Source organism: Cricetulus griseus (assembly GCF_003668045.3).
Source record: "Cricetulus griseus strain 17A/GY chromosome 1 unlocalized genomic scaffold, alternate assembly CriGri-PICRH-1.0 chr1_0, whole genome shotgun sequence".
NCBI lineage: Eukaryota > Metazoa > Chordata > Mammalia > Rodentia > Cricetidae > Cricetulus > Cricetulus griseus.
The window spans coordinates 117,371,687-117,515,865 of NW_023276806.1; the positions used below are offsets into that span (position 1 = coordinate 117,371,687).

General features: G+C 41.7%; 1 protein-coding gene across 8 annotated transcripts; it reads left to right on the forward strand.

The window, feature by feature from the left end:
- Window positions 1-49,388: 49,388 nt before the first annotated feature.
- On the forward strand, window positions 49,389-98,904 carry LOC103159201. 8 transcript variants are annotated; one of them, XR_003480449.2, is made up of 8 exons: window positions 49,389-54,350; window positions 55,061-61,146; window positions 69,445-69,500; window positions 74,673-74,812; window positions 83,252-83,332; window positions 86,426-89,383; window positions 90,842-91,047; window positions 97,987-98,904. XR_003480449.2 is itself a non-coding variant. In XM_027392027.2 (3 exons), the coding sequence occupies exons 1-3, from the start codon at window positions 81,369-81,371 to the stop codon at window positions 86,801-86,803; spliced, it is 711 nt and encodes a 236-aa protein (XP_027247828.1). In that variant the 5' UTR covers window positions 79,498-81,368; the 3' UTR covers window positions 86,804-89,097. The 8 variants fall into 8 exon arrangements, 1 of the variants encoding a protein (XP_027247828.1); XR_004771656.1 differs by lacking the exon at window positions 74,673-74,812 and having other exon boundaries at window positions 49,389-53,437; window positions 54,270-54,350; XR_003480450.2 differs by lacking the exon at window positions 74,673-74,812.
- The last annotated feature ends 45,275 nt before the right edge of the window (window positions 98,905-144,179 follow it).

Below are 144,179 nucleotides of genomic sequence, written 5' to 3' on the forward strand. Positions count from 1 at the left end.
TAATTTAAAGTACTAAATGAGTCATAGAAAAGTGAGTCATGGAGGTAGAATATCGTTTTTTTCCTTTTATAAAAACTGTGATGTCTACACAATTGTGAAACCTTAGTTTTGCACTAACGAGTTGTGTTATTACATAATGGATACACTGATTACCATCAATTAGTAGGTAATGAGCAGCAATCGAAGCATTGAAAACTTTTAATTATAGTCATTTATCTTTGGTGATATCAGTAATACTTATGATAGTAATAAGCTAAAAGATCATTTTATACTCAGAGACACAGAGACTCAGAGATGAATGACTGGTGCATGCAGGAGACACTGAATGGACATATGCTCACAGGGTTTTCAGTTGTCTAACTTAACTATGAACCCTAGAGGGAGAACAAATAGGACAATGGAGAAGAAATGCTCAGTGTGTGATGGGATGCTGGTGTGTAGAGTTTTAGACACTGAGTGTGTCTATAATTCCTAGAAGCCTGTGGTGTGCAGCTTCCCAGAGCATCTTCATGTAAATCTGTCTCTGTTTTTCCCCTCTGTCCTAGGTGGAGTGAACTTACTATGAGAACCATGTTTTTCTCTCTCTCTCTCTCTCTCTCTCTCTCTCTCTCTCTCTCTCTCTCTCTGTGTGTGTGTGTGTGTGTGTGTGTGTGTGTGTGTGTGTGTGTGTGTGTGTATGTGCATTCACACATGTGTAAGTCATACCATGGTTGCTGCATGCCAGAATCCTGTCTGCTGGCATCTTGTCCGACTAACTTCACCAGCCAGATAGGGCAAAGAACAAATCAGTATTTTGTATCCAAATTGTGTTGGTGTTTTGCTCTCACAGGTGAACAGACTGGGTAAGTTTCTTCCCTGGGCAGGGGTGTTGGCTCATCTCCAGGGCTGTTGAGCTTTGCTCCATCATCCTTTGCACCTGATGTTGCTGACTTTTCTCCAGTCACTCCACCACAGTAAAGTAATATGTTGTACAGGACATTGTATCCTGCCGTGTCTGACAAATCATACATCAAGAGAGATTAATTTTTTACTCACACCAACCCATAGCTTCAGTACACTTCAGATGGGGCAGGGAAAGAAGCGTCCATGTTTCTATTGTGTAATGACTACTGCTGCTCTCTCCGTGGCCACTCTCCATCTTTCCTGCTTAGCCCAGACAGAAGAGACCAAGATGTTCTGCTTTGAAGCCCTCATCTTTTAAATACAGGCCCAGAGTCTCAGGGACAAACAAACTGATTCATGATTACTCTTCTGCCTTAAGCATAACCCTCTGAGATTTCACATCAGAAAGTCAGCTGTCTACCTCATATTTTTGAGAGAGGCTGGAACTGGGATTTGCACTGCTGGGAAACTGTCTTGGTTTAATCTGGGTGTTTTATGTGTGTGTTGTCTACTCATCCTAGCTAGACACTCCTTGCAACTCTATGCCATTGCTTCTTATGGAGTCAAAAGCAGAAAGACACATCACACAGTCAGGCAGAGCTCTGCATTTTGAGTTTTTGTATTGAGATATATACTTTTCCTGTATGTTCTTCCTGCTTCCAAAGAGTCAAAACCTCTTTGGGCCTCACCTCTCAGATGACAGAATAATTCATGGTCTCAGTTAAACTGCTTCCACACCTCCTGCAGGGTTGACCTGCTACAATGAATGCCAGTTAAGCAGTCCACATTCTCATTTTAGCTAAAAACATCTTCTGGGAAAGCTGGGAGCTATGCATGCAATGAAGCTGGGATAGAATTGCTATTTTTTCCACATACACAGCTTCATTTTGTTGGGTACACTTGGGTGGCTTTAGAATTTTATCAGCACAGTTGACTCATAGTAAAATCCAAATTAGTCAAAGGGAATGAATTTTGCTTTGGTGGCTTTCACTTAGTTTGTTGTATCAAACCTTTTAACTTGACTCACAACAACTTGGCTTTGAGTTTCTATTTCATATTCTGTTTTCACTGGTTCCAGTCAAATCTATCCACACATCATCATCTATCATCCATATATCACCAACCATCCATCCACCATCCATCTTCTATTCTTCTAACCAGCATGCAGGCATGTATCCATCCATCTAGGCAGCCAGCACCTGTGCATCCAACTTTCCATCATCTGTTATCCATCCATCATCCATAATCTATTCATCCATCTGGCGTGCTTGCATGCACACATTCATCCATCCATCCATGTAGTATCCCCCATCTATCGACCCCCACCCATCATCTATTTGCATCCATCCATCCAGCATCCATACATTTGTCTATTCATCACCTATTATTCATTCATTATCTATCCAGTACCTATTCATCATCCAACATCTATTCTTCCATCTAGTATACACTCATGCATGCATGCATCCATCCATCCAGTCTGCATCCATGAGTCATCTATTATCTACCTACCAGCATCTACCCATCCATCCATCCATCCACCCACCATCATCTACCTATCCATCCATCTTTCCATTTTTCACCATGCCTAAATATGAACAGGAAGAGAATATCAAAAGATCCCAGCTGTGCTGACAGGAAGCTTTAGAGAAGTGGTTCTCAACCTTCCTAATGCTGTGACCCTTTAATATAGTCCCTCATGTTGTGATGACCCCAATCATAAAATTAGTTTCATTGCTACTTTGTAACTGTAATTTTGCTACTGTTATGAATCATAATGTAAATATCTGTGCTTTCTGATGATCTCAGATGACCCCTGTCAAAGGGTCATTTGATCCCAAAGGGGTTGCAACTCACAGGTTGAGAACCACTGATGCAGCGCTTTCTCTGCTCATCAACTATGACAATAAACTACATTCATGTCCTTTTAGCTATGAAACTAGGCCCTCTAGACCTTATTCTGAGTGGAGCTGTGACTGACAACACTAATAATTTGGCATTCCCCTTTTGGCTTATGTTAGGCAACAGGTACCACTGTGAGTGACATCTTTCCAGAAATCACTGCAGGTCTTTCAGCTACAGAGAGGCTGGACTGACACAGGAAGACAGCCAAGAGGGCTGGGCTATGAGTGAGAGGTAATTTTCACCTCCAAGGATCATGCATGGAAGAATAAAAAGGATCTCTGACTTTCTTTAAGTTCAATCATAGAAATCCTTTTGAAAATTAAGCTTCCAGCAGGTGACACTGGAAATGCCTCCTCTACATGAGGCTTGCTGCTTTGCTGAATTTTATTATTTATAGTATGAGTTTGGGTTTGTTTGTTGATTTGTTTGTAAGTGATGGCCTACTTATTGAGAATTATGAAAAAGAAGGCATTTTACAGGAACCATTTTCCCACTTAATTCAATTTGCTCTTTAAAACACTGAAGCTATTAGAGTTGGTTGACATTTGATTAAAACAATCTCAGCATTTCTGATCTTAGAAAGTCGACTACTACTGTAGTGGGATGTGTTGCTTAGAAGACTTGAGACTCAGAACAGCAGTTAGTCTCTGTATTAGCTCATCTACTGGAGCACACATTGGCCAGCTTTGTATTTGGAAGAGATAAAGAGAGAACAGGACAAGGATGGAGGGAATAGCCCGTGTGACTCACCTTATCACATCCTTAGACTTACATCACATTCTTTAACCAGAAAAAGGGCAGGCCACTACCTGTTCCAGATCCAGCCCAAGCTAAGTAGCAGTGACAATGTACAGTGCAGCATTTGGAAGAGGCCATTCCCTCAGTGATTAGCATCCACAAAATCCAAGAGTCCATGATCTTAGAACTCTTTCATAGGAGGGCTCCAGGTGGTAATCTTGTTAGACAGGGATGCTGATTTTGTGTTCCAACATGAATTTTAACTTAGGTTATATGCCTATTTGGTGTTTGCTTCTAGGTGAGAAGTTGGGGGAACAGTGGGGAATTAAAACTCATATCAGGCACCCACTGGCACTGCCATTGTTTCGATGGTGTTAGTAAGAGCAGAAATGACAAATTGCTGCAAAATCTCCTAGTAGGAGCTTCCAAGAAATGGACTTGGTCTTTCACACATGAAAGTGAGGCAAGGAAAAAGCAGGATGGCTGTGAGATCTCACATGGCACAGAAGACAGACACCAACATTATCTGGAACTTTAAATGTGAGTCTGTTGCTCATGCAGAATGAGATGGTTCATGTGGGCTGACAACTGGACAGAATTAGGAATTCACCTTAGAGGCCAAACCTTTGGCCATGCCTGTGCAGGATGATCTAGAATAGGTTAGTTTCTAACCACACCTGTGAGGGGTTATCTTGGTTAGGTTAATTGTGGTGGGAAGACTCAAAAGTGGGTGGCACCATTCCCTGGACTGCACAAAAGGGAGAGTACTAGCTGAGTATCTGCACTAATCTTTCTCTGCTTCCTGATTGCAGGTGCAACTGACCAGATTACTCAAGTTCCAACTGCTAGGACATTTCCCACCATGAGGGGCAGTGCCTTTTAATTATGCACCCAAATAAGCCCCTTTATCCTCCAGTTGCTTTTTTTTCAGGTCTTTTATTGTAGTACCAGGCAATTCAGTTGAGTCACTGGGCAACACTGGCAGTGTTGTGTATGTGTATGTGTATGTGTCTTTCTAGGTTAGAACATCAATCATCCATATCCACTGGCTACTATGAAATGCTTTGTAACGCAAAACTAACACTGGGGTGGGAGTATGAGATTTTTTTTAATAGGGGTGGAAGTATTTTAACCTTACTCTGTCTTGACCTGAGTGCCTTTCAATTTGGAAATTCCAGATTGGCAGTTTTCATGAGCCCAAACTCACTCTTCCACCTTGGCCTTCCATTCTTGTCTTGAGTTACATACAAGTGCTCACTATGTAATTCTTCAAGATCAAGGGGATTGCCTTATTTCTCTTTGTGTATGAGTCAGAGTGTTTCATATAGAAGATGCTCACTAAGTATCCCATAAGAAAGTGCAAAGATGCCTGGGATCTAGAGTTCTGGTAGCTTCATTCCCTAGAGCAGGACCATTTTGTGTTGTTTTGGATGTCTCTGATTCAAGATAGACTTAATGCGACCTCAGTGTCCACTATGCTTCCCGACCCATCTGCCCTCACCATCAACTCCTGTGCTGTGGATGGATGTGGTGATTTCACTACTATTCAACTTGACCCATCTCCTTAGAACAATTTTTGTTTGTGGTGTGCGTGTGTGGGTTGTACGTAGGTGTGTGTATATGTCTGTTTAGGTTTGTGGGGGTAGGTTGTGTGTTTGTGTGGTGTGGGGGGGTTGTGTGCATGTGTAGTGTATTTGCATGTACATATACATGCATTTATGGAAGTTAGAGGTTGATGGCAAGTGTCTTCTTCAGTTGCTCCCCATTTTGTTTGACACAAGCAGCCCAGTGAACCCTGCGCTCACTGATTCCGATGGTCTGGCTGGCCCGTGAGCTGTCCTGGGATCCTTCTACAGCCTCCTGGGGTGTTTGCTCAGTGTCTGGCCTTTTATATAGGTTCTGGGCATGTAAGGTTGTGGTCTTTATGCTTGCATGACCATCTTCCCAGGCTCCCCTAAAACTGTTAACAAAGGATTTGTCTATTACTTTCCTCCTTTTGGGGAGAACTCCACCCTTTGTTAAAGTTTCTGGCAGAATGTCTTTTTTATCTGCATTCAGAAGCCACTAATTATGATTAACAAGCCACAAGGAATAAGTGGTGTGAACAAATGCACTTGAAAACCTTGATAATCCTCAGAGAACAGTGCAAAATTTGCTACTGATGGAATTAAAAATTATAGAAAACAAATCAAAGAATAGAACTTTGAAAAGTTAATGGTGGCCTGAAGCAAGTTTGGGGTTATTACATTGATAATTATGTGACTTAAATTATCAGAGAATAGCAGTGCATTGAGTGAAAATAGTGAATACATTAAGCCCAATTAATTAGAGCTATTTCAACCCAACAGGTACATATTGTGCTGTTAGTAACATCAGGAGAAAGTATCTACGGAAGAAGAACTTAGAGTGACATAAGCCACACTCTTGTGCCTTGTGGAACTTAAACTAGATGTGCATTTTCTTAGCTATAAATACAATAGTTGTAACTTACAGATGGTTGGAAGCACTTTATACACAGCATCTCAACTATAATTCTTTAAAGAACTCTGATATAAAGCATTCCCTTTCCTCTGAAATGATTTTTCCTTCTCTCCATCTGAGCAAAAGCCACAGTTTTTGTTAATATGAATGTCAGAAGGAAGACTGCTATTTATGCTGTGAGTCTCTGACAGTTGCATCTTCAATTCATTTCAATTGTATCCTGAGCTGGATACTGAAAACCTCATATTTTCCCCACTATTTTTAGACTGTAATTCCTTGAGAATATTGCCCAGTTGAAATCATTGAATCTCACTCTCTAACCTCAGAAATGTTTTTAGTTCATCTACCCTCTACAACATTTGTATCATGTTTATTTTCTGGTTTATGTTCCGAGCTATAGGAAATAAGAGGTTAAGATAAATGTACTTCCATTGGTGGAAACCAGAATCATCGTTCTTCTTCTTTTCATGGAGTCTTCTTCAAAGAACACTAACTTAGAAAATTCAGGGACAATCAAGTCTGGCGTTTGGAGAGGAAGGCAGATGCTCCTGAGTACCTATGTTGGATCCTCTTTTCAGCATTAAATGGTACAGTGGCACCAAGGGAGGAGGATGGGGGGAAGAGGATGGGAGATAGAAGTTTAGGGACAGACAAAGGTGCATGATACACACAATAACCTGCTCTAAACTCCTTCACCATACAAGGCAGGCTCCAAGTACTCCTTGAGCTGTTTGGAACAGGAGAACTCAGGCAGCTAATCCCAGGAAGCATCAAGCCTGTGCTCATCAGCATTCACTAAGAGAGTCTTGCATCTCTTCCACGTCTGTCACAACTGGTGACTCTTTCCTGTTTTCAGGGTGTTCATGCTTCACTTTTCCCTCTGCAGCAATATTTGTGTTCCTAGTTCTCTGAAATTCAGCGACTATGATGTCAGAGCAGAATGCCTGGCTGCCTGGGCGGCTAGCTCCATAGTGTCTTGTGAGTCTGAGAAACATGGTTACATTCAAGTACAGTTTTAGCAATCAGCATATTCAAGGCTGGCATGGCTCAGGCAGTACAGCACAGTAATGCACAATTAGAAGCTGTAGGTCTGTCTGTCCTAATTGTGACTGTGAATCAAAAGGCCTCATAGGGACAGCAATGAGAAGGGGCTAAGCACTGGGAGTGAGGAGCAGTTTGTTTCATGTTGCTTGTAAATGAAGTCAAATGAGATACCATTTCTATTCTGCCACCTGAAGAGAATAAGTGTAAAAGCTCCTTGTTAAAGAAGGACAAGGGGTACCGGGCAGGGAGAAGATTGGTCCATAAAAGCATCACCATGAGAGCCAGACAGCAAGCCAGAGTTCCAACCCTGGAAGTCTCCTAAGAAGTGGGATGTGATCTCATCCATCTGTACCTCTAGCACTCCTACAAGGAAAATGGGGGACAGGGACAGGTGAATCAACCTGTTTCACAGACCAGCTGTCCCAGGGTATGAAATGCAGCAGACCATGAGAGAGACCATGCCTCAAAGGATGAGAACAACTCTTAACAGCTATCTTCTGATCTCCACAAGTTCTCTCCTCTCCATCCTTCCCTCCTCTCACATAGACACAAAAGACAATAATAAGAATCTCAACATTTCTTTTTGGTCACTTCAGAAATGTCTGCTTTTAACTGAGAGAAAATTAATTGCATTTCAATATATCTAAATACCCATAAACCCAAGCCATAAATGCAAAGGAAGCTGTCAAGGAGGCAAGACTAGGCACTTACTCTCCAAAATGCTCGTGTTAATCTTAAATGTTGTCCTTGCCAGTGTAAAGATTACACGGCTACAGCAAGCGACCAGTTGCTGAATGCATCTGTGTGTACAGGTACAGTGCAGGCATCAGCTTACACTGCTTTATTTAGGTCTTCCCACTATACCTTGAGAGAGAGTCCATTATAGCTTTCACTGTACAGATAAGGGACCAGTGCTCAAACACACCAACTTGAGGTTGCCAGTTAATACAGAGAAGAACTCCTATTGGAGGTCTCTGGCCTCACGTGGCCTTTGGTTTGCTGCAAAGATTAGAGTGTACACCCATATACATGAGGCTTAATGAAGCATTGGGGGGCTGCTTTTAGTTTCTTCAGCTGTTTCTTTAGGATGAATTCAAGCACCAGAAACATTCTGAAATGGGCACCATTTGTCAGTTTCTTTCTAAAGCATCATCCATTTTCTGTGGACTGTTTTACAGGCTAGTGAATGAGGTGGAGGGATGTTAATCTGTGTAAAATCATGTTTTATTATATGCCTAGTGTCTTAGTTTGTGCTTAGCTTGATATATGGAAGGACATGAACAGGTGACCCCTGATTCATGTGGGAAAGGATAGAAAAGTGAACAGATACAACATGAACATGTTCTCTGAACCAGCTATATGTCCGGCTGAGAAAGACAGTTTACCTAGCTACCAGATTCCAAACTGGAGTTAAACTCGAAAAACAGATTTAATTCCTTTGAATTAATAGCTTATTAGAACTCCATTGATTAATGTTAAAACTCTAAACTTTTGCAGTTTTAATATAACAAGAGCATAGCAAGGGAAAAAAATCTGAAATATTTCTTTAAATATTTCAGGAATTTTTAAAGGAACTTGCTTTGCAATGACTGCTCTCAGTAATCAGCCACCTGTGTCTCATGGTAAAAGATTTAAAAAGATTAAAGTTTATCCAAGCTATAAAGGTCTAACAGGGTGGTTTAAGGTATGTAAATACAGACGGTAAAGGTCTGAGGATGTAAATGCATAAGTAAGTTGTAGGGTGTAAGAAAATGTTTTAAGGTATATAAATGCAGGTTATAAAGGTCTGAGGATGTGAAAACTTAAGTTGTGAGGGACTAAGAAGGTGTTTTAAGATACATAAATGAAATTTGTAAAGGTATAAGGAAGTGAGAGTATATATAAAAGATAGCTCAGATTTCTTCCCCTAGATATGCTTCAAAAGTTCGGAGTTTTCATATTAATCAATGGAGTTCTGTTAAACTATTAATCTAGCTCTGGTAAGCACTGGCTACAATTATCATAATCACAAGCTCAAGGTTTTCAATTTCCTTTGGTTGTCTTCTGAGTGTAGACTTAAAAGTGCTTTTCATGGTGCTAAACACACTTGTCCAATCTGTATACACCCAATCTCTGGATAGAGGAAAGAGAGTTCATGCTTTGGGTTCATGCTTTTGGGTTCATGCTTTTTGGGTTCTCGAGCTACTACTATGACTCAAAGGCATAATTTTGCTGCTGTTTCTACAAAGTGTTTTTCAGTACAGGTTGCAAACACTGGTAGTGCTAACATATCTAACAAGATTTTGTCTCTTTGTAAACTTCAACTTGGATCTACCTCTCATGGATCAAATGGACTCCAGATAAGTACTCTGGTCAAACAGAAGACTAAGTTTTCCTGAATACTACCTGTTCCTAAGGGTGGGGTCTCTCCCCCTTTCCCTGGTCTTGGGACTCCCCTCCCCCAACTCAAAGGACCATGGGCCTGGAAGTTTCAAATGTACACCCAAGATAAAAAGTTTTCCCCTAAACTCCTTAACTTTACTTTATGTCTCTAGTTTACTCATCCCAGCAGATTTCAAATTAACTGCAGACCGCTCCACTGCCAACTCTAGGTGCTCACTCAGAGTATGAATCCCAGAAGCCCCGCTGTGGCTAGCCTTAGGTGGTCCACCTCATAAACCGCTTGACCTGCTGCCTGCATTTCCCCAGATTCCCAGATGAACAGTGAGTGAAACAGCCTGTTTTTCTTGGACTTGGCCAGCATTCCATCTTCCTTGGAACCCCAACAACAATTCCCCAGTGTCAGCAGGAATCAGTCATAGAGAATATTACTTTGCCCTTCTATGGGCTATTTGCACACTGTGTGAAGATGTATTGCTGTAATGAATGTAATAAAAAGCTGAATGATGAATATCTAGACAGGAGGTATAGGCAGAATTTCTAGGCAGAGCGAGAACTCTGGGAAGAAGAGAAGCAGAGTCACCAGCCAGACTCAGAAGAAGCAGGATGGACAGTAGGAAGATAAAGTAACACCATATGGCAGAACCGAGATGAATATAAATGGGTCAATTTAGGTTATAAGAGCTAGTTGGACATGCCTAAGCTAATGGCCAAGCTTTCATAATTAATAATAGGTCTCTGTGTCATTATTTGGGAACCTGTGATCCTGATGACAAAGCATTGTGAAATATGGTATCCAATGTGGAGGCTTGAATATGCACATAGGCCAGGAAAAGTGGTCTCTTGGGTAGGCTTGGTGTACAGAGGCATGCCTTTTTTAGAGGCCCTGCTGTGCAGCTGAGCGTTTGAGTGACCCCCACTGTTTATTACCTTCTGTACAAACTCCTGCTGTATGCAGACACAACATATTCCCAGGGCTTGGGCAGATAAATAAGGCTCCAGGGCCCTACTGGCAAGAGGCTAGGTTCTCATGGTACTGAGGGAGGTGGAGCCAGCTGCCAGTGCCTAGCAGTTTAAGATTTATCTTCTGTGGTCAGAAAGCACTGCAAGCATGAGGCTGCAGATGAGCAAAAAAACTGGATCCAGACACTAAAAGAAAAAAACCTCTAAAAAGTTGCAATATGCTTTAAAGGGTGCTTAGGTGTTGAAGAAAAAATAAAATGAGTATAATCAGTCATTAAAAAAGCAAATAGTTTAAAAATAATAGTTTTTAAAGAAAGTAAAGTAATATAAAAATAAGCCACATAAGGATGAAAATATTATAACACAGGGAGCTTGGGTCTTTAATAGTGCTTTGTCAATTTTAAATTTTTGAAATGCTAAGGAACAGAGAACAACTGATGAGAGACATTGGATTGTGAAAGCCACTGCTAAATCAAACCAGTTTATGTACTTCAGAGATGTCTTGGCTTCAGAATGGAAGTCAGGAAATGTGTTGCATTACACAGGAAACAAAAAGCAGTGGATTCCTTCACAATTAATAAAGATCAGATTTGACTGGGGGAGAACTTATGAGGATCTTGGCTACAGACATGAGGGAAAAGGCCAGGAAAGACTGCGGGACAGTTGATACACATGCTGATCCCTCTACGTGGGAACAGCTCTGAGACTGAGTGAGACACAGTATATATTGTTGGCTACAGAGTCCCCATGACTTATTATTGCATGCCATCCTTTCATATGGCATGGATAATGGTTTGGTTAGATAGCCCAAATGGACTTATAAAATTGATGGATACCTTTTACCTGCTCAAACATAAAACAGAAATCATCTTTAGCTGATTTGTACACACCCCACATTCCATACCTATCTTAATTACAGATATGTATGTTACCTTTAAAAGTTTGTGTGTTTTCAGAACAAAAGGCCTGGGCATGAATAAAGGCAAGTAGCCCATGCAATCCAGCTTCTTAGAAGGCCTCTGTCATAGCTTCCTCAAAATTGTGCATCCAGGACAACTTTAAAGCTGCTAGCTGAGATGGTCCAGCCTCACAGACTATCCAGCCAAGACTTCAGAAAAGCTCTATACTTTCCCATCACATAGTGACTAAAGAACAACAACCACAAAATAATTTTCTCAGGGTCCCCAAAAGATGCCATCACTCACAGACATCAGGAAGCAGTCTAGAGAACACAACACCCACATTCCCAAGAGGTGGGGTGGGTAGTTTTTGGTCATTTGGTTAATGTTTATCATTGTGAGGTGTTCACTGCAAGTTATCATAGTCAGAAAAAAAAAAAAGCTAAGCAAAGGAGATTATATTCAGGGATCTCATTCCGAAAAAGAAAAAGGAATGATAGGATAAAGGGTAGACTTTAAACTAAACAACTATTAATCTCAAATATTTTACATTGGTATGGATTTTTGTATATTGAGGCAAATTTAAGGTTATTTTTGTTATAACGTACTCTATATATGTTTCTACTTTTGTTTAAGATATTTTTGTATACTGACACAAATTTAAGGTTATTTTCTTATACTCTATATATGTTTCTACATTTGTTTAAGGTAGTTATACAGCTCATTTAAAAATATAACCTGTAGCTGGGCGTTGGTGGCACATGCTTTAATGCCAGCACTTGGGAGGCAGAAGCAGATGGATCTCTGTGACTTCAAGGCCAGCCTGGTCTCCAGAGCGAGTGCCAGGATAGGCTCCAAAGCTACACAGAGAAACCCTGTCTCGAAAAACAAAACAAAACAAAACAAAAAAAAAGAATTCCCATTTCTTTTTGAGTGTATGTATGTGTGTGATTGTGAATGTGTATGTTATATATTCAGGGGTGTGTGAAAAGGCCAGAAGATTCCTGAGTGCCCTTTTTCTGTCCTTTTCCACACTATTCCTATATGTGCATGTATACCCATATAGACACACTCATATAAACATAATTTTTAAGCATTTCTTTTAAAAGAGGAGTTCCTGACTCTGTGAAATAGGGAGTGATAACAACACCTACTCCATGGGAAAATGGGAGAAGATAAGATGAAACCTACTTGTAAAACACTTAGCTTTTGGTTATAGTAAATGTAGTGAAGAAGACGTGTAGGGTGTAGGGTCATGTGAGGGGGTAAAACATGAAGGCCTTGTCTGTACTGACTTAGAACAGCAGGGAAAACTACTGGAATATATTTAAAGTGAGACACAGAAGATGAAATATTGAGTAAGTGTGTCAAGTGCAGAAAAATGTCCAGAGCAGAATACAAGGACACCAGCAACGTGTTAGCGTCTAGAAAAAAGCCAGTATCTCTGAAATGGATGGAGTGCGGGAAGCATACATAGGGGTGGGTTGGAGTAGAGGAAAAGGAATTCCTCTCCATCTACCATCCCTGTTGACATAATGCTAATTCAGGCTCGGCCATCTTGGGCCTAAATGTGCTAGTGACTTACTTACTCCTGCTGCTTGCCTCTCTTGGCCTCTTCCATCCTAGATAATCTCAGATTAAGTCCTATGTCATCCCTTTGATCATGACACTGTCCTACCAGTGAAGGGCCCAGACTCTCACCTAGACCCCTGCTTTGACATCCATGACAGGCTGCAGAAAAGACCCAGTGGACAAACAGCCCTGACTCAGCAACATGTGCTGAGCTCCCGACCCTCCTCTAGTCACTAGGAAGCTAGATACACTCCATGTGGCAAGTTAACCACCAGAAGTTAGCTGGTGGGAACCAATCAGAAGTTAGCTGTCAGGCTCTGGATGTGCTTGGTAACAGTGAAACACAGTGTGGCAACTGGCCTGGGAGGGCCTCTAGGCATAGCAACCTTCCTGCAGGTGCAGTTGACCAATCAACACAGGACAGATTGTCCAAGCCCAGAGGTGTACCAATCCTGAGACTGTTGTTATGCAACTAGCAGACCCCCAGACACTCCCCTTGCTCTACCCCAATATATTCCCTCCCCTGCTGCTGCTCGAGGTCCCATCTGTTTCACCTGCTGTGTCGGATAGATGGGGGACCCGAGTTAACTTGTAAAATTAAAAACTCTTTCCTTTTTATTGGACCAGGTCTCTTGGTGATTTGGGGGTTCAGAGTTTGGGCACAATACCAGGAAACCTGCAAGTTGACTGTTTCACATCAAACAAAATTCATAGAGCTTCCTTGGACATGAAGTAGTATTTCCAACATGGCTTCGATCTGCTTGTTTTTCTCAAGTCTGTTAGATATTCTCCAAATCTGTGCTCTTACCTTCTCTATCTGTAGTGAATCCTTCTTGTTCCTTGTCACCTAACCCTTTCCTGTACAAGTACAATCTATCTCTCAAGGTTGGCATCAATATGTTATCTGCTCATTAGAAGTTATTACCTTCTCTTGAATTCTGTATATTGGTTATTATTTGCTCTGGTTGAAATACTGTGTCTCTCCAAAAGTCTTGTATTGAAATTTTAACTTCCAAGGTCATGATGAGCCTTGTGTTGGCTTAGGTTATGTAGATATAGGCTTTATAATTGGAATTACTGCCCCTATCAAAGAGACTCTAGACTCTAGTAATTGACCCCCAATTCTGGGGCAACAGAGAGAAGCCCCTTCTATTGAGGAAAGCAGCTTCCCCTCAATCCCCAATGAATCTGCTGCCTTAATCTTAGACCTTCCAAACTCCATGTCTATGAGATCAAAGTTTCTGTGGGTTTATAATGCCATCTAGTTCATGTTATTTCGTTAGAGTAGTCTACATAGACAAAAACACCATCAAAACTAAAACATGTCCTCTAAAAAATAAAACAAAATTGCTTTTGTTAATTAAAAAAAACTATTTATAGAAAACATTCATCAACCATCATTCTACTGTTGGAAATTAATTCTTATATACGTTTCATTATTATGTTATATCCACAAAAAGTCATTGAAAATATTATTTGAAGAGCTGTATAATATTCAAGTCTAGAGACATATCATAAAATTAGTTCTTTATGGGCACTTGTTTCTTTATCCATAAACGGAGTCAGTGAGAACATTGTGACGATTAATGAGGTGAGTACTAAAGTGTTTTGCATCAATAATGAGGATGTTAGATGTTTAATGGATGATGGTCATGATCCCTTGTCCCAGAAAATTCTCTCCGGGCTAATCAGCTATCAGATGAGGGCTGTAGAGTGTAATGGGAAGGGTGGAAAACTGGTCCCTAAAGGGTTTCCTAGCTCCTAAAACCATTCATAGTTCTGCCTGCAAGAGACAGTCTTTCAGTTCCTCACAAAACAGACCCCAGACTTAGTAAAAATAAATATCTAAGAAATACAAATTTGTACTTAAAGCCATTTACTGGGGAGAAGAAGAGGCTGAATGTTTATTAAAATGTGCATTGGAGTTGGTGGGGGATTTAAAGTCACTCATGTTTTTTCTGATCCTTCGTTCTACATGTAATTGTGGCTTTAGACTTTTCTGGTTTTGTCGAGGGGCTCAAAGTACCTTTGGCTTAGTTTCTTTACACTATAATAAACCTTATATTATATGGCTTAGAGGTTGTCTTATTTCATTCCAGTCCCCCCAAGCCCAAGAGCATATCCTTCTGCTCTGTTTAAAGCCTATAAATCTTTGATAATCTCACATAACAGTCATCCTTTTCTCTACTAAGCACGTGTGCTTTCACAGCTGGACTGTTTCTTTAAGTTTCTTTCACCCTGATCACACTGGGCAGCCTACTCAATAATCCCTGTAATCTCTGTATTTTAATATCCATGTGGTTACTTTGGCTTTCTATTTTTAAAGAAACCCAGTTCCCCATGTGAAATAGATCTGCAGCCCCTGACCATGTGAGAGACTGGCTATGAGACCTTCATTCTCCTCCTTGCAAATTCCTCAAACCAGGGGCTGCTCTGCAGTGTGTCCCCACACTAAACCGTCTGACACAGGACACCTGATCTGTCTGGTTGCCAGTTATTTTTTACATCATGCTGACAAAACACAGGCTATAGACAACTTGATGGAGGAAGGACTCATTTGGCTACATAGTTTCAGTCTATAATCCTTGGCTCTTTGGGCTCTGGGGCCAGGGTGAGGAAGAAGACCATGGTAGTAGGACCATGTCAGGCACAAAGCTGTTCATCTCATGGTGGACAGGAAGCAGAAAGAAAGAGAGAGGGCTAGGGACCAGATACAGTCTTCTAGGGTCTGCCTGCCTCAATGCCCCTCTTCCTCTGGCTAGATCCAAACTTCTAAAGCTTCCAGAGTCTCTCCATAATACTTTTCTCAATGTTATGACCAAACAGATAAACAGTAACTTAAAGAAGTGATTAATTTGGTTTACAGTTTAAAGGGATACAGTCCACTGTGGCAAGAAAAACACAGCATCAGAAACAGAAGACCATTGGTCATACTATGTTGGCTGACAGAAAGCAGTGAACAAGAAGGAAGTAGGGCTAGGCTATAAAACCCAAAGGCCCTCCCTCGTGAATCACTTCCTCCAGCAAGGCAACACCTCTTAAATATTTCACAGCCTGTCCAAACACACCTCCATCTGGGGACCAAGTGTTTGGATACTTGAGCCTGTGGGAAACACTTCATGTTCAAACCACAACACTTCCCAAATAGCACCTCCAGCTGGAGACCCAGTGTTCAACACAGGAGCCCCTGGCAGACAATTCACATTCAAACCACAACAGTGTTATCGTAATGCCCTAATCTACTTTCTACATGCTGTTAGAGACAGGTATTTAGGACACAGAATTTGGATCCCACTAACTGGCTTTGTGCTCGTGGACACCATTGCCTGACTTCTCTAGTTTTCAATGTCTTATTATTACACTGAGAATGTAATTTCTATCTTGTTATAAGTATAAAAGGAAATAACACATATGACGGGATTTGGCACAGGGAACATACACTACAAAAGATGTGTTCTTTTTTCTTTGAGGCATCCCAATTGAATCCTTAAAGATATTTGCTTTTCTTCTGAGATTAGCCCAGGAGAGAGCACAATATGTATGGGGATGGCTATGGAAAGAAGTAGGAAGATTGGAAAAGAACAGTGACATTGGGGTTTTCCAAACTTTATGACTTTCTTTCAGTAACTTTCATAATAAAATAAAATAAAATAAAAGGGAGGGTGTAGGAGGCACCCTAACCATGCCTCCTAGGGGCTGGCTACAGGGGTGCCAGACCATGCCCAGCAGGGCATTGTCAGGGGATGTGAGGGAGGTTTAAGAGTGAGAGGAGGCACATGGGAGGCCCCTTCTTTTTCCCTGTGCACTGCTTACTGAGGCTAGGTGCTGTGTAAGTAAGGCATATTGCTGAATAAATATACCCTAACCCTATCTGGTTATGTATTGATGAGTCACTGTTATATAAACAGTGAAGTTAATTATGTATTATCAGGAATGAATTCTGCAGTCTCAATGTGCAACACAACTCTCTCTATTTTGAGAATCTGTAACTATATTGAGAGGCTCTGTAAAATCCATAAGTATCATAAGAATTGCATATAATTCTGCCTTCTGTACAGAAGTATACAGACTACAGACTTTGAACTACTTTACTTACCTCACCTGCTCTATAGCATGCCTTACCTGATTTGTTGGCATCAGTGTAGAAGGTAAGAACTCCAGAAATGGGAATTTATCTTACAATACATCAAGAATCCAGATTATCTTTTTTATGAATTTAATTCTGTCAGTTTTGGGATAATTGTTGCTAATTTTTTCCAAAAAGTCAGTAAGAGCTATTGGCCAATATTTATTGTCCTTCCATAAGGAGGAAATTTCCTCATTAGCTAAAGGTACTATAATTTCTGCTGGATCTTTTCCAGTCAGTTGACAAAGTCTTAATTTGCCCTTTAGAATCAAATCAGAAATCTTTTCATGTCTTTAACTGTTTCTTTTGTTTATGTGGCAGAAATATCCATTCCAATATAATATCTTCTCTCTGCATGAAAATCCCAGAAGGGTATTCTCCGGATGGTAAGATGACCAGAATACAGTCTAAAGTAGGGTCTACATGATCTACATGTGCATCCAGTATTTTGCTTTCCACCCATTGTAATTCTTTTTCTGCTTCAGAGGATAGTATTTGCAGATTGTTAAAGTCTTTGTCCCCTTTAAGGGCCAGTTTTAAATGCTTTAAATCATGTCCTTCCCCACCAATTATTGTCTGTAGTTGAGAAATTTCCCCTAATAGTTTCTGAAGAGAATTAAAGGTCTGATCAGGAACAGAACTAATCCTTTATATATAACTCATATCAGATCCCACTTCTGACACCAGATATAAGCAGATATAAATGGTGACGCACCAATACGTTAACTAGATAGGGTTAGGGTATATTTATTAGGGAATATGCCTTACTTACATAGCACCTAGTCGCAGTAAGCAGTGCATGCCCATGAAGCAGGGAAAAAGAAGGGGCCTCCCATGTGCCTCCTCTCACTTTTAAACCTTTCTCACATCCCCTGACAATGCCCTGCTGGGCATGGTCGGGCACACCTGTAGCCAGCCCCTAGGAGGTGTGGTTAGGGTGCCTCCTACAGGAGGGATGTTTCTGTTCATCAGACTGAAAGAGTACTGTCCATTAATCTCTGTTTCTTACTTGTGAGTTAAGTGAGAAGGAGGCACCAGAAGAAGAAAGGTATCCAAATCCCTCCATCTATCCTTTGCAGCTAAGACTGAGCTCCCAGTCCTGTGCTGGAAGACATGCACTTAGCTTTTCTTCTGGAACTACACAGAAGTCATCAGGAGAGCAGGATAACTCATATACTGTGCTTAAGTCAGTAAAGTTGTGAAAATAAAATAAAATAATTAATGTAAAGAAAATTTTAGCCAGGTCCCTGGTACACAGTAAGGCTGTAACAATGAAGTAGTATGAAGATGGTGATAACAGAAGATCAGAGCCCTGATGAAATAAATAAAAACTAATATCTGTGTTGTTACAAAGTCTTTTGGAGGAGGAAGTATGAATAGACCCATGGTTTACACACTGGACAAATAATCTACCACACCGGGAAATTAGAAGTTGAACTTGTATGCTTCAATATTTAATATTTTTCCTATTGTGGCTTATATACAACCTATAAGAAATAAAATAAAATTCATTATTGCTATTTCTGGAAAAATAAAATTTGTTAGATTTTCTATGGATGGTTTATTCATAACTTACTCAAATTTCATATATCTACTTTTATCTGTACTTGCATATGTATTGAAAAACACAATAGGTAGTGATTTCTTGAGGTCTGCAATGATCACAACTGGGGAAAAGTTCTACATTAGGTAGGGTTATCTTAAAATGTCCATCCTTGTATTTTTAGTGCATAAAATGATAATCTTAGCATTTTTAGAATACTGTAATGGTTTTTAAAAACTGTTCTAGCTTCATTTCTACTACTGTGATAAAACAACCTTACAGAAATTAACTAGGGGAGAAAAGGGTTTATTTGGCCCACAGTTGCGGGGTACAGTCCATCACAACAGGAAACTCACAGCTGCAGAAGCTTGAGTGGGTGTGTCACATTTGCACTCATGAGCAGAGAGAATGAACACATGCATGCTTCTCAGCTTGCCTTGCCCACTCTTATAAAGCTTGGGACCAAACCCAGGAAATGGTGCCTCCAACAGTGGCCTGATCTTCACATATCAATAATCAAAATCAAGATAGCCCGCTACAGACACCCAGCAGGCTAACCTGATTTATGAAATCCTTCCTTGGGACTCTCTTTCCATGTGACCCTAGATTGTGTCAAGTTGAGTATTACTTAGCCATCACATGGAGTTAAAAAAATACAAACATTCTAATAATATTCTGGGTGATAGAGATTTGGGCAATTTTTACAAATAACACACACACAGGCATGCAGTCATCTTCAAAATCCCATCTGACTAAACAAACAATAAAGCATCTCTACCTTCCCTGGCCCTGCCCACTTTTCTCCACTGGGTACGTCTGTCTTAATCCAGAATCTCGTCAAGAAAGAGGATGGAACTATTGGCCTGGTCATCAGTTTTAGCCTCATCTAGTAAGAAAAGTGTGCAGCAAGACATAGGCAATCAGATCTCATATCCCATTTTGAGAAATGATTCAGCATGCATTTACAGGAACATCATGAAAGCTTTCTCCCATCTATGAAAAGGGGGAACTCACCTGTTATTACTTGAGTCTGGAATGCTCCCTTAAAGGCTTGTGATTTTAAGGCTCAGTCCTCAGCTGCAGGTGTTTCTTGGAGATGGTGGAGACATTAGGAGGCGGGACCTCCACTGGAGTATGCATTTAAAGGATACTGCTCTTCCATTCTCCCTTGCTTCTCATTCTCTTTCCCTCTCTCCCTCTGTGCTTCTCACCCTTTCTGGATACCATTTGGTGAGGAGCTTTGCTCTGCTACTTTCTTCCACCACGATGTTATTACTCCCACAGGTCAAGGAACAGCTGGGTAAATGACTACAATCTAGAACTTCTGAAGCTGTGGTCCCAAGTTAGCCTTTCCTCTTGTTTTTTTCTCACATATGCCACGATGATGGAAAGCAAACTAACACACACCTTACAAACACAGGAAAGCTGTGCTAATGAGAAAAATTGAAGAGAATTTGAACCTTGAAAATTGCCTCTATGTTTTGCAGCCTCTGTGTAACACTATAAAGCATTTGTATGCTTGTTTACTTCATTTCTTAAGTTAAATACACCATGAAAGTCCAGTTCTTTGCACAGCTGTGATTAACATCTGCTGCTTTCCTTTAGAAGCTTGCTTTGCTCTACTCATCCCCAGTCTCTGCTTTTACATCTCCATCAGGACCTCTGCCCTGTGCTATCTTTTCCACTCAACATACATTCTCATGTTCAGTTAGAATAATTAATTCTATGACCACATTTTAATTCCCTATGTCCTGTGTGCCCTCCAAGATTTCCAAGGACTAAAACTTTATTTAAAAGAGAATTCTAGAACTGCCATAGACATGACATTCCTGCTAGCTATATGGAACATGGAGCCCACATAAATTGATTAATTCCTAAAATTTTTCAGCTAATATATTTCTCAAAAACTTTATTGACAAAATCCAGAACCCAGATGTTTTGAAATGATCCCTAGATCATTCTTTAGATATTCTTTAATTTGAGCCAAGGAATCAGTAATACTTCTTTAAAATAAAATTAACTAAATATTTTATTTGGGTATGTGTGTCTTCATGTTCATGGGCGTGTGTGTGTGTGTGTGTGTGTGTGTGTGTGTGTGTGTGTGTGTGTGTGTACCCACAGAGGCCAGAAGAGGTGTTTGACCACCCAACATTGGTCCTTTGCAACAGCATCAAGTGCTAGTAACCTTTGCCATGAACTTGGGCATGACCATAAATGGGCATGAGCACACATTCGTGTACACACACACACACACACACACACACACACACACACACACACACACACTTCCTGTAGATTCTATGATAGACAATTACCAATTGAAGAGATTATCATGCTTTCCTTGCCTCCTTAGCAACCCTATATTTAACATCTCAGACAACATCAATCTGTTACTGAGTTTGAGATGCACACAGCCCTCACCATGCCTCTAATGCATGTACTTCAGAATAAGTAGCCAGTGGACTGATAATGAGTAGCTTAGGAGACTTTTGAAGACACTTATAGACACAATTGTTAGTTTTTGATGGTTACTCATCCACAAGCCTCTTAAAAAATTTTGTTATTTTTATTATATGTATGGGTGACTGTGTATGTTCTGGCATGTGTGTGGTCATGTGTGTGTGGTGGTGCATGTAGAAATTAGAGGTCATCTTTGAGTGTTGTTCCACAGAGTTGTTCACCTATTGATTGGACTCATTGGCTCCCACTGGGACCTGGAACTCACCAAGCGGCTAACCCCTAAGGAAGACCCAGGGATCCTCTTGTCCTGCCTCACTAGGTACTGGAATTCCAGATGTGCACCATCATGTCCAACTGTTTACATTAGTTTTAGGATTTGAAATCAGGTCCTCATGCTTGGAAGGCAAATATTTTACTGACTAAGCTATCTCCGCATTCCCACCCATTCCCACAAGCCTTCTTATCTTTTGGCTTCTTAATTTTTTAATCCACTTGGCAATTCATGTGTTTCAAGTCTTTTGAGCTCTGGCAAAACATCTGGGGAACTACCATTGTATCCTTGCCTTCCCTCCCACTCCCTGCCAAGTTTCTGCTCCCTAATTTGGTATGTCTTCACTTCCCACTAGGGACCTATGTTCCAGACAAATGATTGTCTCAAGTCTGACCCTGGGTCTGGTCTATAATCCTCTGTTCAGCTATTATAAAGAACTGAGTGGTGACAGACAGCAGAGATGCATTGTCCACAGTTCTGGAGTGTCATCATTGGTCCTCATGTAGGAGGATAGATGGCTCTTTTGATGACTAACTTTTTCATCAAAATCCACTCCTAACACCATCCATCGTATTCCAGCAAGGGAATTTGGGGGAATGGAAATTCAACTGACTGCCAGTCCTCAAAATACTACTTGACATTAAGCAAGGTATTCAAAGTCTTTTGCAGCCTCTTTTTATATATCAATTAAAACAAATGTGTTAGATTTGGTCTATCTAGATTTTCATCACCTTTATTATTCCACAAGTCATAAATCATTATATTACCATTGTTGGTATAATTTGCTATGTTACATAATTCTTAGGCTACCCAGGGGCTTACAGATCATTTAATCAAATTATATAATTTTACTTATTAAAAGTGATGGGCCAAAGACTATTTTTTGTAAAAAATAAGTTAATAAACTATAAGAATAATTCTGGGATTCTGGGATTTCTCATATAAATCAAGTCACTATAAAAATAAGTGATTACTCTTGAAAAATCAGATAAATGCTTTGATAAAGGGCAAACTAGCAGGTATTGATTAAAATAAGGTCTTCCCTCAGGATTCCTATAATTTTAAGAGTCAAATTGTGTCATCCCAAACTGTAAGTTACTTTACATTCCCTTTGTTCATTTTGAAAACTCCATAGAACTTTTAATATTGTACTTGACAGTTGGAACCAAAAATTTGGATTTTGAAGAGAAAACTATGGACTTTTAAGATAACTGTAAGTGCTGCTGGCCAAATGCTGTAATGTATTTGTGCTGCCGGGTTACATATTGCATTAATTGTTTCCATTTAAGTATTTTTGATAACATATACTTTGATCATATTCTTTCCTATCCCAACTCCTCCCAGATTCTCTCCATTTCAAGTTTATGATCTTTCTCTCTCAAAAGAACAACCCACAAAAGCACAAAAAAAGACAGCAAAGAAAACCAGTAAGACAAAAACAAAACAAAATATCAAAACAAAACAAAAAGCACCAACAAAAAGACATGAAGCTAGTATTGTGTTTGCCAGCTACTCTTGGGCATGCGGTCTGCCCTGGAATGTGGTTGATATATCCAATGACAGTCCATTAGAGAAAAGAGAAAAGTGATTTTCCTTTCCCCAGAAGGTAGCAGTTGTAAATAGCTTCATGGTTAGGGTATGACTTTGGGTCTGCTTTTCCTTCTCAGTGCTAGCATTTTGTCTGGTTTGAACCTGTAGGTATTGTGCATGCTGTCACTGTTCTGTGAGTTCATAGGTGGATCAGAGGAGAAAATTAATCATCAAAATCACCCAGCTACAAATCCTGTGACCTATAACAGAGATCTGTCTGGAAGATACACTGGTACGGTAGTGGCACACATGCTATAGGTGAAACCAACCCATTTTTTATATTGGATTTAAGGGCCATTCTATGAGATAGAACCTGTATCTGACATTGCTAATGTGGGAAAGGATCTGAAACTAGATGTATTACTTATGTAGAGAAAAAAATACTACAATTATTCTACTAAAGGAGTATAGGAATGAAATGACTGCTAATGACATACCACTATACCCATAGATCAGAGCACTGCTCAGTCCCTATCAGAGAAGCTTCTTCTTTCGGTAGACCACAAATTAACACAGATACACGGCTGGACAGTGTGCAGAGAGTGAGAGACTTTGGAGCATTCAGCCATAAGTGGGATGGCTTTATCAAATCCTCCCTTCAAGGCTCAGGGATCTCTGTGGGAGAGGAGATGGAATGATTGTAAGAGCCAAAGGTGGTGAATGAGTCCAAGGAAGCAGTGTCTTCCAGATACAACAGTACTAGCACATGTTGCATGTTATAAACCAGGTTTAATTGCTCTTCCAGCATGTTTTCTGGATTGTATGATATCCAATTAACCATCCAGGTAATATTTGGGAGTTAATTTTATAATTTACTTCAACCACATCTGACCTTGTCCATTTATCCTCTGCCCCCAACAGTGTTTACCATTGACAAGAATTAGCATCCCTCTTCACTCAGTCCCTGATATGAGCACCCTGAGGACAGGTGAACAGTGAGAGGCAGGGTGCCCACAAACAAAGAAGAACATCAACAGAATATGTCAAGCAACACAGCCTCTGCTGTCATTGCTGCCCTCGGCTGGTCTGCATCTCCTCCATGTGAGAACTACTGGCTCAGACCTTTGGATGTGTTGCCAGCCCTTTTCCCTTTATACCAATATAAGTGCAATCTATGTCACTTACCAGTTTTCTGGCTGCCTCCCATAGAAATGACATTTAAAATTGTACTCCCCTAACCCCCGAACATAAAATTAAGGCACTTGTGGCAGAGCATCATCAGTGGAATTTCTGATCCTGACAGTTTCCTCTGTACACAATGTTATTGCTCTGTGGGCACGGTCTCTGTCACCTCTCCTACCATTCTCCCACAATGCTCTGCTCTCCAGAGGTCCCATCCCTCCATGTCTCCAAATCCTATGTGTCTCTGGGTCTCTCTAATCAGTCTTCTCAGTGGTCTGGAAAGTTTTTTGGAGGACTCTCTCTCTTGGAACTATTGGTGATCTCTATGAAGTTTTGGTTTTCTTTTTCTGCTTTCTCTTTGCCCATTCTTCAAATTAACCCCACACCCCAAGAAATAGTTCTATAGTGGATTAATCTCCGCCCTCTTGCAGCTCATCCACACATCTTCAAGTTCTGTGTCTTATTGCACTTCAGTAGTACTTTAACCTGTATCTCCATCTTTTATCTACTTTAAGGGGTAGTTGATAGAAATGGTTAAAATAATGCATCATTGCTTATTACTTTGTACTCAGGAAATTTAAAAGCAGTGCCCTCAGACACAGTGTCATTTCTGGCCCAAATATGCTCATCTCTTGCTATCTTCCCTTACTGAGTAACATAGCCCTCCTGCTTCCACATTCCAAACAACTCATTGTCTTCCTGAATCTGGTCATTGAGAATGGTCAGAGATACAGCCTTAACCATTCCATTCTCTACAACATTTCTCAACTTCACTGCCTTCTTTATTGGCAGTTCTCCGTATTCAGTCCCACAATGGCTCAAACAGGAGCTTGTAAAATATGTGTTCTCCAGCTGCCTGCACTTTTTCACTCTGCAGCTGGCTTTGGTGCTCACTGAAGTATGAGACCTTTGCCATCCTCAGAGACTCATTTCATGTTTCTCCTACTCAACTATGGTCCTCTTCCCAGCACATTTGTCCCTTTCTAAAACATGGCTTCCTTGTGTGGTGCCATTCTGCTGTTCCTCTTTACTCAAACTATGCTTAGATGCCAACTCCTTTGGAGAGCCTCTCTGAGAACTCTGTGACAATCATTCTGTGAACCCTCCTTATTGTAATTCTAATCCCCTGGCTGTCATAATCATTGGGAATTCTCTGTGTTAGGTAGATAGATAGATAGCTTGAAGTCATTGAGGACAAGCTGCTTGCAAAATCAGGAACAGAACTTTTGAGACTCCAATCACCGGTCAAAAGAATGGGATGTGAGTCTATCTCTGGCCTTGAGTGGAGGTTTGATATTCTGAACTGCCAAGAGATCATGAAATTCCTACCAGGCAGAGGCTTTCTGGAAAAAAAAAAAAAAAAAAAAAAAAAAAAAAAAAAAAAAAAGGCCCCGTTCCCTCACTTTAAAGTTAATCCAAATGGGCCTATCAATCACTGTACTGTCAAGAAGAAGCTTCTAGAGCATGTCGTAATAGTATACAACCTGCCTACACAATAAGATTGGCATGGTGGTCCCTTTGGCCACTGTCCACGCTCACCCTTGACAGCGCTCCACTTTATTCTATGATAACCTCTGCCCATCTTCCATGCTGCATGTTGTTCTTCTCATTCACAGAAGCCTGAGCTACACAGAAGTCCAGAGTGGGATCCTAGGGACATGAAGACTTGTTCGGGACACCCCTTTTCTATTCAATAATGATTTATTGGACTAAAACATCATTATATTAGTATTGTTCCAAGCAGACAATAGGTCTCCCCACCCCAGATGTTTTGATCAAATAATTGAACTTTAGCTTGTGTCCACTGTGATTGCTTCCTACTTTCCATCTACAGGTTGTTCCTGCCCTAGGTAGGCAAGCTCTTCCACCGCTCCTAAACACATACTTTGCCCTTATTCCATTCCCCTGCCATATTGCTAAGTTCATGGCTAGTTAAATTGGTGACCAGCTTAGCTGGTGATGAGGGAGTGAACCTCAGTCTTTCTTTTTTTATGTCTCCCTCCTTTTCCCTAGCAAAATAGTAAGCCTGAGGAAAAATCATCCCAAATATTTTATTAACACCTTAAACTTTTTCAGCCAGAAACTTACTCTATTCTATGCTGCGGTTCTTCCAAAGTTGTCTGACAATTATTGACTGGATATTTGCATAATGGTCTTCCTGTTGTTTCGTTTGTTCTTTTGTGACTTCTAATAATTGCTTGAAAGTGCCAATGTTACCTCCTAGACTCTGATAGGAGCTCTCTCCATTAATGTGTAAAAATTAGGTATACTGCCTTTTCAAAACATAATGCAGAATTTATTGGTGCTGCTGCAAGTTTTGGACATCACAGGAGATGAGGCCCTTCTCTATACCTTATCACTCCATGACTCTAAAGGACAGTCCTTTCCTAGAAGAGACTGGGAAAATAGATGCAACTTTTAACTTTTCTATAACACTTACAGATTCATCTGTTTTCTTAGTTAGGGTCTCTAGTGCCCTGTTCATGGCAACTCTTGTAAAGAAAATATTTAATTGAACCTGGCTTATAGTTCAGAGGGTTTAATCCATTATCATCATAGTGAGAAGCATGGCATCATGCAGGCAGACATGGCACTGGAGAGGTAGTTGAAAGTTCTAGTTCTGGATCAGCAGGCAGCAGGAAGAGAACAGGACACTGGGCCTGGCTTGAACTTCTGAAACCTCAAAGCCTGCCCCGGTGACATACTTCCTCCAACAAGGTCATACCTCCTAATTGTGCCACCCACCATGAGCTCTGGGGCCATTTCCATTCAGGCCACCACAGCTGCAGACAAGAACATTCAATGGTTTGAAGATTATGCTGTCCAGAGGTCCTGTGTTGATTTCATATAATCCCAGACTTCTCACAGTATCAAAACCATGGTGGTACCAGCAAGATCCAGATCCCCAAAACTCTACTCACCTACTCAACCTCTTGATCTACCCTTTCCTGTTCTCTCTGTCCTGGAGTCCCCACAGCATGCCATGCTTTCCAAGGAAGTAGATTCTTCCCCATCCTCCAGGAAGAAAATTCTTCATAGAACTATGTTTTTTAAAAAATAGATGAAGCTGTTTTCCATGAGGCTATATTTCCTAAAGGGCAACTTTTACTTCTTATTAAGTTAGTGAATTTCCAAGTAAGAGTAAGAACAAAATTACCATATTACCCAACAATTATTCTTCTGGTATCATCAGATATCCAGAAGAATTAGAGGCATATTTTGAAGATTTGTACAATCATTCACATTCCTAGCAACATTATTCACAATACCAAGGAGAGGATGCAAACTGAACTTGTATCCAGGGACAGATGTATAAAAGATACGTTGTATATAAAAATGTTTTTTGAAAACAGAACTCTGGCAAAAACTTCCTAGAACCCTACAGTTGGTGAATCAGTTTGAAAACTACAGTCCTCCTGGACTGTGTCAACCCACCAGGTTCCTTCTTCTACCAGTCCTCACATCTGCTGGACCTGCCTCCATGGAGGACACAACTAACCTCGACATTTCCCTGAGCAAACTTCCTCCGTGTAATCCCAGCTCCGAAGTGTGGGCTTAGTCTTCTAGGACCCTGCACAACATTGAAAATGCCAACCTCAAGCCCTTCTACCCAAACAGATCAGATTTCTTGGGATGGACACTGAGGATTTTACTAAAGTTCACCTGCCCCTGAGTGTAATATGCAGCCAGCTAACTAACTTAGAGGAGGTTGTACATGCTGCTAACCTGACACACAGAACCTGATGGCCCTCCAGCTATGCTTGCCTTCAACATGGCCCTACACCCCAGAACCCCTGTGTGCTCAATACTTTCTGGCTTCTCAGACTCTTTCCACTGGCTCTGACATTTTCTGTTCTAACCCTGACAGACCGAATTCGTGGCCCATGACTCCACAGCTCAGACATCGCTGTCCCATGCTGGTACCTTCTCTGTCCTTCTGTCCAGATTAATTAACCATTATAGTCACAAGTTTCTTTGTCTCCCTCATTGGTGTCTGTTTCGTTGCTGATATGTATCCTTGAGATAGGTTTCCTCCTAATGCATGAATGAAAGCATATGAAAAGCTGATCAGAGTACCTACAATAGCGCTAGGAAATCTGTGCATCATACATCCACAGAGCAGTCCACAGTTCCTGAGGCTACAATTCTCTCCCTCTCTTTATCTCCTTCCCTTCCTCCCTCCATCTCCCTCCCTCCCTCCCTCCCTCCTCCCTCCTTCCTTCCTTTTTTCCTTCCTTTGAGACAGTCTCATGTAACCAGCCTTGTCATTGAACTCATCACATATCTGGGGATGACCTTGAACTTCTGACCCTCCCACCTGTACCTCCTAAGTGCTAGGATTTCAGGTGTGCACCATCATCCCTGGCTTCCATGTTGCCAGGAGTAGAATCCAAGACTTTGTGTGTGCTATGCAGGCACTGCACTTAACTGAGCCACATCCCCAGCCCCCATGGTTTGGTTTTGTTGCTACCTTTTCCTCTGAGGTTTTCACACAAAAGGAGCCACAGAGATTATAAACAGAACCAGTGTTTTCTAGTTGTAGCTCTGTCAGAAAGGGAAAGATGAAAGCCAGCTTCTAATAGCCTTGCCTGAAACCATGTCAATCACAGAGCATGGTGGGAAAGGGAGCTCTGAGCATCCCATTTAAAGGCATTTATGAGGAATTAGTGACGCACCATACTCCAGCACCTCCAGTGTTCCTGAATGCAGCACACGGTGACAGCGAGACTGTTGTATCAGTCAGTGAGCAGAAATGACAATGTGACTTTGTCCCCACACACATGCTTTGCATGCCAATCCTATCCTGATGGAAACTTCCCTTCAGGTGACTCAGTGGAGCCGCCTGTGCACACACTGTTGTCCAGGTGGTGTGGAAGTGAGGTTAGGAAGGTAGCTGACACTAGAAGCAAGCTTCACTTGCCTAGTAGCTGTGGCCTGTGTGTCGTTTCCCCCTAAACTAAACTAGCTGATAATGGTATAGTTACTGAGCTGTCCCTGACTACCTTTTCTCTATTAACATAACAATCAGCAGAACATTCAGAGAGGTCCCACAACACAACTGACTGGGCAAAGCAATGATTTCCAAGTGGCTGAGAAGCAACTTAGGAAGCCACAGAGGCCCTCTGTGGGTATGAGAAGTGGCAGCTCACATTGGAGACTCTAAAGTGCTCCAGGAGACCTATTCAGGGCGGGCATCTTAAGATTGAGACTAGCTTTCTTCTGTGAGTCTCTGATGTGTGGCACCCACTGGAGAGTGTCAGGCAGCAACATCTGTGGCATCACAGTCACAGATAGAGCCCACCCACCTTCATTCCTTCTTTCTGTCCATATGCCATTCATGTGGTATCTTGATTGAGACAAGGGAGTGTGTGATAACTAGATAAGACTCTCTATTAAGTCCTGTCTTTTGGCTTGAGCACAAATTTGTGGGATCTATTTGCATCACATTTAGTGTCTGAAAGAAAATCAAAAGTTTTGCCTGCCAAATATGCAGTCTCTTGACTCTTTTCTCTAATATACCTGGTTCACCTTGCTCTTCACTGACTGTACAAGGGTTTGACAATTTTCATGGTGGCTATGGTAGGGCTGCAGCAGAGAGGTTGGAGAAGACGATGGAAACTTTGAATCTTTTAGGACAGAAGTGGGGAGAAGTTGAAGGGAATGGGAAACAGACCATAGTTTGGCTCCTGTTGCCTATTCTGCTGTGCTGATGGGGTGGGGCTAAGGTGAGGAAGCAGTAGTGGGTGGGGCTAAGGTGAGGGGAGCAGTACTGCAGTTAGGGAAGAAAGCTGTCTTGGGAGTTAAACAGACTTGAACTCACACTCCAAACCCTCCTTTTTTTTTTTTTTTTTACATGAAGCAATATTTTAGGGGCTGGAAATGTCGCTCCATTGGGGGAGTGCTTGCACAAAGCCCCAGGTTCCATCCCAAGCATCACGTAAACCAGGTAGTATATGGTTGAAATCACAGCATCCAGGATGTAGAAATAGGAGAGCTTATGGTTCCAGTTCATCCTCAGCTGCATGTGAGTTTGTGATCAGCCTGGATATGAAACTGTTTTTTTGTCTCTGTTTCTTCCTCTCTCTCTCTCTCTCTCTCTCTCTCTCTCTCTCTCTCTCTCTCTTTCTCTCTGTGTGTGTGTGTGTGTGTATACACACACACACACACACACACACACACACACACACACACACATATATATATATATATTATATATATATATATATATATAATATATTTCATTATGAATTTGTTTCCTCATTTGAAAAGGAGAAATTTTTGTGGGTTTATTGATCAGCTACCAGTGGTTCTCAACCTTCCTAATGCTTTGGCCCTTTAATACAGTTCCTCATGTTGTGGTGACCCCAACTGTAATTTTGATACTGTTACGAATCACCATGTAAATAATTGTATTTTCCAATGGTCTTAGGTGACCCCAGAGGGATCATGCCCCACAGATTGAGAAACTCTGAGCTATGTAGGTAAAGGGCAAAGGCGAGTGAATATAAAATCAGTAAGATTTGTTCTTTTGATGCACCATCCCACCCCCAAAGGCTATTTGAATCTGGATGCATGGGCTCTGTGGCTAGATGATCCAACTTATATCATAAAGTGCAAATATCTAAGGGATAAGGACATGGCATAAAGATAACCTGTCAGTGACCCTACATCTACAGGGGCATGTAGGGGCTCAGTGCTAGCAAGGGCCCATGAGGGGCTGAGCTAGCTGAGTGGGGGGGTAAGTCTAGACACATTGGCAGAGTCAGAATTCTCTTCTGCAGTGTGTCTTTGGCATTTCATGCTTAACTCTGGAACACACACAGTCATGCTGACCTTGTGTATGGCATCCTATGAGTACCATTTATTTTCTTTGTCTTCATTTGGAAATCGAACAAAGACCCAGGGGTTTTATCATGTGAAAGTTTATTGCCACAGAAGCTAAGGTGGGGATGACCTTGAGCTCCTCATGGAAGTGATAAACAAACGTGGAAGGAACTCTTAGACTACCAGGGTTTAATCAGGAGTGACCCATTTACCTCTTTAAACATAACTTCTCAAACTTAGACCAGGCACAAGAATGATGCACTGCATAGCCTGTGGACACAAGAGGTGAGGCACAAAGTCAAGGAGACACAATGGCCAATTGAGCACATTAGAAACTGGAAGCCACTGTATGACGACATGAGGGATTTTTCATGTTCCCAATCACTCGTTAGCTGTGACAGCCATCTGCAGTCAGGTGGCTCCATCAGACTGGCACATTGATTTTTGTTCTGTTGTTTGCAAATATATGACTATAAAGACAGAGATGAGGAGGACACGAATGACTGAATATTAGAAGAGACAATTGAATTTGCTATTCTACATTAACCTAATAAATAACTCCATTAGCAGCGTGTCCTTGGAAATGAGAGCTGCCAACACGTTTCCATAAGAGAAAGGCAGCGAACAGTAAAATCCCTGGAATGATACAGAGATCAGATCTGTGTGTTACTTACAGTTCAAATTTGGGTCTCCGTCAGTATTGTGTCTTTATTCATTTCACTCTTTAGTGGTTTATAATGTCTTAACATTTTTCTTCTCTATCTATATTCATAAATAATGCCTGTATGTTGACAACTTTCAAATTGAATTCTCTACTTGTAAGCTCCCTTTCAGTTCCGGACTCTCAGATCTATCCACCTCCTGACACTGCTAGAAGGTATCTCAAATCCAACGCCCAGGGAAGAAACCAGCTTTAGATTTGCTGGTATTTCATGAAGCACCCTCCTCTATCACAGACAGTGGCTACTCCAATTTTCCAATTCTTTTACCCCAAACTCAGCAATTACCCTTGTGGGCTTCTTCTCACATAATAATACATTAACGCATTAGCAAACCTTCTCAGCTCTGGCTTCAGAGTATGTGCAGAATCTAGCAACTTCCTGTCAACCTTACTTCCCTCTCACCATCTCTCTGTCCTTCCGTCTCAGCTTCCTGTCATCTCCACTTCCTGCTATGGCCTCTTCCCACCACTACTACCACTACCACTTCCTCAGCAATGTCTTGCTCGGGCTCTTGTCTTTTTTTTTTTCTAATGGATTGCTCTGCTTCCGCAAACATTCTGATTCTGTAGCCAATGGTGGCTTTAAAACACAAGGTAGACCATGCTAGTCGCATTTGTATCTCTCTATGGACTTCCAACTCAATAAGGATACACAACCCACTTGAACTGCTCTGTGTTCAATGCCTTCCACATTTTCTTATTCTTCACTTACTCTTGCTTCAGTGACCTCCTGCCTATAGGTCAAACATGCCAGGCATTCTGGGTAGGTAAGGAGGAGAGGCTGGTATCCTAGCAGTTGTGGATCTTAAAGATAAATTCCAGTGTTGTCTGATGTGTTGGACTTTATCCAGTAGATGAAGATAGTCCATGAAGAAAGAGTTAAAGCAAAACGATGTTAGGATCGGGTTTTCATTTTAAGAATTTAAGGTGGAAGATATACTGAGAAAGGTAAGAGAGCTGTCAGAGAATTACACTACTACATAGCTGGGAGGGGCAGTTCCCAGTGGGCATTGGCAGTGGAGAGAAGGATGGTTAAGTATGGCATGCCACACTGTAAGGCATAAAAGACAAGAAGCAAGAGTGATCTCATTGGTCAAAACCGATAGAACAATCCATTGTGTTTCCAGTTAGACAACTGTGAGAGAGTTCAATGGATGGTCTGAAATAACTCTTTAGACTCATTTCTAGGACTTGTAACTTATGCTGTGAAAAAATGGACTCACAAAAGGCCGAGTCTCTTACTCGGAAGCAGCACCATCTGTGTAGATCCTGCACCACAGAGCTGTAGATGAGACACATCTTCTCCTCTTGCCCCTCTAGGTAGAAGAGAGCTGGGTGCCACGTGACTTCTCAGTGGCCTGCTTGTTTTATTAGATACTTTTTTCATTTTGGGATACTTGTTCCCAGGTGTATCATTTTCCATTTCACACCCCATAAATATCTACATAAATATTTTAACAGTTTCTGTCTCTGCAGGTTGAATATATGTGCCATATAATGGGTAATAGCTCAAACTTAAAAGTACCCAGGTAATAAATTGCTCTGTTCTCCAAGTTTAAACTAATCCCAAACTCAGAAATATTTCGATAAGGTTAGTAGACTTCAGCCACAACACCCATCCCAATATTAGAGGCCTTATTCCTCTTCTGCCTCCTACTGTCCATCCTCCTTCTCCATCCTAAGGCAAATTCTTATTCTATAGCCTAGGCTGGCATGGATCTCACTATGTAGCCCAAGAAGGCTAACCTCAAACTCACAGCAATGCTACCGCCTTAGTCTCTCAAGTAAGGGTTGACATTACTGAGTTGAGTTACCATATCCAGTCCATTTCATTTTATTTTTGGTACTGAGGATTCAACCCAGGTCCTTACTTACATACTAGGCAAGAGCTCTAGCACTGAACTGCAGCCCCAGCACTCCATTTCATTTTAAAAATGAAATTGCATGGTGAATAGCCCTGGTGAGCCCAATACCTCTGGTGGCTAAAACATTTAGAATCCATAAATGGTATTTTCTGAGGCTATGTGGCAGCAAAGGTGTCACACACAAAAAGAAAAGATGGTTTTGGCAGGCTTCACAAGCTCCAGAGAGTACAGCTGCTTCCTAGCCCTTTGTACAGAGATGAAAATTCAGAACAAACCTGCACTTTGCAGAAATACCTTCCCATCATGGTGCTGATGTACATGGCCCAGCTTCGATACATCAAGAAGAATTTAAATGGAACAAAACCTCTTGGCATAAACAATAAATTTGTTAATGCATAAAGTCTTATCACTTGGTGAAGTCTGTTTTACTAAACAGGAGCTTGTAGCCCATCAGAGAGCCTTTCATTGCTAGTGCTGACCTCATACAATAGCTAAGCCCAGCTATGTCTTTCCTGCAATTTAAGTCAAATTCTCCTAACTTTATGCATTACACATATGCATAGCTATTAAGAGAATTGAATATGAACCTAAATATTAAACAGTATCTTTGTCCTGATTGAGCCTCTGCTTCATGAAGGGAATCTCTTGGGGAGGCAGAGGCTGAGCAGAGGCTGAGCTGTATCCATGTAGGATTTTGCTTTCTCACCGCCTGAAACAATGTGGTCACTCTGCATTTTCTGAAGCACTTGTGAGAGGACTGGATTGGGAGAGTACATCTTACAGAGCTGAAATGTCATCTAAAGATGCTGATGTGACTTAAGACAACTCAGGCTCCCTATAAACATGGCCATTAAAATCAAAGAAGACAAAGTCCATGGAAACCAATGACTGCTTCTGATAACAGGTGTAAGAGGACAGACATTTTCTTGGCTTTGTCTGGAAAGATATAAGATTGAATTTTTTAACTGCATAGGAGTGAAACAGAATGCAGGAATCTTTTAATCCATTAATTTTTAGCAGAAAAAATAGTGGCAAAATCATTTTTCCCCAGTTTTATATAGACCTCCAGGTACAAAGTGGTAAAGACAGAGCTGCTCTGAGAATCTGGGATGGGGGATGGGGTGCAGGGGAAAGCTGGGTCATGACATTTCAACCTGACAAAGGGCTCAAACAGAAGGCTTCAGAGGGTAGGGCTTCACAGGACAGCCAAGGTAGAGGCTCAGCCCTTCTTTTAAAGAGCAGCAATTATAGGATGTGAAGGAAATGCTGACAGTCCAGAAGGGTTTACCAGAGCATGGGGACAGCTGCCTCTCTCCCCTGGAACTGGGAAAAAGATTGCAGCAGTCCTGTTACCAGCCATGGAAACAGGCAATAAAGCAGGTACTGGGTACTGATCCTACTGGACAGGTCCCAGGTTCTGATCTGGCCCTCTGGCCAGGATGGACTGACCAGGATGGGAGATATTGATCTGTGGAAAATTCACCCAAAAGTGACTTATAGTATATGAATTATTCTATTTTAGCTTGTGCCATTGAATCAAAACTGTAGGGGGAAATGCTGATCACACCCATTTGGGCATGGTCAGAGTGATGTAGCAAGGAGAACACATGCACGAGGCCCTCTATTTTCCTCTCCCGCCTGGCTGAGCGAATGAGTAGGCATTTGGTGTAAACCTGGACACTGGCTCCATTGCATGAGTACTTTCTTAATAAACTATCTGTTATCAGTCTAGTTCTGACTCCACATTGCATTTGGCTTTACAAAGCAAAATAAAGTATAACCCCCCCAATCCAACAAAAAGCCCAGGTAAAATTCAGAAGCATTTTGCTGCCAGTCACGAAAATTCCACATTTTGTGGTTTAGTGGCTAAAGGCTCATGCGACATCACAGAACACTTTAAAATAAAATTAGTAGACTCACCTTTTCTTTCTTTCAAATTAGAGCAATCTCCCTGTTGGAAGTTAAAAGTCATTCCAGTCGTATTCAATATTTCCACTGCAATGTAGTAATGACTCTATTGTAAAAATCTCATTGCCTGTTCTGACTGGTGTGGAACCCACTTTGTAGACCTGACTGGCCTAGAAAGGCATGTACTGCCATGCTTGGTGCAACTCTACTTTCAAAAGTGTTTGAAGTTTTTATTATTATATGAAAGCAAGTTAGCTGAGGGTGTTGGAATCAGATTTTCTGGTACATTGCTCACTACTCTGTGTTTTAGAAGAGATTTATGAGCAACTGCTGCATCCTAGTATTGTTAAGGACATCCTAGTGCTGGTGCATACAGCTCTTGAAATGGTTAGCACACAGGAAGGTTTCAGGGAATGCTATTATTTTGTCCATAACAGATGATACTTTCCCTTGTTTAGTAAAACTTTAATGCAGTTTTTAACTTTTATGTTATAAAAGGTAAGATCATAGACACATTAAAAATGATGTCAGGGTTTAAAAGTGAAAGTTAAAAAGTTGATAAGTTCCTATCTTTCTCAACATCAGTATCAACCTGAGGCTGAGCTTTTGAGTGAAACACTGTGTTTCTGAAAAGGAGAGAAAATGGAATGGATAGACAGATTTCTTTCACCCATTTTTCCAAAAATTACTCATTTCCCCTTCTTTCTTCTTAACTGTTTGTCATTGTGACTTCTAGCATGGAATGGGAGATGGAAGGAGGAGAAGGAAGGGAAGAGTGAGGTTGGTCAAATACAAGTCTCTGCTTAGGCGTCCCCAAATCTCAAGGGGGTGACATTTTAATCTCATGCCAGCTCCCCTCACTGTTACACTTGCAGACCAGTGGTGGTTCATATGGAGATAGGAATCCACATCTCACTGCTTTGGAGGTTTAAATGAGGCTGTGGGTATACACTAAGTTGTGGGTAAAGAGGAGACTGTGGGCACAGAGGAAGCTGTGGTGCAGAGGAGGGAGGTTGCGGCTATAGTGGAGGTGGTGAATAAAAAAAGAGGTTGTGGGTGTAGATGAGGTTGTAGGTACAGACAAGGTTGTGGGTATAGAAAACCATTCCAGAATGAACTATTTAAAGTGTTATGACTTCCCTCAGTGATTGGTGAGGCTCTTCCAATCAATCAGTATAGATTTGTGGATGGCTGGCCTAGTCATAGGTTGTAAAACCTCTGGCATGGACAAGTCACTGCCCTTCCTTATAGCCTCCTGGAGTCTCTTCTTTGATGGGGGAAGTACTTCTGTATATGTTTATCTCATTGACTGTTAAATAAAATACTGTTTGGCCAATGAGACAGCAAGTTAGACGGGACTTGGAGTCAAAGAGGATTCTGGGAAATGTAGTAGAGAAGCGGTGATCCAGGCAGGAAGTAGCATAGCAAGGAGACTCATATTTAAACAAAGGAAACAGGAAGGGTTCCCTCTTTTCCCCTTCCTCCTCCAGCGACGCCATGTGAGCCACCAGCAAGAGAGGGTGCCAGTGAAAGGCATCCTCTATAAGATAAGTCTTATAAAATATATAGGTTTATGATAATTAAGACTGAGCTAACAGATGAGGAATCCTAGTCATTGGCCAAGCAGCATTTGAACCTAATACAAGTCTCTCTGTGCATTAATTTGGGCCCTAACTCGGGTGGGCGACTGGCGTAAAGCTCACATGTGGCTGTGGGGCTCGGGCGGCTTTTGGTGGAAAGATTTATCCTAACACTTCTTGGCTATAAAGGGATGCTAGCCAGGCTTTGGGCTGAGGTCTGGCTGTGGTCTCTTTCCCTATGGTCTGCTTGCTCTGTTTGGGACACCAGGAATGTTCATAGAGATGTCCATGTGTGGTGTAAAGACAGCATTCAGTTCAATTGATATACACTGCTATGTTGGTTGTAGAAACATGCAGAATCAAACTTATTAGAAAAATATGATGACTTCTCCAAGATCTTGTAAGGGAAACTAGGGCTCTCAAAAATGGGACAAACAACTGCTTAGGCTGGACAGTAGAAGGAGGTGAGCTACTGCAATGTCAGGATAAGGCATCCTTGCACCACATCAAGGTTTGGAATAGAACATACCTCCTTCTTTCTGAAAGTCCTTCTCAAAGCTCTAGAAGATGGCTGTCTAGGGCTATTGTGATAGGTTAGTCAGTAAGTGATTGCCTTGTAAACATGAGGACCTAGTGTGATTCCCTAGAACCCTTTAAAAGTGAGGTACGGGCCAATAAAGGACTATGTTCAGGCCAATGAGGGACTATGTTTCAAAAAACCAAGGTGGATGGCATGAAGGAAATGACAGATTGTCCTCTGGTCACTACACACACACACACACACACACAAAAAAAAAAAAAAAAAAAGGAGGGGAGGGAGAGACAGAGAGGTAGTGAGAAATTTAGTTCTGATATATGCCTGAGGGAATTTGTAAGTTCTTCTAGGATTCATAAGGCCACTTAATAGTTGTGTGAGCTGAATATCTATAATCTGATGAGCATGTAGTCCCTTACTACAGGCCTCAAATCACCTCATAAATTACTAGAATCCTTTGAGTGGCTCATCATGTTTTACCCGAGAGGCTCCTGGGACTCAGGGACCTGATTCAGCACCATAGGTTCTGATAAGTAGTGTGGCCATGGAGAGCTTAGCCTCAATGTGCCAGGTGTGGAGTGAAAGTACTAATAGTTGTTCCTAGTGTGGCTGTTGATGTGAGGAATGCATTGTGTATACATATATCATGAGGAATATAACATATGTACACATGCATGGCAGTGATAAAACTTAAAATGGTCTATCATCTGTCTGTCTGTCTATCCAGCTATCTATCTATCTATCTATCTATTTATCTATCTATCTATCTATCTATCTATCTATCATCTATCATCTATTTATATATCATCTATATGCTTTGTGTATGCATGCTACACAGGAACCATTTGATCAATGGTGTTATCCTCATGGGAACTACCTTCTATAGAGACCAGATTGCTTTTCCTAGAGGAATATGTTTACTTAAGAAAGCCAAAGGGTGAATGAAGAGGTGTTGGCTGAGGCTGTCCATATACTCCCAGGGCATAATTCTGGTTACTCTTCCTTGTCTTCCTGTTCAAGTTTCCTACACAGTGCCTAGTCTGTGTTAAGTGCTAAGACTCTTATATGTTGTATCTTCATTATCATTAATAACTGGAATGAAAGGCTTTTTCCACTGTGGAGATCTTTCCTTGTCAACTAGACTGTTAACTGTTAAAGGCAAGGGTCAATCAGGTCATGTTTACATCTACTGTCCAGGAACTTGGTGATGTGCACTGGTTATGGTTATTACCTGCATCAGTATGAAGCCAAGTAGAACACTCTGGACATCTCCAAGGAAGATCCCTGGAAAAAGAGGACCAGTACTCCAAATGCTGTCCCTCAGTAAGAAACATTCTTAGACCTCAAGTCTTTCTTTTTTCCTTTGCCCTCCAACACTTCCCCAGGCTTAATATAGTCTATAGCATTTATTATGGATTATCTGTTTAAAAACAGATTAATGTAGGCATATATGGAAGAGTTTTCTTGGAACATACAGCCTACAAATTAAAGATATCCATATGATATCACAGAATGATGAACAGACCAAGGGAGCAGAATCAGGGTAGGATAATGCCCTCTGCCTTACAAACCCATTGCACAACAAATTTGGTGTTTCAGATCAGCCAAGGAAGAAGGGGTATTTTATTATATTATTTTTGGAGAAAAATAAAGACGGCATTCTCCTGAGAGATCAAAAATAAAATGCAAGTGAACTAGAATTTAAGGCATAAAAGTATATTGTACTGAAAAAGATATAGGGGAATCATTTTAAAGTTTGTCAACAAATCCAGAAACCATACAGGAAAAGAATGGCATGTTTTACTACAAAGATAAAAAGAATGATATGCTATGTATCTCAGTATAGAGACAGTAATCCGGTAGTGTGTTAGCAATGGTATGTCTAGCAGGCACAACCTAGAGAACACCTGATACACTCTACTTGGACTGTTGAAAAAAACCATGAAAAATAAATACATCTGGAGGAACATTAGAGAATTTATCATTCATGTGTCTATTCTTTCCATCTATCTGTTTATGTATCTGTCTGGAAAACAGTGTGGATTCTTCTTATTTTCAATGTATCAGTACTAGTTCTCTTATTGCTGGAGATTATTTCATCTCTGTTACTTTGCCTTTAGACATTCTTCTTCACCATACTACCCCTTCCCCTCTCCTGACAAATGGTAAGTGATTGCCTTTTAAAACTGACTTTTAAACACCCATGGACATTGGAATGTGAACCACAATCCCTTAGACTTCTTGGCATGTGTGATTCATGAGCACAATTACTATTTTGTGTTTTTATTTTTTTCTTGCCTTGATAATGACATATCACAAAAATCTTTTCTACTTTGATCTCTGCTGGCATTTGCAGCTTGGAATTATTTTCATCTTGTATTTATAGTAAGAGAAAGTCAGGACTACAAGGACCCTTTAGCCCAACCCATCATTTCTCCCATTCTGAACTTGAACAAAAATCCTCTTTTCATCCATTAGCATGCTTGCTCCAGCCATCCCAGCTTGTGTGAATGAAGCAAAGATCAGAAAGCAGGGCAGAAAAACAGCATGAAGGGGAATGACGACAATCTCCTCACTCTGAAATCCCAGTGTGTTCCTGTACCACTCTGCCACACAGGAAAAAAAATTAAGTCAATTGCAGATTGTTTTAAGAGACGCTTTGCCATGTGGGTGAACTTCCACTCTGCCATACACACTAATAAACTTGTGTGGCAACATTGGAACACTTATGTGAATGAATTATTCCTAAATTATCAGCTCATATTATCATATAAATAATTGCTGTTGCCTTCTGTCCCAGAAGTGCTATAATCTCTAATAAAGCAGTTTATACTAGCTTTAAGTGAAATGACAGTGCCCTAGAAAACTAACATTATATTGCTTTAATAAGAAAGGAGCAAAGTTATTCAGGCAGCACTTACTGGCTCCCCACTCCGTGGATCAGATTCAAGTCAGATCACCTACATCTATAAGGAAAAGACAGCAGCCTGACTCTGGATGTGATATTGTATGAAATAGCCCAGCCTCCATATATTGACAGACCCTGGTGAGAGGAGGGAGACTGTTTCCAGCCTCCTACTCTCTCTTCTTCCCGAAAGTGCAAACTCCTCCTACAAGGATTTGTGTTTCTACAAGAGAACAGAAGTAAAAAATAATGGTCCTACCTTTGATGCATGGTGGCCATGATATGGACAGTTAGAAGTTGTCTAGTCTATTGAAAGGGCTTGTTAATACAAGACTTGGACTTAAATGAGGCAGAATGGCTCTGTGCAAACAAAGAAGAAATGACCTGAGGGGAAAAAACAGGTCTTCACAAATGTCACACTGGGTCACGTGGAACAGAAGAGCCACTGAAATTTGAGTCTCTGCAAGTACATTACAGTGATGCTGTGTGCAATACGTTCTGCTAGAGTCTCAAACCACAAGCACTTTCAGAGTTGATAATTGCCCAGAGAGATGATCTTCTTTCTGTTCACTGAGATCTAAGACAGGGAAAGATGATCCTGTCCAGAGAGTTTTAATTTGCTTGAAAGCCTTAATCAGATGATAATGTTTTCCCCCTGTGGACCCCTATCTCAGTCTGTCAAGAGGAGCCCAGCTGCTGAAGCTAAAAACACTGGCAGACAGACACTCCCTGTTAGAAAAGAAAGCATTGTAGACAGTCTGTCCAAGGATGGTATGTACACATGGCTGTGCCTCAGATGGTTTCTGTTGTTGTTTGGAGGAAGTGGAAAGAGGCTATTGAGATCTGTGCCAATGAGAAGAGCAAGTATAATAATTAACTCACACCTTTAACAAGAGATTAAGTTGGATGGGAGATGTTGTGTGCATTTACTGTTATTCATGCAGTAGAAGTCTATTTGGTCCAAAACCAAGAGTTTGGGAAGCTGTTTCATACATATTGGTTCTTAGAATGGGAGGAGAGTAAGGGAGCAGGGACTTGGAAGGAGTATCTTGCAACTGCAGAGTAAATACTTTTGGGGGCAAAGTGTTCTGCCTTTTATTTCCTCTTGTTGCTAATTGAGCCTCACCAATCTACCTGAGTCTGAGGATTGGGAACTCTTCCAGTCCTCCTTTCTCTGACCAGCTTGTCATACTTGCTGAGGGATTTAATGCTGAACAGTGGATGCCTCTGGAGTCACCAGATCCTATCAGTCATTGAAACTTATTAGCTGGTCCTCCTGCAATGAACCATCTCCCTCATCATCTTTTTGAGGCAGATTAATGTAGCACTACCCAAGGCAGTGGTTTCTTGGTGAGTGACTTTGGTTCTGTATATCCTCTTTATCTTCTTGGAGAAGTTGGACACCACAATCCATTTATAAAACAGTACCATTTCTGGTGGAATAACTAATCTCAACCTAGCTTTTGTGGGAAGGGATAAATGGTTTAGTTGGGACCTCACAGAACCCAGTTTCACCTAACTATTGTACCACCTTCCTGGTGGAAGAACACGATAACCTCTGTTGAGTACCATGCCTTGAAACAAAGGATCCAGGAACTCTGGACTTTCCCTGATTCAGTTTTCTGAGTTCTGTTAAGCATATTGGTTCATTTATCCTTCAAAAGGGCCATTCTGTGTAGTGTATAGCAGATAACACCCACACGCTTGAGATCTGGGCTGCAGAAAAGAAGTTGCCACTATGGGAAGAAAACATTTTCTCTTCCAAAATTCTATCCTCTTAAGGTCTTCAGAGTAAAAGGCCCAACCAAAGGAAACCATCATTGGTTAAACACTTAGTAATTCAGTCATATGGGAAACAAAAAGATTAAATTTCCAACTGAATATTCTAATCATAGAATATAATCTTCCACTGCTGAATTAGATAAAGTTTTTGGTAAATTCCCAGCCAAGAAGAGATTGGAAGTCAGTGTTATTAAGTTCCCTTTTCATATCTGTATAATTGAATTCTGGTTTAGACAAGAAAATAAAATTTGGCCAGTGATTAGTGTAGCCTAATGCAATTGCTTGTGTTTCTTTATGAAATACAGGTGGCAAGAAGAGCACATTTTAAACAGCCAGTTATTCCATAAGCATAATGGCAATTTTAATAGTGTTCTAAAGTTTCAGAAATACACATTCAATGTGGAGCCTTAACTCTTGAGTTAACCATTACTTTTCCAGTAAATGTGTCCTTTCATCCTTGTCACTTAGAGTCCTAACTCATACATTACACTAAGTTCAAAACACAGCACTTTGAGTTCTTTCTATAGTCAGCTGAACATGAAGATAGTTGGTTTATTTTGAAACTGGGCTCACCATCTCTTTCCATCTTCAATTTTACAATTGGGGAATCCCAGGAAAGTTAGCTAGTTTATTTATGATCACACATTGTTTTACTTTTTTTGCAGTCAGTAAAAATAATGTTCTAACCAGGACCATTTTTTTGTATAATCTTGTTTCATAAATAAAATCACTGTTTGGTTCTTAAAGGTGTGTGCGTAAACATCATATACAAATCTTCCTGGCTTGGGAAGGCCAATAGAAACATGCACAGTGGGTAAGGAAGAATAAAAGATGATTCTCCAGGGCCGAGCTCAATACCTATGGAAGAACTGGTGATGGGGTGGGTGGTCAGTCTACATGGGGCCTATTCAACAGTTTCCACGAGTATTTGTAGACCAGATGAAAGAAATAAATGGTAACAAGTAACTTATATATATCAGGTACAAACTTCTGACTTTAACAGAAAGTTGTATTTTTTCATGAGAACCAGGTCTGGGTTTTGTGACATCCTTAGGCTAATGGTGAAATGAACATTTTGATTTTAAAGAGTGTTTCAAAGAAGGGTAACACAGACACATGCAGTTAAAACCTTTACCGTTACTGAAGTTCAGGCTGCATGGGGTTCTTTTTGTCGAACACCTGAGCAGACATCCTAGGTCAGAGTCCAGAATGTGAGGTTGGTGGGCACCTCTGTGCCTGGGAGCCAGTGTGCTCTGCAATACTTTAGTTTGACCTGAACATTTATGTAAAACGTCTTTCAGCTTTATTCTAGTTAATTTTTAGCCACTAAATAATACTTTGGAGTAGGAATCACAGCAAATTATTGCTGTCTCTGCCTTCTCTTAGACAGTCTCCTTGATTTCCTGGATTTGGGTCCCCTCACATATATCCAGAAACTGCCTGTCCACAGCTCATGACAGTGGGCACAGATGATGCTTGGCTTGCAGTTGGTTGACTTATTCTCCAATTACACAATGGTGTGAGAGTGATATATATTTAATAGAGCCTAAACTTAAGATTTGTTTGTTTTTGTTTTGTTTTGTTTTTTGAGACAGGGTTTCTCTGTGGCTTTGGAGGTTGTCCTGGAACTAGCTCTTGTAGATGAACTTCAGATTTTTAATTTCATTTTTTTCAGAGCAGCAATGATCAGTGCCATGCATCATTGCCCTGCTTGCCAACCACATGGACACATGACTGAGAACAAACCACTGACATTACAGTGTATTGTGTCACTATGCTGCTCAGTAGACCAGTTGTATACATGCATTTTTTAACTCCACTATATTTTCAGCTTACATGATCAGCATATCAGGGTATAAATGCATTTTAAGGTGAGGGGCATCTGTTAAGTTTAATCTTTGTATGCTAATCTTCACCCTATTATGTGGGGAGGACTGATTGAGAACACAGAAGATTCAGTATGCCTTATGTAAAGGCATAATCCACCAACTTAACCATGTAGTCAAAGCAGCAACTTGATCCTTTCCCTTCATGTGGTGACTTTCAATTTGTATTTTAGTATTTCTACAACATTTGTCACTAGCTGAGTTTATCCTGTTTGTTTTTAAATTTTTATTATTGCCTCTCACAACTAGAATGAAAGCATCCTAAAGCAGCATATTTTGGAAAAAACATGTTATTCACATTATTGCATCCATATTGCAGGGAACTTAAGGAGTCACATGACTATTCTTCTATAATCAAAGCTGTTTGAAGGATGGCTGGCCACCTAACGCAAGGGGTGACAGCCCCATGGAGATATTTTTTTTAGTAATCAGAGCAAAGAGAATAAAGGGAATTGACATCATATAATAACTACTGAAATGAAAACATGTGTAAAGGGGATCCCTAAGTTAAACATGGAGGCTGGTAGGGTGAGGGCAAATTGAATATGAAGAAGACATGTTCAAAAAGCAAAGATAAAAGATGTTCATGGAACAAGAGGTCTACATGTCTCTGCATGGGAGGAAAGGCCCCAATGAAGAACAAAGTGGAAGTGGGCCCAAAGATGGAGAGGCAGGATGCTGGCTTTATGATTGGTACCCTTCATCTCCAAACAAGCTTTTGCTTCAGGCTCTTCTCCCACAGGGACCTGTATCTTCTGGGATAGCAATGTCGATTTCCTTGAGTCCTGTGCTCCTTGGAGACCTCTGTTCTGAACTCTGAAAATTTTATTTTATTTTCCTCCATTTTTAATTTAAATTAGAAACAAGATTGTTTTACATGTCAATCCCAGTTCCCTCTTCCTCCCCTCCTTCCCTGCCCCCCACTAACACCCTACCTGTCCCATACCATTTCTGCTCTCCAAGGAGAGTGCAGTCTTCCATGGGGGCCTTCAGAGTCTGTCATATTCTTTGGGATAGGGCCTAGGCCCTCCCCCATGTGTCTAGGCTGAGGGAGTATCCCTCTAGGTGAAATTGGCTCCCAATGTCTATTCCTATGCTATGGGATAAGTACTGATCTACTACAAGAGGCCCCATAGATTTCCAAGGCCTAAATTCAACTATTTTTATTGATACCTAACTTAGAGTACAATATATTTATTCTGTGCATTTGTAAAGAATCAAACATTAGAACAGCATTTTATGGTTTTCAATGTCTTAATGTAAATTCTGCTCTTTGCTTCTCATAGCAGCATCATTGTTCAACAAGTGTTCTTGATTTCCTCTAGGTGAGGTTGCTCTCTAGTCTCTCTTTTATATCAGGAACTTTATCTGAGCCACTAAGTACACAGAACTCAGTTTGTCTCAACATTTTACCTCGTGCAGTGCTTTCCGATAAAACCTTCAAAGGATACTAAAGCACTTTCAAGACTGGATGTGGAGTGATGCCATCAATTCTAACTTCAGGACTTAGCTGATTCTGAATTACAAAGTTCTAAAGTAATTTATAACTTTTCCTTCTTCAAATATCCTCATGACTGTTTGTCATCACCAGTCTCTGGAGAATCTCTTATATTCCTCATTCGGAGGATCTTTAAACAATAAACACAACAATCCAAGCATTCCTCACTCTATGTGTTTCCAGGTTGTCTGCCTTGAGCTTTTAAGCCCTTGCTTGGGTCTCTATTCTTTCAAGTCACAGTACTTAACACCATGTCTCAATATGGTTCTGTAGATGTGGTGATTGCTTTTCTTCCTGTGTAAGTGGCATCCTGAAGACCCAGTAGGGTAGGTAAGGTCACTCTCACAGGACCCACACTTACCTAAAATTGGTAGATTTTCCCTTTGTTTCATTTCACTGTTTTGATTTTTCCTTTTTTATTTAAATTAGAAATAAGCTTGTTTTACATGTCAATCTCAGTTCCCTCTCCCTCCACTCCTCCCCTGACCTCACTGTTTTGATTTTAAAGACATTGAATGAAAAGACAGAGGAAGCAAATCAACAACCAAAATGAAAACGATTCTGAGGCCTCCTCAACAGCTGTGGAACCAACACTGAAACACTGAATTTCTATGTCTCTGTTTTCTAACTGGATGCATGAGAGGTTCTAAGAAACTGTGTGGTGTACTTGTTCCATATAACTGGAAGTCCAGAAAGAAAAAAAAGAATCTGGCATTTAGGTGGTTCTACCCTTCAGAAGAATCAGTGGTCTTTTGTTCTATTAGCTACTTTATTACATGAGTATTTGTGTATTCATTGTTATCCAATTCATATTTATTGAACATCTGTGACATCATGCTGTGTACTATGTGGGGAACATGGGAAAAAGACACAGAGGGGATAGAGAAACAACTGATTGCCAAGTGTCATAGTAAGTTTCAAGACAGAACCTACTAGTTACCAGAAAGTGTTGTAAGTGCCTAAAGGACAGACTTGGGAGCCCCACCTTGTAGAAGAATGGAAATATGGGTTTAAGCAAAAATTAGCTGAATTCACAGAAACAGAAAGTGTTTAGCCTGAAAAGCCATAAAATGTCCCCCTTTTAAAGAAGTGAAATGATCTATGGCCATACCACCATGAACATGTCTGCTCCTGTCTGAAAGAGGAGGGATGATGAGCAAAGACATGAAGTGCAGTGACAATAGGGTGCCCTGGGCCACTGCAAAGGTATTCAGTGCAGCTGGAAAGAAAAAGGAGAACACTGGGAGAGAAGTTAGGGAAAACGCACTCCTGAAGAGTTTGTTCTGTAACACAGGGCAGCAGGGAGCAACTGGAGGACTCAAAGGAAAGAGCATCGAGGTCAGAGTTTCACAGTAGGAAAGGCAGGGGAAGGTGGGGATAGGGAGGTGTCATCACAAGTCAGGGTTCTGTCAGAGCCTCTCACAGCATAGTTATCAGCTGGATTATCACACTGTCATTTGCCACTATCAGTCCTGAAGCACTCGGCAATTCTCAAGTTTGGGAATTAAATATTACTGTCTAAAACAAGTGGAACATGAATGTTAAATGTCATTCCAGAGCTGAGAAAGGTGGTGTATGATATTAATCCTGTCCCTTGGTAGGCTGAGGCAAGACTGAGTGTTCAAGAGTAGCCTGGGCTACAGAGAAAAATCTGGTCTCACACCAAAACAATACAAGAGCCATTCTGGAAAGCACACCATGCCTACATGTCAATTTGTCTATCCATAGCTCCAGTTCACACTGGCAGTGGGAAGGGAGGAAAAGGATGCAGAATCACTGCAGAGTTCAGGAGCACAGAGGACAGGTGGATCAGCACTGTCTGGGCTGGGCAGGCATGTCTGGTTCCTCTACTATAGGCACGTAATAGTATAAAGCAGAACTTGAGTCACAGACGCTGAATATGACACCCATATCTACTACAAAGCATCACATGATTTCAGAAGTAATTGATTTCTCTGAGCCTCTTTAAAGCGCCTCAAGTGTGTGTGTGTGTGTGTGTGTGTGTGTGTGTGTGTGTGTGTAGGTGCACACGTGGAAGTGAGGAGGACAGAGGTTGACATCAGGTGTTTTCTTAAATTTTTTTCACATTTGTTTTGAGACAGGGTCTCATCACTGTATCTAGAGCTTTCCAAGTCACTTAGAAAGCTCCAGGAATGCTCCCGCCCATGCCTTCCCAGCACTGATTTAGGCCTCTTTGGTTTCTGGAGGGAGCTGAATTCAGGTTTCATGTGTGAGTGGCAAGTACCTTACCAACTGAGCCATTTCTCCATCTGCAAATGTTTCCATGTGTCACTGTAAGAGTCTATGCAAGACAGTATCTGCAGCACAGGGAATCTTAATGCATGCATTCTTTCAAAATCAAGGCATTCCTGAAGAATGCCAACAGTGAGAATCCATAAAACACAGCATTACTAGAGCATCTCTCCAAAGTGCTCTGACTGCACATATGCCTGCTGAGAGCCATGGTGCCATCCCCAGGCTTCCTCCGCCTCGTCTATTTTTCCACTCTAGATCGTTACATGAATGAAAGAGTTTATATTTTAGATTCAAAAATTCTGCCATTCTGGGTGTTATACAATGATCATTTCTCAAGAAAACAATCAGTTTTCAGAGATGAGATAATAGAACTTATATACTGTGAAAAAGAGTGAGGCTGCTCAGTATAAAGTGTGTGTGTAGGGCACTCATGCACGTTTGTGTCAGTGTGGTATATTCCTTAGTTTACTACATAGGAAGGGACACTTTTGTCAATAATATCACTTATTAAATGGATCAACCAGCTACAAAATTATTACTGTGAGACAAAACTACATTTCCAGAGTTTAATCTTACAAATATTTCTTCAACTTTCATTAAATACTTGGAGTTTTCATGGGAGAACACCTCTGTAGTGTTAGACATGAACCTCCACTGCTGGGCTATTGAAAGATACCTATGTGAGTTTTTTTAGGCCCCTCATTGTGGGAAAAATGTTGTCAGAAAAAGAGGCTCACAGAGGTTTTTCTTCTTTGATTTTTGTCTTAGAATCCTGGTATGTGAAATTGGACCAAGATTGCATAGACTCCTGGCCAACAGACAGCTCTCTATTTTGCAATAAGCCACTGCGCTGTCCAAAGTCCTGAACTGAAATTACTGGTCTATACCAGTGGGTCTCAACCTTCCTAATGTGTAGAACTTTAATACACCTCATGTTGTGGTGACCTCAACCATAAAACTATTCTCATTGATACTTCATAAATGTAATTTTGTTACTGTTAGGAATCATAATGTAAATATCTATAACTTTCTGATTGTCTTAGGTGAACCCTGTGAGAGGGTTGTTTGAACTCCCAAATGGGTTGTGACCCACAGGTTGAGAACCTCTTGTCTATACTCTTGGGATGGTTGAAGTAATGGCCTTGGGATAAGTATTTGTGGAGATGAGGACCAGAGACCCAAAGTCATCTTCCCCCTGGTTAGATAAACCAGAATTGTGAGATGTGTTGATATGGAGGTTGGATATTCATTGTCTTAATGATTGAGTTGCAAGCTAATTGAAGTCTTTCATGCTTACTCACCAGCAAAGCCCTTTACTTAGTTCCCACCCATTTAGAAAAGCCATGGTGGAACTGTGTTAGATCAGTGTGTCTGGTTCTATGGAGAAATTTCACTGAATGGCATGCTTGCCAATTCTTATAACCACCATTAACCAACCAACCTAAGAGATAACTTTAGTACTGCTGTTCTTTTGCTCCAATGTTAGGATAAAGCTGGAAGGGGGTCCTGAGTGGGGGACTATGGCGGATTCCATGGCAGGCCAGGGTGACTGAGGTGGGGGACAAACACACCAGGCAGACAGAACTTGGGTGAGAAGTTTTATTAGAAAGGGGAGGGAGGGGGAAGGAAAGAGAAAAGAAGTAGAGAGACACAGAGGGTAGACAGAAGAGAAGAGGGAGACAGGAGCAGAAAGAGAGGAGAGTGGAAAGAGAGAAGACCTGGAAAGAGAGTGGAAATAGCTTAAAGAGGAGAGCCCGAAAGAGCAGAAAGTGAGCAAGAGAGCGTAAGAGGATGGGGAATCTGTCTTTTAAAGGGGTCCTTTGCATCTGCATGAAGACTAGTACTCATGGAACCCTGGGCTGGCCAGAGTGCTGCCTGAATGCATTCTTCCAGGTGACAGGGACAGGCCAGTATAATGCCTGAATCCTTACAGGTACTTTATTTCACAAACATAATTTGGATCCTCAGTAGTAAAGTGTTAAATGCCATCAAATTCTAGATGAGACTGGCCTATAGAGAAAGCGACTGAGGAGTAATTACAAGTAGAGCATGTAGAAATGGGAAATGTAAAATCAGTAAAATAAACTAGAGATTCTTTTAAAGGGAAGGTTGCATTCCAATATTTTGAAAGAACATGGCTAATTTGTGGGAGGAAATGAAGCAGTTGTGGAAATAGAATACAATGTTTGAATCTGAAGAAGGTTAGCCTTGCTCTCCTGGGAAAACTACTTCAAAGTCTAAATCTCAGTTTCCCAATTGGCAAAATGATGAAAATATAATTTTGGTGTCATTGCCCAGTTGGACAGTTATGCTCTATCAGGCAATGCAGGTAGACTTTAGTACAACTTATGAGGAATGCTGGGAGGTAGATCAGGGGACGGGTGCTTTTGTCATGTGCACAAGGACCTGGGTTTGATCCCATATGGCCCAGTGCTATAATACAAGGACTGTCATTCTTGACCAAACTCATTTCCTTCTTACCATACCTCACTGATTTTGTCCCCTCCTCCTCCTCTTTGTGAAGTAAAGCACTTTGTGTTTTCTGTCATCATTTGTGAGCTGTGCTGTTGTAGCTGCCAGCGTTCCTCATTTTCCCACTTCCTCTTTGCTCTAGAATCAAGTAGTCATGTTTCCTTTGTCTCTCTGCAACAGTGGGTGAAAAACATGTGGTGACACTGTAGGAGAGGTCTTTTGTCATGGTGAGTTATTAACAAAGGAAACTTCCTATCACAAGTGTGAAATGGCACTGTCATTGCCACTGGTCACTGAGGGGAGAGTGTGGAAATGAACTGCTATTGTTGTAGTGTTCCTTTTCATAGTACAACTTTTACTCTTATCTGGCCTCAAATGTATTCACATTTTGTTCACTTACGATGCCATATTTCAGACTAAGTAAAACACATTCTGAGGGGCAATTTTGACTGCAGGACACTGTGAGTGATAAGAAACAAGTATAAAAGCACCACCTTCCTTTCAATTTTATTATTTGCTAATTACTTTTCTCCCCAATGTAATTGCAAACCCGTGATAACAAGAACATCTTGAGAAGTGGCTTAGAAATGGAATTTTAGACAAGCAGGTGAAAGACTGAACTGATTGCAAGGAATCCTGAGGTTTTGGAGTCAGTGACATGGATTGTTTTGTTCTGAGTGGGAAAAAGAATATCATCTGTGGGGAAGTCACAGCAGAGGACATCAGATGATAACTGACAGCATGGCCCCTTCCCCTTCCCTGGTCTGTTGCACTAAGCAGCATAGGTGGATGAGGGTTCCACCTGGGGGTCAGGAGCTCTGTTTTAAGGTGATGCCAGGAATTTTAAAGTTTTATCTTCATCCCTTTGTAGTGTGAATGAGGAGGGACTGAAATGCAAAGACATGGACTGAAGGATGCAGGGGCTGACATCTTGGCTGGCAGCAGCCCTTGTCACTTCTTAGGATGGCTGAATTTTGGGACAGTGTTGATGTTTCCAAACTCAAAGAAGGTCAAAGACAACTAACTGTATTTTTGTAAATATTTACACTCACCTGTTTTCTTTTAGCAGTTTAGAAAAGGTGGCTTTGTGTAAGTTATTTTAAATAAGTGTGTTCTGTACTTCTTGCATTGTGTTGTCAGAAAACATTCTCTTACTCTGTGAGTGTTCAAACCCTGAGTCCTGGGGTGTGTGAGCAACTGGTACAACACGACCTATGTGCAAGGAGGATTATTAGCATGATGGAAACTTAAATAGGGAACTGGAGGTGATATCTATTACTTTGTCTCTTCTGTAACCTTTTACTTTGAAAATTGACTTTCCTTTTACCAACCCATTCCAAGTCCACCACTCACAGGCCACTTCTGAGATGTCACACCCCCACAGATACTGTTGTATGGATAGAACAAAGGTAACAAATCAGAATGTGCTGTTCTAATGGCATTATTGGTCACCATGATCACTTGGGGCCAATCAAATTTCAGTAGGGTCACTTGAAACCCCTGTGCGTGAGAACATTTGGATGTTTGAAGAGATCATTTCTCTGTCTTTATGATGACACAGTCAACACAAATCTGAAGCTTCTGATGGCTACCCAGAACAGAGCATCCTACCATAGGAAGACAATCTTCAGGAAAATGTATGTGTCCCCAAAGCAAAAGAACCACAAAGTGAAAAGACAAAAATATTGACTAGTTAGGCTTAGCCATATGCCAAGACTAGGTAACTCTTGACACTATTTATATCAGGCAATATATTTCCCATTTACTTAGATACATTTGAGTTATATTTCTGTCATTTATTTCCAGAAATTATTTTGAACCAGGGTTCTTTTTTCCCCCTTTCCCCCATTCCTCTCTTCTTTTCTATTTTTTCTCCTTTCCTTCTTCTATCTAATATTTAAAAGTTCTCTGAGCCTTGCATGATGGTATGTGCTTGTAATCCTAATACTCAGGGAGTGTAGACAGGGGCATTGTAAGTCCATGGCCAGAATGGGATACAGAGTGAAAACCTAGCTCAGAAAAACAATCTAATTGGTAGAGCACTTGCCTAGCATGTAAGAAGCTTTGGTTCAGGCTCAATACTACTTAAAACAAAGGCAAAACAACCAGAAATAACCCTTCATATCTCACCTGTGTGTATATTCCAGTTATGCTAAGTGTGCATTATTAGTTCCATAGTTATCCCCTAAAACCATGGACATTACAGTAATCTTTTCTATTCATTTTACCATTCCTAGATTGGCTATTAAAGGCTGTGACAATTAAATGGACTGAAGTTCCCTGAGCAATAACCTGGAGCCCCTCAGAAGGGCTTGTACTCTGTCAGAGACACTTCTTTCTATGGTAGGGTGGGTGGTCATAGTATCGCTGGAGTAGTGCTTAGCATTAATTATCAACTTGACAGTATCTAGAATTACCTAGAAGATAAAGCTCTGGGCACACATGTAAAGCATTCTTTAGTGTGAGGAATTATGCTGATCAGGTTCTTCTAGCTGGGAAGACACACCCCAAATGTGGATGGCATTATACATTGGGCTGGGGTCATGGACTGCATAAACCAGGACAGTGAGCTGAACACGAATATCCATTACTCCTACTTCCTGGTGTGGAAGCCAGGTGACTCAACAGCCAGTTGAGAGTTCCTGCCACCTTGAGACCCCTTCTATGATAGGCTGTCCCCTTGAACTGTGAGTTAGAACAAAGCCTGTCTCCCTTCAGACACTTTTGTCAAGTCATTTCTCCACATCTACAAGAAGGAAGCTTAGACAACTGCTAATTAGTAATGTATATTTTGGAGACTGATATTTTGTATGGGAGGTCAAACAGATAAGCAGGAGAGTGTAAAATCAAAAGTACATTTCTGTGGGGATTAGAGAAAGTCCTGAGGGACTGGAGTCCTTAGTGAATGTATACTCTGACATGGAAAGAGCCAGCCAGGGCCTCCAAGGCCTGGGACCCATGGGACAAATTGGCAAAGCTATTATCTGTATGGGCTAGAAGAGAAATTGCAAAGGTTTTCTGGGGAGGCCAACATGAGTGTTTAGGGATGATTGCTCAGTCTAGCAACCATGGCTTCCTCCTCCAGAATGTTTACAGCCTGAGACTGCTCCCTACAGAGACCTGCTATGGAGAGCAGCTAATCTGCTCTCTGTGCTGTGCCCAGTAGATATATTGAAGTTCTGAGTTGCAGCTGGAGTATTTGAGGAGCTCATCTGATCCCAGCTTCACTGTATGTACATCTATGTGTCTATACATCTACGTGTCTGTCCCTTCTTCATTCCCCCACTGTGGGTAGTCAGGGTTCCGGCACCTCATCTGCTTGGGCTGGGTCACATTTCTAAGAGTAGCTCCTGTAACAGTGACATTTCACAGCTTGGGAAGTCTGAGGCATGGCCCAGATGAAATGGAGAAAAGAATATTATTTTTTCTTTCTGCTTCTGATTGCTGATCTTCTCCCTGATTTGTGCTAGAATACATATAATTCCCTATTCACAGAAGCATCATGTGGAAGTGATGCTGAGTTTTTTTAGAAAATAGAAAATCTCTTTAAGTGACATACTTGTTTGACTTTACAGTGTTTGAAAGAGATTGCTTAAGTGTATATGTATTTCCACATTGTTTTGAGCAAAGTGTGGTAATAATAATAATAACAATAATAATAATGGTAATAATGATAATGATAATAATAATGTTACATGGTAGGTCCCATAAGATGGACCTTGTTTCAGCCATTGACAATGAGCATTTCATTCATACAGTTCTCATTTAAGAGAGCAGCAAATGGAGGCCTTGCAGAGCTCTGTAATTTAGCCAGGATCACAAACACACACATTGAGCTAGAGTTGGGATTTGGGCTTGAGTCCATCATTCCACAGCTACCAGTCTTAAAACGGTGTCCTCATCAAGAACATTAACTGTGTACTTTGCTGTAACATTAACACAGCTCCCCTCCATCCCCAACTTCCACCCCTTGGCTGCAACCAGTCTGCTGTGTTCTCCTTGTGCTCCTCCTTGGTCTCACCCTTGTCTTTTGCATTTTCTCTTGTCCATCTTATTATTAGAACGGTTCTGCCTTTTGAAGTGGAATTGGCTTCGGAAAATATAGCCTCTATGTCTCTGGTAAAACTGAGTGAATGCTCCTGGTGAGTGACCCCAGAGCCCAAAGGAGGCAGTGTGGTTGACAAAGATGCAATCACAGTGATCTCTGCTGGAATGTTATACTGCTCTGATAAAGCCTCCTGTTAGACTTTCCTGTTGGCTACTCAGGACATCTTCTTTGTTTCTGAGTCTCAAGAAAATTTCAAGCAGGTTAGTATTGGCTCATAACTAATACCAGGCGTTATGGTCTGAAATGCCTCCACTGACTCCTGTTTCCAGCACTTGGCCCCCAGCTTGTGGTTCTAGTTTGAAGAGATTTTAAGAGGTGGGACTGGCAGAAGGAAATAGATAACTAGAGGAAGAGCTTAGAGGGTTAGCTCTGGCCCTAGCCTGGCTGTTTCCTGACTTCCTGGTCTGTCGTGATGAGAACAGCTTTTGCTTCATGTTTTCTACCCATGACCTACACCCTGCCTTCCCTGCCATGAAGGATTGAAACTTCTAGAACCCAGCTAAAATAAATACCCTCTCAACGTGTTGTTGCATATGAGTGTTTTGCCTGAGTGCATGTCTGTGCAGCTCCCATGGAGGCCAGAAGGGGCGTCAGATCCCCTGAAACAAGAGTTGTCATGTGGGTGCTGGGAATCAAACTCTGGTTCTCTGGAAGAGCAGCAGTGCTCTTAACCACTGAGCATCCCTCAGCTCCTGAATGGGTGGATAAATGAATGAATTTGAGACAGAGTCTCCTGTATTCCAGGCTGGTCTCAAACTTACTATGTGGCTGTGATGGCTGTTCTTCTTTGTCAACTTGACTTCAACTGTGATTAACTAAAACCCCAAGCAGCTGGGTACACCTGTGAAGGATTTTTAGAACTTAAGTCTAGACCACCTGAAGCCAGAAGACACAACTTGACTCTGGATTGTTGAGGTCAGAGATCCACCCTAGATCTAGGCCACACCTTCCTTTGGCAGTCTACAGAAAGTACAGGGAAGAACACTTGCCCTCTTCCTGCCTGCCATCACTCTCCCCAACAAGATTCCATTCATTCACTGGCATTAGAACCTGACTCTTTGGGGCTACGGTGTATATACTGAAGAGCAGCTGAGACATTCAGTCTCGTGAACTGACAACTCCGGGATTCTTGGCCTTTCTATCAGGTGACAGCCATTGTTGGAGCTGCGGGACCACAGCCTGTAAGCCACTCTGACATCTTATCAGTTCTATTCCTCTTGCCTGTACCCTGAGTGCTGCCATTACAGAAGTGTGCCAACACATCTGCTTTATACATGGCTGGGGACAGAACCCAGAACTTCATCCATTCTGGGCAGGTACTCTACCAACTGAACACACCCACAGCAAGTATTTTAGTCACACACTGCAATAACTATTAGCACACCATCTTATGTGAGCTGCTTAGACATGGACATCCATATGCAGATGTGCCTTCACCCACGGACAAACTCAGGAACTCTGCTTATGTTGACTTTCTGTTTCTGTTCAAATACTGAGAGAAAAAAAAATGAAAATGAAAAAAACTGAGGTTTGTGCTATCTCGAGGATGTCTCTGATGGAGTTTCAATGTACAGGTTGGGAACTAGTTTAATCACTTCCCAAAAGTGTTGGAAGGGTGAATGCTGTCTTATTAGTTCATGTGATCACTCATTATTATGCACCCTCAGTACCTGAACCTGTAACAGAGAGGGAGTTTGTCTCTAAATGAGAGCATCTCATTTGTGCCACACCACTGTATTCTGCTGTAATGGTTCCCCTGGAGCCATTAGCTGGCTAATCTGTGGAATGTGACTACACATTTTGCAAAGTTTGCATTGTAAACATATTCTTAATGGTGTTTGGTTCAAATATCCCCATCTGAGTAAAATTCACATGGAGTTTTAGATGTTTGCCTAAATGGAAAAACAAGGATGGATCTTGATGCTTACTTGCTTAAAAGCAATAGCCCAAAGTGACTGCACTGTAATTCAGTGGCAAAGTGAAGCTCTAGGTTCAAGGCCAAGCACACACATAAATGCAACCAACACCTCTCTGACTTTGGGTTCAAAACTGAAAAAAAGGCATTTTTTGGAAGAAGATGAGACATATGTGGTTTATGAATCGATAGTCTGACTTGCTTTGGTTTGGTTTCAGAGTATATTGCTCAGTGACTTGCTTGTAGCAGCCCAAACAAGTTCTCTTTGAGCTAAAATCACTAAGTAGGTAGAGAGATGATTCAGAATACAGTCTGCATCTCCAGAGGACCTGGGTTCAGTTCCCAGCACCCACATGTTATCCCACAACAGTCTGTAACTCGGTTCCAAGGGATCCAACACCCTCTTCTGGCCTCAGGTGTGAGGCAGGCAAAACATCCATATACATAACATGAAAATAAAATTGTCCATAGGTGGTGCACAGATGTGCATGTGTACGTGTGTGTGTGTGTGTGTGTGTGTGTGTGTGTGTGTGTGTGTGTGTGTGTGTGCATGCGCAAGCATGTGTGCCTTTTTTGGTGAAGCCAGACACTGCCTGTTTAGCCTCATCAAGCACTGATACCTGCAGATATAGATAAGTTTCAGATTTAGACCAATAAATGCATCTAACTGAGAATTAATTCTCTTCGTTGTGTGTTTGAAAGGTTATTTTATCTTGCCTTTTAGGAGATAGACAAACCAAACATTGCTTTATAACCTTGAAAAGGACACTGATAAATTTGCCTTGGGTGCTTTTATTTGAGAGACTTCACACATTATTATTTCCATATGCTTGGAAAATGTATGTAAGACTTTAGGAGATTGTGTCTTTGGATGGTTCAATTTATTCTTACCTCCCCTCTACCAGCAGGAATCTGCTCTGCTTCAAAGAGATAATTCTTTATCACTGAGCTTAATTTTTTCCATTTTCAGTAGTCTCAGGACTCAGGACATATTTTTGAGTTTCTTATAATCATATTCTACTCTGTCCTGATTACTTTGTTTCAGGATTCTGAACCTCATTAATAATTATAATGAAATGTTACTAAATATCGTAGTATCTCCAATGCCCCAACTCTTCTGCTTGTTGGGTGTGGGGCTATGATTTATGAGAGCCCTGACTCTCACTGTAAAGTGCCTGTGACAAGCCAAGGGGACACTAATGGTCTGGCTTCAGGAACACTGGCACAATGTTGGAGGACTTGGAAGTGGTGTTGTCAATGACAGCTGTGAGAACTTGACTGTCTGCCTGGGTCACTGAACAGGATACTTAGAAGAGCTGTGGTTTCTCAAGAGAACACACTGTCTTTGTGCTTGCAGACGCATATTTACTCTTGGGCACAAGTGTGTGTGCTGCTGTGGTGGCCTCCAGCCATGCTGCTATTGATTTTCCTCGGAAAGCTCTCTTTTCTTTTGGACTGATTCCGATGTGCCTTATTTCCCCCTCTTGTCACAGTGAGCTCATTGAGAGGACAGTCCCAAACTCTAAACTCAGCAGAAACTAGAGTGAACTGGAATAGCGAGTGGCAGTTTGTACAACTTAGTATTCATTGAGCTTTTCTGTCTTTGTTTTTTAATGAAATAGTACATATTTATTTGAAATCCTTCAGTGAAAATAGAAGAGCAGAAGTGAAAGATGTTTCTTCCACCCCAGCCCTTACCTCCTACTTCTGCAAGTAAATGGTACTAAGTATCTGCCATGCAGTGTTTTTCATAGAGATTAATATTTTGTAGTTTTAACATGAATATTGTTAATTAAAAGCTATTCTTACTATTTTGTATCTTACTTGTTCACATTCAAAAAGTATAACATGACAAACGAGTAAAAACTTGTGAATCCATCCATTTTTACACAAAACAGACACTAAGAGAAATTTAAGAAAAGGAAAAAATATTTCCCAGGCACTTGGCTAAATTTAATTTCACACTTCTCACCATTTTTATTTCCTTCAGACTAATTTGGGATTCGGGTCATTTTAAGTTATTTTGTGAAAAGTGCTTAGATTGGCTCTTAACATTTGCCATAATGCTGCTGTAGAGCAAATAAACATGAGCTTCCTGCATGCTAGAGAAAGGATTTCTGAGGAGTCACTGACTGGAAAGTGAATTACCAAGGCAATCACTCTGGTCTTTAAACATTCTGATAGATTCTTCTGGATGACTTCTCAAATAGTTATCAATTTACATAGTCCTTCCACATAGGGCAACCAAGCGAGTGTGTTAAGCATAACCCTAATTTTCTAGTGTGAAAAATGAGGATGCATTGTTTTCTTTTTTTTTTTCTCAAGTTAGTTAAGATGAGGATTAGCTGAGGTGACTCATGTAAATTATCTAACGCCTGGATGCACCAAACCATCTACCTAGGTAGTCTTCATTCCCACCTTTTCTCTGTTCCAACTGCCCTACTCAGAGCAATGGCACAGTGGCGAATGGCTCTTCCTCAGCCCTGTTTTACTAGGTGAGCTATATACGTGTTGTTCCCAGCACTGAGATACTCAGAACTACAGTACAGCACTTTCTGTTTTATGTTGGACAGTGTTCTTTTGTGGCTGATGCCACCACCAAGGTCAGACCCTTCATGCTTTAGAACTCCTTTGCCTTCTGCTGTGATTCTTCATTTCTGTGGTATTTAGAGTTTCATACATAGATACCAGTTTGAATGATTTGAAATGAAAATATCCACCTCTGCTTGGTCTAAGGAGAGGTGGTGATGTGATAGCAAGAGCTACATAAATCTTGAAGTTGCATATATATCACCTCATTGTAAAGAGTTCAAGTTTTTAAAAAATTAAAATGTGTATGAGTGCTCATGAGTGTGTGTGTGTGTGTGTGTGAGTGTGTGTGATTGTGTGTGCATGTGTGAGTGTGTATTTGTGTGTGTGCACAAACATGAGTGCTGTGAGTGCTTGTTGTCAGAGGAGGACATCTGGTTTAACAGTTCCACCACTCGTTGCCCCAATCCCTTGCAACAGAAACTCTCACTGAGCCTGGAGCTCGGCTGTGTCCTCCTGTCCCCACTCCCCACAGTGCTGGGGTTGCAGGTACATATGCACAGTTTGCTATGCACAGTTTTTCACACGGATTTGGGGGATTTGAACTCAGGTCTTCATGTTTGTGCATCAAGTGTCCTCACACACTGTGCAATGACCCCATTCTGTAAATTCTGAGTTCTGATGGTTTTTTTCATTATTCTGCCCATGTTATTCCAGGACTCCATGACACTTTCCAGGGCATCACCTTTTTTTTAGGTCAAGTTGTACTTTTCCATATTTTATTTTCATTAGGACTTAACCCACAATATTGCTTAATTATTCTCTTAAGGCTAGGCTGAGTATTTTTAGAAGGGAATTGATATGCAAGACCATTCGGTACAGGGAAGGTGGCTTTACCTTCAAGTATTTGATGTGCATGGAACTGAACCCAAGTTTTGCAGCTAGCTCAAGGAACCTTCTGGGTCTGGATTTGATATACTATGAGGCTGGATGAGTTCTTTGTCCATTATAATACTGTTACCTACCTATGTCACGCTTGTCCGGCTGTCCTCTTCCCATCATCAGCACTGTATCAACTTGTTTAATCTCCAGACATCTCTGAACACAAAGCCCATTTAGTTGTATTTAAGTTCAGCTAAGTTCTGTGATGCTTTACTCTGTGCTGGGCACTTTACAAATTCATACTCATTTCTTCTTCCTGCCCTTAAGAGACAACACCCTAGTACCTTTCTCATGATACAATCTCTAAATACCCTTAACCCAACCACCACACCACAAAATACAAAAGTGTATTTTGTCCTTCCTCCAAGCTATCAGATCCCAATTGACCTACCTCCTGCAGGGCCGTAAGGTACTTCATGTCTTACCCAATCTCCCTTGAATGTCCTTCGATTCATTAATGTCTCTTTCAAAGATTCTAGCCCTTGAATGTGTTTTGCTTGCTTTTTCAATTTGTTTTCTTTCTGAGTGAAACACACACACACACACACACACACACACACACACACACACACACACACAAGTAGTTTAAAGCCATTCTACAGAGCCTGCCCTTCCCAGAGCCCTGTTTACCACCTCGGTTCCAGATTTTCTGTTTGATCTTCAAATGTGTCTGAGTTAGAGATGTTCCAAGTGTCACATACAGAATGGACCCTGCATGCAGTCGCCTCTGGTTTAAGATGGCCAGAGCCCAGCCAGGGGCCTCCTTCAGGCTGATTCTGTCCCATCGATCCCACAAGTTTAGACTGGTTGATCGCAGCACTTCTCCCTGCCATGCCTTTCCTCTCCATGAAGTCTCTGAGGCTAGATTTATCACAGTTATCTTCAGAATAAAAGTCCCCTTGTACTCAAGCATCATCAAAGAGCATGTGGTTTATTGAGAGTTTAGAATCAGCAGCTAAGGAAAGGATTAATGGAACATGGAATCCCCTAAGCTCCATTTTCTTAGCTGTGGCCCTTGGGTCTTCTCTCCCCTCTTACCCCTCCTTTTACTATTAGCACTTAGCTTCATGAGCTACTACTTCATTCCCAGAATACTCTCTCTAGGGTTTTCCCCATCTCCCTCCTTTAAATATATGAGGCAATTTAATGCTGCTGGCTTAGCTGTACCAATAGGGTGACCATCCTTAGGAGCACTCAGCAAACGGCAGATTGTCTACTCCTCAGGAGCTATCTGTTGCAGAAGACAGGAAACAGTTGCAAACAGCAAAACACATTTCCCTATCACAGGAGGCAACAATTTTTAAGCTGGTTTTCTTTTCTTACAGACAAAGAAATCCAGATTCAGAGGGGACACATCAGTTAAGACAACAGCTGATTATTACTAGAGAGGCAAACACGGAGCCAGCCCAGTACTGGAACTGGCTTGCTCACTGTGATATTAGCGGTACTGTATGCAAACATGAGCTTTTTCTCATTGTAACTGTGGAAAGTCTTTGTAGTTGTATTTTACCTTTTGTCTTGTCTAAGCCAAAGCAAATAATTGAATTCTAAGGAATTTCATCACAGCTGTGAGTATGATAAGAAAATTCCAGAAAGTGGTTAAGTTTCTTTGACTGACTCCATGGTTACTGCCATGCTCTGAATCTTGACTAGTCTGTCGTCCTGGAAAGATGGAAGGTTTGTTGAGCGTGTGTGTGTGTGTGTGTGTGTGTGTGTGTGTGTGTGTGTGTGTGTGTGTATACATGTGTGAGAACATGTGTGTATTTGTGTATATGTGTGTACCTGTTTGAACATGTGCATATGTGTGTGTACATGTAAATGTGTATATATGTGTGTGTATGTGTATGTGTATGTGTGAAGGTGTGTGTGTGTGCATGTGTGTTCAGGTATACACGCTCATGGATATGTGTGCACGTAGAGGCCAGCGGGCAACATTAGACATTGTTCCTAAGTTGCCACCTGCCATTATTGGTAGCAGAGACTCTCGGTTGTCCTAAACTTTCCAAGTAGGCTAGACTGGCTGGTTAGTGAACCCCAGCTATCCTCCACTCTCCAGTTCCCCAGCATTGGGATTACAAGCATGAATCACCACACTTAGCTTTTTATATGGGTGCAGTAATCAGACTCATGCATTATACTGGTAATGGTGTTTTACATACTAACCATCACTCCAGTGCACTTTTACTTTTCTGCTAGTGTCAATGCACCCTTCCTTTGGCCTTGTACATAATGTGGCATGGATTATTATTATTATTATTATTATTATTATTATTATTATTCATAATGCCATTATTCAAAAGCTACTAGTTTCTCTCCCTACTGGTCTTTGTCATGAAGAATATTTTGGATATATACATATGGGAAACAAATGACAGGAAAGAGAGCCCAGAGGTTAAAAGCACTGGCTGCTCTTTCAGAGGACCTGAGTTTGACTCCCAGAATCTACAGGGTAGCTTACTACTATCTGTAATTCCAGTTCCAGAGGGCCCAACTCCATTTTCTAGATCCTGTGTGCATTGTTCTGATATGGTACACCAACATAATACTCATATGTGTAAAATTAAAGAAAGAAGGTAAAGGGAGAATGTCTGGTTTCGTGGGAGAGTGCCCATTTTGGCCCTTTAATAGATGTGTCTTTGAACTCATCAGATTGAAGACACCACCTGATCTGACCTCACCCATTTCTAGCCAGGAGGGCATTTAAGGTCAAATGGATTAGCTTTTGCTGGGAATCATAGAGCTGTTTAGAACAGAGTCTGCATGTCTTAACTAATGTAGCCAACAGCTCTCATGCAGCAGCAAATAAACATGAAGGCCCATTCCTCTGCGTTGTTTTACTTTGATTGATAGAGAAGGGATCATGCGCCACTTACAGTAATCTCTTTAGATTCTATAATAATCCTCACATTATCCTGTTAAACGGTTGCTGTAGCTCTGCGCTTAATAGATTGAAATCTATTATTCATAATGCCGTCTTGCTCTTGCTCAAATAACATTATCCTATGACTAAATTTTATGGATTCATACTTAATTTCATAGCAGAAAGAGATGATAACTTACTAGAACAGAGAGTCTGCATGTGTGGATTCAGTTGGACAGATACATTTCCAAACATTGCTCTGCACCAGGCACTGACCTTGCATTTCAAGGGACTCAAGGGCTTTGCATGGTGTGGTTTTTTAGTGTCAGAAGATTGGCATTCTGTTGTGAGCTTTTGAGTATCCAGGACCATCTGGGGCCTGATACAAAGCTGTCCCTAATGAGGGCATAGTATCATGGGGACAGGAGCTCACTCTGAGGCTAGGCAGTGCTGGGTTGCATCTTAGTAGTGTTATTTGCCAGCTGTATTCTTTTGGGCAGGTGACTGTGGTCAAGTCTCAGCATCTACATCTGAGGACAGAATAGCACTTACTTCATCAAGTTATTTCAAAGACTTTTAAAAATATATAACAGAAATTATTTCATTCATGCTGATCCCTTACTGATACAAAATTGTTAGCTAATTTTTGCACATGCTATCATTTAATTCCAGTGAAGTCTGCATCCCTAAATACACTGGTGAACAGAGACAATTATCTAAATACACACCAGCCCCCAAAAAGAAACCTTAGCTTTGCATCAAAAGTGCACACACTTTATTGATTTAATTGACTACTGGCTAATCAAATAAGTTTGATTTGGAGCCTTCTTGCCCACAAAACAATCTCTGGCTCCGATGAAAAAGCCTAAGATTTAAGTTGTGGATGGTAGTGGCTTCACTAGGGTGCTATCTTCAATTGAAGCTTGAGCTATTTGCATCATAAGAGGTGGTCTCTACATATGAGCCTCTTGCCTTTGGTAATCAGTGTTTCCAGGGGTGGTGGGTGGGGGGTGGAGGAGAGATTCTTAGCCCCAGGCTTCCCCATTGCCAATTGCTTTGGTCTCCACCTGCCTTGTTGCCAATACAATTCTGTAGCTACATCATTAGTCCCTTAGAGAAAGGACTTCAGATTAGTACAAAGCTGAAAAATGTGAAGTATTTTGGTTGATCTGAAATGATGAAATAATCTCACTAATTCTTTGCCAAATTTCTCCCTTGCTCACTGTCACTATGTTTTCTTTTTGCAGTTCTCTATCTCTGTCTCTCTGTGTGTCTGTCTTTCTTTCTGCTGGAAGGAATATTAGACCTTACTATGTCTTCGTAATCTGGCTAATTTGAAATGAAATGGTCCTTAAGCTGTTTTGTGGTCAGGCCATTAATAATCATTTTGTGAAGTGAGTGATGTATCCCAGGGCATCCTTGAATATTAGGGACCCATGAATTGCTGTCAGTTTGAATTTGTATGTGTTTCCTCATCACAAAAATACCATGATCTAATTTTGGGAGGAAGAAAAACAACTTGTGAAAAATTAAGGATTTTATCAAATGTTTGTGAGGCCATTCCCAGCCAGAATAAAGACTAGCACAGTGTGTGAATAATTAACAGGAAGGACATTATTGGGTTTTGTGAGGCCATTAATATGTGTGTAAAATCAGAGTAGAGACCAGCACAGTTGTGAATAATTAACACTTATGATGCCTAAAGTGCTATTGACAAAAAACAAAACAAAACAAAAAAAACCTGTTCAAATGTTTTCTCTCTCCACTTATCTAGATGCCTGTGTCTCTTTTCCAATTCTGGGTACATGTCTAGACAGAATTTCTTTCAGAAATTTATCAAACAGAAGAAAATTCTGACAGTAAAATAATTGGGAATTTCGAAGGTTGAGAAAAATCTCAAGACGCCAGTGTTTTGAGTTGGAATGTGAGACCTGTAAATGAATACCATATTATTTTTAAAATACAAGAAAATACACACGAGAACTGTCAAAACTGTCTAAATCAAACTCAGAGAAGAAAGAAGTTACTTCTTACTTTTTTTCTTCTTTATGCAAAAAGCATACCCTCACATCTGACCTTACAAGAGAAGTCCAGAGTCAAAACACTGCACTAGCTATAGCTTTCCATCTTCTAGACCATTTTTGAAACACCCAAGCCAATATTGTTCTCTTTAGCTTCTCTGTGTGTAGCAATGATAGACTTACCAGCTCAAGGGCTGAGTGCACAGCACATTTGTCTAAGAGATTCCCACTCATATGTAGCATGTGTTGCCCTTGCCACTCTGTGTTCTCACCCTACTCCCTCTCCTCCTTTATTCTCTCCCACAGTGGTCCAGGAGTATGATGCTCACAAAAGAATGATGCCCAGGTACATTGGTCCAAAAATACAGCCACTATTGTCCTTGCCTTCCTTGGAGCTGTGGGCAGGGCATTCAACCATACAGAGTAAACAGCAACTGGCTGGGTGCAGGCAACAAAAGTAGTGACAAGCCCACTGAAACAGAGCCAATCCAACAATATTTACTTCTTTATTTTGCGTGGTCCCATTCTAGATGAAGCATTTGAAACTGAAACAAATGTATTTATAACTCTTTTTATAACATTCCAAAGCTATGATCTATTACATCATTTTTACCATTTTAGGCGCTTTGGTAGAATGATGGCAAAAACTGAGATAAAGTCAGAAATCAAAAGGGTTAAAGAGATGATCTGTCCATTCATCTCTCAGAGCTGGAGCAGCTACTGGGAGGAGACTCACTGGCTCCTTGTCTCTATTTACAGTGCTTCATAATTTCCTAAAATAAGTCTTTAGATGTTTTAGCAGCCTGCACCTTGCTGCTTGTTTAGGCTTCAAGGCTTTCCTTTCTTTCCATGTCTGGATTTCTGTGTAGCAACTGAATTATTACCCTTTATATCTGTATATTTTACAGGCAATTTTAAACTGTCTTATTTTAAAATAGGGAGCTTCACCCTAGTTGTAAGGAACCCTATGAGATGCAGGCATCCAATCTGGTTCATGTAGTAACAGCAATGAAGAAGATACTGAACTCTTCCCCATTGTTCTTGCAAAGAGCTAAAAAACAATTTATGGATCTTACTATTAAGTCTCATAGAAAAAATACAGCCATTTTGCTAATTGAGAAGCTCAACCAGAGACCCAGTGCAGAGTTAGAGGGGAGCCCCAGGCATGGGTGTGATTGTCACAAGGTTTCATGTCCAGATTTTGTGGTGCTTGCTACCTTAGTGGTGACTAAGTCCCAGGACCTCTTTTAATCTCAGTTCATCTGTCTCATCTGTGGGCAGAACAGGGGCACAAACTCGGACATTCCTCTGGAGCAGTTAGACTTATTTACAGACAGTTTGGTCTACAGTTAAGAACTTTTCCTCATGATAACCTGTCATAGCATTTTCCCTGATATTCCATAACTACTTCGTTTTGGGCCATCTCTGATTACAAATTTCTTTCTCCTAAGGGCAATAAAAGGATGGTGATTCCCTTTCTGTAGCTTTTCAGGGACTGCCAACCAAAGCAGCTGGGCAGAGGACTATCTTTGTTCTAATGCCCTTTTGAAAGGTCTATGTTGGAGACCAAATCTAGGCTGTCACGGAGACTAGGAAAGAGCCCTGCCCCCCTTAACTTAGCCTCTTAGAGTTGCAGGTGACATTTTACATTTAAGTATTGCCCCCACTCTAGCCTGCCCGTTCTGCTTTCTTACTCTGAAATCATCCACTGGGAGTTCCCACCCTTCTTCCTTCAAAATATTGCTGCTCTTATTTTACCCTGTTCTTATTTCTGTAGCCAATACCTCCTTGCTCTCTCATCTTAGAAGAAGAAACCTTTGTGTCCAACAGCAGTCATTTATTATAGCCTTGGTTCGATGCCCACTTATCCTGAGGAAATGGTTATAATATCTAAATACACAATAAAAAAACACCCCAAAAACCCTCTAGTAGATAAAATGGGTGTACTATAGAAAACTGCTATCAGAATTCTGCTGATGAATCAGTGTGTCAGGGTTGTAGTTCATTTATTAACTGTTGCTGATTCTTGAGTTTTAATCCACTTCACTACCTCTTTCCTTCTAACCTGTGAATGTACTCTCCCCTCCTCATCCAAGCGACCCCTTCCCTCATCTCTCAAGCTGTAGCTCTGTGCACCATTCCCCCTCCCATTTCTCATGTCCATGGTTTTGCTCTTGCTAAGTCCTGAAATGGCTTTGGTTGTTTCACTGGTGGCAAGAAAAATCTCAAGATCTTTATCCTCCTGGAGGACCCTTTGGGGATTGACAGTTTGTTTCACAATCACCTCCATGAAATTCTCTCTTCTCTTGTCACCCATGATTCTGTGTTCTCTTGGCATTTATGATTTGCACCTGAAATGTCCTCCAAATGGGTTAAAGCCTTAGGTGATAGGTGTCTGGTTCACAGGGACTTTAGCCTCATCAGTAGATTAACCCACTGATAGATTCCTAATTAGATGACATGACAAGAAAGTGGTGGAAATCAGGTAGGGTGCAGTGGGAGGAGATAGTTACAGGCAGTGTGGTTTGGATGTGTATGCACCACTATCTCCTGGAAGTGGAGAGGTGAACAGCTTCCCTTTGAATAGCCTTTCATCACTGTGTTGGTCCAAGCTAAAGGGACCATAGTTTGAATCACAAACCAAAAATCACCCCACTCCTTCTAAGTTGTTTATCTCAGGTATTTTGGCAAAAGCCTCAAAAGTGACTCACATACTTGGTTTTCTTTTTAGGACATCAGACACACACATACACACAGGACCTCTTTTTTCTCTCTTATGCAGAGAAACCCTGTCTCAAAAAACAAACAGCAACAACAACAACAAAATCAACCAACCAGACAATAACAACACCCCCAAAATATTTAGTCTTGCATCATACTATCTCAAGTTTCCTGGCAAATTAGCTTTCCCATTTTGGGGGCATGCAAACACTGTGAGTCTGGGATGAAATTTGGCACATTCTACTTTTCAATATATCATTGCAAACCCCTTGGTGTCACGGAGGGAACTTTTGTTGATGGAGTTAGCATCAAGAACAAAAGATTTAGTGATCTAAAAGAATACAGGAAGGTCTTGCCCTGCTTGTTCCCTAGCACATACATTTTGACTAAACAGAATGAGAATGATTATTCAACATAACACATCCTGCTGACACAGACTGTGTGAACACACGTGCTGCTTTTGTAACAATGGCTGCTTTTGATTTACTGCCCATTGTACCTGCATGTATGTTTCATATGTTATTTTGTTAAACTTTCCAACAAAGAAAGCTGTAAGGTATGAATTGTGAGAACCCATTTCATAGGTGTAGAAACTGATGCTTGAAGGACTACGTGACTTGTTTAAAGTGACATGGCTCACAAGGAATGAGTGCAGTACTCATAATATTGTCAGGCCTTGGGTCATACACTGGGAATTGGTTGATCAGTAAGGAAACTTTCTCAGCTGGAGAAAGTTTCATGGACAGCAAATAATCACCTTATCTCTGTGAACTGGGAATGTATATTTCATCCCTAGCTAGTTTACCCAACATTTATGAGTCTTCAAGTCCAATCTTTAGCACAGCAAAATAAACAAACAAATAAATAAATGTACAAATAAGTAAGTAAATAAAAAGGATTTTCAAAAAGTTGGAAGATAGCTTAGTGTGTATGTGTTTGCCCTGAAAGTATGAGGACTTGAGTTCTGATACCCAGAACTCACATAAAAAAATGGGCATGGCAGTGTACACCTGGTATGCTCATCTTGGGGAAGAAGAGACAAGATAATCTCTGGGCCTCCCTTGCTAGCTAGTATGGTCCAATTGGTAAGGTTCAGTGAGAAACATTTTCTCAAAAGTTAAGGTGGAGAATGATTACAGATGGCGGTTGAAGTCAAAGTCTGGATTCTATGTGCACAAGCACACATCTGCACATACTTTCACGTGCATCTACACACACATGAATGAACATGTAGACTCGCACACAATCACACATGAAAATAGAAAATTAAGGTCAAGTAAGTAAATAAAGTAAGTGAAATATCCTGTGTACACTTTTTGACTCTCACTGCCCTGAAACCTCCCAGTTGCAGAGTCAACCTGGGCACCATGTGGCAGGTCTGTCTGTTCCAATGGCAAAGACTGTCTTCTAGTGAGCCACCTTCCAGTCAGTGAACCCATCATTAGTAGCATCTCTCTTTTCATTATTAATGTGCTATCTTTAAGAATTTTCATTAAAAATGACAAGGATCTGGGGTTTAGTCATACGCTCTTAGCAGCATTGTGAAGTTCTCCATAGACAGCTCCTATCCATAGAGGAGTCATTTTCAGAAAGCAGGGACCCATGCCCTTTACACAACAGCCATATGCTTTTGGATCTTATCCAGTATGTTTTCCTGAGGAGTAATCAATACAAATTTGTAAGTAACTTCGTGGAACAGGGTGACCTTAAATTCCCTATGTAGTTGAGGATGACCTGGATTTCTGATCCCTCTGCCTCCACTTCCTAAGTGTTGGGCTCACAGAGGTTTTGTGTGATGCTGGGGATGTGCTGCAGTACTTCAGACATGCTGGGCAAGCACTCTACCAATGAATAGAAGTTATACTGATTTCACAGAAGTCGTTTGAAGTCGTGCTCTTCATTTTTCAGGAGAAACAAAATTACATGTGCTGCTATTGGCAGAGATCCAATACTGGCAGTTGAAAAATGGAGTTAAATTGGTTTTTGGTAGGTACTTTTCTTCCATCAGAAAAGAATGGAAGGAATTGTCATTTGTGGTAATGTTCAAGATGACTCTGATAAGAAAAATGTTTTTCTCTTTAAATATGAATGATGTGAATGTTCTCAATTTCACTTCCTTTCAATCCTCTTTCTACGACAGCAAGTGATGAATAGGTTTGGTGCTTTGGTAGCAATGGCCATTTCAAGATTTGATTGGTAAGTATTTCAGATCTGAATCCTTATTAGATGTTCACTGCAATTACTCATAACCAACTTCTCTGGAGGTCATTGTTTTGTAGGCATAGATATTTGGAATATCTTTGTAAGGGAGATTAAGCATGCGAAGTCTGGGATGAAGGTTAGACAACCTGACTTTGAATCACTGTTAACTGTTCTATTTTAGCCAAGCTGCAGAACCTCTTCATGCCTCAAACTCATCCTGTGAAAACTAAAAAAACACCCGACTTATAGTTTTGTCATCAAGATATGACTAGATAATCATGCAGAGAGCTTTGTCTAGTACCTGATACAGAAACCAGTAGTCAAAAGAGCTATTATTAAGTATAAGAGTTTTTGTTAGAGCAATTTGGCTGTTTTATATTGATTTTCAGTGATTGCTGCCCTTTTTTTCTCTGCTTGCCCTCATTTATCCCGAAAGTTATATTTTTGAAAAACCAATTTGAACAGTTCTACAGTACCATTAGTACCTCTGAAGCTAGGGTGAGATGGCTCAGCAATTAAGTGCTTGCCACTCAGTCATGAGTACCTTCAAGGACATATGCCCGTAATCTCAATATGAGGGAGGTGGAGCCAGGAGACTCTCAGGAGCTCTCTGGTGAGCCAACCAAGTATAACTGGTTGCTCAAAATGAACGAAGAGATCAATTGATTATGGGAAACTTAGTCCCATTGTAATCAACTTCTTCAATACAGCAACTAAAGCTCAGGGAAGATCAAGGAAGAGGAGATGGAAAGATTGTAAGAGCCAGAGGCCAAGAAAGTCTGATGCAAGATTATGTCTCCTGGAAATGACAGTGTTGCTATATCCATGATACCACAAGAATATGGCTGCCTAAACAAGACCTGAATAATGACAAAACCAACGGACATGCTAACATGGAATTGAGAAATCTCATGGGGCCCCACTCCCAAAGAACAACTGATGACTGCTGAGAGAGGGAGGATTGTTCTCTCCTCTCCCCTAAGAATGAGCCCCTAACTGGCTGTTGCATACCAAGTAGTCAGCCACACTACACAGACTCCACAAGTTGTAGTTATACATTTATGCACATATATATGTAACAGTAATAAAGAAAAAGAGACCACCAATTTGAGGAGTAAGGATACATATGAGAATGGTTTCAGGAAAGAAGGGGAAAAGGGAGTGATATAATTACATTTTAATTAAAGTAAGAAAAATATAAGAAAAATAAGATGCAATGTGGCTGAAAAGGAAACCTAACCCTGAACTCTGCATGTACACATGTACCCACAAACACACATCAGAGAGAGAGAGAGAGACAGACAGAGACAGAGAGACAGAGAGGTACAAAGACAAACAGAGACGGAGAGACAACACACAGAGAGACAGAGACACACAAATAGAGACAGAAAGACAGAGAATCAGAAAGAGAGAGAGGGAAGGGAAGGGAGAGAGAAAGGGAGTGAGAATGGGAGGGGTAGGGGTAGAGGGAGAGTAGTTGAAGCTGACCAGAGAGTGCTTAGTCATGGATGGCATTCTTTTTCCCAGCCGAACATTTCTTCTCCCATTCTCTCATCCTCATCTTTCCTTGCATTTAAGCCACTTGCCCAGTCTCTGGCTGTTTTTAGCAGGCAGTTAAAAAAAAAAAAAACAACTCTGGGATCTATTTCATCTTTTTAAAAAACCTTTTATCTAACTAGACATGGCTGCATGTATCTGAAATCAGGAAGTAGAAGTCGGAGGATCAAGAGTTCAAGCTACATAACCAGTTTAAATCCAGCCTGGGCTACCTGAGACCCTGTTTCAGAGAGACAATTCATACAGACACACACACACACACGCACGCACGCACGCACGCACGCACGCACGCACGCACACACACACACACACACACACCATATATATATATATATAATATATATATATATATATATATATATATTATATATATATATATATTCAATTAAGCCTTTAAAAACATCCAGACCAAGACCAGTCCCAAACTCTTAGTTTTCTTTCGAACATGATGCCAAATGCCTGCATGTGTAGGACAGAAAAAGAAATATGTTTCTCACTTCACGTTTTATGTGCCTATCATAAATCTTAAGTGAGTTTAAATGAAGAACATTTTTAAGTTCAAATTTCAGCTGAAGGGTCAGGTAGAATTTTGCTATAATGCTTTATTGACACTGATTTATATGAATCAGCACAGTTTCATCTTAGGGACAAGGTGACAAGCAGAGACAAAGTGCACCAGGACAACACTAAACAGGGGAGTCTTTTCTGCTTCACTTTATCGAAGCTCCACCAGTGAGAAGGCCTTGGGTCCTATTATGTCTATGAAACAAGGATGACATCCAATGCTGATCCACTTGGCCAAGAAGGATGCACTCCAAACAGCACCCCTAGGGCAGTCCGAAGTGGCTGTGGTGTTGACTCACAAGTCCAGCCAGCTACTCCAATTCTCAGTGTGGAGCTTACCAGGCTGTTGCTTTTGAATATAAATTATGATCCGTTCATAAAAGAAAGGGTTTGATTTTCCACAATTAAAAGAAAAAGCAAAAAGAAGGATAATTGTTATATTTGCTTGAATTGTAACAGCTACAAAAATATCATATAGGCATAAAAAGAGCTATGCTCTGTGTTCTGAGAACTTCCTGATCTGGGAGATGTTTCAGTCAGTCCTGTGCTTGGAAGCAAACTGACTTGGGGAAAACAAGAGAAGAATCTAGCTAGGTGTGGTGGTGCACACCTTTAATCTCGGCGCTCGGGAGGCAGAGGAAGAGGATTGTGGCTCTCAATAAGTTTGAGGCCAGCCCGGTCTATAAATTGAGTTCTAGGACAGCCAAGGCTACACAGAGAAATTCTGTCTTGAAAAACCAAAGAGAGACGATTAGAGTGTGTATAGTGTCCTTGATGTTCGAGGTTAGGGGAACTACCAGGCAAACAAAATGAATCCTCCTTACAACATTTATTTTTTTCAAAAGACAAGAAGAGAAAGATGGACAAACAACTTGATACATTAAGGAAAAATTGTGAACTCTCTTACATAACAAATCACTGTTTTTGTTCCTTCTCAGAATAGAGTCCAGGGTGGAAATGCTGTTAAATCTACCATTCTTCACATTCACCATTTAAAATGAACTTATTAAACTGGCTGGTATCTTCATGAGGCATTGAGGGTTTGCTTAGCGCGTGCGCACGCACACGCGCACACACACACACACACACACACACACACACACACACACACACAGAGAGAGAGAGAGAGAGAGAGAGAGAGAGAGAGAGAGAGAGAGAGAGAAATAGATTTTAATGCACAGAACTGCTTCTCCTCTTGTCTTGGAGCTCCTGACATGGTCGTTTTGGGATATCATAGCTCAAGTCTGTATGTAGATCATTTGGATATTATGTCTGTGCTTGCTGAGCTACAAGAAGAAAGTGTGTGGAATGACCAGCAAGGATTCCTTACAATGCTTCCAAGTCTTAGGTACAGGTGGCTGCAGCTTGAATCACAACAGCATTACAAGCAAGCTGTGGACCTTGGGCAAGATGATCACTTTTTCTGAGTCTCTTTTCTTCAAGTGCAAGAAATGAGAATTTTAAGGTTGATTTCAACTTAAGTGAGCAGTAACTGCATGTTCCCTAGGGATGGCTGGTGTCATGCCAAGTGCCTGTTGGCTGATACAGTGTGCTATTGATGTGTGCAACATGGTGTGTTTTTGGAAGCTCTTATTGGCAAGTAATTATATAAAAATAAACAATTCTGCATGGTTTTTGCTCCTTGGGCTGTCCTGGAAATGGCAGAGTTTGATTACTCAGGTTCCAAAGGCAAGAGTGATATGTTCACAGTTAAGCCAAGCAGTGTGACCCCTGTTTGGAGACAGGGGTACTGGTGAGAGATTCGGGCTCTAGAGCTCTCAGTGTGCTTTATATTCAGTTTTCTGTCCACAACTGGGGGTGATGACAACCAACCCACGGGTGGAAGAATGGTGGTAAATCAATGAGAAGTATCAATGTGCCATCCACACAGCACAAGAAGGTGCTAGCTCACCAACTACTAAGAGGCCCTCACAACAAACCTTTTAAAGATGTTTCCTTTAAAGATTTATTTAATCCATCCATCTGTCTGTCTCTTTCTGTGTGTGTTCCTGTGTGTGTGTGTGTGTGTGTGTGTGTGTGTGTGTGTGTGTATGCATGCGTGGCCACTTGCATGTACAGGCCCAGAGAAGACATTGGATCTCTCAGAGCTGGAGTTAAATGTATTTAAAGGAAACCTAGTTTGCTCCCTCTTGCAACAGAAATCCTCTTAGCTGCTGAGCCATCTCTCCAGCCCCACAGCCAACCACTTGAAGGAAATTCTGAACCCTTCCTGTGTCCTTATTGGTCCTTGGTCAATTGCCCTCACTCTTTCCTTTGGGAGACTGTTTCTTTGAAAGAAAAGTCTGCCTCCACACCAGCACCTGCTCCATGCTTTAATGTCATTCCATTAAAAGCATTTCGGCTTTTAACAACTTCGTGGAAAATCATCCCTAGCTCTGTCACTGAACCAATCAATAAAACCCCAATGTTCAAATTCAAAAGCCCTTCCTCTTTGAACTCTGTAACCCTTGACATGGCAATTAATCCCTCCCATCACAATGACAGACACCCATGAGCTGCATTGTCCAGTCACTTTGCACATGTAACTTCCTTTAGCTTACCCAATGCCTTTTTTTGGCAGAAATGACCCCATTTTTTTACAACTGACATAAGCAATGCCTTGAATGACGCAGAAGTGTCTAAAGGAGTCTGCACCCTGCCCATACTCAGGCTCCACAAAGAGTATTGCTACTCTCTCAGCTTCTGTTTGTAGCCTTTCTTTTTGTATGGAAATTTCCAATGCACTGGGGACCTACTTCATGCCATTGTTCCATTCTTAAATCACTATGTCCTGATGCACCTTGTGAGTGCCCTAAATCCCTGGGCACCTTCTTTCAAATAATGCCTCAGTGGGGGGAAGTCATTTTTAACAAGGGAAGTTCAAGCTTTTACCTTGGGCTGATAAAACTTCAAGCCTTGAAGTAAGACCATGAAAACATCATGGGCTCTCTCCTGGTGCAGATACCTCTATCAGTACAACACTGACCTTCTTGTGTCAAGACTTTCCTTGGGTTAATTGTTTGTGTTTTTGTTATTCTTTTATAGAGCACTGGAGGTCAGAAAAATAGCCCAAAGAGACCAAAATGCTTATTCTTTGAAGTTGCATTGTAGATGTATTCGGTGCTTTGAGAAATGAGAAAGCAAACCTGAACACAATGTGTGTGGGAGGATGCTGTACAGTCCAGGTAAAATGGTGCACGGAGGCAGGGGGTCCCAGACAACAAGCACAATGTGGGGAATGATGTACAGTCCAGGTAAAGGGGGCAGGGTCCCAGCCAGCAGGTGAGAGGCTACACACAGAGGATGCTGCCATTTCCTGGGACCTTTATTTAATAGAAACTTTCCTTAGAAAACAGCTTGCTTTTGAGCAGTCTTAGACTTGCTGTTTGCTTGCTTGCATTAAGTAAAGGGAACATTCAACATGAACATGTAGGTGGGTTAATGTAGGCTAGTCTCATGTCCATGCTGTTCCCTCTCTCTCCAATTTCAAATTTTCACTCTTCTCTTTCTTCGAGCCAATAATTGATACTCTGGTAACATTTGGATACATGCTCAGTGTGCCAGGGATTGATGTTGCCCTTGTAAACACACGCAATTTGAATGCAATGTTTTTGAAGGAAAGTGCTCTAAAATAGAGGTTTACTTGATACAATGATTAAATGATGAAGTTTACTGAGGAAATATTTGTTATTTTGGAAGTGTCTTTATCAGACACTTCAACTTATATTGTGCAAAATTATGTGATACTGTCCTAATTAACAGAAGATAAATTATTTGTTCAAAGACACACATTAGATTGATTTAGCAACAAAGTCAACTTTCCATCAGTCTGTCATTTTATAGAATGTAATTTTCTATCTTTGATGCATAAGTAGAAAAAAGGAAACATTAGATAAATTAGATACCAAAAGATGGATCATGCAGAGAGAACTCAAAATTGTAGAGATCCCTGCTAGCCTACAGGGCAAAGAATATATAGAGAAGAAAAATGAGACCAGTGTTGTCCAAGAGGACTACTGGAGACTGGGTAGATTCAGAGAGATCAAATTCCCTAGATGTTTGAAATCTATGAGGGTGAGCAAAAGAGGAATGAGTATACAACAGACATGTTTTATGGGGTGGGGAGAAGAGGGAATATGGATTAGGTTTGAAATTTGTCAGAACACTAGGAATTAAAGGTTCTGGATACCCAGTCTGTGAGACTTTATTTGCTGGATTAGGTAAGAGTGTAAGTCTGTGCTCATGGAAGGTTCACCACCAGGGTTGCACTTTAAAAATATTTGGGAAGACTATAAAGAAAAGAATGGGGAATGAAGAGATTGGAATTGTTTTTCTAGAAATTTATATGTGATAATCTCTTTTGGAAATCTCTACATGGTAATCAAAAGATTGTGATTCAATATCAGATACATGAATGAATGTGTTTGTTTGTTTGTTTGTGACAGGGTTTCTCTGTGAAGCTTTGGAGTCTGTCCTGGCACTCACACTGTAGACCAGGCTGGTCTTGAACTCACAGAGATCCACCTGCCTCTGCCTCCTGAGTGCTGGGATTAAAGACATGTGCTACCACCACCCAGCTGATTTTTTTAAGTTATCCAAATCATTCTTGAACATATTACTCAACAACTATGATTTTAAAAATATCAGATGAGAGGGGAGGAAGTTAGTTACAGGGGCATGAGAGCAAGGATATTATTTGTGTGGGAGGAAAAGACAGACAACCAAAAGATAATTTGAGAGAAGAATTAATTCATCGACTTCAGAACAGTCAGGTCTATGGCTGAAAGAGGGCTTAAAGACAACTACTGGCTTTGAAGTCTAGGACTTTGGTGACATAGGGATAGAAACAAGAGATAGGGTGGACAAGAGTTAGTTGGGCCACTGTTTTGAGGTCTAAAGATGACTACTGTAAGGAAATGTCCACTAGGGAGTGGTCATCTCAGGACTTGAGTTAGGCGGCAAGGTCAAATCTGGAGAGATGGCTTGGAAGTCAGCAGTAGTTAAAGAGACAACTAAATCAGGAGGGAGACAGCACAGTGAGTGGAGATTGCAATTTCAAATCTTTTATGTGAAAGGAAATTAGTCCTGCTCTTGTGTTCCATAAACTTGAACCCTCTCAAGCCTGAGATCTGTTATCATTCACCTCCTCCTACTTTCTCATGCCCCTCCCAGCCCAGATTTGGTTCATTGCCAGCTCTGTAACGTGAAGACCTCGCCCGAGTCTGCTACATCCCACCTGGACTGATGAATGGCCCTTCTATCTGGCACCCAATACTCTTTTTCAGTTTGAATCCACAGCGGTGGACATTCCTTTGCCCATCACAAACACTGGATCCCTGCTTAGTCCCTTGCATGGCTTTCCATCACAAGTAGCATAATGGAAGCAGTGAGGTTCTGTCTGACATGGGTGTCCCTGCCTGTGAACCATACAGCCCTCTGCTCTCTCTCTCTCTCTCTCTCTCTCTCTCTCTCTCTCTCTCTCTCTCTCTGCCTTTCTATAACCATCTCTGTCATTTCTGATTTCTGTCTTCTCTGTCTCAGTCTGTTGTTTCTGCCCCCCCAACACATACAGAGACAGATAGACACAGAGAGACAATGAGAGACCTATTGGTGAATGTCTTCCCTAACCCCTGCCACTTCCTTACTTGTTCTGTCTTTTCACTTTTACACATTTCTATTATTTAGCATCTCCATTCTCAGACATCTTAACTATATTAATGTCTCCAGTTAGAATCCCCCCACCCAGTGCTTCCTCAAGCCTAATGGAGTATTTGCTTATGCCTCCACCGTGGCTATAAACTCCAACAAGGTAGGGGGAGATTGCCTTCCTAGCAGTCCTAGTGATTGTCCACTGCCTCGTCCATAGTGGATATTGACAAGAAATACTGAACAAGTGAATGGACGACTAAATGATTGAGGCCTATAAAGTAAAGCTTTAACAGGATGGAGAACAGACTAAAAACTAATGTGGGCACCTGGGTGCATTCACAGCCTGATGGGAAATTCACCTTTTAGTGGCCACACTCAATAGTATCATGTGTCTGAAATCAAAATTACACACAAGACGGCTTCTCAACGGGCGGACAAATCAGAGCCCATCTGCTTTCTTCACATTAGACTTTGTCAGTTTCAGTTCAGCAGAGTCTAAATCCGCTCACTGGAGAGGCAGAGCTAGTGATGGAAGTGGATTATGATGGGCTTTGTCTGGCTAGTTTGCTGTGCTGGTTATTTGTTCTGTATTTCAAAATATTTCCTCACTTTAGTAATGTGGTATCTCAACCCTTTCTCGTTCAGAGGCAGTCTCTCAACTGCTCTTTGGATTCATTCCAGCAGAGAAGTGGCACCTCTTCTGCTCTATTTTTACATCTTAAAAGCAAATAGTTACCTTGAGTTGTCTAAACACGGCCTCGCAGACTGTTCCCAAGCAGCACACAGGATCAAATAAATCACTAGGAAGCAAAGTTAAACCGATCATCAGTCATTCTCACGGGGAAGGAGGAAATACAATAATCCTTTTAGAATTATGCCTCAAAATTTTTCCTTTCAGATTACCATTCTTTTTCTTCTTCTGATTGCTTCATTTGGAATATACCAGGAGATGAAAATCATGCAAAGGCCAGAAGCACAGCCCCACAGGAAGCCTGACTGTGGTTTGGTTCTGTTACATTTGGGGGAAGGGGGAGACTGGGTGTGGGAGGTGGTGAATCTGCGCACCGAGGCCAGACAACCTCTGACCTCGTTTTTTGAGACCAGTTGTCACTTTTACCCAGAACTCACTGAGTAGGCCTGGTTGTCTGGTCAGGTGCTCCCTGCCTATCTCCTTCCACGGCGCTGGGATAGCAAGCACACACAACTATATCCAGCTTTTTTTCCCCCACAGGTCCTCATGCTGAACGGCATTCACTTTACCAGCTGAGCTGCCTCACCAGCTCTGCCTGTTTCTTCATGTGATCTGAAGTCTTTAGGTGCCTATTCAAAACCAGCTCAGAATACTAAGTATGACCTCTTAAGTAATCACCCTCCATGAACTACCTTCCCCAGCATGCCCAGAGTGAATCTCTCATGGGTTGTAGAACAAGAGTCCACGTTTGCACTAGAATGGCTACTTTTAACTTCATAAGAGTTTCACTAAGAAAGACACTTCACTTCTAGTATAAGAGTTTAAGAGTCCAAGCACTTAACCTTTCTCAGCTTTTCAGGGAAAAGCTGAATGAAAAAAGGAATGAAAAGTTCTGATCTTCGTCTCCAAACTCACTGAAATTCCCAGACACACAGTATCGAAGAGCTTTATTTTGAAGATTTTTCCAAATCCAGCCCTGTTTTTGAAAAAGTCTTATTTCGAGAGTGGAGAGATGGCTCAGCAGTTGAAAGCACATGCAGAGCACCCAGGCTTGGTCCCCAGCACACGTCAGGCAGTTCGAAATCATTGGAAACTTCAGGGAACCTGATGCCTCCAGACCCCTACCAAGAGACACACTAACATACACAATTAAAGAGAAGCCGGTGTGGATCGATTTTGCTAATGGTTCACAATCATTAAGATGCTTGGGAGTCTTGTGGTCCAGCAACAAACAGGCACCACCAGACATTGCAAACTTCTCTTTCCTTCCTCCTTCAGAAGAGCCCTGTTTACTCCACAGCACACAGAGGGGATTCCGTGGAATTAAGATTTATGTGGTTTGTAGAATCCCAAATCCCTGGCTGCATGCGTGGCCTGGTAAATACAGATAAAACATTTATCTGTTTTCTCTATAGCTTTACCTCAGGGAAGAAGGTGAAGAGGAATGAGTATATTGATCATGTTATTTTAAAGGCATCTTAAAGTAATATATATATATATATATGTGTGTGTGTGTGTGTGTGTGTGTGTGTGTGTGTGTGTGTGTGTGTATTCTTAATGCAGTTCTCTTCACCTAGGAGTTTATAAAACAGTGTGTCAGCTCTCAATAAATTTTTAACTTAATTACTGCATTAAAAGCGTAACTTTAGGCCTGGCACAGTGATGCCATTCATGTATCAGGATCTGAATTCAGACGACCAGAGCCCATATGAAGCCAGGCCCAGTAGTGTGTGTGTTTATAATAACAGCTCTCCACTTCGACGCAGGAGGCAGAGACAGCACAAGCTGCAGAAACTACCAGGCCAGCAAGCCTGGCTCACTCAGCAGCAAATAAGACACCTTGTCTCAAAGGAAGTAGAAGGCAAGGACCAACACCCAAAGCACTCCTCTGGTCTCCTCAAGTTGCTGGCTGCATGTGTGTCTCCACAGTCACAGACATGGACACACGGGCAAAGATAAAGAGACAAACAGTATACCTTAACTTTTTAATTACACATTACATTTCATTATGAGCTTAACTATTCCTCTGACCCCATTTTACAAACTAAAAATGAAGTTTTGGGTCCAAAACCTTTTGAGGCTTTGCTTCCCACTAAAGAAGAATACCAGGGTGTCAGGGAATCTGCATATGCATTCATCTGACATCTCCCCTACTTTGTACACATGCCAGCCAATCTAAGCCATAGTCTACCTGCCTGGCATCACAACCGTCTTCTGTACTGAAGTATTCCCTCTCCTCCTCCTGCACTGAAATTCTCATCTAAGCTCCACTGTTGCCCTGGCTTTGATGAGTAAGGGGCCAAGGTGTTTGCTGTGTGAACTGTCAGCCTTGAAGTCAGCTTTGAAGGCAAGATCCACCATGTGCTTTACAAAGATAAGGGTAGCCAGGAACCATGGACCAACAGCAGGGAGGAAAACAGAGGGAGCCAGCTTGGGGGATGCATTTGCCATGGTCTGGTAATGTAAACAGAAGAGACAAGAAGACAAGCAGATGAGAGGTTGCAGGTCCAGGCTCATTCATATGACTATGTCACTCAGGAATCTATTGCCAAGGTGTGGCATTCATCTGTCCTTAAGTCCAACCTGGCACAGAGACATCAAGTGTAGACTAATAATCAGGGATTCATTCAGGAAACATGTGAATGCTCCCCAGAGTGCTTCTAAGACCTGATGCCTGAGGAAGCCGGGCGAATCCTGAACCAAAGCCCACAGCATGGTGCCATGGGGCCAGGCTGGAATTACATAAACATTTTAAGGGAATGAAAGGACTACCTTGTAACGACCTTTTAAAAACCAACCCATAAGATTCCATGAAATTCTTACAATAGTGTATCCGTAGTTTGGGATTATGCAGTTGGAGCTGGTTGTTGTTACAGAGGTGGGTTTGAGAAACGTTAAAGGAAACATCTGAGAAGCATTAGCTTTAAGATGAAGCTTCAGAGTTCAGAATTTGATGTCATGGTGCAGGACAGAGGTCACTGCTGACTAGAGAAGGGGAGTGTTTACCTCTAATAGATAGACCTCAGCCTTGGAGAGTTTCTCAACGGTTTAAACAAAACACACTTGCTAAACCTGCCATAACTGGTGAGGTTACCTGCCAATTGCATGTATGTTGTGCCCTGACCTCACATGGTGGTGTAATGGACGACAACATGTCATGTGACATCATGTTGTGTCATAGTGGCTCCATCAGGACTTTTTCTTAGGGGCCAGCCACTGCAGCCACAAGCAGAGCAAAGATCCCAAAAACATTGAAGCCAGAGCCTCGGATACTTGGCTGAAGCTGTGTCTTAGGTGCTTGAGTTTATAAAATTGAGTTTGGCATCTCAGAGAGACAGACTTTTGCCTGTTTTTTTCTTCATGGCTGCTTCTCTCTTTGTTGCCTAATAAGAAACGAACAAATGTCACACATTTCAGCAGAATCTGTCTCTGGTCCTGGTCTGATACTTCACAGCCGTGAACTCCTGTATGATACCCTGATGCTAATGACTCACATGCTGCCAACTGAATGGATGTGGAGGCATGCAGTAGCAAAGAAGAAACACTTCCAAGGATGTGGCTCTGTGAGAGAGTGGAGAGAGTGTTTACCTAGTGTGCACAAAGCCCTGAGTTCAAGCTGCAGCATAAAAAAGTGTGACCAAAATCATAACAAAGTGAGAGCCATAAAAGTTTCGTTGTTCTTGTTCCTTGAGTTTTCTTTTCTTTTTTCCTTCCTTTCTTCCTTTCAATCTTTTTTCTTTTCTTTTTTGATACAAAAGAGTCTCACTGTGTAGCCCTGGTCGGCCTAGAACCTGATAGGCAGAATGGGATGGCTTCCAACTTACAGTGAGTTCTACCTGCCTCTGCTTCTTGGGTGCCGGGATTAAAAAGACATATGGGATACTGTTTTAAACAAAAGCTTTCTGTATATTTTATATGTATAATTGGTGTTTGTGATTTTTTTTTAGCAGATATACAATAGGTATTATCTACTACGTGTTTTATCTTTACCAGGCACTGTCTTTTTTGGGGGGACGGGGTTTCCGAGGCAGGGTTTCTCTGTGGCTTTGGAGGCTGTCCTGGAACTAGCTCTTGTAGACCAGGCTGGTTTCAAACTCACAGAGATCCACCTGCCTCTCCCTCCCAAGTGCTGGGATTAAAGGCGTGTACCACCAATGCCCGGCCCAGGCACTGTCTTAACACATAATCATCATGACCCCATGAATTCAGCACTGATGCTGTCTGCATTTCTGCTGAACAGACAGAGGCTCAGCTAGCTGGACAGCAGACAACAGGCAGAGCTGGGATTCACAGTACAGCGTTCACAATGGCAAAGCTGATTTCCACTGCTCCATTACACTGAGTTTGCATATCTGCACCCATTTAAACTGCCTCCTGGAAATTGGAGTGTGCTTTTGGCCTAGGAAATAAATACTGTCCATATTGTTCAAAGAAGGGAAAACTTGTTCTTAAGTTCCGTACAAACTTCTCTAATCATGACAGCCTTTAGTCACTCATTACATTAAAGGTGGTTAACCTCATCTAGCTACACAGCTGAAAGGAGAGTAAATGTGACAGCTTTCAAGCCCTTCGACCTCAGTTTGCTGAGGTTTTCCGTATCTTCATTCCCTCATCTGTTCAATAGGATGTCCCATGTCTATAGCTGGGGCACGGTGTGGCACTCAAATGCAACAATAACAGAAATATTTCTTAAAGTTCTCTGCTCCAGGCATTCTGGTGGAGAGGGGGCATACATGATTGTCTTTAAACTTAAATCCAGATATAAGCATTTTTATCACAAAATACCATAAGGAAACTGAGGCTCATTAGGAATTAAAATTTTACCCATGGGAAAAGCACTATGAAAGAAAAAAGAAAAGAAGTTTCTGTTCTTGGGTGCTGTGACTCCAGCATACCAACTCCCCAGATTCTAAAACACTGTAGAAATAGTGGACACAGTCTCTTCTACATACTTTGGGCAATAAAGTCATGTACTGTAATGTAGTTATTTGAAAACGTACTTTATGCGTAGTAGAACACCACTGTTAAACAGACCTCATGGATAGGGAAGAATGTGACTTACTAGCACAGCTGTTGGATATGATTGATTGATTCCCAGTGTCCTAGACTCTACTAGAACCTTCTAACATGTCTTTGCTATTCTTTCTAGGATCAACACAGGAAGGCAGAGGAAATACGTGGCATTTTACACCCATATTCATTTGTAGGATATGTGTAGTGTTCTTTTGAATGTTTGGATAATATCAAACTCAGATAAATTGAATTTATATTTCTTTTGACACAGATTGGAATCAGAGATGTGTTCTCCTCCTATGCAGACCGAAGGAAGAAAATCCTCTTAGTGAATCTCCTTGACGTGTTCAAGGTATTTGGTATCTCTCTGTAAAAAACAACAGGATGTTAAGGCACAGAGTTTAGACCCCACGGTTGAAAACAATGAATGTTTGGGATATAACATTACAACGGATTTTGATGAAGAAAAACATTCAATTCCTACACTGGGCGTTGTGTTCAACCATGGGGCCACTGCTTACTGAATGCCTGCCTACTCCATAAGAAAGCTTTTAACAGATACCAGAAACAGTGAGGCTCAGAATCAGGAAGGATATTCTAGGGAAAGGGTATGGTAGAGGCAAAGACTGTAAGATCTGAGTGTGGGTGGCTTTGAGGACTCACCCTGCAGCCAGCATGACTACAGTGGATGGGGAAATGGTGAGGGAGGAGCCAGGCTCGCAGCCCTGGAAGATTTTGACTGTAACCTGAAGGCAGATGGGTAAGCAGAGGAACGGGGCTTTTGAGCAAAAGATACTGTTTAATTTCAATTTTGATACAACACTGGTTTGGGAGACAGAATTGAAAAATTATGGGGGTTGGTGAAAGGCAATGGGATGAACAGTGATGGTATTAGGTCTATATTGAAGGTAGGAGCAGTGAAATAGGCACTATGACCTGTGAGGGAATGGGGGATTCAAAGTCTTCAGGGTTTTCTTATGAGAAGTGGAACAATGAAGTCACAGTGACACTGGGAAGGAGGGTCTCTGGTGGAAATCCAGACACTTGATTTAGAACAGAGGAGTGAGATGCCCATGAGATGTTTAAGGAACTAGTCTGTAGGAAGCTAGATATGTCAGTAGGGAGTCTAGGTTAGAGCTGAGAATTTGTGAGCTGTGTGTACACAGATAGTCTTAAAGGACTCCAGACAGGATTTGACATATTTGGAGCTTAACTATAGATAAAGAAGAGATTTACAGTTGATCCATGGAATACTCCAACATTTTAAGATTTAGCAGAGAATGAGGAAAAGAATTGGAAAGTGGTCTCCATTTAAAAAATAACTAAAAGGGGCTGGGATGATAGATCAGTGGTTGAATGGTTGCTGCTCTTAGGGAGGACCTGCCAGGACTGCTTTCCCAGAATTCACTTCAAGAAATTCACAACTGTCTGTCTGTCCAGCTGCCGGGGAGTCTGCCTCTGCTCTCTGTGGGCCCCTGTACTCAAAACACATGCCCACATACAGACATACAGAAATATATACATAATTAAAAATAATTCAAAAACTTTAAAAATAAATAGAAATTTTACACACATGCACTTTCTCTCTAGACAACCTCAGTGAAAACAGGGAGTCAGTATTTGACAGAGGATAATGCTGAGCTCCTCAAAGTGTATTGAAAAAAAAACCCATGGAGCCTTGGCAGAGAAACTTCACCTGCACTGTCTTGCTTGCACAAACAAATAACTTTGGAATTTTAGATGAACACATAGTTGGTGCTGTGAAGTAAGCTAAGAGGCTAATGGCAGCATGGATGGATAGAAAAGGCAGTATGGGTGGGCTTTCTGACATATGTTTTGTGACTATTAGGATAATGCTTCCCACAAAACATCTTACTAAGTATGGAAATATGCACACCATACTGAGAACACTGCTGCTGGTGTTTTAGTGTAAATTTTTTCTATTTTTCATATACACATGTATTCTTAAAATTAGGGATATATACATATCTATATTGTAAGTTGAACTATATTGCACAATTGCACATATGCTCTTGTAATCAAGGTTATGCTTCATATATATTATAGTGGTTTACTTTCTATTTGATCCTATAGCAGGGATTTGGAGGGGGGAGATTTTTATTATTATTTCCAAGAGAAGAGAGATTCTGGAAGAGAAGGTAGTGTCAGTGTGAGAAATGCCATGTCTAGTAGATACAAGTAGAGTGAGGGCTGCTTGTATAGACCAGGTGTAGACCAGAGGAGCCAAAAAGAACTACTGTGGGTTCTTGGTACCTTGATGACTGAGATGGTGGTTTTCTGCCAGGAGGATTGAGATAACAAGACTGACAGACACCTTGTTTACTTTTTATATCAGGGTAGATGCCTGGCACACTTCCTGTGTAGCTGGAGGAGGCTTTGTTTTTCATTACTAGATGGAGCAGAAACTGAAAGGGAAGAATGATGGGGGGAGAGGCTCTGCCTGGTACCCACCAACATAAATGGGCAATGGAGTTCATTTGTCACACAAAGTATATTGACCGAATTACTCAGCTCACCTTTCCTCATAGCTGACAAAAATAAAACCCAAGTCATCCTGTTTCCTCCTGGTTTTTATTTTCATCCAGATTGACACACACTAGCCAGATTTCATGTAAGGGCTTTCCCTACAAATCTCTGAACAGTGTGGGAATAATTTCAGTTTATCAATGAAGTGTTTGAGCATGACTACAATAAAATCATCCCTCTACTGTTGTTTTCATGGCATAAATTGCCCCTCAAAGAAATACTTGATATGATAAGATTCAGGTAAAATTGGTTAGACTGGAGCCAGGAAAGTCTTTTTAAAATCAAAGAAAACAGTAGCACCGTGCTTGCTAACTTCTGTGACATAATTTGTGTTTGTGAAGTCTGAGCTCTTTTTCTAGATTCTTCACAAGAGACCTCAACTGGCTAGAGATGGGGACTTCACAAGGTCAAGGTCATGCTCTCCACTAGTCACAAAGAAACACAAACTATGTCTCAGCCATTTTTCTTACCAGGAAATCCAGTTATTCATTGCCATGTGCCCCAGGTCACTTAAATAGCAGCCAGGACATGGTAACTGGCTCCAAAATGTCCATCATTTTGCTATGAAAACAGACATACAACTTCAAGCCTAGAGGTGTCTCAATCATGAGAAAATGATCTTGAGTTTGTGTGTAAATGATAGTGTATATACAGGGGCTCAAAACACAGGAATTCATCCCAATTAATCTTATTTCTAGTATTTATATTTAGCTGAAAACTAACATACTATAGCCTTAACACTTATTTTTAACTCATACTGCATTATACAGATTTTATAGACCAGTGGAGAATGTTACATTCTTTATAAATGTCAATATTTGAAGCTTCTTTGCTGTTCATTATAGCTAAATTCTTGCGTTGAAACACGGAGTTTTTGTTTGTTTGTTTTTCCAAATAGAAAGCATTATCTTTACAGCTTGGAGTTTGTGAAGTCCACAGACTAAGGACGCACCAGCAGGGAGGAAAGCGCTCACTTTGTCCCTGCCACTTCACACTCAGGGTCACAGGCAATGACAGAACAAAACTGGCACCACAGATCAAATTGCGGAAACATTGGTTTTGGATCCTTGTACTTTTGCCTCTGAAGTCTCCGCAGGGGGGTTCCTGTGGTCCCTCTCTGGTAGAGCCTCACAGATTCCATCTGAAGTGTAGTTGCTTGCCAAATCTACTCATCATCCCCCTGCTCCCTGACTGTGGAACCCAACTACCCCTCTCATCTTCAAGGAGAATTATGCTTTATGCTCCTCATCAACAAAATAAAAGGTCAAGCCCTTAACCTCTAACAAACCCCCATTTCCATCTGCAGTCCAGCAGTAGCTCAAAGGCAAGACAGGAACAAGAGAGAAAGCCCCTTCTTTAGTCTCAAACTCCCGGTCTGTTTTTAGCAAAGCCATTAATAGGAAGAGAATGGTGTGGATCAGCTTTTCAATATGCAAGATGGACGGAGGTAACCAGTTTTCTCGTGTAGTGGATTATGGGGGGAAATCCATCACTATCTCCAAATTACCCTCTGACCACCAAAGCACACTGACTACAGGAATATTTACCTAACAGGTTTCAAGTTCAGCACGGCTACCTCCTCTGTTTTTCTTGGATCTCTCTGCCTCCCACCCACCAAAGTCTTCTTTCGATTGCCCCCTCCCCAGCCTATCTGGCACCACTGGTAATAAACGAACTGTTTTCTCCATGACCTCTAAGCCTTCTACTCCACGGCAAGCAACGTGGAGTGCACACTCAGCAGGCTGCAAGCGAGCCGGGAGCCAGTCTGTCCGCGAGCCTTTCCAGCCATAAAACCTCACACTGCCCACTGTGTTTTGTGTTTTGGTCAACGTGGAGCCCCAAGCCGACCCAGCCTCTCCGTCGCACCTGGCTGCAATCCCTGACCCACACAGCACCCCAGCGCCGACCAAACAACAAAAAGCACCAAACAGCAACAGATTCCTTTGTTTTACATGCAAATCCTACCTCCGGTAGTTGTCACATCTTCCTCAAAAGACACGCTTAATTTTTAATGACAGCGATCCCGTACAGTCCTCCACACAGCAGCCGGTACTCATCTTTACCCTTCGTGCTGGCAGCCTTTGTGGACCATTGATGTCACACCCTCGCTAACTCATGGCTTTAATACTCCTCGCTCAAAATGTCTGCAAGAGTTTGGAAGGACAATAGGAGTGACGGGCACTCTAGACAGCCATGCTTAACATTAGTTCTCTGAAGCTCTGTGGAAACCCGTTCAGACTGTTTTTAAAAGCGTGCAGGGGGTAGGATTTATTAGCCTATGACAGGCATGCTGCTTCTGTTTTTATTAAATACTGTAATAGGCTGTCTGTTAGCATCTCTGTGATAGGTCCAGCATTTCTTCCCCACTGCTTTCGAATTTTCAGACTGAAAAGGGAGCGAACCTGATCTGACTCCTCACGCCGCCACCACCCTGCCTATGAGGTCAGATTTCCAAATCCTCTAACTTTGGGAGAAAGAACTCCGCTTGTAAATAAGGTTGCTACAGGAGCTTGATCTTGGGAGTAAACACCTTTGGAATCCCCAGGGGTTCCTTTTACTCCCAGCAAGGGACTCCTACTCTCACAAGTTAGAGAAAGAAGTTAGTTCTGGAGCTAGGTGAGAGCATTCTTTCAAACAGGGAAAGTTGTCATGGGTGACTGAAGTTGCCTTATGGTATGTACTTACCTGAAGGCTCAAATGATGTATCAAATGGATAGCATGCCATGCATCAGGAAGCAGATTAACTGGTTAGGGCATGGCTACTGCAAAGCTCCTTGCTCCAGTTTGAGGTCATCCTTTTTCCTGAATCACTGTCTACATGGGAAGAATGAATGGGGGGGGGGTAGAGGGACTCAGGATGGGTGCGCTGCCTTGATGCCATTTGTTTGCCCAATCATGACTATGGAAGCACTGACCAGAGACGAAGCTATTACATGGATGCAAACGTCACTCTGAAAAGTATTCTTCCACACAGGAAAGCACAAATAAAAGTTCTTGGTAGAGAATGTTTTGTGCTCCAACTACCCAGGTTTAGTCTTTTTCTTCTGTTTTTCTTTTTCCTTTCTTGCTACCTCAGAATGGTAGTTATATAGTAGTTACTATGGAAACAGAGTGGTCGGCTCCAAGGGAGGGGCTTAGAGAACAGCAGATGCAATATGGTTGGGAATGTTCTATGTTGGACTGTGGAATTGAAATCAAGCAATGGGTAACAAACTGCATAAGCCCACTACCAAGGACACTCTGGATCAGCACTCAAGGGATGCCATTCTAAGTCCCCACAGTTTAATTATGGGCATTTGTGCTGTTTGAAAGTACCGCACTGAGCAGACCCATATCCTATTCTATGCAATGCCTGGACATTAGAATTGCTCCTACATCGGTCTTAAGATTTTGCTTTCATCTCTCTTTCTTTCCCAAGATCCTGGTTGTTGGTTTCAATATGCCCTGATTGTATTTGAATTTTAGTTGTTATTTGACTGGTTATAGTTTCTTCTTGGGAATAAAATGTGATTTGGTAGGAAAAAGACCCTCCTTGTATCACAAACAATAATCATATTTTATTCTAAGTGAGTGTCCTTACATAATTTACTTGGAGCTCATCCTAGGTCTCAATGTGAAATTTGAATTTTGAAAGGTAATCCTACGTTCATTGAATTGCTACAACAGAAAGAAGATTCTCTCTCTCCCCCACCCCCCTCTCATTTTCATTTCTTCAGGTAGAAAAGAAACATATTTTTAAAAAAACTTTTGCTCATCAACCTAGTCATCAAAGACAAAACATTTCTTACCAGAATAGTTGAATATTCACAGCTGTAAAGTGAAGAACTGAAGACTGGCATTGGTGTCTAATCTCATGGTAATTGGAGCAATTCACACAACTGTTGACTCAAAACACAGCTCTGTCTCAAAGGGAATAAGAGATTATTCTGGAGCCAAATTAGAATGGCCAAAGCCCCCGAAAACATGGAGCTAGATTACCCCAGGGTCCACATTCCCACATGGAAACCGTTTCTTGAGAGTTAAAAAAAGCAGTTACTAGTCAAGGAGTTTTAAAAATACATTGGTGAGGACATCAAAGAGGCAGTTACAGCCAGATGGGGGAATCTCTCCCATTGCCTAGGGTGCTAGTTGATGGCATTCTTAGCTTTTGGGTGGTTGCTAGGCCAAGATAAAGTATAATTAAATTAGAACCTGCAACATTCGAATGTCAACACATCACTGAAGCTCTGATTGGTCCTTCAGTCTTTGTGGACAGAGCTTCTTTCCAGGCACTCTTGCTCATACTCCAACGAGAAGGTACAACAATTCCACAATGAAATTGTTGGGAGGGAATTCTTCAGGATTTTATGGAATCTTTTTCGTTTGTTTATTTTAAATAGGCAAGCATATCACCCACCATTTGTAATGGGAGAATGATTATTTCAGTAAAAGGATATTTATGATGTTCTCTTTTTAAAAGAAGGAAAAGTAATGTCATAAATTATATACTCCAGACTTTTTCTATATTTTAATAACATCTCCATAGTTTGGAGAGAAGGGACAGAGGGAAAGAACAGAAAAGAAAAGAAGGGAAGGGAGGAGTGCAGAAAAGGATTCCAGCCAAAAGGTGCTCCCATTGGACCTCCTCCCTCCAGCCCACTTGTGATAACTCAGCAGCTACTCTGTTGTAGTCTGCCATGCAGTGGGAAGCTGGAGTGGGCATGGATGCTAGAGATGCTTTAGTATAGATGTGGGTTGTCTGGATCTCTCTGAGAGGTGGCATTCCCCTAAGTGTAGGGTCAACGTAAGATGGTTTTTTGTCATGAGGAAGGAAGAGCATGGTTGAGTGAAGGAAGGCAGAAGAGAAAGGGAAGAGGGAATGGAGGGGAAGAGAGAAGGGAGGGGATGGGAAGGGAAGGAGATCTAAGAAGAAAGTGAAGAGGGAGGAATGTCTCCAGGTAGCACTGTGGTGGAAAAGGGCACAGAGTTTGGGGTAAACAGGCTTGACTTTGAGACCATTATCCTGTTTGAGCATCCTATGTGGAAATGAATGGACAAGAGCAGCCCTTGCAAGTTGGCAGGGATGTGGCATGGGACCAGTCAGGGATAAGTAAAGTTCATTACAAAAAAAACTCAAACTTTGGCTGTAATCAGACGGGAAGAGAGATGGATAGCTAAGCAGAACGACAGGGCAGCTCTAGGAACCAAGGCAAATAAAAAAGTGCAGGAATGGGGCCACACAGAGAACAGAGAAGGGGAGAGCATCTCTCCCTCTGGGTCCTACAGAACAGCTGCCCTTTTGTTTCTGTTTTGTTTTCTGGCTCTGTTTCTTTAGTTACACCCCATGCTGAAGATCCAGATCAAATGGTATCTTTCAAGTCCACTCCTTCAGAAAGAGAGAAACCTATGCACAGATGTTGACAGTTTGTTCTGCCATCCTGAAAAGAGCTGAAGTGAAGAAGGCATTTGGTCTCTCCCAGCATAGCTTCCCTGTCCAGAGGAGGAAGTGTGGACCAGCAGAAGGCAGTGGTACATCAGAAGGTAATAATGTGTAGAGCCAGATAGCCAGAAACTGGAAACAGCCTAGATGCCCCTCAACCCAAAGAATGGAAAGAGAAAATGTGGTACATTTACACAATGGAGTACTACTCAGCAGCGGGGGAAAAAAAACAAAAAACAATGAAATCTTGAAATTTGCAGGAAAATGGATGGAACTAGAAGAAATCATTCTGAGCAAGGTAACCCAGTCACAAAAAGACAAACATGATATGTACTCACTCCTATGTGGATTTTAGACATAGAGTAAATGATTACCAGCCTACAATCCACACAATCAGAGAAACTAGAAAACAAGGAAGACCTTAAGAGAGACATATTTGGTCCCCTGGAGAAGGGGAAAGGGTTACGATCCCCTGAGCAAATTGAGAGCAAGGGACGAGGGAGGAGGGAGCTAGGAGAATGAGAAGGGGAGAAGAGGAGGGGTGCAGAGGTCATGAAGGAGCAGAAAGCTTGAGTCAGGGGAAGAATAGAAGAAAGGATATGTGATAGGTAGGGTTTTAGTTGGGGGGGTGATAGGGGAGGAAGAGAGGGAGAAGGGAACTGGGATTGTCATGTAAAACAATCTTGTTTCTAATTCAAATTAAAAAAAAATGAAGCCGGTCATTGGTGGCGCACACCTTTAGTCCCAGCACTCAGGAGGCAGAGGCAGTCGGATCTCTGTGAGTTCAAGGCCAGCCTTGTCCCCAGAGAGAGTGCCAGGATAGGCTCCAAAGCAACACAGAGATACCCTGTCTCGAAAAACCAAATAAAAAAAAATAAAAAAAAACAATGATTAAAAAAAAAAAAAGAATGTGTAGAGCCTCTGCGACTTGGTCATCTGCTCTTGCAATGTGCAGGAGGAAACTTGTTCTCAAGTGTGTGTGTGTGTGTGTGTGTGTGTGTGTGAACAAATATTACATGAGGGGGACTACAGACTGGTTGAGGGGGATGTGAGCTTGGCAGCTTACATGCGCAGGCGGCAAGTGTATAGTTTAATGAATGGAAGTATGAGGACATCCACGCATTATGAGTCATCACTATTAAAATGAAAATTTGATAGATATATAACTTGAAGGTGTAGCTGTTGCCTACAGATGCAAGCGATAATGATATTGTGGGGTGTATAATTCACACTCTGAAGAGTACAGCATGAGCATTTGCTCTGCTCTATTTTTCTAGGAATAACAGAGTTTAGAAGCAGCTTCCTTCCTGCTATCCTGTGAATTCAGAGGCTGACTCACTCTGCAGTGAGCCTCCTTCCACTTTAGGTGCATAAGAAAGTAATTCTCTAGTGTGGACTGAAATGTGTTATCCTGGAAGTGAGGAGGGAAGAGTGGGGAAAGCTAACTAATGAAATAATAATTCCTTAAAAGTTTACATGTATGGACTAAATTTACCCATTCTTTTAAAGGACAGAGTCTCACTATATATCCCAGTCTGGCATCAACCCATGACAATTCTCCTGCTGTAGCCTGGGAATATGAAGTGTTTACATATAAGCTATCATGTCCTGCTCTCTTACACTGGTTTTAATCTTCATAATAAAATTAATGAGAGGCAATACAGATCTCATTCCTCCCTCCCTCCTCTCTGCCCTCTCTCTCCCTCTCTCTCTCTCTCTCTCCTCTCTCTCTCTCTCTCTCTCTCTCTCTCTCTCTCTCTCTCTCTCTCTGTGTGTGTATGTGTGTGTGCAGGTGTATATATCTTGTATGTGTGTGCATGCTTGTAGAGGTCGGAAGACAACCCAGGATATTGTTCCCCAGACACCATCTACATTATCTTTTGAGACAGCATCTCTCACTGACCTAGAACTCATGAAGCAGGCAAGGCTAGCTGGTTAGAGAGACCTGAGAGTCATCCCCAGTGCTGGGATTTCAAACATATACTGTCATACTATATATATACATTGTCCTCATGTTTGTTTGGCAAGTGCTTTACTGACTGGGCCATCTGTCCAGAGAAGCAAATATTAGTTGTTTCTCTATTAATGGAAACTGAAGAGAGAGGTTAAATAGTTTATTCAAGATTAGGCAGCCTGTATGTCCGTCTTCCAACTTATAAAACAGTGTTCTTTGCATTAAATAATGCTATTTTCCCACACTCTTTCCAGGTAAAAATTCTACTTTGTGAAACCTAGACATACAAGCATTAGAAGGGAAATTCTTGAAAAGAATTTATAAATAGAAAAATAAGAGAAGCCACAGGCTAAGTAAAAATATTTGCAGCAGATCCATCTCATGCAGGACTATAATCTGAAGTAGACAATGAACTTTCAATGCTCAGCAAGAAGGAACCAGCCTAGTTAGAAACACAACCCAAATTGAACGTAGAATTGTCCAGTGAAAACATGCAAGGGTAAAACAAGCCGATGAGTAGCTGTTCCATACCACAGTCACAGGGAAATGCAGACTAAAACAACTGGGTGACACTAGGCTTCAATCACAAAGAGTGAGTTGAGGGAAGTGGCATGGCAATGAAGGGTTCCTGAGACAGGTGGCAACAGGGACTCTGTTCACTGTGGTGAAGGTGAGTGTGGTACAGCACATGGGAGGCTGATTTGGTAGTCTGGTAAGGGTTCCCATTGATTTGGTGATCTGGCATGTAAATTAAGACTCAGCAATCAGTATACTTCTGACTCTGAATGCCTCATTGTGAACCTGTGGAAAGCTGGTTTCCAGTCCAACAGCAAGGAGGTGGACTGTTAAGATCAGATCCTGAGAGCTCAGGGTCCTGGGGACTCTGCCCCCATGTAGGGACTATGTTGTCATGGCAGTGGCAAATTGTAGTAGGAATAGTTTTCTAATTAAAAAACAAAGCCTGGTGCTACTTTCCCACCTTCTGCCATCTAGGAAGAAGCTTCTTCCACCAGGCATAGGTGGGCCTCCTTCCTTGAATTTTCATACCATGTGTAACTTATCTCTGTTCTTAAATGTCACCCCCTCTACAGAATTCAGTAGAGGGGGAATAAATGGCCTGGGACACATTTGATCTATTTATCAAGGGTCCTTGGAATTGACCTCAATGGGTTGAAAATGTATGTTCCAGTGGAAAGCTATACAGAACTTCCCACACTTCCTTTATAATCGCCTGTCTCAAAACTGGCCCAAATCCCTGGCAGGGAATGGGTAGACTCTGCTAAACCAGGCAGTGTGGTACATCCAGCACTATAAAGAAATGAGCAGCAGTCTATGAAGAGACATGGTGGAAACTTAGATATATATCAGTAAGGAAGAGGCACCTGCTGGAGGGAGCTAAACATTTATTGCAAATAGCAGATCTGAAAATGGTAGAGTTTAGGAGACAGTGAATAATTATTGTTATCCAGCAGCTTAATCATGGGAGGGCTGGCTGCATGGCAGATAGAATATCTTTAGGGCCAATGAAAATCCTTTGTGTGGTGCTGTAAGTTCAAATGCATGTTACTATACATTTGCCCAGACTCATGCGGTGTAGAATACCACAGTGGGTCTGACTGTGAAATGCAGGCACTGGACGATGGAAGTTTGCCAGTTCAAGCTCTGGAATGGGGTGCTAGCCATGGAAGGGGCTTTACATGCATAGGCAGGGAGCATAGAGATGGGAGATACCATGAGCCTGAGCTTTCTACAGTAAGACCCTTATGGAAACCGGAGAGGACATCCGGATATAGCACTCCCCCTGCCAAAAGATGAAACTAGTCTGTCAGATCATCTGAATTCACATGTGTATGACAACACCAGTCACAAAGAGCTGATAAATGGGTGAAGGAAATGAGGCACATATTCACAATACCATTCAGCCATGACTCATGACAGTCTGTTCTTTGCAACAATATGCATTGGACAGGAGATCACTGTATAAAGTGAAATGAGCTATGTAAAGAGAACAGGTGCTGCACGGTCACACTCACAGGTGGTGCTACAGTTTTTACTTCCGTCATCTAGCAAGAAGTCCATTCCTATGGGCAGAACTGAAAGAGGTGAAACAGGTGGAGAGTGGAGGGGTGAGTATTAGGAGAGGTTGGGAAGAGAGGGTGTGAGGGAAGTTTGGATAGGGACCAGACTTGGAAAGGTTAGGACCCGTGGTTTGCCGTTGCAAGACAGGATACCTAGGGGTAATGAGAGTCTGCTGTGTGTTCTGAAAGCTAGAAGAAAGAATGTTTTAATGTCCACCATAAGCAATAAATGTCTAAGGAGACAGAATACTCTTATTTAAGCCTTCCAAGTACATCAATGCTTCTCACGAAACCCACAAGTTATGCTCATCTTTGAAACATCATTTGCAATTAGTTTAACCTAAAATATGTGAAATCAGGGCTGGAGAGATGACTCAGCAGTTAAATAAAGAGATTGCTCTTGCGGAGGACCCAGGTTCACTTCTCAGGACCCCTGTCAGGTAGTTCTCAACAGCCTGAGGCTCTCTCTCTCTCTCTCTCTCTCTCTCTCTCTCTCTCTCTCTCTCACACACACACACACACACACACACACACATATGCATGTGCACACACATAAAAATAAATTTGAAATGCAAAAAATCTTTTAAAACATTTAAAAGCATAAAATAAAATAGCCGGCATAGGTTTTCTTTTTTGCTTCGGCAAACATAGTTTTTTATAATTCTTTGTAGCACTTTTATGTTTTCAAATGGAGTAGGTGAACCTGTTCAAAGAAGATAAATGAGTTAGGCTTGCTTCAACTCTTCTTACTGTACTGAATAGTTTTTGTTGAGGTATCCTAAGAGGGTCTTGTGTCTGGTCTGGAAACACAGACAGCTTCAGAAAGCCTGTGATTTGGGTCATCTTCCAGTCACTAGCTATTTTCCTGCCCCCTTTTATAACAATTGGAAAGGGAAGTCCTGCAGGTACCCCTAGGAATCTGTGGCTGTTGCTTCCTCCTTCACATTCCATTCAATACAATTTAGTGTACCTTCGGTAGGAACCGAAGGAGAGTGTTTCTAACTCAATACACACATATTAATTTATCTGCATTTCTCACTCTCCTTTCTACCAACCCAATGCCCAGGGCCCTGGCTTGGGTGCCATGAGGCAGCAGTCACATGAGCTATTTTAACACTCTTGGAGGCCATCATTCTTTGGCTGAGCCATTGCTTTGGCAGGCAGGTGATTGGGGCTGCATTTCCTTCATTCTGAAGTCTGTCAGACTATAGGACATAAATCAGTTTTAAAATAAAACATAAAGGGGAGCATTGACGGTAGTTGGAGTTTTATTTTATTTGGATTCTCCTACTTCCTGGGGCCTGGCAATGATTTTCATGCTAACCTGAGAAATGCCAACTATACAAACATGGTGTTCCAGGCTGCTGTTATGTTGTGTTGGTGGGATACCTGCTGCTTTTAATACAGTATTTTAATTAAAAGACATTTGTTTTCTGAACTAAATAAAACACAAACAGCTCTTCAGTTAGAAGGACAGCATCAGCATGCTGATGTCACATTCGTGTTAGTATTTTACTAGCTCGCTTCACGTTGCTGCACCTTAGAAGGAAGAGGAGCTATAGGACAAAATTCTTTTTAACAAAGAGTACATAGGGGCTGTAAAACAAACAAACAAACAAACAAACAAACAAAAACCCAGCTTGTTAAAAGAGTAGAATTTGGATAATTTTGTCATATCTTTGCTATTTGGACTTTTTTTTTTTTTTGAGCATTTGCCATATTCTAGAAGTCTGAAAAATCTTAACCATTTTCTCATTCCATAACTCATGAATGAAAATGATCATGGGGTGGACATTGTCGTGACTGTCTCTACAATGACAATCAAGGAGGGTGGCAAAGCCTGGAACTCCACCCACACTGTATATGAGGACAAAATAGAGTATATATGGAAGTGCTGAAACAAATCCTGTTCTGGTCTGTTCTGAACAGGCTTGGAGAGATGGCATAGGGGTGAAGCTCCTGCTACATGCATGAGGACCTGAGTTTGGATCACAAAACCCATTCAAGCCAGAGCATGTGAGGACACATCCTGTGATTCCAGGCTTACAGTGAGATGGAAGGCAGACAGAGGCAGAGAAGCCCTGGAAACTCTTGGGCAAGCTCGTTTGACAAAGGCCGTGGGAAACAATAAAGATCCTGTCTCAAACAATGTGGGAAGCAAGGAGCAACACTCAATATCATCCATTGTCCTCCCCATGAGCACCCACACTCGCATGCAAGCACACACACACACACACACACACACACACACACACACACACACACACACACGATGCATAAATAGATTCACACATACTTATACAGAAGGCTTTTTAATAATATGAAAGTGAGATAAATAAATAAAATATGAAAAATTAAAAGGCAAAAGAAGAAAATAAAAACAAACCCCACACAGCTTACTACTAAAGTGATGAGTGCCTGCCATTGAGAAACACTGGAATAGACAGGAAGTGATTTTAAGCTACAAGCCAGAAAGGACTTCTGCTGTGAAGATTATAAAAAGTTAGCACCCACTTGCTTGTATATTTCATGAATTCATTTTTTCACTTAAAACTATGTTTTCTGTTTTGAAATCCTCAAATCTTTTTGACTGGTGCGTTTTGTCAACAGAACCACCTCCATTCGTTTAGACGACCCTGTGACCCCCTCTGGTGAATGGACCTTTCTGCTTTCCATTAGCACAATGCTTCTCCCAAGGCTTTGTTCAGAAGTCATGCCCATCTCTGTTGTGTTTATTGAGGATAGATTCCCACAGTGGGGTGGCCAGGTTTCAGTGATGAGCCCCCTACACTGGTAAGTTGCACCACCAGGAAGTCTCACTCCTGATTTGGGGTTGGACTGTGTCAGGGTCATTGGAATGGATGAGGAGGATCCTTTTTCCTCCCTCTCACCCAGGTTTCCCTTACTGTCCTTGCTTTAACTCTTGTAGAAGCAGGGCATGTAACAAGGGAGGACAATGAAGAGACGAAAGAAGAGGAGAGTGGCTCATCTTGTCCTTTTCCTTTTAGCAGTTGACATGAGAAAACTTTGTTACCATCATGGAATGGAGAAGGAAGAACCATAGCCAAGACTGGCCCTCCAGTAGAATCTTTCCAACATGTCCATTGAGACCTGGGATGTTCAAAAGTCTGATGTGAGTCAAACATGCAAAAAACCATGGTGTGGTGTCTTGAAAATTCAACTTACAGACTTTGAGAAGAAAAATTTTGAAATTTTGTGTTCTGTAAAGCTCTGTGGCAAGTGTGTAAGTCAGCTTTTTGACATCATTCAAACTGAACTTTTAACTTAAAAGCATATGTTATGTGAATGGGTGCATTACCTGCCTGTATGTCTATGTACCTCATTTGTCTGTACCTGTGAAGCCAGAGGAAGGCATCAGATTCCCTGGAACTGGAGCTGCAGATGGTTGTGAGCTGCCATGTGGGGGCTGCAAATCCAACCCAGGACCTCTTGAAGAGCACCAGTGCTCTTAACCTCTGAGCCATCTATTAGGCTTCTTAAATCCAGACTTTCAAAGAAAAGTACAGGAAACAAAACATTTTTATGGCAGGAAGTTATGTGGAATCTGGCACTTCCTCTGTCATCAGAGAACTTCTGTGCCATTAGTAAGAATGAACAGAGATCATGAACTGGGAATGCTGTGCAAAAGAGAAGCTCAGTGGCTTCTTGGTGAGTCAAAGGAGACTCACCCTGCTCCTGGATGGAAGAGGTGTATTGCCTTTCCAATGCTGTGTGAACTTGGATACTATGCAAGGAAACCTTTACCTTGCTCAAAGCTTTCTGCCAATATTTTACTCAATCACACGTTAAGTTGCATATGAGTTTATGAGCTGGTCTTTAACTTTTCATTTCTTTTGTTGTTGTTTGTTTTATTTATTTTTTGAGACAGGGTTTCTCTGTGTAACAGCCCTAGCTGTTCTGGAACTTATCTGTAGACCAGGCTGGCCTCAAACTCACAGAGATCCACATGACTCTGCCTCCTGAGTGCTGGGATTAAAGGTGTGCACCATCACCACCCAGCTTCATTTTGTTTCATTGAAAAAGATTCTCATCTAGCCTAAACTGGATTCCATATGTAGCTGAGGTTGGCCTTAAACTTCAGATCTTTCAGCCTCTGCCTCCTGAGACTTAGGACTTAAATAGTAGGGTTATAAGTGTGTGGCAACACACCCTACTGGAATGTACATTTTATTCCCTGACAGTGAAGTAGCTCAGATTTTATGTGTATGGTGTGTGTGTGTGTGTGTGTGTGTGTGTGTGTGTGTGTGTGTGTGGTTTGAATATCATTCCTAACTTATCCTTCAAAATTATACTAATTTCAAAATTATGTTTTCAACCTGGATCACTGAGTAGTTAGAAACATCACATCACTTTAAATGAGGGTGAATATTACTACAAAAGATAATGAGGGAAACCAAAATAACATGAAAATACTGAGATATGTGTCAAAACTGATGTCTCTAAGGGTTCTTATACAGGGCTTTGCAGAACCATGGTTGGCAGCATGATCTAACCATGTCAGAGACACCCAATGGAAAGCAGTCATATGTACCCCAGGGTGCAATGCCATACTGATGAAGAGGAGATTGTGATACAGTATGTTCAATGAAGGCATCTCAGTGTGAGCCTTTCCTTGAGCTAATCAATTGATGGAGGAGCTTCAAGTTCAGTTGAATGTCCAGTGAAAAAGATCTCCAAATAAATAAATAAATAAATAAATAAATAAATAAATAAATAAATGCCTGGAAATTGACAGCTGGAGGATGCACAGCTAGCAAAAGAAAACAGAATACTTCCTGGAGAGTCACTTGACCTGTGGGGCCTCTGATGTCTCAAAGAAACTTCTTACTAGAATTTTCTTTGCAATTATTGAATTCAAAAATATTGATGTGGGTTGGCTCCTCTTTAGCTTAAACTTAGGAAAGTAACCTACTCCAGGTGTCTAGAAGTAGACTGATTTCTGTCTATTTAGTTTCCTGGAAGTAGAAACCACCACCCTCTTAGAATGCTGTTGTTGGATCCTCCTAAGAAGGCATGTGATGGCCAACTAGACAACAGAGAAAAATTATACTCCATCTGTATTGACTTAGAAGCTAGAAAGGAAAAGGTTATCCAAGATGAATACATGGCCAGGAAATAGAGAAGACAAATAATGAGTGTTTGTGTGTGTGTGTGTGTGTGTGAGAGAGAGAGAGAGAGAGAGAGAGAGAGAGAGAGAGAGAGAGAGAGAGAGAGAGAGAGAGTATGAGTGAACCACTAAAGAAAACTCAAGCTCTGGTTGCAATTTTCCAAGTTAGATACTTGGTTTCTCAACTAAAGTATTTTTATTAAATATCCAAGAGGCTAGTCACTGTCGAGATGTAAGATCAAGTGTATGATATATTTTGAGGCACAGAGTAAAAATATAAAGAGGCAGAAGGTGATAATACTTGATGATTTGATACAAAACCCCCAGCAGGTAAAAATAGCAGCTATGGGGGCAAAGCAGGAACAGTTTTTTAAAAAGGAGAATGATTTACTATTTTAAATTACCAAAGATTCCTTTCCCTGAGCAGAAAAAGTATCAAAACTTATTTTAAGCAGGATGCAAAGATTTTTCCAGTCATAGTCTTAAAATAGCAGCACACTGAGAGACCCTCATGTGCATTAAATAGATACTTACTGAAACCAATCAATGCAGATAGATGAAGAGAAGCCATGGGGAGCTTGCATACCCACATAGACATTCACAGACCCTGCACAGGGAGAAGCCAGCCATCAAAACACAGAGGCCTCTAGAATCAGGATGATCTTCCTGGAGAAGGAACAGAGGATTTTAGATGTGCTCAGAAACAAAGGTATGCAACTCACCAGAGAACTCCACTTGCACCTCAATCTCAAAGGGAGTTTGGAGGGTCCTGTTGGGATGTGATGGTCCATCATGATTGTCAATTTGATGGAAGTTATAGCCACCAAAGAAACAAATCTGTTGTCATGTCTGAAGAATTTTCTAGATGAGATTTATTGAGATGGGAAGACCCATTTTAAATGTCGTTGTCATCATTCCAGGCATTTTGTTCCCAGACTGAATGAGAAGCAGAAATTGAGCTGAGTACTTACCACTCTCTGATGAAACATGAAACACTCCTGCACCAAATCTTCCACACCAAGGTGTGATACACCCTGGAACTGTGAGCCACAATCAGCTCTTCCCCCCTCAGCTTGCCTTTGTCAGGTATTTTATCATAGCAACAATAAAAGTTAGTGATAGAGGGAGAAATTCAGTGTGATTTCTTTCCTCACACTTAGCTTACAGTCTTTAAAGCCATCATCTCCAGTAAGCCTGGCTTGCAGAGTCCTCTCTGCTCTGCTGCCCTCAGAGGGGTTTCAGCCATACTCAGTCATGGCAGGTACTCAAGTTATCCTGACTTCATAAAACCACAAAGTGTGAGTTCTTACCCACAGTCTTAGGCTCTAGATGACAAACAGATTTATTCCAACCTTTTTTTTTTTTTTTTGGTTTTTATAAAATTTCACCTGTGCTTCTGCTTCTCAGGGTTATCTCATCTGAGTAACTCATTGTTACTGATTCGGTGGCTTCCCTGATAATTCATTTATGAGCGTTCTTGTTTTCTTTTGAGATCAACTTTAGTGACTTACTGGAAAGTCCTGCTTTATCTACATTTTCAAATGATTTTTTTCTTTTTCTATTTTCTTATGTATATGCGTGTGTGTGTGTGTGTGTGTGTGTGTGTGTGTGTGTGTGTGTGTGTGTGTGTGTGTGTGTGTGTGTGTGTGTGTGTGTGTGTGCTTGGAGGCCTGAAGCTGATGTCAGGAATTATCCTCTGTGTTCTACATTATCCACTGAGGCAGGGTCTCTCAATCACATCCAGAGCCCACTCCATGGTTCATCTAGTTAGACCCTGTACACCTATGTCACACTTCCTGGTACTGGAATTGTAGGTAGGCTTCCAGGACAACCCAAAATTTGCATAGTTTTTTCAGGAGCTGAATGCCAAATGCTTTGACCACTGAGCTATCTGCCAGTCCCCAAATTTTATTTTCCCCTAATGATCTTAATCTCCTGTGTTTACAATTACATCTTCTTTTTGTTATATATTTTTGCTCACTGTGTTTCCTTTAATCATGTTTGGAGAACTTACAATGATCCATGAAATTTAACTTTTAAATTAGTTTCTTATTCAGTTTTCCATTTCCTGTTTTATTAGTCACTGATGGTTTTTAATGGCTTTTCTATTGTCTAGTTTCTCTTTTTTTTAATGTTGAAAGTTTTTTTAGATTTTGTTTTTATTTATATATAAATATATCTTTATATTATAGGAGGTGTTGTGCACATGATTGCAGTTCCTAGAAGGGCCAAAAGAGTGTCAGATCTTCTGTAGCTGGGGTTACAGATGTAATGAGTTGCCTGATGTGGGTGTTGGGGTCCAAACTCAGGTCCCCTGCAAGAGTAGTGTGTACTATTAATTACTGAACTGTCTCTATAGTCCTGCATGGTGCATTTTGATACTAAAGACCTTGTATGCTTTCCACTAAAGATCGTGTATCCTATACACATGTTCCACGTGGGAAGCTGTCATATGAAGGAATTCCCACATAGTCTTCTATAGAGAAGTAATCATTTCATTTGACTTCCCTTCATACAACAGCAAATCAGGAGTATGGTTTTTCTGTTAAACAGTTTTATTTCTAAGTATCTGCCTTGGTTACCTCTGTGTTATTTATTTCTATCTTTATTATATTTGAAAATATAAAGTACATAAAATCAAATTTTTAAAAAAAACAAAATGGAAAGATAGGCTTAGGGGGTCTCACCTGTAATTCCAGAACTCAAGAGGCTAAGACAGGAGTATCACTGTAAATTCCAGACCAGCTAAGAATAATACTATCTTAAAAAGGAAACAAAAACATAAAGTCCTTCCATGTTAATTATTAGTTGTCATCATGACTGTTATTGCAATTACATAGTAGTTGTCACTCTCCACTCAAAAGACATGTTTTTTGTTTGTTTGTTTGTTTGTTTGTTTTGTTTTTTTTCGAGATAGGGTTTCTCTATGTAGCTTTGGAGCCTATCCTGGCACTCGCTCTGGAGAACCCTGCTGGCCTCGAACTCACAGAGATCCGCCTGCCTCTGCCTCCCGAGTGCTGGGATTAAAGGTGTGCACCACCAATGCCCGGCTAAAAGACATGTTTTATAGACACTTATTGAATGCGTAACATCCTTCACCTCTGATTTCACTTGAATTTTACCTGTTCAGTTGACTGATTTTTAATGATTACTCCTGTGAAATAGTGTTGCCTATTATAACTTTTTGAAAGTTCTTAAGTCCTCAGAGTTTTTGCTTTATGTACTTAACCAATTGGTGGTTTTGATTGTCAAAAGTAAATATAAAGGATTGTGGTTGTTGTAGCTTCGTCATATGGTCTCAAATTTAGTAATCTGCAATATTTTTTATTTTGTTTTTAAGTTTATATCAACTGCCATTAATGTTTTAGCCTCTGTTTAGCTTGTGTTTATTTGGTATCCATTTCACACTGTATTTTCTTTCACTTTTACTTTTCTGTAGATAGCACTACATCTAATGAAACCTTAAGTACCACAAGAAAATGAATTAAATTTCATGAAGATTGTTTATCAAAATTTAAGATCAAATATCTTAAACATGAAATCCTCAGATGATTTTAGTTAGAACACAGAGGATTTTTGTTTGTTTTTGTTTTGTTTTATCCTCCAGTTTTTATTTAGGCCAGTTTCATGGGCAGACACAGTCCATGTATTGTTTTCTTAAAGCCCGTGGGCTGGAGATCCCACGGATAAGGAACAGTGAAGGGGAGGGAGCCTCTGCTGCTGATTAACCCTTCTGTGGACAAAAGAGGATGTATTGGAACATCTTCCAGGATTCTATCTCCTTCTCCTGAGAGTCTCCTGGAGATTTTACCGAGAGGGAGATGGGTCCCTCCACCCTCCCCTTCCTCACCAGTGACCATGAAGGAAGAAGGAGCCTGTACAGAATATTTTGCTCTGTATAACTCAGTGACCTTAATGAATTTCTAATCTTATTTTGTCTTTGTAAGATCCATCATTCAAAAAAATCTCTGGAGTAAAAATCCCTGTTGGTGTTTTTTTTTTTTTTCTCCAAATTTGTAATCTAAAGGATATACATATCTAGAGAATATGGAGTACTCTTTTCCATCAGGTGTTCAGGGCACTATGGGGCAGAAACAGAAACAGACAGCAAAGGGAAATAAAACAAAAAAAAAATAGACTTGGAGATGCTGGCATTGAGACCCAGTTGGAGCACTCATCTCCAGCCTCCCCCACAAACAAGCTGATCCAATTGTACCTTTAGCTGTTACTGACACCTGGAAAACTATGGCTGAAGCAACTGTCCTCTACTTCTCCACTGACTGACTCACAGTGCTGAGATGGAACCCATGGCTAGTGCCTATGTAGGCAAGCCTTCTACTGTTGAGCTCTACCCATATCCCCACAGCCAGCCCTCCTGCCACACCATTTCATTTTTTCCCAGTTTCAATCAACATGGGGACTCCTGAGCCAAGTGTCTTTTGCAAGTCCAGCAGCGAGCTTTGAACACATAGTAGAGACATAATGGTGCATGTGGGTGAAGGTGACATCTGTAATGTCAGAGCTGTCATCCACTGCAGAGTCCAGCTAAGAGAGACCCTGTTTCTGCCACCCAAGCAATAGCTATGTGGGTTACAGACAAATAACTAAAGCCCCTGGGATGGGGGTGGGTAGCACCCAACAAGGCTTTTCCACATGGAGACAAACTGTCTCTACTACAGTTTGCTCATTGCTGCCTCCATTTCAATTTCAGGCAGTTCCTACCTCAAACTCAAAAGCAAGCTTGGTATCAAGAGGACTTCGGGTTTCTCTTGCATGCTAGAATTGCCCAGGCAATGTAGAGAATGCTGAGTATGGTTTTTGTTATCAAGATTGCCTACCCCTAGGTTCTTACACTTAACCATACACAGCCCAGAAGTCAGGTGTGGAGTGAGGAAGCTAATGAGCACAGCAGAGGCAGACCTTCCCAGGGACTTCTCCCAGGTGTGTGAATTAGAAATCTGTCCTCTCCCACTCTGTGCAGCTGAATCAATTAACAGTTCTTTGGGGGTTGGCTCCATGAGGTCCGGTTTGCCTTGCCTCTTGGCTTCAGAATGACAGCAGAGCCTTTGCACTAGTTCTCAAGTGAGAAGTCTCTATACAGTCATAAATGTCAAAGCATCTTACTCCTTCAAATCTCCACTTGCTACTCTCCCATCTCCTGGTGGAGTTCTGGCCCTGCTAGCTGTGGGTGAATTGTTTCCTTGATCAGATATAGACCCCAGAATGCCACATCTGAATCTTTCTCTGTGATTTTCAGTCCAATGTATGACCTTGAGTAGAGAGTATCTCAAACTCCAGAGGAGAGCCCCTAGTAACTGTAATAGGGGTGCTGTTGATTATCTAGGAGATTGCCAAGCTCCTTTTCTGGCACAGACAAAGAATTAAATGCTGAGGGAAGACAGCAGAGCAAGCCTCAGAGAGGGGGGAAAGTGAGAGCTTTATTCCTTTGGGATGGGAGGGGCCCTAAGGCCAGGAGTCTGCTGACTGGAAGCTGACTTGGGTTCCTCTTGGTCCTATTTCCCTTCCTTACTATGATTTTCTTACAATATTGTCTGGGAACAAGAAGCCTCCATTTCAGAGACCCAGCAACTTTTTTTCTTTTTCTCTCTTTTTCTACCTATGTCTGTCCAACTCTTCTCCCCCTTTTTCTACCTATGTCTGTCCAACTCTTCTCCCCCTTTGTCTACTTATGTTTGTCCAAATCTTCTCTCCCTTTGTCTACCTATGTCCATCCAACTCTTCTAAGATGAATTTTTTCACATTACATAAATGTGTGACATCGTGGTTGATCTGTCTCTCTGTGCCTGGCTTATTTCACCTAACATATGACCTCTAGTTCCATCCATGTTGCTGGGATTGATCAAAATTCATTTTGTATGGTTAAATACTATTCTGCTGTGTGCAGGTTCCATGTTCTTATTGTCCATTTACAAATTGATGGGCATTTAATGTTGTTTCCATCTCTTGTTTATCCTAACTACAGTGAACATGGCTGTGCATGCCTCCCCTGGATCTCTATGGCACTTCATACCTCTGTACTCCTTGTGCTCCCCTCTTTGCCTCCCATTGTGGTCCCCTCTTTGTCTCCCATGCCCACACATACTTCTCACTTCATTTGGGAATTCTCATTTTTTAGACATGCTCACCTACCCAGGTGCCCAAGAATCTCTCTGGCATCACTGATCAAATATGGAGGTGGGCTTCTTTTCCCCTGTGTATGCCTGTTGTTCAGAAACTGTGCCTGGCAAAGAGGACATGTACAGTGTACGTTAACTAAATCATGTATGAAGACACGAACAGATTGGTGGCCTCAGTTGCTCTCCCTAGCAACAGACACGGTGGTGACTTCCTGCTGAGAGGTCCACTTCTGATGACGATAACACCTGTCTCTTTGTTTATGCATGAATTCCCTCTCACTTCACAACCCACATGCGTGCACACCAAATGGAGCTGCTAATGGGTTTTACTTGGTTCTGCTTCATGAACCCTAGTTGCCCGTGTCTGCTACATTATTTGTTCTTGCCATTATGTCCTCACAGCATGGGGTGATGGGGTGAAGGTCTGGCTAGAAAAGATGCTGCAGAAGTGGTCAGTGACCCAGAAGGGGTGTTCACCTGTGCATGGCATTTTATACAGTCTAGTGTCTCCTGGGGTGCCTTCCTTGCCTGCTGATTGTCAGGAAGCTTGGCTTGTGGAGCCTGCACCAGCAGGTCCCGAAGTGTATAGTCCAAGAGTGTATAGGGAAAAACTCCAAAGAAGCCACAGGAGTTCAGTAGGTAAGCACGATTCCACAGCTGTACCAAGTGGTTTCTCCCTTTGCCTTTGTCTTCTGCTCTTCCTGCTGCCATCTGCCGCCAGTTACAGTACAGGTGTGTATGTGGTCTCTTGGTCTCCCCTGAAGGTGATTCTATCATCCTCTCTGTTTGTCTTGCCATTAGTTACCAAATTGTTGATGGTTTGACCTACTACTCCTCCAAACATCTATCCCAGGTGCAACATCTGTCCCTGCTGCTTCTCCAGGGTAATGGTGACTACCTTGCACTGCTCACAATTAACTTAAAGTGATTGACTTAAACTAATTCTAGCCAATTTGCATGATGAAAAAAGAAACTGTCATATATTGTCAATTACTCAGTGGATCTGAGTATGTTAAATATAATCCATGGTCATTAATGCCACACACCTCACCTCCAAAGCTCATCTTAGCACCACATTCTTAGGAAATTGTGCCCAGCCTTACCTAGTCTAAGTTAGATTGTCCATACCCAGGATAAATTAGATTAGAATAGTCTAAGTTAGAATGTTGTTATGCAGTACAAGTTAGAGTGTCCTTACCCTATTTAAATGACACTGGTCGTCTCTTGTCTTAGGGACATTTAGCTATGTGTTGCACACTATTACACTTGTTTGTATCTCTTTTACTGGGGGCAAAGTTGGATTGGATATGCCTTTTTATTTTCACAGTGTTCTTTATTAGAACAATTAGTAAGTGCAGAGCAACTAGCAGTTGCTCAGTAAACACATGCTGACTGACTGATGGGTCAGCTACCACTGTTGCCAGATTTCCTTTTCCAGCCTGGTTCCTCAGCAGTTTGTCCAAAATAAACACACAGAGGCTATATTAATTATAAATCTGTTGGCTGATGACCTGGTCTTCTTACTGGCTAGCTCTGTCTTAATTATTAACCCATTTCTATCAATCTATGTATTGCCACAAGGCTATGGCTTACCCAGTAATGCCCCAGCATGTTGTTACTCCGTCGGCAGCATGGCAACTCCTCGGCAGGCTCCCTCTGCCTACCTTTCCCAGAATTCTCCTTGTCTCCTTGTCCAGCTTATCTTCCTGCCTCATTGGCTGAATGGTGTTTTATTCATTAACCAATAAGAAAAACATATATACAGAAGGACAGCCCCCATCATACCACCTATGACATCCCCTTTACTAATGCTGTCCAGCTCTGGAGATATGCAAGCAAGCAGTTCCAGGGAATAGCCTAATAAACAGCTCTGGCTAAGGGTACTAGATTCATAGCTGTGCAGCATGGATTTCAGCATAACACCTGCCACTTGTGAACTTTGCATACTGTAATTTTGAAGTCACGTTGGAAAAGTCACATGCACTCAACCTCATTGTCTGGAAATGTGGCCACACTAATATGTCACATCCACTTGTTAAGGAGTGTTATGAGAACCACATAAAAGGATATCTGAAAGAATTTGATAAAATGCAAAGCAGTATATAGAAGGAAACTCACAGTTGCTCCTGCTCATTTTGGTGTATTCAAAAGCATACACAAAGGTCATTTGATAGATTTAACTCAATACAAGTAAGTATTGTTGAAAACATTATTTGCCATGTATACTCGGTTTAGCACCATGAAAGACAGAATGAAAGCAATTTGTGCTCTGGGCCTAATCAACACTTTGGCAATCCCTCCAGGGTGTGAATTTGGATGGGTATAGAAAAGCAAATGATGGAGACAATTGACCATACTTTGAAAAACCTGGTTGCTAGCTGCCTCTTTAATTCCTTTTGAAAACTATGTGGGATCTTTATCTTCACATATGAGGGTTCACCTAATAAACCAGACAGGCTCTGTTAGAGATTCATGAAGTAATTCCAAGGAAATTCCACATTGTTGTCCTTCTTGATATGAGGTCACGGAATTCACTTGGCTTCAGATAGACACACATGGGGCTGGAAAGTTGCTTCAGCATGCCTCCCCTTCATATAACCCATGGATTCCACTGATACATGCTGGATCTTCATTTGTTAAGTGGTGAATCACTGACCAAAGGTTGTCTCTGTGATGAAGCCTTTTCAACTGACTTTCAATTGAGAGTGCCATCATCTTCTCTCTGTTGATCTCTTCAGAGCCTTGCACTCCTTGTTACCACTGCTTTTTCTTTAAAGTGGGGGCAATCTAAACAGCCCAAGATCAAGTCAGCTACTGGGTACTCTATAGAATTTGGTGCTGAATCCTTCACCAGCTCCCTAAGCCCCTATCATTGTGTAGGATAAACTTGACTGAGTTTGCAATAATTAATTATGCCTGTAAATCGGTACTAAGGGCTAACTTGTTTCTTTAATTTTAAATAAATAATGTAAGTTAGAGCTGGGAAGATGGCTCGGTGGACAAGAGTGCTTGCTGTTCAGTCATAAGGACCTGAGTTTGAATCTTCAGTATACATGTAAGTAAACAAGCTGGGTATGACTACATATGAACCCATCTCTCCCATGCAGTGAGTTAATGGAGATAAGAGGTACACTGGCTGGCAAGTCTAGCAGAAATGGCAAGTCCCAAGCTCAGTGAGAGATCCCGTGTCAAGGGTATAAGACGGAGAATGATAGAGAAAAACATCTGATGTTGTCCTCTGACCTCTGTGCTTGAAGGTATGGGCACGTGCATCCTTATACATAAACTCCCACAACAAAGAACAAAGCAATCCAAGGTGTATGATGTGTTTTTAAAATCCCACATACTCGAATTCCATCCTCTTAATTCTTTTTTCTTATTCACAGTTATTTAGGACATTAGAACTAATGTGCTAAAAACCGAACACGATAAGGATCCAACCAACCAGTTCTTTTTGACTGTCAGCTCACTGAAGGACAGACACGAGAATCAAGTAAAGAGGAGTGAGAAAGATTCATGAAAACACTGTCCTTTCCTACTGGAACATGGTTGATTCAAGCCTTAGTTATCCTGGTCCTGGGTAGCACCCCATCCTACCACCATCACTCTTAGGCCCAGGGCAGTGTTTATCTCCACGGACTATCCTCTGATTATGTTTCTTGTCTGAACAGCCACATTGACTTAGATCCTGTGACACTAACAGCCTGCTGTTGTTGCTGAGATATTAGCTCAATTATTACGAGTTAATATTAGGCCGGGTACATGCCTAGAAAGCAAATGAGAAACTGAACAGCTACAACTGCAGCAAAAAGAAACACAAAATCCCTCTTCCAGAAGCTAGCTTACATAATATTGGCTGATGTAGGAATCTGTGTTGGACCATTAGCTCGTGAGGAACTAACATGAAGAGCACTATTCTCCACTTCTGCCAGCTTCCATTTCCTCACCCAGAGCAGTGCCTGCCTCACTGTGGTATGCTTTGAATGCTTTAACAGCCAATACCAGTTAGCATTCTGTTTCTTGCTTGCAGAGATGCAGCCTTATAAGGAAACCCTAATACCATTGAGTTCAAGAGAGGAATCTTGGGTTCCATAGTCACCATTTCTCTTCATATTGATGATGCCTTTTAACTGATCTTTGTGGCACAACATGGACCCATCTAGAAATGTCATCAAGAAGACCCACAGATCCTAGGCATATTTCTGGATAGAAAATGGAATCTGTGAATAGTCCTTGGAAATGGATAGTAGGGGTGCTAGTTAATTTTTAGTCAACTTGACACAAGCTATATTCATCTGGGAAGAGAGAACCTCTGTTGAAAAAAATGCCTTCATCATATTGGCCTACAGGCAAGCCTGTGGAGCATTTTTTGATTAAAGATTAGTGTGAGAGGACACAGTCCACAATCGGCAGTGTCACCCCTGAGTGGTCCTGGATTGTGTAGACAGGAGGCTAAGCAAGCCAGGGGAGCAAGCCAGTAAGTTGTGTTCCTCCATGACCTCTGCTTCAGTTCCTGCCTCCAGGTTCACCCAGTGATGGACCATGATTAAGATGTGTAAGCAACACAATCACCTTTCTTTTATAAGTGGTTTTTGGTCATGTTATTTTACCACAGCAATAGCTAGTAAACTAGGACAGCAGGCAAGGGACATGACTAGATATAGCCCAGAGGAAATGGTATCATAATCAGCCACACACAGCAGAGCTCAGGGCCGTTTATTAAGTTACCAAGCACATCAACAGCAAAGTTGTATAAACTGGGTTCTCTTTCTCTGATGGAAGAGACTCCCAGTTCAAAGTGACATTGGGTAACTGAGAAAAGAGATTAAAAACAGCCCCCGGAAGGCTGTGTCCAGGAGCCGAAGTTGACACAAGATGGAGTAAAGGTTTAAATGAGCTCCTGTTTATCGCAGGGGAGAGAGAGCATGCAGCGTGTGAGGAAGGAGGAGGACAAGGGCATGTGCTGGGGAGAGATCAGATGGCCCGTGACTCAGCAGTGCAGCAGTGCAGTTGGGAAAGCCAGTGCTGCAGGGCCAGGTGGGAAGGTGGCACAGAGGAAGTCCGCAGGGACAGCGGCTCCTGCGAGGAGGCTGGGCAGGCCACAACCGGGCTGCTGGCTTAGACAGCCCTCTGGCCTTCTTGGCTCAGGATTCCACCCTTGGTGAAGCTGTGGGTGATTCTGTTGGACACCTTTTTCAGAGGTTGCAGATGGGTTTTCTGTGCTGGGGCCATGGAGACGAATCAATAGAGGACAGTTATGTGTCAAGAGAATGTCGTGCTCCCCACCATCGTAACCATTACTAAACTTGTATTAGCCAGTTCCTCAGCAAGTTTCAAAATATCTTAAGTGCAACATAATTTGCTGATTATTCTTTCTCTTGATTAAGAAATCCTGCTTTTCTAACCCAAAGGGGTGTTGGTTTTGCAGACCTTTGTGTTCAGTGTTCTTTCTGAGCTCACTCCCTTCTAGAACTGCTCTCTCCAGCCTCGGACTCTCAGCCAAAGCCTGTCTCTTATGTGAAGAAGCCCTTTCTGACCTTCCCAAGCAGAGTTAGATTCTTTGCTGGCTTTCTGCTGTATTGTGTACTTTCCCCGTTAAAGACTCATTAATCACACTAGATAGAATTAGAATAGGAACTTCTTGAAGGCTCAGATCAAAGGTGCAGCTCTCCCTCCTCCTTGTATTCTGTTAGCTGAATGGTCCCTGCCATGTGCTGTGTACTCTTTAAATATTTATTGGATGATTAAATGAAGGCATGAATGAAAGGGAGTACATAAATAAAAGATTTATGAGTAAAAAGCCTGGTATTTAACCAGAAAAAAAGGCAACTCTTAACTCTGTATTTCTTGGTATACCACACAGGTTGGGAATCATATTGTAAAGAGAATTTTACATTTCCAGTGGTGTACAAAACAGAAGTCATTAACTGAATATAGTGGTATACACCTGTCATCCTGGCACTCGGGGTGGGATGGGGCAGGAGAATCTTGAGTTTGAGGCCACGTTGGGCTACATAGTGAGTCTCTATTACAAGGAAACCAGAATGGAGGAGAAGGAAGAGTAGGAGAAAGGACGAGGAGGACAAGAAAGGAGGAGGAGAGTGATTTCTCCTGCCAGTAACTTCACTGTCTTTTTCTGTGTACCTTCAGGAGGTAAGCCTTCTGTTGAAATGATGACAATGATGAGAGTTTCATGTTGTCCCCACTAATTTGACAGTGAAGAACATGATGCCAGCACCAGAATTTTTCAAGGTAGCAGCACACTAACGTGTCTTTTTAATCCTCGAGATCTATATTCTCATGCTAAGACTGTTCAGAAAGAAACAGTCTGTACTTGGCATCACCTCCAAGTGCTCCATCTCTGTCTCCAGAGTGTAGTACCTGATGCCTGTGAAGGATGGGAATGCCCTGATCCTGACTGGAGCTGCTGATCTGGGAGATCTTTCCCTCCTCCAACTGACATCTTTGTTTCAAAATCAAACAGAACAGCATAAAAAAAGTTTTCCTAGTGGCATGTACTCTTAAAGATCTTTCCTCTTTGCAGCTCATTTCTAGTATCTGTCTTTAATGTTGTCAACATGTTCCCAAGTCGGCTGGCTGGGGTGTTAGCAAACACAGGCAGCGGGACTTCTCCATTTTCTGACAGATGCAGAGAGCCCACTCCAAACAGGAGCTTTAAAAGCACACATCCCTTTCTTTTTCTCTCTCTTAGAAGAAATGATTAGTGTCACAATTTCATTATCTATTTGAAAGAGGCATGTGTTCTCAATGTCTTCTGATTCTTTTTGGTGCTCAGTTATCACCAAATGAGTTCTGGATATTTTAATATGTAGCTAGATCTTTGAATCTAGCAGATACAACTCATCAGTCTCAGACACTGGGACTGTGGTGAAGCATCTATCCGATTGATCATGGTGAAAACCTGAGCTTGGCACTCAGGCTCTCCTGCATTCAAATGATGCTTTTGCTCTGTTCTGACTTTGTGACTGGAAGTAAGCTCTCCCATACCTCAGTTTCCCCACTGATGAAATATGGTTGACTTTTATTCCCACCGAGGAGTTAATGTTCAGACCAAATGAGTTATTAGACACAAAGCTCATGTACTTACAGATCCATAGGGGACAACAGACAAATGCTGATGGTATTGGCAATGACGAGGAGGTTGAAGATATGATTTTCAGGACAGAAAATTCTCCAAAACTTTTGGGGAGCTCATATTCATGAAAAATCAAATACCAGTTTTATGGATGAATAAAATTAAAAATTTTCAATGTTCTGTGTTTCAAATTTCTTGAAAAACATAATACAAAGCAAAAATCTGCCTTCAGACATCCTAATGCTCCTGGGGACAGAGACCTGGGCCAGGGTGATTTAGACATGGAAACTGATGAGTTTCTGAGTCTCCAAAGGTTTGTCCCCAGTACCTGTAAACACCTGGTTGATGAGGACCCCAGACCTCTGCCACTTTTGACTAGAAGACTTTCTTCACACTTCCCAAACTCTGGATATGGTTTTCAATACATCATATAAGGAATTAATGAACAAAAAAGAGAATAAAAAGATGCTACTATTTTAATGGGATTAATATTTAGGTTTATTTGGCAGATGGATGTCTGTGTTTAGCAATGCTATGCTGTACTTTGAGTTAAGAGATGTTCTGGAGAATATGAGGGAAAGTATTGACAATAGATTTCCAACTTACACCAAAGCAGGCTGGACAGGCCTGGGGAATGCAAGAGGAAGTGAGCAAATGGAGAAGGCAATTTTACTGCCTGACATGAATTTTGTTTTTCTGAGAAAAGGTGCTTTCCTCAGGAATTGGAGACAAACTACAGCTCAGGAGGGGAGAGTGCTTCCCATGAAAGCTCTAGGACCTGAGTTTGCATTCCAGAACACATGCTAAAAATCAAGGGGGGTCATGGTGTGCACTTGTAATACCAGCACTAGGAGACAAGGATGGGCGCTCCTTGGAGGCTCATTGGCTAGTCAGTCTAGCCTAATCAGTGATCTCCAGACCAGAAAGAGGCCCTGCCTCAAAAGGCAATGTAGAAGGCTCTGAAGAATCATACTTGAGGTTTGTCACCTGCACACACATGCACTGAGTACCCATACACACATGCACTGAGTACCATACACATATGAATACCATGCACTGAGTTCCATACACACATGAGTATCATACATTGACTACCCATGCACACCCAACAAAAAATTGGATTCTGAAGGTAATGTGTGGGCGAATTTGTTGGTTACATAGCAATTGAAGATGATAACATTTCTTGGCACACTGGAGCAAGGATCTTCATGGTTTTAGCAGGATGCCTCCCCAAGAGCCTTCATAGACACAGACAGCAGAGGACAAGTCTCTTCCCCACACTGGACTGCACACTTACAGCTTACATTCATCTGAGACTCTTGTAAGTCCTTGGGGAAAGTGCTAGGGAAACAATAGCATTTCCCAAATAGCTCACAGCCTGTGGAATTCCTAGACTGTGTCTCCCACCCAGATAGGAGGAAGGGCTAAAGTAGGGGCCTGGAAGGCCATGTATTTTGGTTATCTTTCTTTTCCTGTTGTGTGACAATGTATCTGACCTTGAGTGCCTTAAAGAAGGAAGGCATGGAAGGGAGTGGAGGTGGAGGCACTGAGTGAGTGGAGGAAGTTTGCTGTTGGGCTGCCTACCTGTGGTCCTTGAAGCCTGTGTGATCTCTGGTCCAGCAAGGAGTCTCTGCTTGAGTTCACACATCTGTTTTTCTGGCTTTCTTGGCCTGTACCTGTTCTTCTGACAGTGTGACCTGCACCTGGGCAGATGAAGTCTACAGGATTTGGGGGCAGTGAAATGGGTCTAGGGATCAGAGGGATTGGGACACCAACCCTGCCACAAAACCTTTGACTTACAGTTCATCCTGCCTGCAGAGGGTTCTGAGACCAGAGCCTGGAAGAATTGTCTTTAGAGAGAGCAGAGAGACTTCACCTAGCAGCTAATGGGAGCATATGAAGAATCCCACAGCCAAACATTATAGGCGGAGCTCAGGTAGTCCTACAGAGGAGGGGCATGAAGGGTCAAGGAACCATAAGGGTCAGGGACACTATAAGAACATGGCCCACAGAATCACCTGGCTGGGATTCATGGGGGTTCACAGAGATCAGGGAGCCTATAAGGGGTCTGACCTAGGTCCTCTGCATATATGTTATGGCTGAGTAGCTTGGTGATCTTGTGGGATTCCTAACAGTGAGAGTGGAGGTGTCTCTGACTCTTTTGCCTGATCTTGGGACCCTTTTCCACCTACTGGGTTATCTTTTCAGCCTTGATTTGATGGTATGTGCCTGGTCTTATTGTAGCTTGCTATGCCATATTTGTTTGATGTCCCTGGAAGGCCTGCTCTTCTCTGAGTGAAGATGAAGGCAGGCTCGGGTGGGGGATCTTGGGGAGAGGGGAGGTAGGAGGTAGAGACTGGGGGGAGGGAAGGGAGGGACAACTGTAGTCAGGCTGTAATATATGAGAGAAGAATAAAAAATAAAGAACTTGGAAGTAAAAGAAGAAGGAAAGGTGGAAGCACTTATTTTGGCTCACAGTTTGAGGGCACAGTACATCATGGTGGGGAAGGCATGCAGGCAGGAGTGGGAGACAGCTGGTTTACTGCCACAGCCAAGATGAAGAGGTAGAGAGAGAAATGAATGCTGATACTCAGCTTATTTTCTCATTCTTATGTAACCAGAGGCTCTAGCACATGAAATGGTTCTGTCCATGTTTAGGGAACCTATCCCATTCATACTCTTTCATAGATACACATGCCCAGAGATTTGTACCCAAAGTGATTCTATATCCTCTTAAGTTGGAAGGGCAGGTTATCACAGGAGGTCTTATAAAGCCAAATGCAACTTGGAGTCAGAACTAGATTGATAACAGATAGTTTATTAAGAAAGTATTCACGCAAGGAAGTGACTAGGTTTACACAGATTGCCTGCTCGTCCGATCAGCAGGGCAGGAGAGAGAAAAAAGAGGGCCGAGTACATGCCTATCTGATATTTAAACCCTTACTATGTCACTCTGACCACACCCAAGTGGAGCTGGCAGCTATTAGGCTTAAGTCTGGGCTTTTCTCATTCCGATGCCTTCAACCCTCCTCAAATGGCCCAAGGAGGCCCCTGTAGGCCTGATGGCTGAGCCACAAATAAGCAGAACCTTCATTTTATTGGATCCATGGGGAGATGAATCTCATAGTTTTTGAATCATACAGGAACTAAGTTGAGTTATCTGTCTTAAACCATACCTTAAAACCGTGTCTTCCAAGAGGCAAAGTCCAGACTCTTCCAGGCTCTCTTTTTTGAGAGCATGCCTACATCTTCCAGCCTCTGCTTTGTTAGCTCCAGCTTCAAGGTTATAAGAAAAGAAACACATTTAGTAACACAATAAGATTATACATACAGATTTAGGTATGGCCCAAATACATAGTATATGTATGAATATTTTCTTGGATTACTTTGTCACAATGACATAGCTGGTGTGTAGAAAAGACATTAATTTGGAATATGTGCCATGTGTATTTTATCTCACAGAGCCCTTTCTAAGATGTGGTCTTGTGTCAGGCATATAAGCTTCTCTGTGCTACTCCAGTTAGAAGGGTGAAAGTGCTAAATTATTTGTGCTTAACTTTTCCTCCAAGTTGAATATGTTTTAAAAATATTATTTTATTTTCACTTATGTGTATGCATGTTTGGTACACAGATATGTCTGGTTCCCAGGGAGACCAGAAGAGGGAATCAAACCCTTCTAATTGGAGTTACAGGTGGTTAGAAGTGGGTTCTGGAGATAGAACCCCAGTTGTCTGGAAGAGCAGCTAGTGCTCTTAACCACTGTGTCATCTCTCTAGACACCTAAGTCTAATTCTATAAAAATCTTAATAGTCTTCACTAACAAGATATGTACCCCAACCCCACCTCATCTTCTCCCTTTACAAAGGAAGTGAGGCAAGTGCAGCAGGAGCTTTCTGTGAATCCTCACAGAAAGGGGATCTTACTGGATTGTCACTGATGCTGAATGTAGATATAGCTACATAAGGTCCAAATAACTCACCAATACTCTCAAGGATAGTTAATTCACACAGATATTTAGAAGCATAATATTCAAGACCAATGTTTGGAAAGAGCCTATCACCCAATACTAGGAATGGTTACTGAAGATTTATTTTCCCTGCCAACCAGTTCAGGTATGAGAGAGAAAGAAAAGACACATTCATGGTTTTATGTACTCCATGGGCACAATCTTAGAAATCTCCCCAGTGTTACTTGTATTCTAGACCCATTGCTTCTGCTGAGAAGGTCAAAGATGCAGATGCTAGTGGAAGAATTGAGAATGCTAATGATGCCCATATCAACTCATCTTTTCCTGAGTAACCTTTTTTCAGCTGCTGTGTTGAACAATTCCTAAGCTTTGGTTCTCTGTACATATGAGTGCCCTTCTACATTTCAAGGTGGTATTTCTGTGTCTTTAAAATCAGGTATGTTAATATATGTAGCCTCCACTGTAACCATCCTTTCCCCAGCAGAGTAAGGAACTTGTGCTGTATGTCCAACAGTGCTATATTGTTTCAAGAGCCCAGGCAAGCCTTTCTAAAAAGCTGCTCTGTTTTCCATGTTCCTTATTCGGGAAGAAAACACACAGAAGTAATTGGGGGTGTGGGATGAGGTATGAGATCCTCTTTCTCTTTCATCCTTACATGTCTCATGTGGGGCTTCTCCAGCAGGCCACATGAGCACTTGTGATAGGCTCTACAAGTGGAAAACGGTGCTTTTCAAGGCTTCACCTGAGAATGGCTATACAGGTATTGCCCCCTCTTCTGACCATTGCCTGTCTGCTGTTTCAAAAATCTTAGAAGCACCAAAATCTAGGGGTCATCTTGTTGACCCTCATTTTACAGATGAGGAGCAGACATTGGAGAGAGGGAGTGATTTCCTCAAGGTTGCATGTTCCTCAGAGGTTGGCTTACCAACAGGCTCTGGGTGATCTTAGCTGATTTTCTATGATCATGTCTTCCTGTTCTCCTCCTCTTACCTCTTGCTCTGTTTGAGTGAGCCTGGGGGCAAATGCAGGTCTCTGCAACCATGGAAATACCATGCAAGTGGTAATGCAGGGTAATATAAGTATACAGGTCACTGGTAAAGCTTGGGAAGAGACTGTCTTGTTATAGAAAATAATGTCTACTGTAGTGGTGTGATATAGATACACATTAGAGCAAAGAAAGCATCTGCCAGTGCTGCCTCTAGCTGATTGTTCAGTAGGAGGCTCCAGTCTAAATCTGCTAAACAACTGGGAGCCTAATAGTTTCTTTCTAAAGACAGATCCAAGTACGTCTTCTCACCCAGAATGCTCATTTTATCCTTAGATTCTAAATACTGGAAAGCAACAATTTTATGTACTTAATCCATACTTTTGATATTTGAGAATATCGATATGTTTCTGATAATTCTCTCAAATTCTTTTGCTATTATTTCTTCTTTCCTTTTACTTGCTTTCTTAAAACACCTCTATCCATCCATTCATCCATCCGTTTGTCTGACCATCTATCTATTTATTCATCCATGAGGGAAGGACCATCTTTGGACAGCAAAGAGGTTAAAGTATCCTTCAAGGGCTGTGAATGTAGTTCCATTGACTGAGTGCTTGCCAACAATGCTCTAAGCCCTGGGTTTAATCCAAGCACCAGAGACACCAGATGTGGTGGGAGTTGTGGTAATGCATTGTAGCCTCAGCATTCTGGAGGTAGAGGTAGGAAGATCAGCAGTTGAAGGTCACCTTTGGCTACATAGGGAGTTCCATGCCAGCCTGGGCTACTTAGGTCAAAAAAGAAAAGAAGAAATGAGGCCCAAGAGAAGGTTCACATGCTGCAAAGCCTGAAGACTGGAGTTTAATCCCTAGAACCCATATGGTAGAAAAGGAGGGCTGACTCCCACAAGTAGTCATTTGACTTCCACATGTGCATTGTGGCATGGCAAGTGCATATGCATATGTGTGCACCAACACATAGATACATACACTATACATAAACACACAGACCTACACAATACAAATTAATTAGAAAATAAGAATAACAATGAATTAACCAAACCATGATACAGACCCTGCAAAGACTTGGGCATCTGCTCTTGAACTTTGAGTTATATACCACCCATCAGACTGTCTTGCAATAGGACATGGTGGCCTCTGTACCCATGTCTTAGTTTTCCAGTGTGGGAAGCACTTGATCTTGGGTGACACATATGTTTGAGCAGAGGCAGACTCTGAAGGCGCTGACAGCTGAATGCCAACCCAAGACTATGGACAGCAAGGTCTTCCATGAGAGAGATAAGTAAGGCTCCATGCTTTCTTCAGACAGATGAAGTCTTACTGGTCCCTATTGAGTTGGTAGGAAAACTTCAGTGTCAAAGACATTCATCCTATAAAGAGCTTTCTTTTTCCTACCTAAAGTGTCTCCATTGCCATGGATTTGGAAGTGACTTCCCTGATGTGGCTTTCCAAGAGGCTATCTTCCACTGGGCTTAGATCATGGTGTTCAGTATCTACCTACTCTTTGGTAACAGAAGGTTTTGGTCCAGTGACACCAATTATTCTCTGTCCTGTATATGACTTTCTCATTCTTACCTCCACCAATTCATACCAGTAGAATTCCATCCTTAATTACCTGTAGATTTCGAGAATTATAGAAAGGTTGAAAGGCCTTGAAGTTCAGAATTAACCTGTGTTTATGTGCAGGGATTGGCAAAGTACAGTTATTAGCAATAAAGTTTTATTGGATTACTTTACATATTGGATTCATTTACATATTGTCTGTGGCTGCTCTTTTGTTAGAGCTCTGGTCAGTGGTTCATAAGACAGAGGTCTTACTGTTCATAAATCCTACAAAGTATTTATCCTTTAGCTCACAACTGAAAATGTGTGCTGACATTTTACTCCAACCTTTTGTTTGGATTAAAAGTTGTTCTGGGTTCTTTGCTGTACACTGAGGGTGCTTGCTTTCCCTGAATGCTCCACTTCAACACATACAGGACTCAGAGTAATGCAGCTGTTAAACGTTGGGCTCCTCAGGTCTCTGTCTCACAGACCCAGGTAGCCTATGAGCAGATACAGCTGTGGATCCCAGCGGACCTTGAGAAGAATCCATGGCTTCTCTCAGCCTCCGAATCCCAGTTGGCTTTGCTATGCTTTTCAGATGTCTGAGGCTGCTAGAGCCTTCAAGGTGGTCTTTGACCTTGAATATATAGCCATTGTCTCATGCTGAAACTTCCCTACACTACAGTGCAGCAGGAGGACAGGACTGTGTGGGAGGCCCTGCAAGAAGTGACTCATTTACCTCATACACAGGATTGGCAGAATGAGAGGGAACAGAGAAAGAGCTCTGGTCTCATCCACTAAGGGCACTGATGGTGTCCAGGGAGTGATGGAAGAACATGCTTCTCTCCGCAGAAGCTCCTCCACCCTTTATTCTGAAATCCTAGCTGTAGCCCTACTCACTGCTGTGCTGCCCATCATAGCCCCCTCCCACTCGCAGTGAACTCCAAGGGTCATGCCCACATTGGCCCAATAAATTTGGTGTATTCTGGCTATTTACCAGGTTGTAAATATGTGTAAATATGTGTAGGGGTGGAGGCAGAAGATCTGTCTTTTTTGAATCACGGAAGATTCTGTTTGAAAAAATGTCTGTAGCTAAAAATTCTGAAATTAGACTGAAATAGCGTTAAATCATCAAAGCCTCATGGGGTAGGTTGAACCCCAAGCAGTGTTAGACCGATACCAAACCTCCCTTATTAGGCAGATACAGACATAAGCACCACACTAACCATAGGAAAGAAAACCGCGGCGCTATTAATGGGCTCCACAAGTAATGACATCCTGCCATTTGTGACGATGTGGGTGGAGCTAGAGGACATCATGTTAAGTGAAATACCTCCGGCACAGAACTGCTTCCTACTCTCAATCATGTGTGAGACTAAAATATTATCCTCAGAAGTGAAGAAGTGAGCTGGATCAGCAGAGGCCTGGAAGAGTAGGGAGAGAGTGATGGAGAGAGGTTAATTCATGGGTAAGGGGATTCAGGGGACAGAAGTGTTCTAACATAGAGGAGGGTAACTGTGGTTAAAAACATTCATTATACTTCAGTATCGCTATCAGAAGCATTAGAATGTTCTCAATGAAAATAAATTAGATGTGTTTGGGGTGATATGTATCCCAATTATCCAGATCTGATCATTACACATATACATGCACTGGGATATCACATTGTACACCAGAAATATATTGAATTTTGCAAAGAAGGAGTGATGTTGGAGGTATGTTTAGTGCCTATTAGGAGCTGTACATTATACATCTGGCATTTCTACTTTTATGGCACCGTAGCTCTGCTGAATTAGAACCTCTTGAGTCCAAGCCCATGGTATAAAATATACACTTTTCACAATAAAAATATATTTTATAACATACAACTTTTCACATATATAACTTTCACAATTATACACACACATACACACATACATACATGCACACACACACACACACACACACACACACACACACACACACACACATTTCACGATAAAAGCCCCATACTTTCTGTCCTCCAAAGCCATGTAATATTATCGATCATTTGTTCTTCCCTTGATATGTGAAGAATATGTCAGTACACTGAGCCATGCTAGCTCCTTATGCTTCAATTCCAAAGGTTGTCCATAGTATATCACATATGAAAAATACATTTCATCTGGTTAATCCACATCCAGTCATTACAGAGACCTCCTGAGGTAGTTGAGTGGGACACCTACTTAAGGTGATTCACTAACACCTGCACTGTCCAGGACCCCAGCTTGGGTCTGTCAAGCAACGGATACCTCCTTCTAGGAAGAGAAAATGAAGCATCTCTTCTTGTGTATTTACATTCTAAGCCAATGCAGAGCAAGGACTGAAGGATAACTCATGAGCCAAGCATCTCTATAGGAGCCAGTTTTCTTCTGAAGAAGTCTGAAGAGTACTTCTTGAAGAAGAAAAAAAAAAGCATGAGTTAGAAATTGGGACCTTTGATTTTCTTAGCCAGTAGAAGTGTGCAGCACTTATGAACTGTCTGATCTGGGCCCTTAGATGACTCAGGGCATTGCTATTACCAAGTAAATAGGACAAGTCAATTTATCCTCAGCTATGGACATGACAAAAGTCTATCATGCATGTACCTGGTGTCAACCTGAAGTTAGATATAAGCTTGCTGTGCACACATCAATAGCCTGCCATTGTTTGGAGACAGACTCTTGCTGTGCATTCTCTTGCTGATAGATAGCATGGGCAGTCCATATGTCTCATCATTGACAGCACAGCAGAGGCATGCAGTACTTTTTATTTTCTAGCTTATAACACAGATTAGGCATCTAGGTAATCCTCTCAGGATGCTTCTTTCTGTTTACTTAGACTGTTTGCACAAACTGCTCCATGAACCTGAGATATTGGGGCTCTATAGGAATTTATTTTTGTCTGCCTTTGGTTTATCATGGTCTGGGGGCGTGTCTCAGTATTTTTTTCTTAGAGAACACTGAAGAAATTTGCAATGTTAATGTTAGAGATTTCACATGCTGCCAGCCCCCATTCTAAAGTATTTACTCCCCTTTCATGATTAAAATAAAAAGCAATTGTCAAAATAGAATCTCCAGGTGGTGTGGATGGACATATCAAAGGCAAAATACACTGCACTTTCAGTCTGAAGACATGGTTGGTTCCATTTGTAATTTCTTGGTTTGACTATAGCATTGGGTGGCATCAGCCACACTTGTGGGCTGTCTTCCTAATGCCAAGCAAACATTTTGGAGGGATAAAGTGTACTGCCCTGGGTCGTGAGTGTCAGACTGGGCTTTCATATCTATAGAACTCACCCGATTTCATTGCCTTTCTCTCCAAGGAATTCCAGGAAGAACTTCCAAATGTTTTAGCGCAGGGTTGAAACATGTTGTCACCTCTGTGCAATGACTGATGAGGTCTTTGGAAGAATTACAGGTTCTCTTTGAGATCTTCACATATGGAGAAGGCCATGGACGGAGCCTGACATCTAATGGCAAGTCACAGCTTCCTGACAAGGAAAAGTTAGAAAAGGAGAAACAAATTGGGTAGAATTGGCTGGTTGTCACTATCTCAGTGTCTTTCAAACAGCAGGTCTTCCAAACCTCATTCCATCCAGGCTCATCCTTCCCTTGCTATTGTCATTTTAGAATTACACACACACACACACACACACACACACACACACACACACACACACACACACTGTTAGGAAAAAAGCACCCAGCCAAAACAGAAACAAAGTGAAACAAACAACCAAAAACCAAAGCCAAAACCAAAAAAATCATAAACAAAGGCACAAAACACTTCATAATGTTGGGCCGTATTTGAGGCCTGAGATGCACATGTCCCCTCAGTTCACAAGGCCAGACATGCCTGGCAGTTGTCTTATAAGAAAGAGAAAGTTGTTAAAAATTTTCCAAGTCTGTAACAGCTTGAATGAAAACGTTAATTTTTAAAATATCAACAGAATACCACTATTTGGTAGTGGATGTGAGAAGAATTTGTCAAACATACAGTGCCTATGAAGTAGATGCTCTTTATTACTTTAATTTCACCCTTTTGCCTCTTGTTTTGATGATGTGCAAATGTCAGATGAAAGCCTTATAAATGATGCATAGTAGCCTTTAAAACACTTTAGTGAATGAAAGCCATTTCTAATCTGAACATGATTAATATCCACCCATAGCAGAAATAAATAACAAACAGTCCCTCGCTGTTATGTAGTAGTCTGTGATGGGAAAGTACCTTCTATTACAGTTGTATTACCTTTTCACTTATTTCGTGATTCAGGTGACTGCTGTGCTTTGCAGAAACCTAGTTTAGAAAAGAGGAAAATTTCGAGTGAAATGGTAAAAACTGATAAACACCCTAGGGCCCAGACTCAGAACCTAAGTTCCTGGACATCCATCCTAAGCTCTTAATTTCCTTTCAAAAGTTACATTTTTTGCTTAGTTATTTAGGAAAAAAACTGTGATTAAGAAACAGTGCATTTGAGTCAGATGGTGGTGGGGTACCAACATTTGATCAGAGGCAGGTGGATCTCCGTGAGCTGGAGGCCATCCAGTCTACAGAGCTAGTTTCAGGACAGCCAGGGCTACACAAAGAATCCTGTCTCAAAAAACCAAAGCCCCATTTTGGACAAATAAAAGGTATGTGATCGGGTTTCTTGATTTCAGAGGAGCTGATGACTGCCTTCAAATCACCATTGGGTGTTGTTTCCATAGATGACAGATCTTCATATGTACTGTAAACCCTGAAATCTATTAACACACAGAAGGAAGACTCCTGCTGTACACACACACACACACACACACACACACACACACACACACACACACACACACACACACACCAACGCGCAAAGGGGAGGAGAAGAGAGAGAGAGAGAGAGAGAGAGAGAGAGAGAGAGAGAGAGAGAGAGAGAGAGAGAGAGAGCTTCATTTCTGCAGTCCCAAGAGCTCCATTTCTGCAATCTTGATCCTAGTCTGTCCTTGGGGAAATGTGTTAGCCTGGATCACAGGTGACACCTGCGCCTTCAGGTTGCTTTCAGGTTTATCTTTCACTTACTGGCAGGTTTGTTTGCTATTCCTTTGATGGGATTGTGGCCTTTTGTCATTACAGGCAGCACCAAAGGGAGCACCTGCGTTTTCCACATGCCTCATTTCTCTCTGACTCTTGTTTACCTCCCAACTCATTAGCTCCAAATGCCTCATGGAATATAATAATACCATCCCAAGCTAGCCTCTGCTCCATGGCCATGATAAGACTGCTGCTACCAAGGGCCAGGGGATTTTCCTGCATCTTCTCTGGGTTAGTCTCATGATGCAAACTTTCCATACAGCCATTTGTTATAGGTTATCCAGACAGATCACCAAAGAGCCTCCATACTGAAGACAGGAGGCTCTCAGAACTGGACAGACATGGTAATCAACACTAGGCATCATCTTTCTCTAGCATAATCTGCACATACACTTTGATTCTTTGTGAGACTCAATCATCTAGTCTGAAAACTGGAAATGATAGTTTTACTCAATAGCAGCCAGGAAAGCTCTCAGTACATAACAAATGCCCCAAAGTGGCAGTAACTATCATGCTATCTTATTATTCACTTGTTATTAAGAGCCAAAAGTAGCAAATGTGGAAAATATGGTGTTGAACTTGGTTGGGTAGCTCTGAGTTGGTTTTTAAACCTTCGCTATAAGGAGCATCTCTATGGTCTGTGCTTACTGGGTAGAAGAGTGTCCTGTGCCAGCACATGGAGAGCCATGAGCCCCCAGCATCCGTCACAAAGAGCTTTCTGGGGCTCTAATCCCATGAGCACACTCATCTTCAGGGTGACATCTGCTTGTCTGGGGCTTGCCAGGAAGCAACATTTATGTATTTACACCCACCTTGGTTCTTGCTCCCGATGTCATCATGGCTGAGATGCTCATGAGATGCTCATGGCATCACTGTGGTCCCTAGAGACATGCTTTGCAGAAACACAGTCCCAGGGAATCCAGCTGTGCTTCTGGACTTCCAAGGGCCATCTCTGGCTGCTACCACACCGGGAAAATACCCTTTCACTCTGTATGTGATCTCTTGTATTAAAGAAAATAAAGAAATAATCAATGTTGTTCACAGAAACCTGGTGACCCACTCAACCTGAGACCACATGGTAAGGGTGGCTGTGAGGGTTTGATAGTCAAATCCATAGAAATCTTCCTCAGGAAGAGCACACATGCTCCAGTTCTGGCCATTTTTTTTTCTTGAGTGAAACAAGGACACTTTTACATAATTCCAGAAAGGTTTCTTTCAGACTATTATTGAATATGACTCTGATATGAGATTTGTCAAAGGAAGGCAGCCTGACTGAATTTTTCCATTGTCTGAATCATACCTTACTTTAAAATACAGTTTACTGAAAAATAAAAGAAAACATTGAGCTTGCTTGTAAAAGATAACAGTGGCACTATACATTATAAGGGTTGGTAGCCACCATGTGGGTGCTGGGAACCTAACCTGGAGCCTCTGCAAGAGCAGCAGGTGCTCTTAACCACTGAGCCATCTCTCCAGCCAGAGCCATTTTCTTTTGAAAGTCAGGCATGGTGCCTGGAATCCTATGGTGAGGTGGGAAGCAGAGACTGGAGAACCATCTGGAAAGGCACACACAGAGCTTAGCAGCAGAAATAAGAGCGACTTGCCTCAAATAAAATGGGAGGAAAAAAACTGACAGAGCCTATGAACTCCAGGCATGGACTGTGGCATTTTTTCTCTCTCTCCTCCTCTTTCATTCCCTCTCTCCTCTCCAAATAAAGAAACACTTAGAGAAAGAGAATTTTTAAAATTTCTTTTAACAATGCTATCAACTTGACTAAGTTTGGGAGCCCTGTGGACCAAGGAGGTCTAAGCAAGCTGGGAGTGTTGCAATAATCTTTTGCAGGTTATTTCTCTCAAAATTATGAAAAATGGTTAAATTCTATGCAATTACTTGTTATTGTTTATAGGAAAAGAGAGGCCATGTTATGAGAACAGAAATATGTGTAGCCACACTGTCTCCAATGATTTAACAGGCTTGTATTTTTGAGTAAAGATTTATTTCAATGCTTTTCATATACCACAGGGGTCTATGAGGGTGAAGGGCTCAACCCTGAAATGTGGAAAGAAGTGAGGTGAAAGATTCCACAGTGGAGAAAGGAGGGGAGAGGTTTGTGTGCTGAGGGGTGATGGATGGGGAGTTAGACTGGTTCCTGACATTCTTGCATATAAAGGATTTGAAAAGCTCAAAAGTGAGTTCTTGGGGTTTTGCTATTTATGCACACTGAAGTCATTTAACCTTAACCTTTGCAGAGCTGTTTTCTCATCTATGAAATAAGGAGACTGAATTGAATTATCTTGAAGGTCTTTTGAAACTCTGACATCTATGAGAAGAGAGGCACCGATATGGAAAGTGGTTAAAAATAGTATGCATCCATCTCTCTTCTCCCCTCCACCAGCACAGAAAGAAAAGTCAACTGTATCCCAAGATGGGAGCCCATGCTCGGATTGCAGACACTCCACACACCACACTCATACACGAAATAAAGCCATGCTGTCACGGTTGCCTGCCTTGGATGGGTTCCTTCTCCCCTGCTGCAGGATTCCTCTGGTCTCTGAGTCACAGAAGATATGAGGTTCTATATGTTATGTCTTCTCCTCATCTGCATAACCATCCCTGGACAAACCAACTTTTATCTGACTTTCTGTTGTCAGGGTTGCCATAACAAGGGGCCCCCTGCCCCAAGCCTAATCTCTTAGACATTTGTTCTCTCCCACTGAAAGCAAAGTCTTATAGAACAAGTCCCATCTTTGTCCTCTGGCTTCTTTCTATATCAATTGCTAATTGTTTATTCTCTTATTCCACCTAGAATATAGGCTTGTCAAAGACAAAGGTCTTATTTGTCTTTAAACTGTTGGGCTGAGAACTTTGTCTGGTACTGGCAACGAGCAATGCTCAATTAATGTTGCTGAATAAATGAGTGAAATAAATAATTTAACACTATTCAGGGAAAGGCGCACAGACAAAACAACATCTTTAAAAGACAATGTAGACACATGTCTGCTTTTTTTCCCTAATAGTTTCTTGTAAGTGGGTGGCTGTCACCTCCCCATTGGGAAGAGTACAACTACAGAGGTAACACTAATCGTTTCTCATTTGCGCACAATTGTCAATTTTCTGGAGCCGTGTTTGGCTGGCAGCAATGGAGCCAGGCCTGGTATCATCCATCGGAGAGCATCCCATTCTAATAGCTGCTTGCCATAAGTTGCAAATGCATCGTACATAAGCTACTTATTTCTGCATCATCAACTTCTAATGTTTCTTTAGGCTGATGGAATTTTGTGTTTCTTGAAGTCAGGAAATGAGCCAAACTGTTCTTTTCTTCTACATGATGTCTGAGATTGCCCCTCTTCTTGGGCCTGCCTCCTGTCCTTATGCTCAGACAAATCTAGGGTTTCTTGGTCCCCCCACCAGACACTGCTTCCTCCTGAGAATCAAATACAGCTTTGCAGATGCTGTCTGGATATAAGGTGCCAGATGTTCTTGGAGTTTATGCCTCCAGGGGGCAAAGGTCCCTGTTTGGGAGAATACTCAAGCCTAGTACTGCTTACCCCCCTCAAACATGTTTTAGACTTCTAATTCCTCTATGGAGGATAGACAAGGGAACTATACTTGTTCCTTTTCTTGCAGTGGCAAAATACTAGACAAAAGCAAAAGGGGAGGAGGGTGGCTCACAGTTTGAGAGTCCATCATGGTTAGCAAGTCGTGTCTTGCTAGGAGCTTGAGGCAACTGTTCCCATTGACTCTACAACCAGGAAGCAGAAAGAGTTGAGTGGCAGTGTTCAATTTGCTCTCATCCTCTGACTGTGTGGTCAGAGCATAGTTTTTATCCAAGAGGTAGCATTGCAAATGCAGCTCTTTGGCCACCACAGTAGCCTTATAATGTGAACATCTTTTATCCCCACAAAACAGGGATGGCAAAGTTAATGAGATATTTAGGAAGCATAGCTATGGTATATCCCAAGGATGGAAGGTGGCATAAGAACCCAGGGGTTATGGTCAGATATCCACATGCTTCAGAAGGATAAAGAAAAATCTGAAGACATGCTTTTGCAGTTCAGAGATGAGGAGGAAAATCTTGCTGAAACTCATTGATTGGGTCCAGAGTTCAGTTTCTAGAGCTGTGGTGGAGCCCAGTTCAAACAGCATCATTTCAGAAGCTGCAAAGAAGACATGGAAGACCCACAGTAGCAACAGTGAGGCCCACCACTCAAGTGTTTGGCTCACCAGTGTGAGCTGCTGAGGGCCTGGGGAAAGACTTGGGTCTTAGACTCACTGAGGAACTTGTGTTTTAAAATCATCCCCATTCACAGTCTGATCATGAAAACTTCCTGTCTACACGAGGAAGAGAAATAAATTGCTTTATGATGGTTGATTCCAAGTACAAAAGAATGGTGTAATACTAACAACCATGCAGGCACTTGGACGTTTCAGTCATGAAAGTGAGTTGGTCCTGAAGGCTGAGTCCAGCAATGTTGTTCACTGAACTCTGGAAACTTTCATTTATCATTTCTATAATTCAATCAGATCCATTTGTGATATGGAAAATGAAAATCAAACGATGACAATTTTATAGAGGTGACCCCTGTGTCAACTTAGTCACTTTCCCCAAATGCCACTCTTGGGGAAAGAGAAGGCAGAACAGGCTGTGGGCTATGGGACAGACAGTGGGCTCCTACTCCAAGCACTGCTACTGAAAGGGAATTCTTCCACCATTTTGAATGCCAATTCAGTTCTCAATGCAAGACCAGATGACCATGAATCCTATTCTGCAAGAGCGATGTTTGTTTGTGACCAGCAAAACCAGGGCCCAGAGGATATTTGGCACCCAAAACTCTGGGTGTTTCAAAGAATATAACTTGCACAGTTGATGATAGGACATTTGCCTAGTGTGTATGAGACTCTGGTTCATGTTCCTTATATCCAGGCTATGGGTGTTAGGATTAGCCACTATTCCACTGGTTCCAGAAGCACATAGGATGCCAGCCTCAAGCTTCACTGTAGGGAGTTATTTAGAGTGGTTAGCTTTTGGGTACACTTAGAAGAGATTATCTTGATTAGGTTGATTGAAGTGGAACAACCCACCTTAAATATGGACCGAACCATGCCATGGGCTTACAGCCTAGAATAAAAAGGTGAAATCTAGCTAAGCGCATTTATTCATTGCCTTCTGCCTCCTAACAATAAATGATGTCACCAGTTAAACAGTTACCTCAAGCTGCTTCCACTGTGACTTCATCATGGTGGATTGTGCCCTGGAATTGTGAGCCAAATAAAACCTTTCTTCTTTAAGTTGTTATTCTTCAAATATTTTATCACAGCAACAGGAAAAGAAACTAAGATAGGACATAGGTCTGAGACTACAAACAAAACAATCAGCCCCCCCCCTTAACATCCACTGAGAAGCAGATCTATTTCCAGAAGTGTCATGATACAGGGCGGGTATTGGAGGAAGGTCTGATACTTGATTCTGACTCTACATGGAAGGATCAGCAAAGGCTCACAGTGACATAGCAACTTTGAACTGCAGTTTGCTTGTTGATAAAATGAGGGTAATAAGGACTTCTAAAGGGTTAGTGGGCATATCTTAGATAAGAGTGGAGCACGCCAAGTTTCCAGCCTGACATCCATCTGGCAAGGATACAGTAAGAGGCTACTTTTATTATAATTATTTCCTTTTCCTGGAACATCTTACAGAAAGAAAACTCCTCCCCCACCTTTTAAAAAAAAATTACAATCAAGCTTGTTTTACATGTCAATCCCAGTTCCCTTTCCTTCCCTTCCTTCCTTGCTCCCCCCCCCATCCCATCCCCTTTCAGCGCCCCAGGGAGGATGAGATCTTCCATGGGGGATCTTCAAAGTCTGTCATCTTTTGGAGCAGGGCCTAGACCCTCCCCCATGTGTCTAGGCTGAGAGAATATCCCTCTATGTGGAGTGTGCTCCCAAAGTCCATTTGTGTACTAAGGATAAACACTGATCCACTACCAGAGGCCCCATAGATTTCCCAGACCTCAAACTGATATCCTGGTTCAGGGGGTCTGGAACAGTCCTATGCTGGTTTCCCAGCTATCAGTCTGGGGTCCATGAGCTCCCCATTGCTCAGGTCAGCTGTTTATGTGGGTTTCTCCAGTCTGGTCTTGATCCCTTCACTCATCACTCCTCCCTCTCTGCACTGGATTCCAGAGTTCAACTCAGTGTTTAGCTGTGGGTCTCTGCTTCTGCTTCCATCAGCTACTAGATGAAGGCTCTAGGATGGCATATAAGGTAGTCATCAATCTCATTATCGGAGAAGGGCATTTAAGGTAGCCTCTTGACTATTGCTTTGATTGTTAGTTAGGGTCAACTTTGTAGATCTCTGGACATTTCCCTAGTGCCAAATTTCTCTTTAAACCTATAATGGTTCCCTCTATTATGGTATCTCTTTTCTTGCTCTCCTCTATTCTTCCCCTGACTCTATCTTCCTGTTCTCTCATGTCCTCCTCTCCCCTCCTCTTCTCCCCTTCTCTTTCTCCTAACTCCCTTTCCCTTCCCCCCATGCTCCCAATTTGCTCAGGAGATCTTGTCCCTTTTTCCTTCTCCGGGGACCATGTATATCACTCCTGGGGTCCTCCTTGTTTCTTAACTTCTCTGGCGGTGTGGATTGTAGGCTGGTAATCCTTTGCTCTATGTCTAAAACTCATATATGAATGAGTACATACCATGTTTGTCTCTTTGAGACTGGGTTACCTCACTCAGGATGGTTTCTTCTAGTTCCATCCATTTGCCTGTGAATTTCAAGATCACATTGTTTTTTTGGTTTTTGTTTTCTTTTTTCTCCCACTAAGTAATACTCCATTGTTTAAATGTACCACATTTTCTCTATCCATTCTTCAGTTGAGGGGCATCTGGGTTGCTTCCAGGTTCTGGTTATTACAAATAATGCTGCTATGAAAATGGTTGAACAGATGCCCTTGTATGAATGTGCATATTTTGGGTATATGCCTAAGAGTGGAATTGCTGGATCTTGTGATAGACTAATTCCCATTTTCCTGAGGAACCACCATACTGATTTCCAAAGTGGCTGTACAAGTTGGTATTCCCACCAACAGTGGAGGAGTGTTCCCCTTTCTCCACATGCTCGCCAGCATGAACTGTCATTGGTGTTTGTGATTTTAGCCATTCTGATAGGAGTAAGATGGTGTCTCAGAGTTGTTTTGATTTGCATTTCCCTGATGGCTAAGGATGTTGAGCACTTTCTTATGTGTCTTTCAGCCATTTTAGATTCCTCTATTGAGAATTCTCTATTTAGTTCTGTACCCCACTTTTGAATTGGATTATTTGGTGATCTGGTGACTAGCTTCTTGAGTTCTTTGTATATTTTGCAAATCAGCCCTCTGTCAGATGTGGGGAACTCCTTTTATTCCATTCCTTTAATATATCTGGGGACCAACCACGGATACAGCTCTTTAGCACTGGCACTCTGACATATGTTAAGCATTTTAGCTAACCCCACCTCCTTTCATACAGTTCTGTTTATAGTGTTTGCTGATTCCTGAGGTGTAAACATGACCAGTGTTTCTGGAGAGAGAGAAAGGAGCAGAGGTAATGCTAAAAGCATTTCTGGAAGCAGGCAAAGACTACTCCAGCAGAGCATGGAGCCTCTCCATCACCCTCGATACCTGTGAGCTGTAAAGTCAGGCTGCCTGGATGTTGTGATGTACACTCAGTATGATACAACATCTACAACCCTGGGTTCCAACTGTGTTCAAGTACTTGCAGCACTTAGGAAGGGACACTTGTATTCTAGTCCTCACTTTGTGACCTTGGTAAAGCCACTTGACTGCATTTGAGAGCAAACCAAGTCTGACACTGGAGAATATCTTGAGCCTTTTATAACTCTCATCATTATTTAGTAATTTCAAAGACACTTCTTTTCCATCGCCTTTTTTTTTTTTAAAGATCATGTCTTATTATCTTAGTACAAACAGAGACACCTTGGATTTTAACAAGCTTTGTGGGAAAAAGAAACTAAAAGATCTCTATCTTTTTAGTTCCTGGTGAATATTTATTCTCGCTGAGAAGATTTTTATTGATCACTACCAGAGTACATTCAGAAAGAGTTCTTCAGGGGTTGGTTAGACAAGCGAATAGGACAAGCTTCACTTTCCTCTTGTGTGGTCTGTGTTGCTGTAATAGAATACCTGATGCTGGGTTAAAGTAGGAAGAAAAGTGATGTTTGTCTCATAAACAGTATGATGTCCAGCATCTGAAGAAGGTTCTCTGGTGGCATCATGGAATAGAGGGAAAGTGGAAAGGGATATGGCTGGATTCAGAAGACCTGTGACTGTGAGCTGGTTTTAGTTCATAACAACCTGCTCTTTTGAGAACTACTGCTCTGTGTAACAGTAGCCTGAATCCTCTCAGGGAATGGTGCCCTTGGACTCCACCTCCTAAAGGCTTCATCACCTCTGCACCATACTGAGGATCAATTTTCCAGAGTGTGAACCTTAGGTAGATGAGTTATATGTGAGTCAGAGTTGTCATGCTAGTCAACAGGGATCACAGCAAGGCAGCCGGAGAGTATAAGATGCTGTCCACATGTGAATTATTATTTTAAACCATGCTAAAAGTCTTGCCAATGTAAAATTAAAAATTGAGTTAATTTCATTTTTTCTAGAAGTTGAATTATGTGCTGTTTGCAGTATTTGCCCGTATGACAAATGATGATTTCATGGACAATTATGCCATATTTTAAATAATAAAGGCTCCCCACTCACTACTGGGAATATAAATATCTGATACTTTTCAACAAATATTTGTAAATGGGTAGAATAAAAGATAACAATGGACCAATTTTATTTTGTTTTGCGTAAGAATAATATTTTACCATCCCTGGCATTGATGTATTTAGGATATAATGAAATGGAGAGAAAAGCCTTAATTGAAACTCATGCAAAAATTCACTTTGATTAAAAAGTGAAAAGTGTCTAAATAAAGAATTTAAAAGGATAGAAAAGCTATCAATAAGTAATTCATCCAGCTTGGAGGTTTATACCAGAATGTATCAGCTATTTTCCTTTCTGTTAACATAAGTTATGGTGAGAAGCTTTTCTCAGACACAATGAAGCCATCAGTGGGCTGACTGTTCAGGTGAGCAGTGTGTTTTCTCAGGGACCAAGCTGTTGAGGCTAAGATCATGAATGATCTTCCCAGTCACTCCTTCATCCAGTAAACATTGGTTGAGCATCTATGTCTGATGTATTACCAAATACTACTGGGAATATAAATATCTGATACTTTTCAACAAATATTTATAAATGGGTAGAATTAAAAGATAACAATGGACCAATTTTATTTTGTTTTGTGTAAGAATAATATTTCAGCATCCCTGGTATTGATGTATTTAGGATACAATGAAACAGAGAGAAAAGCCTTAATTGAAACTCACGCAAAAATTCACTTTGATTAAAAACGTGAAAAGGCAGAGGGAAACCCAACTGAGAAAAGGAGGAGGCAGTGTGACCACTGAGTTGGAAACTAGAGTTTTGTGATAAAAAAAAAAAATCAGGAAATGGCCACAGTCAAACAGAAGGTAGAAGAAGAAGGAAATTAGCCCTGCTATAGAGCCTCTAGATGGGGGGATAGCCCCAAGCCAGCTCAATTTCAGCCTTACAGTCTCTAGAACCATGGCAGAACTATGGAAGATTAACCAGTCAGTTATAAACAGAGGTTTCTCCGTCCTACTCTGTCCCAAGGCCACTTCTAAATAATCACTCAGACACTTAATATTAATTATGGAATGTTTGGCCTATAGTTCCGGCTTTTTATTTACTAGATTTTACTAGATTAACCCATTTCTATTGCCATGTGGCCATGTTTTTTTATTGGTCTGCTGGCATCTTGCTTCTTGGGCGATTGGATCTCTTGACTCCCCACATTCATTTTCCCTATATTCAGTTTGGCTCTCCTGCCTAGCTATATTCTGCCTTGCTATGGGCCAAAGAAGCCTTTATTATCAACCAGTGAGAGCATCATATATTCACAGTGTACAGAAAGATTATCCCACAGCAGTCAGTAAAGAGTTTGCTATGCAAAACAAGGACCTGAGTTCAATGTCTAGAGACCATGTAAAAAGACAGGCACTGTGGTGTGCCTGTAATCTCTGAGCTGGGAAGAATAGTCAGGAAGATGCCTGGAGTTCATGGACCAGTCAGCCTGGCACAACTGGCAAGCTCCAGGTCCTACAGAGATACCCTGTTTTTAAAATCAGAGTGGAGGTTCCTGAAGAATGATACCCAAGGTATTCTTCATATAGACATACATGTGCACAAAGATACCTACACACATGTATCCCCAACAAATGTGTGTGTATACATCTATATACAAGAACACAAAAGACTAGTAGAATTTTTTGTTGCTAAATAACTGCATCAATAGGTTATTGTAGACTAATGGAAGTCCAGCCCCAAGGAAGGTATATTTCTATATCATATAGTAGACTATCACAAGATTGGTTAGGAGTCTGGAGGAAGAAGAGTCTGGTTTATGTCAGGTATAATGACATATATCAGAGGAAGAGAGATTCAAAAAAAAAAACTGAAAGACACAGTAAGATTTGGAATAAGCAGAATAGAACTCAGGGAGAAGGTGTTGGAGGAATAGGGTGGAGTTGGCCGGGTAGCTACTTTGGGGGTAAGAGTGGATGTGGATATTGAATCCCAAGCAGAAGGAAGCTACTAGACAAGGGCCCATGGCTTTCAAACATGAGAGCATGAGCTGTCAACAGAGAAGAGAGCAGAGGTCAGACAGCCTGAGAACCCATTAGCTATAGATAAACCAGAAGTCAAAAAGGCTCAAGTGTCCAACTGAATATATAATTTATTTGATGACCTATAGACAATAGCAAATAAGGTTTTTAAGCAGGAAAATGACAAGGTTGGGGATGTGTTCAGTAAAGACCCCTGAGTATGGTAAAATTTAGAGGACAAAAGTGTTGGAGATGTGGAGATGTTTGGATGATTTATTAGTGGAAGAAAAAGAGGTGCCCAGGCTGATTTCTGTCTCTCCTGCTCCTTCCAAATTCCTGTTCCAAGGTCCTAGCTTTCAGCACTTGGCACCCTACTATGTTGATAGACTAGTGAAAAATATGGTGGTACCATGAGGTCACATAGGTCAGACTTGATCCAATACAAATACACCTGGTACCGCTTATAAAGTAAAGGAGGGTAAGAAACAGACCCAGAGGCACCCACATGGAAACATAGAGAAGGTGGCTGTCAGAAAGTCACAGGGAGGGGCCTTGGGAGAAACCAAACCTTTCCACCCCTTTCATGGGCTTCAGCCCCCAGACTGTGGGTATGCAATGTTCTGTTATTTAAGCCACTCAATCTGTTGTGCTTTGATGTAAACTATTAGAAAACTAGACAAAGGGTGTATATTGAGACACTTTGTGACAAATCACATTTTTATCTGTGACTCCTTGGAGTCATAATTATTCAACATCTTAATTGTATAACTTAGTGACATTTCTGTGCAAGCATGGTAGGTAGCATCCAATCTCCTCAAAAGTTCCTTTCCTTCTCTCTCCTCTCCTCTTTGTCACCTGGCTTCTTCATCCAAGTCTTCTTTTTCTTAAAGCACTAATAGCTCTTTGGGACAGAGGTGGGTCTCACACTCCCCAGGTAGCTGCCACTTCCCATGGCTCCTTGTTTTGCACATAGCATGTGCAAAGCCTTCAGATGTCCATGTTGCATTTACTGTTCAGTCATGACCATAGCAATCCTGGAAGGCTGGAATTCAGCCTTTTCCACACCAAATCACAATAACCAAGAAGGTCCACACCAGCCTTGCTCTCCAGGCTGAGCACCAGGCATAAGAGCCTGGGTCTGACTCTTCCATCCTTAAAGGCCTGTCTCCTGTTTTCAGGCCTCTGTTCATTTGTTTGGGTTTGGGTTTTAGAATTCAGATAGGAGGGAAGACATGCAGTGCTTTCCATTCTGCATCTGCTTAATTTCTTTCACCTTGATGACCTCTATCTGGAAGCTCTGATGACCCTTGGCATTAGCACTTGCACATAGAGTTGTGGTCCATCTAATAGACATTCAGTTAAGTTTCATGCCATCCCAGAGGAGATGCCTGGCTGCCTTGTTCTAACTCTGACAGTGTATCTTGAGGCAAAAGCTGCAAGACAACAATATCATTTTCATAGCTGGCATGATGTTGCTTCTTTCTGGTTCACAAACTTCATGCATTTTGCCCCTGGCTTCCTCATCATAAATAATGATATAGGACAAAATGCTGCCTGTAGGTATTTGTTGATTGAGTTGTAAAACATGCTTACTGCCCGGGCTTCTGGGAATCCAGACAATTTAATCCATCTTGAGCTCCCCTTTACTATAATTTCACCAGGATAATGGCTGGCAAAGAGTGTGGGCCTTGTCCTGGAGGTGAACCGCAGTTGGGAAGTGAATTGGAAAGAAACAGACTATCACTGTCATTCACCCCACGGGCTTCTGAAAAGAAGATGTAGTTGGGGCATTTGACTCAGTCAAAACACAGCTGTAAGAAGTGGAGAGCCCTCTGTTAAGTCGGCTTGTCCAATAGAGATTCCTCCTCTACAGTGGGGATGATGTAAGAAAACTCTGACTATGTTTGACTTTTGCTTCTTCCCATTTACACATTTCTTTCAAGCCCCATGAAAACACAGCTATTGACTGCCTAAGCATATTCTACATGTTGGAGTTAGCCGTAGAGGTGACTCTGAATCTGCCAAGCACATAGCACTACCCTGGTTGTTACTGGAGAAGGGTAGATTGAGGATCTGGGAAGCAGGGCATATACTAAACTTCCTCAAAGTTATTGCCACTTAGTGTGCAAAGGCAGAGCTACAGAGGGGCTTCTTGCTGTGGGGTGTTGGACAGCAGGATCTGGTTGAATTTTAAATCACACATGAACATCTGCTCACTTTCTAGCATGTGCTCAAGAAGGAGCCATTGGAGATGGGAGTTCCCTGGGGAGTGTGAGACCTGACTTAATCCCAAAGAGAATCCAGAATGAATAAGCTTTTGCTGAAAAAGCCAGAAGACAATAAATAGTGTCTAAATAGATGGTGGCTTTGAGAATTCAACATTTCAGAAAATTAAGACTATCAGACAACTTAGTTGTAGGAAGCTCACTGGAAAATGAGGCCAGGGTGCAGATGGATTCACTAGTCTAGTGTTCTACATCCTGTCAGCAAATATTATAAAAATGGTTTCAGTTCTCCCATGGTCTGAGAAAGCAATGGCAAAGGTAGATACTTTCTCATTTCATGGGGCTCATGGTGTAATGGGAGATGCAACACTGGTCACACAATTGCAGATACGGACTTAAGTGACTTGAAAGAAAATTTTTAGAGAAAATAGTTTGAAAGGATAGGGGTCATTTAGAGGTTAGAGTGGAAAGAATTGTCTATGGATTCAGCAAATGCAGACATTTCAACTGTGGAAGGAAGGTACAATCCTCCCACAGAAAGACTGTAAGCTAGTATTCAGAGCTCAGCACCTTGCTCTTGGTGGCTATGAACTCATGGCTACCCACAAGGATTGACTGTGCACGGATTTCCAGAGGGCTAGCCATGAGGTTCTCTGTTAGGTCTCCAGCCTTGTGCTGATGTGGCTGGTGCTGGCTCTCAGGAGGGAAAATGGTTTTCACCCCAAAGAAGGTTTGTGGATGAGAAGTGTTTGTGAGATTATGGTGGGGCACTAGGCTCACTGTTTCATTTCTTTCTCCACCCATGTGTGCTGCCTGCATGTATGCGTGTGTGTATATGTGTGAAGGCTAGGCTAGCTGGCCTGGAAACTTCCTGTCCCTGTCTCCTATCATGTCATCAGTGGGATTACAGTACGAACCACTACACCTCACTTTTTATATGGGTTCTGGGGATCCAAAATCCAATCCCTAGGCTTGCCAGCAAGCACTTAACCAACAGATCCATCTCCTCTGCTCCTGGTTTCTTTTTGTCCTTCTTAAAACAATATTAATAAATAATAATACTGATAAATAATTATAATAATAATATGTTTCCATGCTTGTATGTAGTTGTGAACCCTGAATGTACTAGGGATACTAACGGTGGCATTTGGCTTTTCTTTTTTCTTTTTCTTTTAATTAGAAAGATTATTTTACATGCCAATCCCATGTACCTCTCCCTTCCCTCCTCCCCTGCCCCCCCAACTAACACCCTACCTATCCCATACCCTTTCTGCTCCCCAGGGAGGGTGAGGCCTTCCATAGGGGTCTTCAGAGACTGTTATATCCTTTGGGATAGGGCCTAGGCCCACCCCCTTGTGTCTAGGCTGAGGGAGTATCCCTCCATGTGGGATGGGCTCCCAAAGTCCATTCCTACGTTAGGGATAAGTACTGATCCACTACAAGGGGTCCCATGGATTTCTGAAGTCTCCTCACTGACACCCACAATTCAGGGGGTCTGGATCAGCCCCATGCTGGTTTCCCAGCTATCAGTCTGGGGACTAAGAACTCTCCCTTGTTCAGGTCAGTTGTTTCTGTTGGTTTCACCAGCCTGGTATGGACCCCTCTGCTCATTAGTCCTCCTTTTCTGCAACTGGATTTCAGTTCAGTTCAAGGTTTAGCTGTGGGCGTCTGCTTCTACTTCCACCAGTTGCTGGATGAAGGCTATAGGATGGCATATAAGTTAGTCATCAATCTCATTATCAGGGGAGGGCACTTAAGGTAGCCTCTCCTCTGTTGCTTAGATTGTTAGTTGGTATCATCTTTGTAGATCTTAAGACATTTCCCTAGTGCCTGATTTCTCTTTAAACCTATAATGTCTCCCTCTATTAAATATCTCTTAACTTGCTCTCTTCTGTTCTTCCCCCAACTCAACATCCCTGCCCCATCATGTCCTCCTCATCCCTCCTCTTCTCCCCTTCTCATTTTCCTAGTTCCCTCTCCCCTCCTCCATGCTCCCAATTTGCTCAGGAGATCTTGTCCCTTTCCCCTTCTCCAGGGGACCATGTGTGTCTCTCTTAGGGTCCTCCTTGTTTCCTAGCTTCTCTGGCAGTGTAGATTGTAGGCTGGTAATCCTTTACTCTATGTCTAAAATCCACATATGAGTGAGTACATACCATGTCTGTCTTTTTGTGACTGGGTTACCTTGCTCAGAATGGTTTCTTCTAGTCCTATCCATTTGCCTGCGAATTTCAAAATTCCATTTTTTTTCCTCTGAGTAGTACTCTATTGTGTAAATGTACCACATTTTCTCTATCCATTCTTCAGTTGAGGGGCACGTACGAAGCTTCCAGGTTCAGGCTATTACAAATAGGCATTTGGCTTCTCAATAATAATGTCTATTCCCTTTCCCCTGGCTGCATAGTGTCTATCACTTCAGTGGGTTTGTACACTGTGTAGGGCTATAGCAAAGAAATAAACTTGATGCATTGATTTTTATAACTCAGTGGGTTCTCAAAACATCAGGAAGAATATTCACAAAACCATGGAAGGCAAACTGCCTCCTAATGCACTTTTAATTAGTATTTGGCCAGTTAAGTTGATCAAGTTGCAAAATATGTGAAAGGAAAGGCCTGTTAAAATGGAATTCATGTTTGGTGCTAAAGCTTCCCCAAACCATACACACACATCATAGAGAGTTCCTCGGGATGGAAACTGTGGAAGGGCAGGTAGAGTCCCCTGTGGAGACTATTTTCTGTATTAATTATCTTGCTGTGCCTTAAGTAGCTTTTGTTTGGGTGTTAAGAGGCTTATGGAGCTTAGATTATTTAAATGGAAAAAATCGATTTTTCTGAACTTGGGCAGTCTTTTGCAGTCAACTGTGAAAAGCCCAAGACAGGAGAAGAGAGAAGGAACCTGACACATCTCTCTTGTGCCTTTCCAAAATGTGCACACACAGGATTGGGATTATTAGAACAGGGCAAAGCAGGATGAACCTGGGAAGAGAAGCAGCCAGTCTGAAAAGCATTTATCTTTCTTACCTGAGTGGTGGAGGGAGAGGAACCCTGCTGTGCCACAAGCATGCCCTTACCATGAACTGTTTCTTGGCTGGAAGATTAATGCAGACAGCCAGGCTGCTCAGAAGAGGAGCCAGCAAGAAGGATGTGTGGAATTAAGGAAGCTGCCTTTCACAGAGCCTGCCCCCGCGCACCCCCCCCATTTCCCCAGGTCTAATGCAGCTTAAGCAAAGTGTGGTTTTTGTTTTGTAGTTGAGGGAGCCTTTGGACACATAAGGTATATGTCTGGCTATACAATGGCTGGTCTTCACAGAGTTTCTTTAGGGCAGAGGCAACAACTGGTGCCCAGAAGCCACGGTTGAGAGCTCTGATATGTGGAAATTTCTTAATAAAGGTTTGGTTAAATATAGTAGTCTTCTTAGGCAACTATCATAAAACTCCGCTGTCCAAGTGGTTTAAACAACAGAAACTTACCTTTCCAGAGATCCCCAAGAAGTCTCTCTCTAAGGCCTGCAGATGTCTCAGTGTCTTCCCCTTTATCTGTGTTTTGTGCACAGAGCTGCAATTCTGGTGTTTTTCCTTGTTTTACCAAGACAGCAGTCCTACTGGATTAGACCCCACCCTTACAGCCTCACTTAGCTTTAATGACCATCTTGAAGGTCCTATTGAAGTTAGTATTTTAACACAAGAATTTTAGGGAAGCTAAATTTAATGGACAGCAACAGAGAATGAATGGGTGAGAAGACAAAATTAAAAATAAGTTCATAGTGCTATTAAATAAAAGGAGAGATTAATTTTGAGTTGAGATAAAGTCATTTTTATGGGATTTGTGTTATGGGCTGGAGTTTGAGAGTGGTGAAATTGGTATGGGGAGCAATGGAAACCATATTGTGAAGAGGATACCATTAAATGGAAGTTGGAGGCTCACAGACATGAGAATTCAGGGAACGGCTATGGGCACAGGTTTGTGGGAGCAGACTGTGTAGAGGAGCCTACAGAGTCACTCATGGAAATGTTTTTTATTATATTTAGGGATGGAAGAGACACTGGGTTTCAAGCAAGGAGGCGGCATGACCCCACGAGCTGGGCATCTGGTGGTGAATTATAGTTTATAATAGAATTCTACAATGAGTCACAATTGGATATGGTAGGAAGCAGAGTTCATTTGTCAAAGCAACACTGGAATTTTCCAGCAAGAAGTTTCCAACCTTTACCGGCCACCTGGTTGTCCCCATTCCCCCCAGTTCTACCCCAGTCTCCACACGTGGAATTCTGAAGCTTGCTCCTGCCCTGTGCCCTGTTTCTCCTTCAGACTCAAATTCTGCATATAACGTACTAATAATTATTTGAAGATGAAAACAGCCAGTGATAGTTCTCTTTATGTGAAATAATGCTGTGAAAATATCATTCAAACCAAGACTCCAGAACTCTGGCTGCCCGGAGAGATATAAATTGGATGTATTTTCACACCCTTGTGAGATACAAATGATCAAAAATGAGCTTAGCAGTTTCCTTCCTTTGTAATGTTAGCAGTGAAGGGGTAGAGACACAGCTCCACACTGCCACCCCAGAAGCCTGATGACTTCCCCTAGGCTTTGGAGGACCTTCACTCAGGCCAAGCAAAGCTTTGTGGCTTTATGAAAAATATTTTAACATAAGATTAAGCACAAGGATTAAGAGAAAGAGAGACACTCAGGGGAAATCTGAGCATACCCACAAGGGTGTACAAGCTTCTCTGGGAGGAAATACCAATCATGTTAGCATTGGCAATATTGACCCTTTCGGTGGCTCTCAAGTTACATCTCTTTCTTTTTTTTTTTTTTTTGGTTTTTTGAGACAGAGTTTCTCTGTGGCTTTGGAGGCTGCCCTGGAACTAGCTCTTGTAGTTCAGGCTGGTCTCGAACTCACAGAGATCTGCCTGCCTCTGCCTCCCGAGTGCTGGGATTAAAGGCGTGCACCACCACTGCCCGGCTCAAGTTACGTCTCAAAAGGATGCTAAGAACCACCCTTTTGCTTCCTTACTTGGTAAGTGAGATAAGGTAGCTGTAGAGATGCCTTGGCTGGAATTAGACTCTGAGAAGGTAAACCAGGAGGTACCAGGGTATACAATTTTTACCAGGCACACTCCCTGTAAATGGGTTCTCTGATGAGAAAAGTTGGAGGATATGACTGGAAGGGAGAAAGACCTTGAGCAGCTGGTAATTGTACTGGAAATTTTGCTTTTTTGCTGGTGAGAGACTCACACTGAGTCCAGGATGAATGGCTTCTCTCTCTCTCCTTATGTCCCCAAATTTTCCCTGTCTGAATAATTTCACAGGCTATGAGACCTGGATGAGAAGATGCACTCTCCTCTCTCCTGTTCTCGCTTCTGTGGGCCTGTTAGTATATCCACTGTCATTTGCATTTTTAACATCCTGGTCTTTTGTTGGGTTCCGACTGTGTATGATATGATTCCAAGCAAATTTTTACATAAGCAACTTCAAAAAAAACAAAACAAAACAACAAAAACAAGTAGGGTCTCATGTAGCCCAGGCTATCTCACAACTCCTTATATAGGTGACCAGGGAGGACATTCATGATTGTCCCACCTTCACCGCTCAAGTGCTGAGATTATGGGCATGCACCACCATGACTAACTTGGGTGGTGCTGGGCACTGAACTGCGTTTCACCTATGCCAGTGAGTATTCTATCAAGTAAGCAGCACCCAACCCTGCATGACAAGGATTTATGCTCAGTTGTGTTCACTTTGGATAGCCTAAGGTTTCACAGTCATTGGTGCCAAACTTTCTGAATATGGGGAGAACATACCAAGAGTAGTTAGTGGTAATTTTCTTAGACAGCTTTAGAAAGTGTCTTGAGTTCTGAGGAGTCTTAATGTCTCATAGAATATGTCATGTGGACACTCTAAACTGAAATGGCAAAAAAAGCCAACTAAACAACCTAGAGAAAGCTCAGGGTGGGAGACGGCTTGGTTGGTAAACTACTAGTCTTGTAAGCCTCAGGACCTGAGTTCAAACCCCAGAACCACGTGAAAAGCCAGACACTATGGCGCCTTCCTGTAAACACAGTGTTGGAGAGGCAGAGACGGTTGGCTCCTTAAGCAGTGCTGTCTCAGGCCAGTGAGCCCCTGATTCAAATTACAAGGTGACTGTCATGCAGGTTTGGGCACTGCTTACTTGATAAAATACTCACTGGCATACATGACATCCAGTTCAGTGCCCAGTATTACACGAATTAGGCATGATGAAGCATGCCTGTAATAATCTCAGGGATTGAGGGATAGAGACAGGAGGATCTTGAAGTGTCAGCCTGGACACTTTAT

Coding starts and splice junctions, on each gene's coding strand:
- LOC103159201 (XM_027392027.2), top strand. CDS start 81,369: ATGTCACACATTTCAGCAGAATCTGTCTCTGGTCCTGGTCTGATACTT. Junction 81,621..83,251: donor GTGACCAAAATCATAACAAA/GTGAGAGCCATA, acceptor CTTTTGACACAG/ATTGGAATCAGAGATGTGTT. Junction 83,333..86,425: donor ATCTCCTTGACGTGTTCAAG/GTATTTGGTATC, acceptor TTTTCCAAATAG/AAAGCATTATCTTTACAGCT.